The sequence below is a fragment of the Carya illinoinensis genome, chromosome 2 (assembly GCF_018687715.1).
Source record: "Carya illinoinensis cultivar Pawnee chromosome 2, C.illinoinensisPawnee_v1, whole genome shotgun sequence".
Taxonomy (NCBI): Eukaryota; Viridiplantae; Streptophyta; class Magnoliopsida; order Fagales; family Juglandaceae; genus Carya; species Carya illinoinensis.
The window spans coordinates 736536-880714 of record NC_056753.1 but is presented as its reverse complement, the minus strand read 5'-3'; the positions used below and the strand labels follow the sequence as shown (position 1 = coordinate 880714).

General features: G+C 37.2%; 9 protein-coding genes and 4 pseudogenes across 21 annotated transcripts in view; 6 read left to right on the top strand and 7 right to left on the bottom strand.

The window, feature by feature from the left end:
• Positions 1-3663: 3663 nt before the first annotated feature.
• On the top strand, positions 3664-9629 carry LOC122296018 (casein kinase II subunit alpha-4, chloroplastic). 2 transcript variants are annotated; one of them, XM_043105403.1, is made up of 10 exons: positions 3664-4167; positions 4421-4550; positions 5031-5225; positions 6672-6829; positions 7846-7936; positions 8300-8365; positions 8675-8757; positions 8859-8922; positions 9014-9082; positions 9414-9629. In XM_043105403.1, exons 1-10 carry the CDS (start codon positions 3743-3745, stop codon positions 9471-9473), a joined length of 1341 nt encoding a protein of 446 aa, XP_042961337.1. In that variant the 5' UTR covers positions 3664-3742; the 3' UTR covers positions 9474-9629. The 2 variants fall into 2 exon arrangements, with proteins under 2 accessions (XP_042961337.1, XP_042961342.1); XM_043105408.1 differs by lacking the exon at positions 4421-4550 and having other exon boundaries at positions 4024-4167.
• A 9134-nt stretch (positions 9630-18763) lies between these two features.
• Positions 18764-21528, top strand: LOC122296014 (probable N-acetyltransferase HLS1). The gene is made up of 3 exons (XM_043105395.1): positions 18764-19499; positions 19671-19858; positions 20461-21528. Exons 1-3 carry the CDS (start codon positions 19320-19322, stop codon positions 21323-21325), a joined length of 1233 nt encoding a protein of 410 aa, XP_042961329.1. The 5' UTR covers positions 18764-19319; the 3' UTR covers positions 21326-21528.
• A 9872-nt stretch (positions 21529-31400) lies between these two features.
• Positions 31401-38770, bottom strand: LOC122296011 (annotated as a pseudogene).
• Positions 38771-44490: 5720 nt separating this feature from the next.
• Positions 44491-50048, top strand: LOC122295983. Of its 10 annotated transcripts, none has more exons than XM_043105349.1 (7): positions 44496-44566; positions 44680-45182; positions 45311-45537; positions 45855-45952; positions 46045-46117; positions 48385-48450; positions 49617-50048. In XM_043105349.1, the coding sequence occupies exons 4-7, from the start codon at positions 45921-45923 to the stop codon at positions 49707-49709; spliced, it is 264 nt and encodes an 87-aa protein (XP_042961283.1). In that variant the 5' UTR covers positions 44496-44566; positions 44680-45182; positions 45311-45537; positions 45855-45920; the 3' UTR covers positions 49710-50048. The 10 variants fall into 10 exon arrangements, with proteins under 10 accessions (XP_042961294.1, XP_042961290.1, XP_042961283.1 ...); XM_043105328.1 differs by having other exon boundaries at positions 44680-45216; XM_043105289.1 differs by having other exon boundaries at positions 44504-44566; positions 44680-44755; positions 44855-45537.
• A 497-nt stretch (positions 50049-50545) lies between these two features.
• On the bottom strand, positions 50546-52762 carry LOC122295970 (glucan endo-1,3-beta-glucosidase 1-like). The gene is made up of 3 exons (XM_043105267.1): positions 52161-52762; positions 50897-52018; positions 50546-50741 (listed from the first exon to the last, which is right to left on the bottom strand). The coding sequence occupies exons 1-3, from the start codon at positions 52234-52236 to the stop codon at positions 50710-50712; spliced, it is 1230 nt and encodes a 409-aa protein (XP_042961201.1). The 5' UTR covers positions 52237-52762; the 3' UTR covers positions 50546-50709.
• Positions 52763-53401: 639 nt separating this feature from the next.
• LOC122295977 (BTB/POZ and TAZ domain-containing protein 4-like) lies at positions 53402-57249 on the bottom strand. The gene is made up of 6 exons (XM_043105278.1): positions 56843-57249; positions 55694-55974; positions 55076-55206; positions 54337-54643; positions 53896-54209; positions 53402-53726 (listed from the first exon to the last, which is right to left on the bottom strand). The coding sequence occupies exons 2-6, from the start codon at positions 55955-55957 to the stop codon at positions 53609-53611; spliced, it is 1134 nt and encodes a 377-aa protein (XP_042961212.1). The 5' UTR covers positions 55958-55974; positions 56843-57249; the 3' UTR covers positions 53402-53608.
• Positions 57250-65154: 7905 nt separating this feature from the next.
• LOC122295951 lies at positions 65155-72679 on the bottom strand (annotated as a pseudogene).
• Positions 72680-82801: 10122 nt separating this feature from the next.
• LOC122301586 lies at positions 82802-83662 on the top strand (annotated as a pseudogene).
• Positions 83663-86804: 3142 nt separating this feature from the next.
• LOC122295961 (calcium-transporting ATPase 2, plasma membrane-type-like) lies at positions 86805-99291 on the bottom strand. Of its 2 annotated transcripts, none has more exons than XM_043105257.1 (8): positions 98993-99291; positions 96835-96889; positions 94809-96754; positions 94543-94701; positions 93842-94013; positions 93444-93742; positions 92198-92441; positions 86805-87055 (listed from the first exon to the last, which is right to left on the bottom strand). In XM_043105257.1, the coding sequence occupies exons 1-7, from the start codon at positions 99182-99184 to the stop codon at positions 92202-92204; spliced, it is 3063 nt and encodes a 1020-aa protein (XP_042961191.1). In that variant the 5' UTR covers positions 99185-99291; the 3' UTR covers positions 86805-87055; positions 92198-92201. The 2 variants fall into 2 exon arrangements, with proteins under 2 accessions (XP_042961191.1, XP_042961181.1); XM_043105247.1 differs by having other exon boundaries at positions 86805-87060; positions 92203-92441; positions 98993-99290.
• A 9290-nt stretch (positions 99292-108581) lies between these two features.
• Positions 108582-111485, top strand: LOC122301944 (annotated as a pseudogene).
• Positions 111486-119748: 8263 nt separating this feature from the next.
• LOC122295944 (60S ribosomal protein L26-1-like) lies at positions 119749-120516 on the bottom strand. The gene has a single exon (XM_043105231.1). The coding sequence runs from the start codon at positions 120425-120427 to the stop codon at positions 119987-119989; it is 441 nt and encodes a 146-aa protein (XP_042961165.1). The 5' UTR covers positions 120428-120516; the 3' UTR covers positions 119749-119986.
• Positions 120517-131100: 10584 nt separating this feature from the next.
• LOC122295936 (protein SHORT-ROOT) lies at positions 131101-133145 on the top strand. The gene has a single exon (XM_043105218.1). The coding sequence runs from the start codon at positions 131386-131388 to the stop codon at positions 132841-132843; it is 1458 nt and encodes a 485-aa protein (XP_042961152.1). The 5' UTR covers positions 131101-131385; the 3' UTR covers positions 132844-133145.
• A 4576-nt stretch (positions 133146-137721) lies between these two features.
• LOC122295926 overlaps positions 137722-144179 on the bottom strand; it is an 8683-nt gene continuing 2225 nt past the window's right edge. For both annotated transcript variants that reach the window (XM_043105201.1, XM_043105209.1), the window contains exon 3: positions 137722-138729. In XM_043105201.1, coding sequence (XP_042961135.1) covers positions 137881-138729 — 849 coding nt within the window. In that variant the 3' untranslated portion in view covers positions 137722-137880. The remainder of the gene's footprint in view (positions 138730-144179) is intronic.

Sequence of the window (144179 nt, the reverse complement as noted above, 5' to 3'; positions counted from 1 at the left end):
AGCCGGGATGGGGTATTATCCCGGTGGAGCTCCTCTGGTCACTCGGGAGCGGAATAAACTGAGTGATGTCCCCTGAGTTGTCGCTAGATGACGGGAGCGGGGGCTAGGGGTTGCTTGGCTACGAACGCGCCGGGCGCGGAACCGGGCATCGCCCTACGCACCGACTCCGTGGCTCTTCGTTGGTGAGGGCTAGAGGATGCTTGGCTACGCACGCGCGGGGCGCGGAACTGGGCATCGCTTGTTAGGTGTCACACGCGTGGTGGTACTCTGCGGTGTGGCACTGGAGCCAGGGTGTGCGGATGACCCCTAGGGGAGGTCATGGTGCATGCGGTTAATATGGATAATGGTTTGAGTCGGATAAAGGCCAAATGTGACTTTTGGCGTGTTTTTTTGGAAATGATGTGTTTTTGGGCCAAATGGGTTTTTGGCGTGTGTGGAAAATTATGTTTTTGGGTTTTGTGCATCGGGCATGCTTCATGCATTTTGTTTGAGTTCTATGTGTTTTTATCTGGTAGTGTTTGGGTTTTACTTACCTGCGGTACCATTTTGGTTCCGTAGCTTTTGGTGCAGAGTTGGAGGACAAAGAGGAGGAGGCTGAGCCCGAGGATGCGGCTCCGCCGGGTTGCTGATGCTATGTTTTATATTTGTTTAAAACTGTAGTGGTGTTTTGTAATATTTTATCTATGTACGTTTTAAACAACTTGTATTACGTTAAGAAAAAATTCTGGTACTTAGTTATGACTTCATTATCCGCTGCGTGTTTCTCTGTACACATATGTTGCCCTGCACACACTCGGCACCCGTCGATGGGATGGTGACCCGGGTTGTCACCATCTGGACGTCTCAATTTTCCCGTGTTCGGGCGTGGGGATTTGGGGGCGTCACACGATCTCTCTCTCTCTCTCTCATCAAAATCACAGGGTGAAGCCACTCTCTCTCCTCAAGCCCAACCTATTGATTTCTCTCTCTCTTCAAGGTCAGCATTTAGAAATGACAATACAGTATTATCACTCTGATTTCAATTACAAAGATTGAAAATATTACCCTTTAGATCCAAAAAGACTACAAATTTAGCTAGATGTAATGATGATTTCAAGAAAGGTGAAGGCAAACGTGTTTGGATTTAGCAATGCAAAAGTAAAAGTAGCTGTGAATTTGTAAGATCAGAAGGAGGAACTGGGATTCTTGATCCTAGGCTAAGACTTGTAATCAGGAAAAGAATCATAGCTATTGTTAAAACAACATTAGAAGAGGGGACTAAGGATGTATAGAGAGTAGTCGTAGATGAGAGTTTAGCCCTTGTAAGAAGAAACTCATAATGTTTCTGGATGTGATTGTTGGCCATTTGAATAAAAAAATCAAGAATAGAAAAGCTATTCTCTCCTGCAGGGAATCCAAATCATATGACCAAATACAAAAATCCCATTACAAAAAGAAAAGAAAGCATATTTATAAAGAGTAATAAAAAAGAACAATACTGATTAACTACAAAGATGCAAGTATCAGCCAAAATAAGGGTTTTAACATTTGTGGTAATCTATAACTTGCAAATATCCTAGAGAGGGTTTAGTTTGGAAGAAGGGTAGAGAGAGAGAGAGAGAGAGAGAGAGAGAGAGAGAGAGAGAGAGAGAGAGACTAAGGGAAACAAAGTTGGTATTTTTCGGAGGATCCATAACTTATGAGACCGTTGATGTGTCTATTTTTTATTAGAGGGTGTAAATTCCAGTTTTACACCACATCTGGTTTTAAGTTTTTCTCTTTAAAAATATAACTTTGTGTTTTATTTATTTTTTTGAAAATTTCAAATAATTTTGAATGAAAAATTTTGTATGCAATCCCCACTTGAGGACTAATGTGCATAACTAAACAAGTCATTTTATTAATGGGTTGATGTTTTATTAAATCATATAAAAAAACTCTTCCATCTGCTTCCTCAGTAAGGTAAACACATGTTTCAAATCTCTTCATCTACTCTAAATTGTCATCGCCTTCAAAGAAGCACCACCATCTCCTTCTTAGCTCAAAGCCTCCATCCTCTTCCTCACTATACTCAATAGGAAGTTGTATAGAAAGTAAAAAACACAATAATCTTTTGTTTGATAATTCATTTTCTAAAAACAATACAAAAAGCAAGCTAAATTCATAGTTTTGTTTGGCAAAATAAATGGAGAGATCTAAATGGAGATACTACACTTCGTTGGACTTGTTTGTATGTGGGGAGGGAAATTTTTTTTCAGATTTGCATGGTTACATTCATAAAGCCAAGTAGTAGTTGATTGTAAACCAAAGGAAGCTGGAGCTCCCATAGAATGAAATGAGTGCCGTCTAGTTTGATAGTCACCAGATTTGGGACATTCTTCATAGCCTATTGAAAAATACAAATGTTGAAGCAAATGGATCCGATCTATTAGAAAATGAAAACAAATATAAAAGTGATCCTATTTTCTAATAAATATGACCTATGGCAGGATTTCTTAAACACAACCACTAGATTGAAGAAATAAAATCAAACTGGAGAAAGATGAAGTGAAAGTTAGCAAGGAAAATGGAGAAAAATGGGTCGAGGTGGTTACTTATCACAAGTGCTCGGTATGGGCAAACTCCACTTCTTCTTCCTCTGTCCCTAGTCCTTTATGTCCTTGATGTTGAACAACAACAACATATCCGAAGGTAGCTCCAAATGCCTCTTTCTCCACGCAATGACAAGCATTGCTGCGATCTGCATAAGTGGGTTAATGACGAGCTTCTTGGACCAGTGCCACCTCGTGCCCGAGAAGAACACAACCAGGCCAAGCAGTATGGAACACACACATATTCCAAAACCCCATTCTCCCCAAGGTTGTCTTGGATCTATACAAGAATAGTTATGGCCATGAGTTAGGTTTTGTTCGTTTGTGTAAGCATCTCATTTGGACCCATTTGTCTACTCATTCAGTGAAATAGATACGAGTTTGTTTTTTATTTCAGTTTTAGAAAGAAAATGGACAATAAAGTCATTGCTCTGGAAGGCACGTGCACACTCATGAGGCTTGCAAGGGGGGTCCTAATTTGGGATTGTATGTACCAGCTCTCATTTTTGAAAGAGAAATGCTGCTGTGCTGCCCAATGTATACCATTACAGTGTAATGTTATTTTTTTTACTTAGTGATTAAGGAAATGATTTTAAGTATATTGATATTTTTTTACTTAGTAATTAAAAAAAGGTAAAAAAAAGAAAACAACTGAACGAAACGTCTAGTAGTATGATGGAGGTGGCATAGTAGCCGCTAGGGGAGCCGGTACGTGTCCTCCTATTTCTATAAGGAAAACATTAGTTAGTAGTTTCACATAGGATTTTCATAGAAATTTTTTATCAAAATTTTTTTATATTTTATTTATTTTTATTTAATAGTTAAGCAAGTATTTTTAAATAAATATGTGACTTTTTTATTTTTAAAAAATGTTTAAATAGTTGAAAAAAAAAAAAAAAAACGTAAGTCTAACAACGTCCTTTCTTTCATCCTTTGAACACGTGACATCCATTCAACCGTTTTTCTAAAGGGTGAGTCGGCTGACGTACGAAACAACTTAAAGAAGGAGATTTCAAAAAGAAATTGAAAACTTAAGCCCAAAAAATTCAAAAGAAAAAGAAAAAGAAAAAGAAAAAGACGAAAGGAAAAAGAAAGAAAGGGGGGGGGGGGGGGTATGAGAGGGTCCTCGGGGAATCCATGGTGCTACTTTTTGGTTATTTTCCAAAGATTTGATGGCCATAAGGCCCTTCCACTTCACCCTCTCCCACCACCACCGCCATAATCACCACCTTCATCTCCACAGGCACTTCCTCTCTCTCTTTTGGACACCACCTCTTCCTCCCTCTTCTTTCTCCCTCTTCCCTCATCAACCTCCATCATCCCCCTTCCTCAGTCTCCGCCTCCTTGCCTCTTCAGCCACCTCGCTCTCTCGCTCAAAGCAGCAGCAGCGGCAGCAGCAAAACCCTCACCAACAGTATAAACCTCCTTCTCCCCACCCCCTCCGCCCGCTGCCCACACCCTCGGAAACCCTGGCGCAGAAAATCGGCAAATCCATCCGCCGCCCTGGCGCCCCCTCCAAGGCTAGGGTTTACGCCGATGTTAACGTAGTTCGCCCCAATGAGTACTGGGACTACGAGTCCCTCACCGTCCAATGGGGGTACTCAAACTCTCTACCTTTGATATACGCCCATATTTCTTAAATTTATTATAATTTTGGAGCGTTTGTTTTGTTCCATCAATGCAATTTTCTGTAATCATTTTACGCAGTGGAATATTTGGTTTGTAGGAATTGTGAAAATGGAAACTTTAGGGTTTGGAATTTCGAAAATTGGTTTCTATTTAACCGTGGAGCTGGGTTATGTGTGTATCTGTGTTTGACGGTTCGTAAGTGTTATTGAATGATGGTACAGGGAGCAGGATGATTATGAGGTGGTGAGGAAGGTTGGGCGGGGAAAATACAGTGAAGTGTTTGAGGGTGTTCACTGTATCGATAACGAGAAATGTGTAATTAAAATTCTCAAACCGGTAAAGAAGAAGAAGGTGAGCTGCGGCATTTTCAGTGGCTTTGGTACTTCAGATTTTTATTGCTTCCTTCCTGTAATTGCGTGCTATATATAGGATTTTTGAACTTTCTCGTTCTATCCTATTTCAAAGCTATTACTTTTGTGATGCCTAATAAACAAAAAGGTATTGCTTTTGTGATGGCCCTGGATATGATCTTCTAGTTGATTCAATCTACCATACTTTTTCATCTAGACACAACGATGATTCTGCATCACCAAGCCATTTTATATTTGAATCTTTTAAGTTTTCCATCTTATTCTGGTTAACACTTGATTCATGCGCAGCTTCTCCAATTTATGCTTATGATGATTGCTTCCTCTTTTGGTCGAATTTAAATTTGAATGGGAATGTGTTCATTTGCTTAAGGAGTTGTCACTTTTTCTTGTCTTATTGCTGGGTATAGGGACTAACTGTAGATATTTTTCCCCCTTTGATATCCCCCTAAAAAAAATGCAGATTAAGAGGGAGATAAAGATACTACAGAATCTTTGCGGTGGGCCTAATATTGTGAGGCTGCTTGATATTGTTAGAGACCAACAATCGAAGACCCCAAGTCTTATATTTGAATGTGTGAACAATACAGATTTTAAAGTGCTTTACCCAACATTCTCTGACTATGATATTCGGTATTACATCTATGAGCTACTGAAGGCAAGCATACTATTCTCTTTTCTCCTCTGTCCATAAGATGATCATGTTGCAATTATCCTTTATGTTAATTTTTGTAAATCATTTGCCCATATATCCATTTTGATACGCGGTGGAAGCTTATATACATTTTTATGCTGAATTACTTATATAGCCAGGCCGTAATTATTGCTGTTTCTATATTATTAAAAAATTTCCCCATGTTTTCCTTTTATCATTTATGACTTGGGTTTCAAGCTAGCTTGTTCAATGATGAAGTCAAATCTACTCATCTTTTATTATAAAATATTATTTCAGCAACCAAGGGGGAACTGAAAACATTTCAGTAGTCATTATATGACTTATTAAAAAAAGACTCAGAATGTTGTATTTTATCCTTTTCATCTTTGACTATATTAATTGTTTCAGATTTTTGAGTCAAAGAAAGCGAACTACAGGGACTGTTCACAAGTTACAAAAACGAAAGTCAAAAGCCCTAGAGTGACTGCATCAAACACACAACCAAACATGAAAGAACATTGAACAATATAAAAGGAGACAGGGCTTAAGAAAAACAAGTTGCAGTTAAAAAAAAAAAAAAAACTAACTACTATGGTAGAATGAAAAACAAGAAGATTCAAACTGGGACAAGAAAATAATTAATCATAGAAGATCATAACAGCAAAAACCTAGAATAATGTAGCTACAAACCCACAAACAAAAAACCTGCAGCGTCAATGGAAAAAAGTAATCACTTGAATAACATAGCAAACACTGGACAAGAAAGGATTTCTTTCCGAGCCCTACATTAAAACGTAACACCTTACTGCTCCAAAATCAGAACTAATTTCAATTGGCTTTGCCTTTCTTTGATCAATAAAATTGTTTTTTTTTTTTTTAAAAAAAAAAAAGATCCAATCTATATCGCTATCTTTTCTGGAATTGATAGAAATTACATTAGATTCCAAAATTAAATAAATAAAGCCACAAATATCAAAATTGATAAGAAAGTTTCTTATAAGAAAAAAGGTTGTCAAGTTGAGATAAACTAAAACTATCAAATTGAACAACTCTGGGCTTGATTTTGTCCAAATCTTGTTGAGAGAGGGAGAGAGTTGGAAGATTTTTGAAGGTTCGGTGGTGATGGGATTCATACAGAAAAAAAGATGAGAAGAGAAACACCAACTGAGGTACTGTAGGTTGGGCTAAACACTGGTTGCTTTCTTGTTCAAGGTTGATGCATTGGATGAAGCCAGATTTCTGCGCCTTGTTCCAGTAGTCTTCTGAAAATCTGCACCTTAACTTGATTGTCTAACTTGGGGGAATATTGCATTTCTATTGATTGAATTTGCTTTTTTATAAGTAATTGAAGATTTTATGAATAAACACAAAGCGCGTTGGCCGAGTACATAGAAAGTATACAAGAGTAACTCCTAACCTAATCAATAAACTCTATTGATTGATTTGTAGGCACTGGATTACTGTCACTCACAAGGCATCATGCATCGAGATGTGAAACCCCATAATGTAATGATTGATCATGAACAGCATAAGCTTCATCTTATAGACTGGGGCCTTGCAGAGTTCTATCATCCTGAGAAAGAATATAATGTCCGTGTTGCTTCAAGGTTTGCTTTCTTTTATATATATATATATATATATATATATTTTGGAAAGATGGTGATTTAAGTTCCTGCATTTTTTTAATTTCTTTTAAGCAACTGCCCTATACGATTTTCCTTTTACTTTTTGTGGGCAATTAATATGATATATAAATTTCTAGGGGCCTTGGTAAAGGCCTTGGTCTTCTTGTTATGCTTTTTCAGGTCTAAGGTTCGAACTCTTCTATGCAAACAATTTCTAGGGGCTAAGGGCGTGTGCCAATAAAAAAAATGATATATAATTAATTTAAAGAAAAACAATATTTGCCTTTTGCTTTTGAAAAAAATTAAAACAAGGAGTTGTAGATCTTGAATTTGATGTTGCAAATCTTTATCTCTATGGATTTGTGAGTCTAGTCCCTTAGGGTTCACTTCTATGTGGTAATTTACGTTACATGAATTGACGTTACTTTAGAGGTCATGTGGTGCGAGCTTGCAGGCTTCTGCATGTGCGAAAGAGAACATGATACATCAGAGGTTTATGGATGGGAAATGGCAAGTAATTCTAAAATAAGCAGGAATAGATAATACTAAATACAGCTAGCAAAGTTTCCTCTTTGTTGTCTTGTCTCATCCATGAAGAAGTTGCTGGTGAGCTACTCTCTCATTATAAGGTGAATGAAATGGGTAATTTGTTAACATTAGAAGATAAGTGTACTCGGATTAATTTCATTTTTCTTGGGATCAGAGAAACTGAATTCATGGCTTTTATAACGTGGAAAGTAAAAATATTTAAACTTAATTAATGCCATTTAGCTTAACATTGTGCAGATGTGAGGTTATATTTTCAATAGGGGAATCATTAATTTAACACTCATTTATGAAGAGGCCATGTGTATATATAGGTACGCATGCATGTATGGTTGTCCTTGAGATATCGATGTATAATGGGTTAAATTTTGATGAAATAGAGATCGTAAAATGTAGTTTTCTTTAAACTGGGAGTAATTTTCATTCCTGTCATCACAACATATGTTTTGTAGATATTTTAAAGGTCCTGAGCTCCTTGTGGATTTGCAAGACTATGATTACTCCTTAGATTTGTGGAGCCTGGGTTGTATGTTTGCTGGAATGGTGAGTGGAAGCAGGCTTTAACATGTCATACCAAATTACTTTATATTGGAATTCTCCTTGTATACAGTGATCGTGGTGGTCCTCCTCTCTATCAACTTTCATTTTAGTGTTTTCTCATTAGAGCTTTAGCCACTATATGGTGCACTGCTTATTTTTTCCTTGAACGGCCTGCAAATACTAATGAGAAAAGGATTTTTACGTCCAAGTCTTAAACGTATGGGGGTGTAAATTATGTTGTTGGTGAATAGATTAGCGTTTCTTGATCTCTGTGCCTATTTATCAATGGGTGGCGGATGGCAGGGTGTTTTAAAGTTTGGCACCCAAGGTATGCCGATGCTTACTCGTGAGAGTTGTGCTGTACAGATATTCCGCAAGGAGCCATTTTTCTATGGGCATGATAATCATGATCAGCTGGTGAAAATAGCCAAGGTATGTCTAGTTTTCTTTAGATCTTTGAACATATGTTTTCAATGTTGCATCTTTTATCCAATCAATTCAGTTGATGATTGGATATTTGCGTAAAAGTTCTTGCTATATTTTAGTGTAATGTGTATCTGAAACCTTAAAAATATTTATTTTTATTTTTCTAAATAATAAGATATTTTATTGATATAGAATAGGCATAACCAGTCCACAGGAAGTATACTGAAACTTTAAATAAAATATTTACAATTAGGTGTCAGAAAGAAGTGAAAGAGAATGATTCTAATTTGAAGTTTGTGCTTTCTTATACGACAGGTACTGGGGACAGATGAATTAAATGCTTATCTCAACAAATACCGAATAGAGTTAGATCCTCAACTTGCAGCGCTTGTTGGAAGGTTGGGATCATCCCACGGTTTTATACTTAATATTTTCGTAAGTTGCTACCAGGCAACCTTTGTTTTAACAGTGTCAAATCTTTGTTACTGAACTGAAATAGGCATAGCCGGAAACCCTGGACGAAGTTCATTAATGTTGAAAATCAACATTTGGCGGTTCCTGAGGTATAATTTTTTAACATTGGTGATAAATGATTTTGTTATTTTCCAAGTTTGAAGCGCTATCTTTAATGCACACGCTTTCTATTTTTTGTAGGCTGTTGACTTCGTAGACAAGCTGCTACGATATGATCACCAAGAGAGGCCTACTGCAAAAGAAGCAATGGTAAAGCTTAGCCCTCAATTACACACCAAAACATACACCAAAACATACACTGCTACCGTACCACGGTTACCAAGAAATAATAGTGAGACTTCATGGTTGTTGCTTTACCACATCATATGAATGTTAGGTTGTCTGGCCTAATATAATGGACCATGTGTACCTATGAGTATAGGGTTTTCCGTCATTTGACTGTGAGCATGAAGTAGAGTCTAGTGTGTAATTAGTGTGGCCTCGTTCATGCTATTCTAAATTTAGTACTCTCTGCTGCTGTGTTTTTATTTTATCTTTTTTCTCTTGCTTGTTGAACATCTTGTATGTGATCATGTTGCAGGGCCATCCGTTTTTTTACCCAATAAGAAATGCAGAAAGCAGCAGAACTCGTACCCAGTAGTAGGTGCTTGTCAAGATATGGTCTTCTTTTTCTTTGTCAGGACCCTGAATCTGTAAACTCAGTATGGGTCAGATTTAGGATGGCGTGCCATGTTTTAATGGAACCGTCAATTTATTGAATAATTCTATAATATATGGCTAATTAGATTTGTTTAAACCTTTTTATATTTGTTTGTGGGAAAATGATTTGTGTGGGCTCAAAGTTGTGAATGCAACATCCAACGATCCGGCCCTTTTATGTAACATTTACACATACACACGGAGTTTCTTTTTTCATTATTTTGAATCAAACTACATTCTTTGAAAGGGAAAAGCTATTGAAAATTCCAATAAGGTGATTTTTGCGTTATAGATTTTGATGGCTCCTATATAACTATCATCCAGTACTTAAAAAGGCTGTCAAGATTAAACTTTAAAATTACTCCCCTTGGGATATGTTCTATTGGACCAACTGGTGGAAAAAGGACATGTAACATTGTTATTACTGAATGATCAATGATTTGTATAAGTTCTAAGAAGATAATTTTTATGCAAGTTCTTATTAAAAAGTGTATTTCATCTAAAAAAAAGTTTTTAAAAAATTATATTTTATTAGTGTGATTGACTTTTTTATAAATGGCTTGTACGAGACTTGTGAATTATTGAAACAGATAGCAAAAGGTAAGATAATGTTACACAATTTAAAGTTCAGTTTGACAATTGAAAATTTTCATTTCAAATTTAAAATTCATATCCCTTCATTACAATTTTTCTAAATTTTTATATAAAATATAATAAATAATTTAATTTTTTCTTAACTTTTTTAAATCTCAAAATAATAATAAAAAATTTTAATATTTCATCTTAAAATTTAAAATTCTCGTCTTACTACCTAACCGAATCTAAGTTAGATGAGGAATCTTTGCACCAAGCTGGCATACGAACTCATGCATGGGAACAAAACAACCAAAAACCAAAAAGGAAAAGAAACGATAGTAGTGTAGAGAAGAGACTAAATAGAAATTATAAAAAAAAAAAAAAAAAAAATGGCGTGAAGGTGGTGATGATTCTTTCCGAGAAAAAAGAAGAAAAACAGTTGGTTATAATATGCATGGGATCCCTTAAGTTTATGACCTGCACGATGTAACGGAAGTTTTGATTCCGTGAATGCTGATGAAATTAAGTAGTTGTTGATCACTTGATCATGTGTATCATCACTCTTTTAAACTTAATTAATAAAACTAGGCATATAGAAAGAACGATCGAGCACAGTCATGAGGATCCTATATTTGTATAATAATCTTGAAAAATATTATTTATGAACTAATCGTTTATCACACTCAACATATCATTGAAATGAGTCTTAATTAAAATGATAAAAAAAAAAAAATTAATATTTTACAACTATAATTATTGCACGTACAACAAGTTAAACGTTAACATACGAGCCTATGAGTACAATATATGCTTGAAATATATATATATATATATAGATCGTTCAGAGGAAAAGAAAAAGAAACAAGTGTGAGGGAACAAAATTATGTAAGGAAGAGCTAGCATGCAGTAGTAGCTAGATCAGTTGTGACGTGAAAATCTGGAACACTGACTAACTTCGACGTGAAGTGCGTGCGTAGGCGTCTCGATAGCTGCATGATCACTAGATCAGATCTTTGTTTTTGGCTTTGGATGAAATTATTATGACGAGTTGAGTGAGATCAGGAGATGCATGGGTGATGGCCAGGCAGGCAAGGACAGATGATCTCGTGAATTGGGAAGAATATGATCAGACATATATGGCCGGGCTAGGGTGCATAATTACAGGGAATCAGCCGGCTAGCCGGGCCGGAGCCGCACCCTAGCTAATGTCGGACTCTTGCCATGCATGCAAACTAATTCCCCGAAATACTGATCCTCGTTCGTTTCAAGTACTGCTACACCACCAAATCGATCCACCCTATCTCTCTCTACGTACCTTTTGTACCCTCTATTCCACTAAGTCCCAACATTCTAAGCTGTACTCCATCTAAACTAATGGGCATACTCAGCACTAAAATCTTCAAAATGTACTATATTATTTTTGTGCTAACTGTAATCAAATATTTTAATTTCCTAGTAACAGTCCCAGAAAATTCCATGTGATCAGTGCGAAACTTAACATAATTTGACTAGCTATGGGTTTTACTTGGTCATGGCCGGTTTTGTAGGTCATTATACATATATATAATATATACTAGGTGGGAGTAACGTGCAAAGCACGTTTGTCTAATTTTATGAAATAATTATTTGTAAAAAATAATATATATTTTATAAAAATTATTGATGTCACTTAATAATTTAAGACATATTGGAAAAAATAAAAAAATTAGTTCAAAGTATCATATAATCCAATACATGTTTATAACATATATAATTTTAGCAAAGATGTATACGAAAAATTTAATAAAAGTCTAACATAAACGGTAGTTCAAAATATGTGTCGTTTGATGTTTGTATTATAATTCATCAATTTATGTCATCCTGTAGACAATCAATAGAGACAACATTAAAATTCTTATTTTGCTATTAGTTGAGTCGATCAGGAACAACATAAAATTAAAACATAATCTTTTTATAAAATTTGTGGTATAATATTTTCTATATATAGCATATATATAAATCATAAAATATATTTTGAAATTATTGGCCAAATTTACTCTTTCTTGATTAGTTCAAGGATCACGGCTTTTGTCACGTGCCTATCATAACAAGCCAACGTATGGAATATGACTTAGCGGAAGCTGCGTTCTACTACCATGGGGAAAAAAAAACACTTTGATTAAACACACTTGTATTATATATTATATGAGATTTTTAAATTTAGAATACTCAATAATCTAAGTTAATGAAACGTATAATACACGTATATTATACTTAGGGATTTATGTCTTATGCACCTAATACACGTGTATATATTAAGGAGAAAGAGAAAAATATAATAACTAATCTTTAATTACTTATTATTATATAAACTATTAAGTATTATAATTATTGAGATTAATAAATCATATAACAACATTGAATGCTATCTCTCTCAACATTTATGTCTTCATTTTATGTGTCAAACCGTTAAAACAAACGGTGTTAACTTTAACGGAAAAACAAGAAAAACCGTTAAAACAAGATTTTCCGTTTCATACACACTTTATATATATAGAAGATATGTATATATATATGTAGCACAAGGTCAATTAACGAAGCTCCTCTTTTATATATATATATATATATATATATGTCACCGACCCTAAAAACACGTAACGAGGAAGGGAACAAGGGTCTGTACGTATTAATTTTCCTAGCTATAAGTTTTGGACCATATGATATGATGATATAAGTGTTGTCGGGTGGTGTCAATTTGGGGTCTCGATGCCAAAAATACCTAGGTGGGGTGGAGCCTGCAGAACATATATGCCTGACCCAGTACTCGTCATGTACTTATAATTACCAACTTTTGTTTTTTCGTTTTTGAAGACAAGCAGTTAGCATGCACACAGTCACGCACAATAATACATATATAGACCCATATATGCATATTGCATGCAGCAAATAAAGAGATCTGAAAAAGCTAGCTAGCTAGTTAGGGTTTTCTTTAATTAATTATATTAAACTAATCACTCTTATGATCATTCTGGCCTAATCGATCGTCAACTCATTAATGTTTATTTTGAACTAATTAAAGTACTTAGAAGGTGCATGGTGATGAATATTTAATTAAGTTGCTAGATGAATTGATGATCTAGCACTTATGTCCTACGTACTCATGTATGTCTTTTTGATCATTTTAAAACACTCTAGCTAGCTAGCTCGATCATATATAATTAACAACCTACCACCTTGTTATTTCCGAGCATGCAAGACAACTACTGTTGCCGCAAAATTCGAGATGAGACATAGCCGCCTAATGTAAGGAGTGTTGTTTCGCATCGGCCATACAAATCTATATATATAGATAAAGCCCGATCTATATATACTAGATATTTACACCGATCGAAAGGAAAGAACATCCTTATTATATATAACGACCACGTACGTACCAACATTAAATTATCTTCGATCGATCGTATTTGTCCCTAATTGTTCTCATCGTGTGTTATTTTATTTTATTTTTTAATTAGGTGAAATTAAGATCGTATATATTAATTAACCCAAACTATACGTACGCGTCAATTCGAAGAGTACTCGGCTTACGTTCTACCTACCTACCTCTTGACTCATGAGCTATCATATATAATTCAAACGTATGAAGTAATTTTCGATCTATCATTTGTATGAATAATGGCGGGTAATTTCTATTCTATTACCAGTTAATTATATATTGTATTGTATAAATTTTATTTTTACATTTTACTCACATGTACATACGTGCACTGTAAGTTTCGTGTACCCTTGATCGTGTGCTCTGTTTTATATTCCTGCGTACAGTGCATTTCTCAATAATATTCTAGAATACTCTTTTAATATTTGTTCTCTTCTATTCGCGTCTCCTCATTTTCCTCTTATCATATTCATCTTATTATATAAGATGTAGAATATTTATTACTATTAAACGATCATTTATTAATTAAATGATTTTATTTTATATGTCTTACTACCATCCCACATACATCCTACTAAGTAAAATGTAACACATTAAACACCATTTAATGGTCATTTATTACATATTTTTTATCATCAAATAATGACAAATACATTACATCATATATAGTGAGATGTAAGTGAGATGGTGGTGTGTTGTATAATATTACTCCATGATGTTGATCGAGTATGTATATATATATATATATATTGAAGTTTATAGATGGCATGCATATCCATCGATGGCTGATCTTTTGATATGATCATGTTCGATCGTCGACCTACTCATCAACCGTCACACAAATCACGGCCGAATGCTCGATTATATATATATAATTTAAGTATCGATGGCCGCCTTCTTTTATCTTCTTTTCTTTTTCCTAATTTAATTTATTTGTCCAGATCATGAGTTGCCAAAAGAGTACAAAGACAAAGACAAAGCTTAAAGCTTCGATAATATATATATATATGACAAATAAATTCTATTTGCCTATATATATATAATGTGTATCATGACGTGCATATATATTGTATAATACAATTAACATATATATATAAAGATATTTAAGGGGGGCCAGACATACATACATACATACATACATATATATATATATATATATATTTATATATATTTATGAGGGGTATGCATGCATGCATGCAGGCATTTGCTCCCTCTCGCACCCTGCCATCGCCATTGCTAATAGATAATTGATCAATACAATTATATATGATCATCTACCAATTATATGTGTACATGCATATATAATGTGTGACGTGCAATAGTATTATTGTATGCATATAATTAATAATTTGTATTTTTAATTAGGAAATGATAGTACTGATCAGCTGCCCGGCCATGCCAGCAGCTTGTACCTTTGGATTTAATCGATATATCGCTCTTTTATTATTATTATTATTATTATGAAATTTAATAGTTAATTAAGAAAGTGTCCATTAATAATACAATTGCGTATTTTTTTTAAAAAAGTTAAAGATGTTAAAAAAATTTAAAAATAAAATTTAAATACCTTGATGCGCCGCCGGTGCCCAGCAGCATAAGCTGGGCAGCCCCTAGCAGCATCCTTATAATTAATGCATATGCAAATATTACGAAAATATATATATATATATATATATATATGGGTTTCATATTGCTTTACCCTTTTCAGAATAATTATGTAGCACTTACGTACACAATCACAATTACAAATATCATTATTTATTTAATATATATATATATATATATATATGCGTGTGCCCCTAGCTAGCTACCTATTTAATTTAATTATTAATTAAATAGGACTGAATTTGTTTGAATTTAATGAAGGCTAAATTATTAAGATAACATGCATGAATAGTGAGACAAAGATTATAATTAAGATCAAGATCAATATATATATATATTAATTGTATATAAGAAAATAAAAAGTAAGTCCTTAATTGACCCCTAAACTTCGCAATGACATTAATATATATCAAAAATTTTATTTGCAGTCACTTTTACGTACTCTTTTGATGACTCTACTAATATGATTAGTTGCATACTCTTTTGCGCATTCTTGAATCTCTGATGTTAGAGCTACGTATGCTCTCAATTATTACGAATTCCAAATAAAATATGAACAAGAAAACAAAAGTTGATTGATCAGAAAATAGAAAATACAACTTATTTCTTAGTAATTTTAATCCATATTTAAAGACACATGATGAAATATATACTACATCATGAATTATAGGTATACAATAATGATCGATTGAGCCCAAATCATCATCATCATCACCATCATCCCGATAATTAATTTATAAGCACGGATACAAACCTCGCGCGCTGATACTTTGGCATGATTTAGTTGGGCATGCATCAATATCAACAATTAATTTAATCAGTACTCTAACTCCTAATTACTAATATATTACTGATCTAATTTCAATATATATATATAGATCACCTGGAGCTAGCACATTAGATTTTCTATTTTAATATGTCATGATATTTTTTTAATTTCCTCCTATATAATATATATATATCATGTATATGGGTTATATATAAGGACAATGCTAGGGTCATCCTTGTATTGTATCGATCGATAGTGCACATTGCACTTTTATTTTTTATTCTTTTCAAATATTTTAAAAATCCTTTTTAACATCTTGAAAAAAAAAATCATAAATATATTAAAAAAACACTTTCTTTATTATTAAGTAAAAAAGAAATGAGAGAATCGGTAATTTGGAATACGCAAAAAATATGTAAATTGAATGCACGTAGAGTTTTTGTTATTATAATAGGTCTTGGTTTTGAATTTGGGTGGCTCTACAGCCATTGCTAGGAGCTCCCGCTAGTTGTGTTCGTGTTTTTTTTTTTCACGTATTTTTTTTAATTTTTTAAAATATTTTTAGAAAATTAAAAAATTCACAATATTATTAAATATCACTTATTTAATCATTAAGCAAAATAATAATAAAAATAAAAATAAAAAGTCCCAACATGAAGAGTAGCATTTTCTTTTGAATCACTTTTGTGTATTCTTTACATACTCTAGTGATATGATTGGTTGTATCACTTTTATTTAATATGACAAGCTAATCATATCAGTAGAATGCACAAAGAATACATAAAAATGATTATACATAAAATTTTTTGAATTTTATATATAAATGATGGGGCATAGCATATTAATTAAGAAAATTTGGAGTATGATTTTCGCTCTCTCGACAACCATATATATATATATATATAGTTAATTTTCCTATCATTTTCCTAATTGATCTCCCCGGTTGTTTGTTTTAAATATGCTTAATAATTTGTAGGTCATTTTCCCAAACCATTATTATATATAAATAGGAAGATGGATAGAAGAAACGTACGGTTCTTATTCCCACAAAAATAATCTAATACTATTGCGCGGTTACGTATGTACGTATAATATGCTAAAATCAATGTGAAAAATGATTGAATATTTAATATGTTTAATTATTATTATTATTATTATAATTTAAATCGCAATTAATATCTAGTGACGTGATCTACACACGATCCTAATTGGCTTCCGGCCAATCATTATCAAAACCCGTATTAATTTTGCCTTGATCACTAATTAATTAATTAATTAATGACATTTTTTTTAAAAAAAAAAATATTAATTTGGGTATAAAAATGTGGTAATTCCAGCATGCTATGGACTTCCCATATTGCACCATGTCCGATGTAATTCCCGTCGATCGAGACACTATTTTTCCTTTTGTTATTCCGATCATGATCATCTACTTGTATTAATTTAATTAAGTACTACATATGAAAATTGTAACAAGATCATTATAAGTCATCTTAATTAATCAGACTTTAGATTAATTTTATTTGAAAATATTTACATTATGTAGGAAAAAGCTATCTGTGAGTTCCGATTGTTTATTTATTTATTTAATGATTAAGAAAATATTTTTTAATTTAGAAGATAAATTTTAAAATTTAATTATAAATATTATTTATTAATTAAAATATATATTAATTTAGATTTTAATACTTTATATAATATATATTATATCTCTCTTGAAAAAACCATATAATATTTACATACAGCCTAAAAAAATATTTCTATAATAATCTAAAAAAAACCCTCACAAATGTAAATAATACAATATTATTACGTCTAAACTATTTTTCTACTAAACAATAATTGGAATGAATGAAACCGGTCAATCTCTGTCCCTCATTACACAAAAATAATTAAATAAAAAGTCTTAAAATATTTAATCCACCAACTGAAATGTCACTTTCACATATGATCTATCAGAGATGGCATATGTATGTAGACCCTACATGATCCATGACGACGCAGGAATCAAATCTAGCTAAGCCGTCGATGAGGTACTCCATCATAACCCATCCACCTAGATTCGGCGTGATGGTGATGATTTGATCATCAAAAAAAGCCACGTTATTACTAGAAAAGGTTGCTACTTGCTCCCCCTCCAGGCCTGTGCCGACGGTAGCGTATCTCGCAAAAATCCCTCAGTAATTTATGGCCAACTCGAAACCCGCATGACATATATGCAGCGCCGCATGTATTAACTGTTCTCTCAAAATGCAGAAAAGGTTTCTAAAAAGGTAAGTTGAAAAAGTCAGATGATGATTCTCACTGGGATCATCGTGAACGACGGTGCGACCCCCCGCATGAGGTAATGTCCATGACCATCAATCAAGTACATGATGATGGTGGTGGGTAATCGGGATGGGATGGGGGATGGGGACGATGATGGCTATCTTGAGAGAAAATTAAAGGTAATGATTATAAATGAAGTCATGATGGCAACGCCTCCAGTCCGTTGAAATAAATGATTAAAATCATGGATAAAAGCCCACCACAAGAAATGCGCAGCCATAGCCGCCATTTCTTCTTCTCATCCCATTTATATTCTCGTTATGATCTTCATTATCAATTTCCATTTTTAATTTAGTTTTCATTATTATTATTTCTATATAGTCTGTACAGTTTTGAAGAGAGACGGAAAAGGACATAGACGGCCAGAGATCAGAAGAGAAAGAGACACGAAGTAGCACTGAAATAAATAAATAAACAAAAAATAATTATAATGGAGACATCAAGGGACGTTGATTCGTAAAGGGAGAGAGAGAGAGAAGCCCAAAAACCGGGTATTTAAAGGGTAGCATCAGAGCAGTTGTATCTCGGTGATAAACAACTCCTCACCATCTAAGAAAAGTGCGCAGTAGAAGAGAAGAATCCCGGCCCCAAAACCTTTATTTTTTCCTTCTCTTTATATGTGGGTCGGATCGTTTTCAGTGATTATGTTGTATGCTGTGTCGTATTCTTATTTTGGTGTCTCATATTCGATGTTCTTATAGCTTGGCTTTCTTGTTTATAACTTACGAGATAACGTTAATTCATGATATCTAGCTATACTGCGGTGTATTTTGCGTCCATGAATAAGTACTCTGCGATTTAACGCTCTGCTAGAACTGTCTCTAATTCCCCCTAAATCTTAGTACTTCACTGCGTTACTTGCCCAGCAATCATAGTTCAATCACCCTGAAGGAAAGATTTTTAGATATATATATATATATATAGTGACTTTTAGATATATATATATAGTCTGTCCTTCTTGGTGTCTAGATCCTTTTATCGCCTCATAGTCCTCGAGACAGCTCGTGCTTTATTTTCTTGTGGGATTTAGTCTAGTTCTTGTACTGTTCCATATACACGAAAGAGAACAAAAAAGAAGGTTTTTCGATTTTCTAATGGGAGGGCCGGAGGGTGTGATAGTGGTGAGAGAGTTCGACCGTAACAAGGACCTTTGGGGAGTGGAAGATGTGGAGAGGAGGTGCGAGGTCGGACCCAGCGGCAAGCTCTCCCTCTTCACCGACCTCCTTGGTGACCCTATTTGCCGGGTCCGCAACTCTCCTGCTTTCCTCATGCTGGTACTACCAAATTAATTAATGCTTCTTCTTGTCTCTTTCCATTTATTATAAATTCACGTAACCCTTTTCCAATAGAGATTTAACAACCATAAAATACTTTTATTTATTCTTTGATTTTGTAATCAAACCAGAAACTGTATTATCATTTCGCTCTGATCAATTTGTATGTAGGTCGCGGAGATGGGCAAAGAGAAAGAGATAGTGGGCATGATCAGAGGCTCCATCAAGACCGCAACTTGCGGCAAGAAACTATGCAGAAATGCCAAAACTAACGCCAACAAGAATGAACACATCAAACACGTTCCTGTTTACACCAAGCTCGCCTACATCTTAGGCCTCCGCGTCTCCCCTTCTCACCGGTACTAAAATTGACGCACCTCCCTTTTTCCATTCTCGAACTCTAATTTTTGTTTATATACATATATTATTATGACCATTAACGTTGAAAAGACATGCTCTCCAATTATTGGGTTACTCAATTATATCATTTTCGTGAGCTTTATGATCTCATCATCGTAATAAAGCATTCACATCCCATTCCCTATAAAATTTCCTATAATTTAACTAAAAAGTACATTTCCTCAAATTTTTTCTTAAATTTTACTCATCTTTCAAAAACCTCCTACATCCCATTCCCTATATTTTCTCTATTCTATTAAAATAACATTTATTTATTATTTCTTTATTACATTTTTCTCTCACCTCCTTTTAGAAATTTAACTACAAATATTTTTATCAATATAAAAATGGTTTGGGGACAAACAGTAAGTCCCCATATTTGGAGACTTACTGTAGCAACCCCATCCCTAAATCCCAAAATGGAGAATGGGATGGAGGGTGGTTTGGGATGAAATCCCTAAATATTTCTTTAAATTATAGGGAATTTGGTGTTTGGGGAACCGGATGGGATGCTCTTAGATGTTTGTATTTATTTGGTTTGTATGTATGTATGTCTTTTCAGGAGGATGGGAATAGGTTTCATGCTGGTGCGTCGAATGGAAGAGTGGTTTAGAGAGAATGGAGCCGAGTATTCGTACATGGCAACCGACAACGATAATCTCGCTTCCGTTACGCTCTTCACCCAGAAATGCGGTTACTCCAAGTTCCGCACGCCTTCCATCCTTGTCAATCCCGTCTTCGCTCATCGAGTCCCGATCTCCAGCCGAGTCTCCGTCATTTGCCTCGATCCCTCCGAAGCAGAAATCCTCTACCGCCGGCGATTCTCCACGACCGAGTTTTTCCCCCGTGACATTGACTCCGTTCTTAACAACAAACTCAGTCTGGGGACCTTTCTTGCTGTGCCCCGTGGGACGTTTACGGCGGAGTCATTCCCCGGGTCTGATCGGTTCCTTTCAGACCCTCCTGAGTCCTGGGCGGTACTCAGTGTATGGAACTGTAAGGACGTGTTCGCGCTGGAGGTCCGGGGGGCGTCGTACGTGAGGCGCACACTCGCAAAAACAACCCGGATGGTGGACCGGGCATTTCCGTGGCTGCACTTACCTTCGGTGCCGGAATTGTTTAAGCCATTCGGGCTGCATTTCATGTATGGAATAGGAGGGGAAGGCCCAGACGCGGTGAAGTTGGTGAAGGCGTTGTGTGGTTACGCGCACAACCTGGCGAAAGCTTGTGGGTGTGGGGTAGTGGCGACGGAGGTGTCAAGTCGGGAACCGCTGAGGTTAGGAATTCCTCATTGGAAGAAACTATCGTGCGCTGAGGACTTGTGGGGCATGAAGAGGTTGGGGGAGGGCTATAGTGAAGGCTCTGTCGGTGACTGGACCAAATCAAAACCTGGATTGTCCATTTTTGTGGACCCAAGAGAGATCTAAAACCTAAAAACCAAATTAGCCAATGACGAGGAAAGATCAACAGAATGAAGAAGAAATGGGTTTTTTTTTTTGATAGTAAAACAAAAGAAAATATAAAATTAAGCTTTTAGTTGTAATTGGATGTGGCTTTTTAACATCTTCTTGAAGCAGAACTTTCGTGTTGGGTGTAAATATATATATATATAGACCGACCGAGTTCCATGGAATGAGGGACCTTATCTTTATCCTTATTATATGCTCACTTTGACCAATCCATTTCACTTTATGGTGTCTATCTAATTAACGTTATAACCAGAAACAAATCGTTCGTTGCCCTTGGGTTCTGTCTTTCTGTGCATTGAAGTACGCCTTCTCGATCGGTGATGTTGGTCATGACTCTACAGCTTAATAATTATTATGCTGCAAGTGCATGCAGTTTGTTAGATATTTTGGTTATCATCAGCAGTAGTATGTGTTCGAGCAATTAATTGGCGAAGCAAATTACGGATTTGTCGAAAAATTTGAAAAAAGTGTCAACAAAAGTCATTATATATATATATATATAGTAGTTGTAGGTGGATCAGAGTGGTTGCAGTGGAAATTAGTCTCCATGAAATTAATTAGTCGTGTTTTTAACATATTGTTTACTACTAATTAAGCACTATATACTTAATTCCTGGATTAATCAACTTTCAATGAAGTTACGTTCTTGCGAATGAATATTAAATTAGGAAATTAAGGAAAGTAGAATGCATTTTCCTTTTGCTAAGGAAATTAAGGAATTAATTAAGATGAGTCCGTTTGTCTGGCATGAGTCACTTTTCATTGTCGCGTGGTTGAATTGAACTAATAATTCATTCTATGGTATTTTAAGTATTACGATCGATTACAATCAAAGTTGTTAGCCATTGGCTTCCTCGCTGCCTATCTAATATATAATAATAATTGTAATAGTGGATGTGTAAGTGTTATTCGTATAATTATTTTAAAAAAATAAATAAATATAATATTCATATGAAAAGAAATTAAATTTTTAATTATAAGTTTTATTTATTTTTAAATAATTACACATATAATATTTACACACTTTATAATTATATATAAGATTATTGATATATAATATGTATATATTTGTCAATTTGTTGGCCGTCATGAGTCATTAATCTTTGAATGGCCCAAAGTGCTCCGAAGTTATCAAATGTGCTTAATTTGCTCTTTTTTGTTTTGTTTTAATCTTTATAATATGATAAACATGAGGGGCGCCGGGGGAAAGAAAGATCATCATGAATAAATTATACGTCCAGTTAAGCCTTTACAGCATGACTAGAAAGTACTTGGTAATGCCTTTTTTTTAATACCTTAATTCCATTATGTTGGAGAGAAAAATTAATAAATAATGTGGCCTTTCAGTACTACTAGTAGTTACTCCTTAATTGCACATCTAATTTTTTTATTGTCTATTTTTTTTTTTTTTTTTTTTTTTTTTTTTTTTTTTTTTTTGTGAATTAGATTTCAATTCAATTTATGAATGAAAAAAATTACAATCAATATTTTAAATACCGTACCGGATGCCGTACCAGCAAGGCACTGGAACGAAATATTTTGATACCGGTACCATTTCGTATACTGTTTTAGGATAGTCGATATATGAATAAATTATATATATAAATATATATTAATTATATTCTAAAATAATAGTCTATATATAAATAAATTATACATAAATACATATATATATATAAATTATAAATAGTCTGGTATGAATTGAAGGTTAAAAAATGAGCTTGTAGTTTGAAAAAATGAAAAAAGCAAAAGAAAAAGAAAAGTGAAGGCCGAAATAGCAGCCGGTACGGTCCGGTACAGGCCTAAATATCGGCTAGTATGGCCGGTATTTGAACCCATATGAAATAGATGAAATTTCTGTATCGGACCAGTGGCCAGTATGGCATATACCGGCTGTACCAACTGGTACGGTACGAAATTTGAAACAATGGTTATAGCTGTGACCAACAAGTCCGGGTACAAACCTCGATTACAAGCTAACTACTCATCGGTTATAAGTTCCCCTGCACACAATTTTCATTGTGCAGGACATTGTTTAAAAAACTTTAAAAACTCTCTAATGACACAGCCCTTCTGAGATGCGAGATTCTGTAAAAAAAAATGTGTCCATGTTGGCTTGTTTGTGAGAAAACAACTCATTTCACCCCCACTCTCTAAAAGAGGCCACTATTTTGGTTGCTAATAGTCTTTTCGCTGCTATAAATTGGCCGCAAAAGGCCATTTTTCTTGTAGTAGGAGGGAAATTTCCACCCTCATCCTTCAAAGAAGGATAGAGACTCACTACCCTACTCTTCCAAAAGAGGAAAGGGAATTGTCTATTTTAATTTATTCTCATTAACCTAACAGACATAACATAAAAATTAAAACACCATTGACATAACCCTAATTGAAAAAAAAGCACTGTGCTCTCCACTAACTGCCCACGCCGTATGCTCATCCTCTGTCTGCTCTGGTATGCTGCTGCCCACTCCACCCCGAAGCTCGCAAAGGCCACCCAGAGCCCTTGTCCCATGAAATCCACAGCATGGAAAGCTTCTCATCGGGCATCCCCCCTCATCCTAGTCCAGGTATCTAGCCCCGTCGCCGTCAGCTTCTTCCATTACTGAAAAGCCATGGATATCGTCTCCTATTTTCGATAACCTCCAATCAAGACAACCTCCTCTTTAGGCTGGCAGAGACAAAAAGACCAGCCTCTGTTTGTATAAAACCATGCACAAAGCCACTGGGAGGCTTATTTATAGACACCCATAACCAAAACTAGAGCTAACAGAGTTGACAAAAATGAAACAAACGAAAAAACAACCAAGAAACCGTCTGACTCTGCGTCACCTGAAGTCCGACCACCATCCATGGGAACATCCGTCGTGAGCTACGGCCTGGCTCCACCCCTGAAAACGCTTTATCCCCTCCATGTAGCTCGGCATGCATCCCAAAAAATCCCTATGTTTTTCATGGATAAAACAGAGTTCCTTTACCCCGCGGGAGAGCACCCCAACTAGCATGCTAATCTCCATCTCCAAGAGCAAGACGCCCTGACCGGCTCACACCATAAACCTCTAAGATGTCCCCTTAGAAGACCATGCCAAAATGGTCAGGAACACAGGCCATACGAAGCCGAAATCCTCCATCTCTAAAGTGGAATGTCTCTCCGCCCAGCTGGGTTATTTGTTAAGGAAGAGGACTCGGGACAAAGCCTGATGATGGCCTTTCAACGAAAAAAAAAAATGCAGCCAAATAGCTTTTATTACCGAAAGAAAAACGATTGCAGCATAGAACAGAAAATGAAAATAAATGGGTGGAGGAGGGAGGGAGGAGCTGAAGCTCCATCTCCCTCAACGGCTTTCCTAATCTTTTGCCTAGAGAGAGGGGAGAGTTTCTCTCACTAGATCCTTTATTGTCTATTAAATTAGTGAAACATTAATATTTGATTTGAACTAGTATCAAATTTCAGATATATGAAGTATTTCATCTGATCATTATAACTTTATCAAATTTCTACTTAAAATATAATAAACAATTCGACATTTTAAAATTTTTAAACAATAATAATATTTTAATAATATTTTATTCAACTTTCATCTCACATCTCACATCTCAACTCACTATCCAAATGGCACGATAATTACTAATTACCACTCCTCCTGAATCTCTTACCAGCTATCTAAATTAGATTCTGACATTAATTTTCTTTCGGTAATGGTACACCAAAATTGGGCCATTTATATCAGAGCCCATATCTAATATAAGATGATCAATAAGTACTAATAGGAATACTCACTTGTGAATGGGTCTATAGATAGACGGTTTTGCCCTTTTCCATCGTTTTGCTCTGCTAGGGTTCAAAACAGGGCAGCGCCGTATGGCTGCCACTGGGGGGCCTGGGCCAACGGCGAACGCTGGGCGGCAGAGAAATTTCGCAGACATGGTGGCTCAAACCCCTCAGCCATTACTGGAGGTCGAAATACCATTTCGTCCGGCCAAGGTTATTGATGGAGAAGTCTGTGTGTTTTTCTCCAAGGAAGAAATTGAGAGGTCTGCCGTTCCATTCAAATATTCCATGGTTTTGAAATTCCTCAAGCAAAGGCCATCACTAGATGTCATCCGTGCCTTTATTTGGAGTCGATGGGGCTTAGAGTTTCAACCTGTGATTTCGGCAATGAGAAGAGCTAGAAATGTGTTCGTTCGGTTCTCAAATGAACCAGACTTTGTCAAGGCCTTATCAAGGGAAGCAACGGACGTAGATGAAGCTCCTTACCGGGGCTTCCACTGGCACCCAGACTTTGATGAGGAGGCCGAACCATCCCTTGTTCCGGTGTGGGTTTTCCTTCCAGGTTTGCCTCCTAACTTTTACCATGAATCTCTGTTGAAAAATATTACTTCTCCACTTGGGCGTTTCCTACACCGTGAGAATGCCACACGATGCGCCACCAAGACGGACGGAGCGAGAGTCTGCTTAGAGATGGATGCTGCTGTGGAACCGATCCGTGGAATCTGGATTGGCATGCCCAACCTTTGTTCTAGTTTGTACGTGAAGATAGAGTGTGAAACACTCCCTGCCTACTGCTTTAAATGCAGAGTTCAAGGTCATAATTTGCAGAAGTGTAAACGGAAAGAGGGGGCCAAGAACAATGAAGTTATAAATGGGAAAGAAAGGGAGGAATATAAAAAAATTTACCAGCTTCAGAATTTAACTAATGAAGAAGGAGGAGGAAAAGAAAAAGAGCCCTTACCGCAGCTGAAACTGGCTGAAATTGAAGGTGCTGGTCCGAGTGGTTTAAAGATGAATAATACCGTGAGGTTACAAAGGGAAGCAGGAACCTGTCTGCTGGAAATGGAAATGGAAAAACCAATTAAACAGGCTGAAGACGTAGAGACCGAAACAGGGGATAAAGAATTAGTGGTGTGGTCGGAAATGGGGGAAGTAGCTAAAGGGGAAAATGGTGAGAATAATGAACCAGTTATCATTGAACTGCCGAGTTGCCGAACGGAAATGGGGGAGGTAGCTAACGGGGAAAATGGTGAGAATAATTACCAAGTAATTGTTGAATTGCTGAAATGCCGAAATACTGAACCAATGTTTGCCGAACCATCCCAAGAGACAGAGACTGGAATTCTGAGAATGGGGACCAACTCGGCTACAGGGAATAAACTAATAACAGAAGGGTCTTTGACGGAAAGAGAAGAGGTGCAAGATCATGCTAACAGGGAGGCAAATACAGTGGAACTGTGGTCGTATGAAAGGGAACAGGAAGCAGTGATGGGAAACACTGAAAATCAAGTAACGAAAGTTCAAGGCAATTCTCGTGAAACACCAGAACTCTCACCGATAGGGGAATAGACTGCGAATTTGCTCATTCGATTAGATGGGGATGCCATTATGCGTAATGATGAAATAAGTGTGGAAATGGTGCCGGAAACCATGCCAGAAGAAATGTTTGCTCAAGAGTTGCAAGATACCGGACAAGGGGCCCAATATAATTTCGGAAAAATGCAAGATGGTAGGGCCGAAGAAAGTTACTCGGAACCAGAAAATGAAATTGCGGAACACTTGAGTAAAAATAAACAATATCCATCGGAGAGTGATGAAATAAAGGAGAAAACTCAAGGAAAGGGTAGGAAAAAACTCAGAAGCTCAACTCGGGTTCCCCGCAAGCCCGTATGCCTGGATCTATGAATTGTAGTCCATTATATTGGAATATTCGGGGCCTCAAATCATCTCGGATAAGATTGGGTAAGTTGGTTAGGAAGTTGAAATTAAATTTAATTATGCTTGCTGAACCTTTTGCAGATGAGAATAGGTTGGATATGTTGAAAAATAGACTGAAGTTTGAATACAGTTTCTCCAATCAGTGTGCTGGTGGGAAACTTTGGGTGCTTTGGGGAGGTGGCTTACATATCACAGTCACTAATTTCAGCTCCCAACACATCACCATTTCTTTGGTTATAAATTCCCAACGTTATTTCATATCAGTAGTTTATGCCAGATGTAGTTATTTGGAAAGGCGAGAACTTTGGAGGTCGTTACAATTGGATGCTGTGCAAGACACGCCTTGGCTATGCTTTGGAGATTTCAACATTATTCGCAGGGAGGATGAGAGAAGAGGTGGGAGACCTCGTTTGAGGATTGCTATGGATGATTTTAATGAGTTTATTGATACTTGTGGACTCTTAGAAATGAAGTCAGTAGGAAGTAAATTCTCTTGGTGCAATGGTCAGAGGGGTCTCTCTAGAAGTTGGTCGAAGATTGACAGATGTATGATGAACTCATTGGCTGCCAACTCTTTACCAGATGCCTTTTGCAGGTACTTGGCTCGCACGACATCTGACCACTCCCCAATGTCTTTTGTTCTAAATTACCTTCATACTCGATATGGCCCCACACCCTTTAAGTTCCAACAAATGTGGGCCTCTCATGAGAACTTCAAAGAAGTGGTGAAAAATGCGTGGAACGACCCAATTATGCCCAGGGGTATTTTCAGTTTGGTTACCAAATTGAAGAAAATGAAAGGGATCCTAAAGGAATGGAACCGGCGGGTTTTCGGGCACATTGAAACCAACATACAGAATCTAGAGAAGCAGATTGAGGATTTAGAAAACCAACTTCAGATTGGTTTCTCGGAATCTATTGAATCAGAATTGGTAGTTGCTAGAGAAAATCTTGATACATGGCTTCAGAGAGAAGAGATTAGACTAAACCAACAGGCAAAACTTAACTGGACAGAAAAAGGGGAGGCATCGACACAATTCTTCAGGACCTATGTCTCACGATCCAAGCCTGTTGTTCAGGAGATGCGAATTCGGGATGGTTCACATTTGACAAACCCGGAATCCATTCATTCAGGTGCGGTGGACTTCTTTAGCTCATTCCTTCAAGAGAGACCTCTTAGAGATCTCCCAGATTTGTCGACCTATGTTCAGACCACTATTCTAGAAGAGGAGAATGATAGCCTCCTAAAGCTCCCTTCGATCCAAGAGGTAAAGGAGGCTATGTTTTCCACCCCCGTAGATAGTAGTCCTGGCCCAGATGGGTTTGGCTCAGGATTCTATAGAGTATGTTGGGATTTGGTTGAAGCTGATGTGGTGGCAGCAATCAGAGACATGTATAGTGGGGTCCCAATGCCAAGATTCTACTCAGCTTTTTACATCGTTCTCATTCTGAAAATGCAACAACCCACAGGTTTTGATAAGTTTAGACCCATAAGTTTATGCTCGGTAATTTACAAGGTATTTGCAAAAATTCTGGTGCGACGGTTGTCCCCTATCCTAAGCAGAATTATATCTCCTGAACAAGGGGCCTTCTTGCCAGGGAGAAGCATCTTTGAAAACATCAGTTTGGCACAAGAAATGATCCACATGATAAACAGAAAGGTCCATGGGGGAAATGTTCTCATCAAAGTGGACATAGCCAAAGCGTACGATACTCTTGACTGGGTTTTCTTATTACATGTCATGACATCTTTTGGCTTCTCAACCCGGTTCTGCGAATTAATCAGACAATGTATTTCGACTCCATGGTTCTCAGTGGTTATGAATGGGTCGGCTAAAGGTTTTTTTCCCAGTGGTCGTGGATTGCGCCAAGGTGACCCTTTGTCCCCTTATTTGTTCATTCTAGTTCAAGAAATCCTATCTCGATTGATAAAACATAATTTTGAGCTGGAGAAAATTACACCTTACTCCCACCCTCGGGGCACACCCTTGGTCTCCCATTTATTTTATGCTGATGATATAGTGGTATTTGCAAATGGGGGTAGAGCCTCCCTACAAACCATTTTTGACATATTTGCCTTGTATGAAAGCTGGTCGGGGCAAGTGGTTAGTAAGGAGAAATCATCAATTTTCTTCCCCAAGTATGTCAACTCGGCCCGAAAAAGAATCTTCTTCAGATGACCTCCTTCTCGGAAGGCCTTTTTCCGGTTAAATATCTGGTTGTCCCTCTCTTTAGTGGAAGGGTAAAGGTGTCTTATTTTGAGGATTTACTGAACCGTATTCGTGATCATCTAGAGGGGTGGCAAAATAGGCTCCTATCAGCTGGTGCTCGTCTCCTTTTACTACGCCATGTGGTATCAAGCATTCCGGTCCATCTACTCTCAGTGTTACATGCTCCCAAGAAAGTGGTCTCCTCGCTAAACAGGATCATGAGTAATTTTTTCTGGGGTACCTCAAATGGCAAATAGAAGCGTAAATGGGTGGCTTGGCAAAAGGTTTGTATGCTGACCAAGGAAGGGGGATTGGGCCTAAGAAAATTTGAAGAAGTTCAGTCTTCACTATTCATGAAGCTTGCTTGGAATCTGTTGTCCCGTGACTCTCTATAGGCAAATTTTTTCAGGAAGAAATACTGTAAAGGAGAGCATGTGACTTTAGTTGATAACACTAAAGGATCACCTCTTTGGAAATGTATAATGACCATGGTTCCGAATATTATTAATAATGCTTGGTGGCGGATTAAGGAAGGACAGGTTTCCTTTTGGCGGGATCCCTGGTTAAGGTCTGGCCCTTTGGTGGAGTCTTGCGAGATGAGTGCACAACCGTCTTTAAGGGTAAGGGAGTGCAGAATTCAGAATGGTTGGGATGTGAATTTGCTAATAAATCTGGTGGGGGAAACAAAAGCAGAAGAAATTCTAAATAGCTTGGGGGCACACAAGGAAGGCACTGATGTGCTAATTTGGAAACCAGCCTTGAATGGGGTTTTCTCATCTAAGTCGGCTTGGGAGTGTATTCGTGTTCACGTGCCAAAATCTGAATGGGCCAACTGGATATGGCACCCCGCCCTTCCCAAGAGGTATTCGGTTACAATCTGGAAGGTTTTGAATCATAGCCTGAGTGTTGATGATCGCATTCGAAACCTGGGAATTCCCCTAGCCTCCAGATGCGAGTGTTGTGAGCAAAGGTGTATAGAAGATCAAGACCATGTCCTTGCTACAGGGAAGACTGCTTCAGACATATGGAGACGTGCTTCTATTCTTATGGGCATGCCGTATGACCATAGGAGATCGTGGAAGGCAAATATGGAACTATGGTTTCGCAAAGCATCACATTCAACCCAAAAAGGTACGCTTCTTGGCCTTGTTCCTAGTATTATAACTTGGTCTCTTTGGATTTGGAGATGTAAAGCGCGTATGGAAGGGAAGACGCAAAGTGGAGATAGATTGTGGGGGACTATTAAAGCTGCCTTAGTTTGGGTTGGTTTAAGGTTACGCACTAGCAAAAAGTTTAATGATGGGGATGACAGAGTCTTACATAACCTTGGTGTCCCGATGAAAGTGGGACATAGTCCAACACCTTGTTTGGTGAAATAGAACAAGCCAAGTATGAGGTGGGCTAAACTTAATGTGGATGGGAGCTCTTTGGGCAATCCGGGCCAGATGGGCGCTGGTGGCATAATTCGTGATGATAAGGGTCGTATGATGTGGGCCTACGCAAAAGAGATGGAGGTTGGGACCAATAATGAAGCCGAACTACGAGCTTTATATTATGGGATAAAATATTATAAAGACTTAGCACTTGAGAAAGTAGAGATCGAAGTGGACTCTTTGTTAGTTGCAAATTGGTTGAGAGGAGGGTGATGTAGCATATGGTACCTTGAAGACTATTGGGACGCGATACAGAACATTCTCAATACATTGGATTTTAAGGTGATGCATGTCTTTAGAGAAGGTAATGCAGGGGCAGATTTCCTAGCTTGCTTGGCTTCGAAAAAGAAATCCGGAACTTGGGTGAATTTCAACGATGTTCCGCACATACTAAAAGGGATATTAAAAGTGGACAAAATGGGTCTGTATGCCCTTAGAAATTAAAACCCGGCTCTTTGTTGTTGGTTTTGGTTTTTTCTTAGTATAGCTTTTTTACACTTGGGTTTTGGGTGTTTCTTGTAGCCTCCCAAGTGTCTGCTTTGTTCCAAGGTCTTCCTCCGCCATACGTGAGGGTCTTTTATATAAATTTGGGGCGGGGTCACTCTTGGACATGTGGTCCATCCTCTTTTAAAAAAAAAAAGTACTAATAGGAACCTTGATCTCTTGGGGAAGGTACAATAATGTGAGAATAAACGAGCATAAAAGAATTTATTTGCCTTCGAGTTTTTATAAACTGGCTGACAGTATTGGCTTCTAATTTCCTAATGTCAACTGAGTGAGAGAATTTTTATAAACTGGCCGCCAGAGCTGTGTTCCAATTTTAAAAACCATGTCTGAAACTAAGATGATGATTGCCTCCTACTTCAGGAAGGGGTGGATTTTGTTTTATCTGCATTGGTGGAACCAGGGCTTTCTAATGTATCAGAGTTGTTAATTTCACCATTTCTTTCTTTGCTTGACCAGAGCTTTGAAAAGAGCTTTGACATTACCAAACCTTTCATCTTATTGGTAGCAACTTTTCCCATACTACTTTTAGCATAGTTTGCGTCACAAGAACCTTCTCCACCTCCTAATCTCAGAGTAGTGAGCTCCCCTTTCAAAGCCTTTATATCCTCAGCTATTGGCACAGCATCCCAGTCCTCCTCCGTGTTGATTGTTGTAGACCTTGATTTCCCATGAGAGCCAGCCGGGAGTAGGGCTCTGAATAAACCAGGAAGCACAGGTGTGCTGTTGCCAGCAGATGTGGTAGCTCTAAGCTGCTTGAAGAAAAGGACCTGCACTACAACTCGCAAAGGAAGCCACTCATTTTGAACTGCATGCAAGCAGGCTTCCGCTGACGACTTCCTGCAGTCCATCAACCTGCATATTGTCTTCCTCTCACTCTTACTGATCCCAGAGTGTTCCTGCACAGAAAAATGCAAGCATTTGTAAAAACCCAGCAATCTCACGCAAATTTTGGGTACACGCATTACATTTCTTTACACAAGCCACAAATCAACCAATTACATTATATTTAGTAACTAAATATGGTAGTTTCTATAGCGGTAAAGTCACTTTTATGGACTTTTATGGGTAAAAAATGGTGGCTAGTTGAGCTTGCATTCACATTTACTTCCGCCATCTTCCACTTGCTCCCGCCATCTTCCACTTGCTCCCGCTATCTTCTTTATGGGTCAAAAATAGTGGCTAGTTGACAACCTACATCAAGCTTGCGTTCACATTTGCTTCCGCCATCTTCCACCTCCTTTAACTCCTATAAATACATGTTTTTGCTTTTAGAAACCTATCCAATTTTGAAAGAAAAATTTAGAGAAAGAGAGAGAGTTTTAGAGAGAAAAATAGTGAGGTTTCTCCTATATATTGTCTCTCCTTTTATAAGAAAGAGTGAGTTTTCTCCTTTTATAAGAGAGGGTATTGTCAATTGTTCTCTCCTTATTCAAGAGAGAAATTCTTGTAATCCTTTTGCTATAAGTAAAATTCTTCTACAATTGGAGTTCCTTATTATTTCTTTTATTCTTTCTCATTTCTACTTCAGTTGTACTTGTATGCCCCGTACCACAACCGCCTAACAGTGGTATCAGAGCATCAGGTTTATAGCCGGTTTTCGTGCTACAGTTAGATCCAGTTAGTGGAAAGGAGGCATCTTCAATAATGGCGATGAAGTATGAAATAGAGAAGTTCAATGTGAGTAATTTCTCATTATGGAAAATGAGAATAAAAGCAATTTTAAGGAAAGATAATTGCTTGACGGCAATTGGAGATAGGCCCGATGAAATCACTGACGACGGCAAGTGGAACAAGATGGATGGCAATGCTATTGCTAATCTGCACCTAGCACTAGCTGATGGAGTATTGTCAAGTTTGGCGGAGAAAAAGACAGCAAAAGAGATATGAGATACTCTGACAAAATTGTACGAGGCCAAATCACTACACAACAAAATTTTCTTGAGAAGAAAACTCTACAACCTTCGGATGATGGAGTCAACTATGGTGACAAACCACATCAACACCCTCAACACTTTATTTTCACAGTTCACAGCAATGGGGCATAACATAAAGACGGGTGAACGTGCTGAAATTCTACTTCAAAGTCTACCTGATTCGTATGATCAACTCATCATCAACTTAACCAACAATATTGAAGTTCTAGTCTTCGATGATATTGCAGCTGCAGTTCTTGAAGAAGAAAGTCGGCGCAAAAGCAAAGAAGATAGACCAGGAGGTTCACAACAAGCTGAAGCTTTGGTAATGACGAGAGGGAGATCAACGGAACGTGGCCCCAGTGGGAGTCAAAATCAGAGTAGATCAAAATTCAGAAGTAAGAAGAATGTCAAGTGTCATCATTGTGGCAAGAAAGGGCACTACAAAAGGAAGTGTTGGCATCTCAAGAAGAACGAAGAAGCCAAAGGAAAAGGTCCTGAGTTGTCAAAAACTCAGGGTTGTGTAGCAAGCACCTCAGATGATGGTGAAATTTTATACAGTGAGGCAACAATAGTTACTGAAGGTAGAAGAAGATTTGCTGATGTCTGGCTTATTGACTCAGGAGCAACATGGCATATGACTCCTCGGAGAGAATGGTTCTATCAATATGAACCAATCTCAGGAGGATCTGTGTTCATGGAAGACGATCATGCCTTGGAGATTGCTGGTATTGGTACCATCAAATTGAAGATGTGTGACGGTACAGTTCGCACCATTCAGGAGGTACGACATGTGAAAGGCCTGAAGAAAAATCTATTGTCTTTAGGACAATTAGATAATAGTGGGTGTAAAACCCATATTCAAGATGGGATCATGAAAATAGTTAAAGGTGCGCTTGTAATGATGAAAGCGGAAAAGATAGCTGCAAATTTGTACATGCTTAAAGGAGAAACACAACAAGAAGGAGAAGCATCCACTGCGTTGGCAAGTTCGGCAGAAGAATTAACAATGATGTGGCACCGTAAGCTTGGCCACATGTCAGAACGAGGTTTGAAGATTCTTGTTGAACAAAAGCTTCTTCGAGGGCTCAAAAAGGTTTCATTACCCTTTTGTGAGCATTGTGTTACTAGTAAGCAGCACAGATTGAAATTCAGTAGTTCCTCTGCTAGAAGTAAAGCTATCTTAGAACTAATCCATTCTGATGTTTGGCAAGCACCAGTTTTGTCCCTAGGAGGAGCAAAATATTTTGTGTCATATATTGACGATTACTCCATTAGATGTTGGGTGTATCCAATAAAAAATAAAGCAGATGTATTTCCAGTTTTCAAAATATTCAAAGCGCGGGTTGAGCTTGAATCTGAAAAGAAGATCAAGTGTTTAAGGACAGACAATGGAGGAGAATATACTGGTATTGAATTTGATAGCTTCTGCCAACAAGAAGGTATCAAAAGGCAGCTCACGGTGGCATACACTCCACAACAAAATGGAGTAGCAGAGCGGATGAACAGAACCTTGTTAGAACGAACAAGAGCGATGTTGAGAACTGCGAGAATGGTCAAGTCATTTTGGGCAGAAGCAGTCAAGACTGCTTGTTATGTGATCAATCGGTCACCATCAACCGCAATTGATCTGAAAACGCCGATGGAGATGTGGACTGATAAGCCAGCTGATTATTTTCACTTACATACATTTGGAAGTCCAGTTTATGTTATGTACAACACCCAAGAAACATCAAAGCTAAATCCAAAATCTAGAAAATGAATTTTCTTAGGGTATGTTGATGGAGTCAAGGGGTATCGCCTGTGGGATCCCACTGCCCGCAAGGTGTTAATCAGCAGGGATGTTGTATTTGTAGAAGATAAGGTACAAGAAAAAGAAAATGATAGCGCTTCAAAAGAGAAACCAGAGACTACTACAGTTCAAGTTAAAGAAAGACAAGAATTAGAAGTTCCAGATTCTTCTGAAGCAATATCAGAGCACGAAGAACAAGAACAAGCTGAGTGTGCAATTCCACAAGTTTGACGGTCAACTCGGGAGAGAAGAAAACCAACTTGGCACTCAGAGTACATCATGGAGGGAAATGTTGCATACTGTCTACTAACAAAAGATGGAGAACCGTCAAATTTCCATGAGGCTACAAATAGCCAAGAAGCTTCTCTGTGGATGGTTGCAATGCAAGAAGAAATTGAAGCTCTCCATAAAAACAAAACATGGGATCTTGTACCACTACCACAAGGAAGAAAGGCCATCGGAAACAAATGGGTTTACAAGATCAAACGAAATGGCAATGACCAAGTGGAGCGGTATCGTGCTAGATTGGTGGTGAAAGGATTCGCTCAGAAAGAAGGCGTAGACTTCAACGAAATATTCTCTCCTGTTGTTCGACTCTCAACGGTTCGAGCAGTCCTTGCGATGTGTGCTACATTTGACTTGTACTTAGAACAACTGGATGTGAAAACTGCATTTTTTCATGGAGAAATTGAAGAAGAAATTTACATGCTCCAACTAGAAGGTTTTGAAGAAAAAGAAAAAGAGAACTTGGTTTGCAGGTTGAACAAATCTCTATACGGTCTCAAACAGGCGCCGAGATGTTGGTATAAGAGATTTGATTCCTTTATCATGAGCCTTGGATACAACAGACATAGTTCAGATCCTTGTGTTTACTACAAGAGATTTGGTGATGGTAATTTCATTATTCTGTTATTGTATGTTGACGACATGTTGGTAGCAGGCCCCAACAAAGATCGTATTACAGACTTAAAGGCACAATTGGCTAGGGAGTTTGAAATGAAGGACTTGGGACTAGCAAACAAGATTCTAGGGATGCAAATTTACCGAGATAGAAATAATAGGAAGATATGGCTTTCTCAGAAAAATTATTTGAAGAAAATCTTACGACGCTTCAACATGCAAGATTGTAAGCCAATTTCTACCCCTCTTCCTATTAATTTCAAGTTATCCTCAAGTATGAGTCCTAGCAATGAAGCAGAGAGGATGGAAATGTCTCGAGTACCGTATGCATCAGCAGTGGGTAGCTTAATGTTCGCTATGGTTTGTACAAGACCAGACATTGCACAGTCAGTGGGAGTGGTTAGTCGATACATGGCGAATCCTGGTAAAGAGCATTGGAGTGCTGTAAAGAGAATCCTGGATATGTCAAGGGTACCTCAAATGTCGCATTATGTTATGAAGGATCAGACTTTACTATCAGAGGCTATGTTGATTCAGATTATGCAGGTGATCTTGACAAGAGCAAGTCCACCTCAGGTTATGTGTTTACTCTTGCTGGAGGAGCTGTAAGCTGGGTTTCAAAATTGCAGTCTATCGTGGCTACTTCTACAACAGAGGCAGAATATGTCGCAGCTACACAAGCTAGCAAAGAGGTAATATAGTTGCAAATGCTACTGGAAGAGCTCGGACACGTACAAGAGAAGGTTGATTTATTTTGTGATAGTCAGAGCGCTTTGCATTTTGCAAAGAATCCAGCATTTCATTCAAGGACAAAGCACATATGAGTTCAGTATCACTTCGTTCGTGAAAAGGTGGAAGAAGGAAGTGTGGATATACAAAAAATTCATACAAAAGACAACCTAGTAGATATATTAACAAAGCCAATTAATAATGACAAGTTTATCTGGTGTCGATCCTCCTTAGGCCTAGCAGATATGTAAGCGGCATAGAGATGAAAAGTGTAGAAAAGATAGAAGGATTACAAAAGTGACTTTAAGTGGGAGATATGTAGCAGTAAAGCCACTTTTATGGACTTTTATGGGTCAAAAATGGTGGCTATTTGAGCTTGCATTCACATTTACTTCCGCCATCTTCCACTTGCTTCTGCTATCTTCCACTTGCTTCCGCTATCTTCTTTATGGGTCAAAAATGGTGGCTAGTTGACAACCTACATCAAGCTTGCGTTCACATTTGCTTCCGCCATCTTCCACCTCCTTTAACTCCTATAAATACATGTTTTTGCTTTTAGAAACCTATCCAATTTTGAAAGAAAAATTTAGAGAAAGAGAGAGAGTTTTAGAGAGAAAAATAGTGAGGTTTCTCCTATATATTGTCTCTCCTTTTATAAGAAAGAGTGAGTTTTCTCCTTTTATAAGAGAGGGTATTGTCAATTGTGCTCTCCTTATTCAAGAGAGAAATTCTTGTAATCCTTTTACTATAAGTGAAATTCTTCTACAATTGGAGTTCCTTATTATTTCTTTTATTCTCTCATTTCTACTTCAGTTGTAATTGTATGCCCCGTACCACAACCGCCTAACAGTTTCAATCGCAAGTATACTTATTTCATCAAATGGGTGTGGCACACGGAAAGGGAATTGAGAAGCATTCAACATATAAAGGTTAGCTTATTGAGTTATGATAAATGACATTTGACAAGACTTTGGACTAGCAATGCATACCGCCTGCCCCTTCTCAACCAAGAAAATGTATGCACCTATTTGGCTAAAATTTCCCTTTTTTTCCTCGGCTATTTGGCTAGAATTCATATGTGACAGATTGACCTCAAATTCTCAGGAGCTCACCTTCAGATACATGTCAATAGCACGATAAAGTCCATCATGAGATGGTCTTGAGAAGCTCGATCCCATTTCAGCAAGACTAACAAATTTTGACACAAGTAAACTGGGATCACATGCAACTTCGGCAAGGTAGCCATCAACCAGCTTTGCTACCATTGCCTTGGAAGCATCTGGCACAAGCCTTGAGATTCTAATCTCCTGGAATTCATTTTCGATAGAGGAATAAATTTGAGCATTCTGGACATGCATTACAAACTCCTTAACTAGGTTTTGCACTATATCAACATCATATGGTGTTGTTTTCCCAGATGCAGCTCAAATTAAAAGATTCGCCACTGTTGCCTCCTCGAGTTGCTAGCCAGTTCTCCTCGTCAATTCCCATCTTTCCATTTCTCCACACTCAAACATTGTCGCTGCTCTCAACAACTTAATTAAGAAACTGCAGGAGACACTTCCCTTCTCTGTGGGCAATAGCTGTACTATGGTATCCACCAATGATCTATTCTTTTTTGTATCCCCACCCTGAATAATACCCTTGCTAAAACCTAGCAACCTTCTTAGAGCATATGCATTCAAGGCTTCCCCGATAACATCATCAGAAACTTTTCCTTTTGTCTTTATTGTTGTTATGACCAGCTTGTATAAATCGAGTTGAAGGTCGCAGAGGTCTTCTACCCACCAGTCCTTTGGAACCAGCTGTTGTTTTCTCACACCATTCTAGAGTGGCTCATTCGCGTTCTCGTATGGTAGCTTTTTCCTGTTATAGGTGTATGACCATTCCACCTTGGAGGTGTCAATGGAAGCCTTGGAAGCTATGGAATCAAGACAGTGACTGACTACTTTAAGTTCCTTGGACCATGGAAGAAGAGACTTTGTGGTTTGAAGAACAATAATCGAGTCTTTCCAACTCCGGAAGACGCTAGAATTGAGGAAGACATCAATCTTGTAGATAAGGTTTCCTTTCTCAATAGTTTCATACATCTCAAGGTACTCGGCTGCACATCGGGCTGCAACCACGTTGTATGCATTGAGAGTAACTGTCATCCTATAACAAAACTTGGCACATATTTCAAAACCAGCAGGCTAACCAGGAATATCCTAAATTTGAATTTCATAGATGTTTTCCTCATTTGCGGTTGCAACAAGTTTCTATAAACGTGCGCTTTTGGACAAAAGTGGAAACTGCAGAGAATTTACAGAGTATTAGATGACCAAACAAGAAACATATTGAAAAGAAAAAATCACACCACAAAAACCATATATTCCTATTTGTAGAACTCCATTGCTTAGTTATTAAATCCAGGCCAGTGTAGCTTGGGAAGTAGGGTACGACATCAAAAGATGTCTAACAATTGGTTAGACATCACTCTGAACTAAATAGTTGTACATCATTGCAGCTGCAACCAATGTATATTGAATGACCCAAAGTGCCTTGGAGATTTTGGTAGGTCTCGATTCCTGCCTTCTAGATAAGGTTTTGAGGGGCAGAAAAAAATTGCATGAATTGACTTTAAAAAAGTTTAAAACTACAATGAAGTCTATCCATGCCTTAAGCAACAAGCTATCTAGTGCAGTGTTGCACAACCCAATGAAGATCACAAGGACTTCATACCTTATGCAAATAGAATTTCACATCCCTCATGTTAATGACTATGTCAGTTGCCAACTCAGTTGCGACATATCTGAAAGAAAACATTTCTCTAGAGTTAATACGAAACACGGTATGCTCATAAGAAAAATAAAAATGATTTTGATGCAGATATTTAATTAACTTGATTTTTTTAAAAGTTTTTACAAAACAAGAAAACGAAGATTGCATCACTTATTGGGCTAAGTAAAATGTAAATTGTTAAAGATCTGGACAGAGAATGGTCGTATCTTGATGGCTTCTGGATAAAGCAAATTTGAACAGCTTCCTACCGTTTCCAGTGTGTTTTATCCATGAGTTGTTTTGTGAAAAAATGAAATAACATGCAAGATGATTTAAAATATACCTATTATTATTAAAAAGTCTCAAGATGCATAAACCTAAAAAAAATGAAACAACATGCAACATGATTTAAAATATACGTATTATTATTATTAAAAAGTCTCAGGATGTATGTTTCAAAAGAAAACATTACAGCAGTCAAAAGCTTGGTGCGGCTACCACCTCTAAGTATAAATTGGAGTGGCATTTCATTAGAGTGGAAATGAAATTATCAAACTTTAAGTTATACAGGTATATAAGCAGCAAATCCACATTAAAGATGGTAGCTATTATAGAAGTAAGGAATTATTTACCAATATCATAATGGAAAAAATACCAAATTTCATAGTTTTCAAAAACTGAATAACTGAATCTTCATATGATAAACAAGAACAGGTAAGTTTTCTTCAAAATGCAGAGTGATAGAGAACCCCTTTTTTTGGGTGCGGTGCGCAGAACCCCATAAAATATTTAGAAGCACAAGGTGAAAATAAAATTATTTTCATTCAAGCAATTTGTAGCAAACCAAGTCCAAACCATATATAATTTTTAGAAGAAGCCATGCGCTAAAAAACTCAAGGTTTTTTGAAAAAATGATTATTCAGAAGAGAAAGTAGCTTCTGAAGACATCTCCTATTAGGGAAAAAAAAGTGCATATAGAAAGCAAGCACATGGGCAAAAATTTGACAGAAAATAAAAAGATACAAATTAGTGAATTAAGAATGAATGTTAGAAAACCCAACAAGAAGGACATAACCTCAACAATTTTCAGTAATATATATCGGAAGTGGATCTTGAAAGAAGTAAATCACACTCACCTAATATTGTCCCCGTCAGTCTGAAAAGAATCAGGCTTAGATCCAAGCTTCATAAATTTTATTTTAGTAAACCGAAGGTTATATAGAAAAGATAATCACAGAAGCAGAAGCAGCACCACCAATCAAATCTAATCCTCCTCAAAGAATAGGAAGTGAATCACATCAGCAGGGGTTGAACACCTGAAAGCGACCAACTTTATGACGTTCTTGCCAAAAAAGGATGGATCAAAGAAAGTTATGGTATTTCCTGGTAGGACCGAATCTTTCCCACAAATCAAGGCCAGAGAGAGAGTGTGTATATTATCTTGATAAGTGAAGAGAGAGTGTGTATGTGAGAGGTAGTCATGTAAATTTTAAAAATCATTCACTTGAATGGGAAGAGACCCAAAGAAGTGGTAGCTTCCTAGATTGGTAACACAGCCCAAGGACCCTGGGCTAAGAAGGTCGATTAGGAGACATTGCCAACATCCCTGAAGCATACATAATTTCCAAACCCAGAGACACCCGCACTTGCTCAAAACTGACACAACCAACCCATCCCCCCTCCTTCCCCTTTTAGTTGTTTATGGTTTTCATTCTAGATATGTGCTCTCTCATTTTCCTTTGTTTTGTTTCCCCAATAAATCACAGACGACCAACACCATTAATGCACCACAAAGTCTTAGTCAGAACGCAAAACCTAGAAATCGACATACCTTTCCAAATCCTCTTTCAACTCTGTTTACTTCTTCAACCTAGAACACCTGCACCAGATATCTCGGTATCAACCACCAAAGCATAGATTAAATGCATAGCTTTTGGTGGTTTATATTGTAAAGATTAAAGGCAAGTGTTAGTACCAAAGAAAATTATTTCAAACAAAATGGGGAGTAGAATTTTTTAGGATCTAAGTCAGAAATCAATTCAAGAACATCTCATGTTCTACATCAAACAAGGCAATATGATCCCATCATACAAATCATTATTCAGCTTGAATAAATAACCAATAGTAGCTTCCTGAGTATTTTTTTCACAAGAAAAAACAAAGTTATATTTGTTCGAAAATACGCAAGAAGTTGCCAACTCTAAAAGAAGTAAGACAGAACAAATAACAAGAAAATGAACGAACTGAATCGCACCTCAAATAAACTCAAAGAACAACATTCAGGATCTCATCTCACAGAAGAATTCAACGACAAAATCATTGTCTAAACAATAAAAGTAAACACAACAATATGGAGAAACACTAAGGCATAGTCGACACTGAAAGGGGTCTCCGAAACCCACCTATAAATGGTTCAGTGCACCTTTCAATTTCTCAAGCACTTAGACTCAAATATCAATGGACACAACGACAAAAAATACAGTGTTCACTGCATGAGCATATCCAAAGAGGCAGAGAACCAACCCCACATATTGCTGAAACCACCCAACAAAACCCAAAGAAGCCATCCATAAAAAAGATGAGTTGTTCCTCATCTTTGACAGCCACCACAACTACACAAGCACAAAAGGCCAACAACGCTCAGAATCTTCCCCCCCTCTCTCTCTCTCATCCCCTTTCCCTTTGAATCAGCACCACCGCTCCCACCACCTTTCTCATATACTCATTATCACCCCCAAAGACGTGTAGAAATTAAAGTCTATCAACACTATTGCTTTGTTAAAACGAGAAAGGCATGCCATTTTCCGCTCTTTTTTCTCTTAACTTTGTTTCTCTTTTAACGACGAAACTTTACTTTAGTGGTGCAGCTCCAATGAGCCAGCTAGAACGCAAAACTCTTTCATACTATGCATTAGGCCCCCACCCTCTACTTTTATTCCCTCTCGCTCACGAGCAATGCATGCCAATCTGACAAGGACATCTTTATTGTTCCCCTTGCCAAATATAATCAGACTTCCCAGACTCGTTTGTGCGTGAGAAAAGGCACTGTCCATGTACAAAGAAAATGACCCCTGCATTCCTCTCTTACTTTGATAATAATAATGGTAACCACCTCATTTTTTCTTTATTGTGTTTTGCAAAATTACCAAAAAAAAAAAAAAAAAAACTGACCATTTACCTAATAGTCTTGAAATCTACAAGATAGATAAATGCAAAAAGTTGTCCCTTGAATTCTCGGGATATTATACCAAAACAACTGGTATTATAAAGGGATGGCCCTGGACCATACTATGCGCATCACATGGCTCAGTAATAGCTTAGCTTTGTGCTGCTTTTGTTTATGCTAATTTCAGTACCATGAGCTTAACTTTGTCATGATTTCTTGTTTACTCATGGCTCGTAAGTATTAAAGATTCTTTTAGAAACTACATAAATCAAATAAATAAATAAATAAATATATATATATATATATATTTGTTGTGTTGAACTAGAGGCTTGACATTTGATATATGGTATTGATTATCTCATTTCTTCATGGACATATCTAATCAAAATGATTTACTTTCTGCTCCACTAGTGTACCAATTTGTGCCCACAATGCTTTCCCTTATCCAATCTTTTATTTCCTCCACCCACATGCAATGCTCTAATCCCCACCGCCTAATGTCACTAAAAACCATATAAAAAGCGTATAAAATTACTTAATTTATACCAATTCTTCTTCTTCTTTTTACATTTTTAACACATCCCCATAATATTGCTTTGATGTATTAACATTACCGTGCATCAAGAATCTAATCACCTACACAAATATATATATATATCTATTTTCAATATTTTTGTTTGGTGCACCTAATTCGCAGTACCTATAGGATCTGAGCAAGGTGAAATGGATTTCTGAAGAACTGTCATAACTCCCATTTTTTGTGCTAATATCTTCAGAGAAAGATCTTGTCCGTCCAAAAGAAATGGTTGGGTTCGGTCAACATTATTTTACAAGAAATGGTTGGGTTCGGTCAACGTTTCTCGCTTTAAAAGTTGTGATGATTATGGGGACACTAAAATCAGCTTCGAATCTTTCAACAATAATATTAACAGTGTCAAAGCATATCTACTGGGCTAAATCATAAGAATAGGGTTCCCATATGATGATGTCTATGCTAACAGTTTACCCCAATATTGCTGCTATCTTCTTTTTTATTCTCAAGGAAGAATCAGTATAATGCTGCCTGTAATCCTCTTTTCAAACCACCAAATGTAGCCTCTACTCTAGTTTATATATCTCAAACATTCTGTGTCCTATTTTATTTTATTTTATTTTTTTTTGTTTGATCCATGGATGGGGTTTTAAACCATTTGAAGACCAAACCTTATACCATTTGATCCAAAACATCTTGACTTGTATCCTATTTTTTTAGTGTTCAGAAAGAAAAGAAAAGGAAACCAAATTGAAGAAACTCTCTTATTTTAGACTTGTTGACTATTTAGCGTTTACTATTTTTATGATTTAGGCCTGTTTAGTTCTCGTTGTTGTTCTGATAGGCTTGTTTAGACTTGTGTTTTTTCTTGTTTTGGTTTGTTGGTTTGTATTTGGGAGGATTTTTTTGGTTTTATTTGTAATCTCCCATTATCCCATATGCCTAACTTGTAACTATAGTTTTTTTTCGTCATAAGTGAGAATTTTTTAATAAATTTGAGATGTAGCTACTATTGGACATGTGGCTACCGGCTCTTAAAAAAAAAATTTGAAAAAACTCTCAACTGTGATGATATTTTATATTTTTAGATTATATATTTTATTTTATTTTATTGTCGAGTCATACTTTATGGACTAGGAAAGCCCATTTTTTTAACAAGAAAAAGGGAGGCCGGTGAAAGAAAAGCAGTCCCAATTCGATTAAAAAGGACCATTATGGGCTCGCTGGTTTTAGGGCCCAAAAGGGTTGATATAAAGATCGGTTGCAAAAACAACTGCATTTAAGACGACACCTGAAATTTGATTTTAGTTTCGCCTCCACACTGATTCTATTTTGAGAAAAACTTTCAACCGGTCCTTCTGTTTTTCTTCAAATAACAGCCTGCCAATAAAAAAATGACACGTATGAGTTTCACTTTATTTCCGTTATATCGCACCACAGACCAACTTCACTAAAAAAGCCACCAAATCCTTCCCCCCACCCCCCCCCCCCCCCCGGCCCAACCCCCTGGCTTCCGACGCGGACCCTCCTCCACCCTCTCGCAATCGACGGTAGGCCCCCACCAAATGCTTTACCCGCGATGCTCCCCCGAGTCTTATATGGTTTGTATTGGTTTTGATTTTGTTTTTTGCTTTCCTTTTTCGGTTGAGTTGGTGGCATGCAGTTGGTGAGTCCAGGGGCATGGCTGACTGATATTTGCCATGAGAGATGAAATTAGAGAGAAGAAGAATTCTAAGAAGGTACTTCGGTCTTTGCTAATTTATATATTTTCCAGCACATATTTTTGGTATTAGATGTGTTTTGGTTTTTTGCCCTTTTCTTTTGGGTATGCGATGTAGAGATCAAGAGGATTGAAGGCCATGGGGAGTATGGACAGCGAGATTTCGCTCATACTGATCTCTTTCTCAATCTCGCACACACTAATTCTGCTATATATATGGCTTGAATTGGTTATGGTACCCAGCTGCAGCTCCACTTGCCACCGGCGTTGTTGTGGATTAACAACTTTTTCTGTTTGAAAGAGGATGATGATAATGTACAGAGAAAATAGTTGAACTAATTCCAGATGGTGTAGGAGGTCAGCGGAAACAAGAGCGAGAAGTGAAAAGATGATGAAGAGCTTGGGAAAGACTTCCATGGCAAAACGGAATGAAAAAAGTGAAATTGGTGAGTTACAGAGAGGAAATGAAAAGTAGAGTTGGTGAGTTGCAGTAGAGTTATTTTGGTAAAGGAAATCTAGTGTAATGAGTTTATTATAGAGTCTCTACAATTGATGATGTGGCACAATTCTATAGTTGGCTGTTTATGCCTCAATAGCAGACGGACCGTTTAAAAGTGGAACTCTTCTATTTTCCCTCGTCCTCCTCGTTCGCTCTACCCAGCGCCTTCTACAAACCCACACCCACGCCCGCAGCGGTCACCAGACTCACCACCCACCACTCCTTGACCACCTCCAGCCGCTCTTACTGATAATCAGAACTCCTCTCCGGCGACCAAACTCGGCCCCACATTGATAAAGAAGGTATTTTCTAAGTTTCTTCAATATAAATGCTTGATATATATTTGTACAGTAATGGGCAAGAAATAGTCCAATGGAATGCAGTATGAAAATTCTTTTTAGAGGGGTAGAAGGCCCACACTTATTATTATCGCATTCCGAGTGTTGGAATTGGAGGGCCTTGATGCAACTTCAAGTGCTCTCGGAACGAGGAAATTGTAACATCGTTGAATTTATGTTGGCTTTAGTTGCAACAATTACAAAACTTAGATCTTATTTTGAACCACTCTCAAGCTTTTTTTTTGGGTGCAAGTTTCCCTTAATAAATCTTGTAAACGCAGCCTTCGTGCAGAGCTCTCATTGCCGGCTAGGGTTTTACCGTTGTCCCATTAAATTTAACACTTACAATGGATTCCAGATACACGGGAGAGGTATTGAAGTAAGTTTCTTCACCATGAGTTATTTTATGATTGATTTTTTATTTGGGTTTTGCTTGCTCATATTAATTTTTGTTTCTGTGAATTTTTTTAGGCATTTGGAGAAGCAGAGCGAGCTCCTTATGGATTCCTATAGATCTATGTCACATGAATTGCATAAACTTCAGGTTGTTTCTCAATTATCCAATTTCTTTTTGATTATCTTGCTGTGCGGTTATTGTCTTAATCCCTGCGATACTTTCAAGAATAGGCATTTGTGTATCATAAGTGTACAGTGTTGTTTCTTTTTTTTTTTTTTTAGAATTTAAAATATAATAGAAATTGGGTTGGAAAAGAGAGGAGGATGGGGGAAGAGAGAGAGAGAGAGAGATTTTGAGGGCTACATGCTTCTCTTGTATACGTCTTTTGTACATGGGATATGCCTATATCCTTATGATTGAATTTTTTTTATTATCTGTTAAAGAAATTATTCTCATTGAATTAAATACAAAATGTATGCCCTAAACAGGTCCTAAATAATATAAGGTAAATACTTTGATCATTATGAGAAGTAAATCGCTTGATAAGATAAATATTTGATAATTATGAAAATCATATTTCTTAATCAGAATGATAATCAAATAAATTTTTCGATTCGACATTATCTCTAACAACCCCTCTCAAATTCACGGTGGAAAACTTTGAAATCTGAATGTAGCCTTCATATCCATCGATTGTTCACCAATGGGATGATGATAGTGTTAGTGGTGATGAAGTGATAGTTGAAAATAGTGAGATAGTGATTGTAATTGGAACATCAAATTTGGAGGTATAGCTGATAAAGGGTTGATAATAGGCCAAAGCCAAAGGGCTAATGATAGGCTGAAATATTAAGTCAACGATGGGGTAAATATGGCTTCAGTCAACTAAAGGACCAAAAACCCTGAGGCTAATAACAAAGGGTATGGGACTAGGGGAGCTACCTGCCCTATACGGGCGGGTAGCCACCCCTCTCGCACCCCATCCTTGCCTGGGTGGGGTGGCTAAATTGACCTTTGTACCCTGTCAATGCCTACATCCCTAATCGACTGCATCCGCTTGCCATATGGGCAGATTGACGCCACCACCATCTGTCCACCAACAATATTCACAAAAAAAGCCAACAATCGCATAAAATCTCATATTTATGCATGGATCTACATAGATCTTATGATGTTACGACCAATGCTTGGCCATGGGTAGAGAAGAGGACTGAGAGGAGGAGAAAGAAGAAGAGGAGGAGAAGAAGAGGACCAAGAGGAGGAGGAAAAGAAGAAGAGAGAAGAGGAGAAAAGGAGAAATGGTGAAGCTGGAGTGGGAATGAGAGTGAGAGCAAGGACCAAAAGAGAAGAGAAAAATGTGGGTGGGGGGTAGGCACCCGCCCGCATATATATATACATATTCTTTCTCTCTCCTCTCACTTTCTCCTCCAACATATAGGGCGGGAGCCTGCTTCCCAGCCCTATATGGGACTTTAAACCATGCATACAAAAGACCAAAAATAACAATTGTGCTTACAAAGAACCCAATGAAGAAGGCTCACAACTACCAAAGCTAACAAATATGGTTGAATGGTGATGAAGACTTCGTGAGAAAGGTAAACCTATTGGAAGGTTTGAACAAAGAGAAATATTCCTTGGGATTGGCCCATTGGGCTTGGCGTTAGTGGAGGGCTCTGATACCATTATAGAAATTGATATGGAAAAGGAAGGAGGAAGATGGGAAAGAGAGACTTTGAGGGCTACATCTTTATTATTCTCAATAATTAAACAAAAAGCATAGGCCCCTATTTATAAGGAACTTATTTATAGATGAGATGAGGTAAATATCTTGATTATTGTGAAAATTGAATCTCTTGATAAGATAACTTTTTGATAATTATGAAACCAAATCTCTTAATTAGGATAATAATCAAATCAAATTCTTGATTTGATATTATCTCTAATACTTTTCATGACATGCTTTTGCTTGCATATTAGGATACGTGCGATGACCATAGCTTCTTTGACTAGAAAATTCCTTTAATATCAATATATACAGTTCTTTGGCAGACCGATTAAACAGCTGAAGGAACTAGTTTATGCAATCAAGTAGGCATGCTCAATTTCTTCAGCTACCATGTTCATGAGCTTGGACGTCACTATAATGACAAATGCAATACTAGTTGAGTTTAAAATGAATGTTGGAATCTCTATTGCTGGCTAGGTTTTCTCATGCTCATGAAGTTCATAATTGTCTGTGCGAATAACTGTTTTGAGAACAAGGTAGCAATAAAAAGAAATAAAAATACGACTTTCTACACACACTCATAAGAATTCCATTGCATATATAGATAGAGAATACTTTCATGCAATTATTTTTCAGTTCGTTAAATTTAAATAACCCATACTGAATCATCCATATTCATGATTTGCAGGTAGAAGAAGAAATGCTGATGCGCAAGTTTTATGAAATAATGTCAGCTCATGGTCTAAATAAAAAGGTCTGTTCAGCTCATGTTTTATACAATATTTAAACTGGTCTAAATAAGCGTGCCATGATCTTAATTTTAAAAGCAAAAATATATTGAATGTCATTTTCACCTGCAATCCTTTTTTGGTCTTTGACAGTTTCTGGCTAATAATTTGGCATGATCTGCATCACTCATGGTGGAAATTGATGTAAATTATGCTGGAAACCTATTACAATTGAGATATCATAAAGTAAAACCATACTTCAATGAGATTTCTCTGTTGTTGCTTGGAGTTAAGAAATGATGTGTTCACTGGCTCTCTCTCTCTCTGAGAACTTTAATATTTAACAGTTTATTGGTGACAATTAATTTATTCACTTGTATAAAATGTTAATTATGATTCTTTGAATTATATTTGTACAGTTTTTTATTGGAGAAAGTCAAGGAGACAATAGTTGTCATCTTTTATGTTCGCCTTTACTTTCTCTGTTTTTATTTCATGATTGTTTGCCATTGTTAGTTCAGTACATCTAGAGAAAGAGCACTACTTAATTGTAGCATTACCAACAACAATTAAGGACCTTGTGTCTTTCTTGATTGCTAGAATTGTTTTGGATCATCAGAACTTTAATTGTTTGTTTTCTATGATGTACTAATTTCTACCTTTTACCATCCAAATGGCTTCTTTGTTTAAACAAATCATCAAAACTTTCAATGAGTGTACCGATAAAAAAAAATATTTTCAATGAGTGGGTAAAGAGAAACCCTTTGCTTTGTAAAGCATATGGAGGTATTGTAAGGGACAAAAATAGCTTCGGCCATCTACAAGTCTTGCCCAATTAGGAGAGGAAGTGTGCCTGATTGGAAACTTGAAATCCTGTCTATGTGTGGGGGGCGGTCTTGGGTTGTGAAGTGCATGTGAGTGGTTCAAGCTTGAAAGAGACCAGAAAAAAAAAAAAAAAAAAATAGTGCCAGGTAGGACTGTATCGAAGTCATCCTTCTTAAACCACTTAGTAGGACCAACACCAGGAAATGAGCAAAATTATTGTAATCTTTGGGAATTGACAGTTTTTGATTGAATACGCACTTTTAATTTCAAGTTCATTCCCTCATTGCTAGATGGTCTGTACTGTTTTTGTTTAGGCGTTTTGTCTAACCTTGGCCACCGCCTTATTTAATTTCCCTAATGGTACAAGCTTTTGCAGAATCACGACAGAAGTAATGCTCCTGATTATGAGGAGAATGGAGATTGCACGGCAATCATTGCAACTAGTGATGCAGAACAATGAGGATATGAAGTTAGATTATTTCTATCAAGGATTTATGTACACACATGAGCTTTGGCTTGGAGGAAGACCTTTTTTGCATACTCATTGTAAGGGTTGAATTTCGTAGAGGTCTTTAATACTCGTTTGATTTATAGTGTAGAATGCAACTACCCTGAACTAGTTATAAGATATCAATATTAAAGATAAAAGACATAAGATTGCTACTCTCTATGTTAAGTGTGACTGAGACATTAAATAGCTACTCCTTGGAGACACAAGATTTACATATTGTAATCCCAAACTATATTTGGGCTTTTTTCTTCTTCCTATGTGCTTCCTAAAATTCAAATTTTTTGACAATTTCTACTGTCGATTAAGATCTAACTGTTAAGGTTATGTCGTGTGGTCTTTTTTCTTTTTTCTTTTTAAATTGATGTGGCGGTCAAACTTTAGCCAATGGCATTGCAGAGTTTGTTTTTATCAGTAAATAGGAATTTTATTGATGAGGATTAGGCATAGCCAGGTATATGGGACATGCTGCTACAGAGTTGGATTGTTTGCAGTGTTGGTTACTTGTTTTGATGGTTTAGGTTTCATTAAAAAAAAAAAAAAAAAAAAAAAAACCACCCAATAATAGTTTTTTTCCTATTTGCATTCTAATTATAACAATTGATACATTTTTTAAAGCTAGGTGATAAGTTGGGTTTTTGTATTAGTGATGTATTTGGTTTGTCAATAAACAAAGTTGTAAAAGGTTTTTTTTTTTTTTTTTTTTTTACCTTCCTCTTTATAGCAAATATTGTTTCATCAGAAAATGATGGGCGAATTTGAATATAGCCAAAAGCAGGGGGAGAACGAGAAACAGCAAAACAAAGTCTCTTTTTATTGAAGCATAAGCAGCGTATATATCCAGGACAGACGTCGAAACTAAAAAATTCTTCTTTAACTGAACTTATTAAAAGGCCAAGGAAAACAAAGCCACCTCAAGAACCAATCTCCCTTGAGGCTTTCACTTCCGTGTCTAGCTGAGCACAAATCGACAGTGAGGAGAACCTGCAAGAACCAACCCTTTTTGTCACTTGAAGATATTCAAAGACCTAACTAGAATTTCTACGATTCTAAAGGGAAAAAGACTTTGAATAGAAAGAGATGGCTATTGGAAGCAAAAAGATTCTTTAAAGATAAGAGAACCAGATCAGAGGGATTACTTGGGTCAGTATTGATTAACATAGCAGTCCCCCCGAAGCTACAAGCTCCGCCGTTCCTCTTGTTCTTCTGCCAGTAGCTATTGAAGGCATAAGAAGCATGAGCAACAACGGTATCAGGATGGTAACAGTTCCCATTAGGCTGAATCTCTTCACAAGCAGCGCCACCTTCTCCACAAGCATAATCCATTGCCACTTGCAGTGTCGCTGCAGGAATACTAGGCTTGGCCACACACCACAGCTTCTGGATCCCCGCCGTCTCTGGTTCTGGGGCACTGGTAGAAGGAGCTTTACATGGAGGCAATGTTGAACCGAAAGGTGGAGTCGCTGGATCGATGACTGGAGGCTTCTCTGGAGCAAAGGGGAAGGACAACGATGGCGGAGAAGCTATTTGGGCAAGTGGGGGATGTGGGTTTTGTGCTACATTGGCTGGAACAGGGTATCCAACGGAGGAGTGGAGTGGGGATTGTGCCATTTCTGGGAGTGGTTCGTCAAGCTTGGAGTCCATGATCGAGAGCTTCCTGCCCATGGATTTTTTCTCTTTTGGACTAGGGACCAACACATTAATATTTTTGAGCTCAACAAATCCCAGCTTTCCCATGGACCCAGAGTGATAAGACACCAAGCTCTCGAGTTGATCTGACAAAGGAGAGAATTTGGGATACGGGTTGACCGAGTAGGTTGAGTTGGTACTCTGCAGAAACTCCAGCAGAGGTTTGATAACTTTCTCAGTTAAATCGTCTCTGTACGAAGCAGAGTATGGGTGCAGCAAACAGTTGGAAGAGAAAGCAGCAGAAACTTTGATTTCTTTTTCCAAACCCCACCTTGTCAGAGACTGATAAAGGTTCTTAAGAGATGGCAGGACCAAATCCAGCTTGTGTTCTTTGCCTCTGTTGCAAAGCACGGTGTCACCCACAACAATGGTGGTGATTTTGGTTGCTGGGTAGCGAGCTAAAACATTGACCCTGAGCCACGTTTCAGCCATTAAAACACTGCTTGAGACCTCGTAGAGGCTTTCGTCACCCACAGAAACAGCTATCGGAAGAGCAGAGTGAGAGGACGCTTGGAAGACATCTGGGATTGTGTTATAAAGGTTTAAAAACACAAGGGGTTCTTTACCTGCACCTGCAAAGAGAGAAAACAGAGATTAAGGTCTTCGTTCAAAGAAAGCAAAAGAAGAGGAAGAATACGAAGCCCGCAAATTCAATGACATGAAAAATGGATCATATTTTCGGAACTGAGGAGGTCAGAGTGTGGTATTGGTTACCAGTAAGACCAAATGCACTGATAAAGAAAAAGTGAAAGAGCAACGACATCTTCAACATTTGTGCTGCAAAGATCATCTTGCCTGGAAGAAAGGAAGATCAAAGGGGAATGCAAAATCTGAAATCCTCTCTATCTCTCCCCACCTATGTGCTATGCTTATATGCTGGCTCTCAAGAGTGCACTGCAAGCCGTTAGTATGAGTGACAATATTAGCGACCGGCAACACATTTCTCAACGGTAGCTGCGTAATTTGTATGAGGCGTAAGAAAAGAACAAAGTTGAACAAGAGCAAGGTATCCAATACGATAGTGTTTGTTCCTTTTACCCTTTTTGGGGCATTGTTGGTTCGTTGGTTGTCCAGATTACAACGGGTATAGCACAAGCACTTCTTGTTGCCCGGAAATCGTTGGGACACGTGGAAAGTGGTAAGCGTGAGTTGTGAGCAAGCGCAAAACCCAGATTCCAGAGAGAGAGAGAGAGAGAGATACGATGCGTAGAGGATGTTGGCAGCCACAGCGATGGAAAGTAGATAAATTCATCAACTGTTTTACAGTTCTGACAATTTGCGGAACATCATTTCCAATGGGTGCCCAAGTTATCCTCCATTTTTTTTTTTTCTCCCATAATTGTTCACGATCACTCGCTTCAACCTCTGCGCATTTTGTTCAACATTCCCTGCACAAACAAATGCTTTTAACATATGGCTGCAGAAACATTTTCTGACAACGATTGCTCAGTCATTATTCGGTAGTATCTTTATAAAATAAATCTTAAAATCTTCGGATCTTCGTTTTATGATTTTACCGACAGGGATAACTACTTGTTGGTGATGCCCTGACTATGCCTCAAAGCGAATCTCAGATCAGCTAGTTCCAGCTAAGGCTATGAGGATATTGGATTCCAACAAACAATCTTGTGAGTCCCAGATGAAGAAATAATTGGAGCTCTGTTCAACTGTGGCTCTCTAGAAATCTCTGAAATTAAATACAAGTTTTGGTTTAACTTAAGGTTTTCTCCCTCGCTGTATTTAATACGGTGCAGTCACTTGTTTGATTCGTAAATTAGTGTAGACTTCAACCAAAAGAATTCATGTCAATTAGGCTGGCTCATGAACAACCTTGATTTCAAGGTCATTTATCGAGCTGTTGGAAATGATTTCAGACGACTAGAGATTATGGATAGCGAGCAGGTTTTCTTAGTGTCAAATGTCATTGCTCTATAAGGGTAAATTTAATACCAAACTGGTCAGAACTCATTTTCATTAGGAGTGACGAATATAAGGGTGTTTGGAAGGAAGTTATTCTGCTTTGTGATTCCACATAGAGATACATAGAAACACCCCAACTTGCGGGCTAATGGTTTTTCCAAAAAAGAGGAAAATACAAAGATTACATTTTAGAAAGCTGGTTCTAGGAGAAGCAGACTTTGTTGTCACGTAGAGCAGGCAATTTACCATGAAAAGAACGGAGCACCGGTGATGGTCTTTGTTCTCAATATTTTTTCCACTAGTAGAGTCCACTTAATCTCTTCTTTCTTGCTCTGTCTCCTAATTCTTTCCTTGAAGTTCCTGAGAAAACGGAATTTGCCAGAGTTAGCTAAATGTTTAGGCTCCAATTGACAGAAGCTTAGGTAGAGTTTTATGACTACTTAGGTGAAAGAAACATTAATCTCAGAAAATCACAAACCAATGAAATGAAATTAAAACAAAAAAATGAAGAGACAGATCTTTGGTTCACCTGCACAAAGGCACCCCACAGACATTAGAATTAGTACAAAGCCTGGAGTGCAACTCCAATAGCTGCCACATTCTCTTGCAGTGAATGCAGCCACCGGGGACTCTCAGCTTACAACCAGCAAAATGGCGGACTAGCAATTCTAGTCCCTTGCAGGCTGCATAACGACAAGGCACCTGGTTTCCTTTGAAGTCCTTATCATGCGGGCCAATTGTCTGACAACCATCTCTGCATATGTGAACAAGAGCCTCCATTGCCTCGTATAATTGCAAATAAATCCTCCTCTCATTTAGTTTTCTGATTCTCTCCTTTTGCCTCTGCAAACAAGTTTTAAAATTTACTTCAAAACAAATTATTAAGTCATTTTCATGTGTTCCATGGTGCAACATGTGGGTAACATACAGAAGAAGAAAAAAGGAATAGGATGAAGAAATTAGAGCTTACGTTTTCTTCATATATTAGAGACTCCAAAAGTTCCTTTTCTAGAAATGGGTGGCTTTGCTTCATTGCTTGCCATCCCTCAGTAGCAGAAATAGCTATAAAGTTCCTCATAATCATACGGTGACAAATGAAGCCAAGCCGAGGGGCATCACACAATAATGCAAGTTGAAAGATGTCAATTACATTCTCCATGGTAAGCAAACCCTGCTCTAGTTGTCGCACACACTCTTGTTTCAACTGGGGAACCACGAATGCATGTGACAGCACCAACAGATGCAAGACAAATTCCTCCATTTCTTCTTTCTCATAACTGTGTATGGAACACCAAGAGCGATCAGCATAGAGTAGTACCAAACCAACTAAAAATAAAAACAATATTGAAGCAGTGGTAGAATAATCCCCTTCTTGGTGGCTTTAATCTTCAACAGTAACAGGTGAAAAGGAGTCTAGCAAATAGTCAAAATATGTAATTCCTAAAGGACTTTCTCAGACCATTTATACTGAATGATTAAAGTTTCAGTAAAACAATTTTAAAGCTGTTCTTTGATCGTAGACTATAGCATGTATAGAGTGGAGATTGACATAATCACTAGAAACATATAGCATGGATCAGGAAGTGTGTCAGTTTCGTTGATTGGCATAAATATTCCACGATCCAGTTCTGAAAACTTGACTTGAGTGTCAAGATTATTCTTCCAACAAACCTCAAAAATGGTAAGAACTGATAAGCCGAAATAGTTACCAGGAAGAGTACAAGAATCGAATGAAAACTCGCACTGCATCATTTGGAATACCACGGATTGAAATTGATTGCTGCCTACCATGCCCTTTCATTTTTTTTAACATGCCTTTCATAACAGGAGAAGCCATGCCCTGTCATCATGATTATTTATCAAAAAATACAACGTGTGAAACCAATCACATTTACTTCATTATCTTAATATTTACTGAATTGTTGTGGGAAAGATACAAAACAGCGACACATTCTTCCTCCATCAGACTCTATTCATTCTTGTCTAGATTCATAAGTTTCTATATGGCTGTGCTATTTGTCAAATTGAAAACAATAAAATACAAGTAATAAACATTGGCTTTCGTGTAAAGAAAAAAGATTTCCTAGTATGGGCCATCAATGTGCAAATAACCAGCTGGCTTTCATCTAATTTTTTCGGATAAAAAAAAGGACAAGGGAACTAGCAAACATTAGATTTGATATCCATCAATTGTAAACTTTATGTTATGATGTTATTCCTCAAGTAGAATCATCATTGACCCTACAGAAATAGCCTTTTAGAGTCGGACTTCATTAACAAACAACAAAAGAACCAAGATCAGACTACTATGGGATAAAGTAGCTCACAAGAATATTAGTATGTGCATAGATGATGCCACCATTTTCGGTATCAATAGTAACATCAGCTCTATAACCTTCATCAAAGAGGCGCTCCCACAAATCTATTGTTGCTGTAGAGACACAGCTGTATCCGCTTAAATTTGATCCATTCATCATTAACTCCTTCTGATAGTAACTGCTAGTTGTTGGACCAGGCAATGGAGGAGCCACTGGAACAATTTTCTCCGAACCTAGGGGAGATCCCTCACTGATGCTGTCCATCTTTCCCATCAAACTCGAACCTCCGCCTGTGCAGATGTTACTTAATTATATATGTTCTACAGATTTGTAAAAGTATAGTAGAAAGAAGATATGATTTATTCGGCTGAAATGACTGATAACTTTTCTCCTCGGGAAGATATTAATTAGTATAGCAAAACCAAACTAAATTGGATCTTAGTTGAGATGGCATGGTATGTCTCAAATCATAAGCTTTCAATTGTAGGCATAGTAGAAAACATGCAGATTTTAATTAAATTTTGTTCAACAGTTAGCCATAAAGATTCACAATTGAAGGAGATGTTTCAAGTGGATGAGGATCCATGAGAAAACAAAGATCATGTTTAGCTAAGCGCACCAAACTTCAAAATATACGATTTCGCTATATGGAAACACGAAAAGAAAGAAAGAGTGCATCCATATATGTGGATGTACAGCAGAAAGGAATAATCGAAGGCCAATAGCACAAAAGATGACTCTCTCCGAAAGTTAATTTTTTTTGTCAAATTGTCAAACAGAAACCGCGAGAAACTAATAATGCGAGCAGACGAACAAGTGAAGCTGCCAATGTAAAGATCCTATTTCATAGTAGCTAACAACATAATAGAGCAAGTTGGTGAGCCATTTGCAATATAATGCTTGACAACAGCATAAAGTCAAAATGAACGATTTAGAAGATACTACATTTTTTTCCTTTTTATTAAAAAAGTTTTTCGACTCGTTCCGTTTGAAGCTTTTGACAATCAAATTTTTCTGTGACGAGAAATTGACCCATTTCCTCCATGTTCTTCAATCCATGGAAAGGTCGGAACCCAATCAATTAAGGAGAAAAGGGATCCACGTTAAAAAACAAAAGATTCGTTGAGAGAGAAAGGAAGAGTGATCGCAATCGCATACCTTAATATTAAATACTCTGGCTCAAATGAAAGGAAGAAAAAATAAAACTAGCTTGAGAATCAATTAACGAAGTCCTTCCCACGAACCCTTCCAATCCGGTCGTTATGTAAATGTCGCGCAATGGGCCTGCTTAGATATCTCAAAACCACAAGCTTGCAAAAAAGCTCTATCTCTTAACACAACCAGCAGAAAGCCAATTTGTCACAAAAACAGAAGTAAAATGAGGCTAATGCGGTTTCTAGAGAGAGAAAGCTGTAGGGAAAGGGAGAAGACAGAGAAGTGAGAGAGAGAACAACCGCTTTTGTAAACCCTCATTGAGGATGTTCGGTTTCAGAAACAGATTTCTCCGCCTGTGTCTCTTGTCTCTCTCTGTCTCTGTGTCTAAGGCCAACCTTCGCACCACAATATAACTACTACGTATATAAAACTTTCACATGGTCTACTCCTTTTTGCGTCTGCCAGCATATATCGGAAGGTACGGACGAACGTGCCTAATTTTTTTTGTTAATTTTTAATCACAACTATCTCAAGAAATTAAATAGAAAAATCACCGACGTGCATGTTCGGTTCAGAACACCGCTCGGTTTTTTATCCGTGTAAAGCGCGTTCCCGCGCATGCAGAGTCAGGCTGTGCATAAAAGACCTTGGGCGCCATCCGTCCGAAACACCCGACATGGGCCCACTCCACTAAAGCCGGATTTATCGGATCAACCAAATACTGATTTGTTACACACAATTATCAGTTGAAACCGATGACCCGATGAATTATCACTCTCACTTGAGAACTTCTCCTCAAACCCTAACAGCCGTTCATCATTGCAGTTCGTGGTCACAGTTTTTTATTTCCATTTGTTGTCATCATCCCTTACTCGATATCTTTCTCTCTTTATTTTTTTTCTCCCCAAATACTAGCCATTGTCACCTCTATTCGTCCTTTCAGTTTATCATCGTCTTTGTTTGGCTTGGATCATCGCCTTCGTTTGTCCTTTCTATTTATCGTCACCGTTGTTGGCTCGGATCATCGCCTCTGTTCATCCTTTCTGTTTATTGTCTTCGTCGTTTGGCTCGAATCCTCAAGCTCCTAGTTTGCTCGAGGTTGGAGTTCTGTGATATGTGTGGTTCAACTGCTAGCATTCTTTTTCTAGATAAACGATATATAGATGTTTTCCTTAATATTGTGCTTATGGGTGCTCTGTGATAATTGCATTTTATAAAAAATAAATAAATCAATGCTCTGCATCTTAATTTTGTAATGGACCCACTTCACTAAGACTTGTTTCGAGATGGTCCTTATCCAGAATGAAGAAGAAGAAGAATTAAGAGAAGAATGTAAAGAAATGAAGAAGAATAATGGAATGAACTTTCACGATGTTATTCCCTCCATTTCCCTCCAATTATATAGTTCCCTCATCAACGGCATTGTACTCATTTAGAATGTAAAGATACAAAACAATGGTGTATTAGTTTTACACTTAAGGAATATTACATTGTAAAATATTAAAACGACGTCACCCAACTTATTCTAAACGACATCGTTGCACATCAACCCCTCTCATCCAAACGTTGCATTGCACCAGAGAGCAACGAACTTACCTAACATTTCTCTTCCATTCCCACGCTGCTACTCCTCCTTTTCACTCTAGCTTCCGTCATCTTCCATGACTCCAATCTGTGACATACCCTCCCCCTTCAAAGCATCTTACCCACAAGGTGAGGGAATGCATCTCTCAACTCCCAATACAACTCCCGAGTGGCTGCATATTTATCCATACCTTGTCATTTCACCAACACTTCCACCAGTGCTTTATTATTAACTTGTCTATTACGACGTAGTAAAATTTGCTTAGGTTCAGGTCTCAATTCTTTATACATAGCTACTGGAGGAAGAGTAGATAAATGTGACACATGATGGCCCAACTTTTTCTTCAAACATGACACATGGAACACAAGATGAATTTGAGCAGTAGTTGGTAAATCAAGTCTGTATACCAACTTTCCAATTCTCTGGGTAACTAAGAATGGATCACAAAATCTTGAAGACAATTTTAAATTTCTTCTCAATGCTACTGAATGTTGCTTGTATGGCTACAATCTCAAATAAACCCAATCCCCCACTGGAAACTCTCTTTCAGTTCTATGCCTATCATAAAACATCTTCATTCTTTCTTGAGCAGCCACCAAATTAGCCTTCAACCACTTCCCAGTTATTAGTCAACCCTGGCACATAAGCTTGAAGCTTAATAGGAGGCACCTTATAAACCACCTCATAAGGAGTCATCTTGGTTTAAGAGTGAGTTGTGGTATTATACCACCATTCAACAAGATGCAACCAATCAAATCAGCCCCTAGGTTTATCCCCTAAAAAACATCTAAGATACTGCTCCAAGGACTTGTTAACAGCTTCTGTTTGTCCATCACTTTGGGAATGGTAACAGAAGAATAAGAAAGAGCAACTCCCTACAACTTAAAAAATTATTTCCAAAAGGAACTGATAAAAGTGGACCCCTTGTCAGGTACAATACTTCTGGACATCCCATGAAGTTTAAAGACATTTGATACAAACAAAGATGCAACTTTAGAGATTGTAAATGGATGTTTCAAAGCTATGAAATGAGCATACTTTGAAAGTCTATCCACCATTACCATAATAATATAATACCCTAGCAATCCTTCTACAAAGTCCATTGACACATCAGTCCAACTGTCTTTGGGATTTGAAGCGGCTGTAGTAACCCGGGAAGCTGAATGTTCTCCACCTTATCCCTCTAGCAAACCTCACATTCTCTTATAAACCTCCTCATATCACCCTTCTAGCTTGGCCAATAAAACTATGATCTTGCGATCTATAGTGACTTGTGGAACCCAGAATGGCCTGTACTTAGACTGGAATGCAAACATTGTAGAATCTTTAACTTCAAGTCAACAAAATTAGGGACATAAATTCTATTTTTTCTAAACAAAATTCTATGCTTAAGGGTAAAAGAAGGATGTTGAGAACTTCCCTCCTTTAAACCCTTAAGAAGCTGCTGCAGAACCTCATAAGACTCATAAGCTCCCTTCAGTTCTTGCATCCAAGAAGGGTTAGGAAAAGAAATGGCAAATAAGGATAAGAATTCTTCATTGGTCTCTTTCCTTGACAAGGCATCAGCAATCTTGTTTTCCGCACTCTTCTTATACTCTATTGAAAAGTCATAGCCCATTAACTTTGAAATCTACTTTTGCTGTGTAGGAGTTCCAACCTTCTGCTCAAGTAAGAACTTCAAACTATGATGGTCAATACGTACTACAAATGAGCCTCCAAGCAAATATGGCCTCCATTTTTTGACTGCTATCACCAATCCTAACAGTTCTTTTTCATATGTAGATAACAACAAATTTTTGCCTTTCAATGCTTGGCTTAAGAAAGCCAAAGGTTTCTAGTTTTGCATAAGGACTACACCAACCCCACTCCCATAAGCATCATACTCAATTACAAAAGTTTGAGAAAAATTAGGTAAACTCAAAACTGGTGGACTTGTAACAGCCAACTTCAACTTCTCAAATGCCTCAGTAGCCTTCTCAAACCATATTAAACTGTATTTCTTCAACAACTCAGTTAAAGGGGCTACTATCTGTCCATAGCTTCTTATGAACTTCATGTAGTAACCAGTCAAGCCCAAGAAGTCCCCCAAAGACTTCACGCTCTTAGGAATTGGCCAATTAATCGTAGATTCTAACTTTTTTGGATCAGCTCTCATACCCTCCTCAGAAATTAGATGGCCCAAATACTCTATTTCAAAGCAAGCAAACTTGTACTTTGACTTCTTTGCATATAATTGGTGGTTTTCCAATGTTTGCAGCACAGTTTTGAGATGCTGCAATTGTGAATCAAGATCCTTGCTATACACCAAGATGTCATAAAAAAACACAATGACAAATTGTCTCAAGAAAGGCCTAAAGACATCATTCATAAGGCCTAGAAATGTGGAAGGTGCATTAGTGAGTCCAAATGGCATGACAAGGAACACATAATGACCTTCATGAGTTATAAATGCAGTCTTTTCTATATCTTCATCCCTCATACGAATATGATGATAACCACTTCTTAAATCCAGCTTAGAGAAAACTGTTGAATCAAAAAGTTCATCCAACAACTCATCTACAATTGGTATGGGGTATTTATCCTTAACAATAGCCTGATTAAGGATTCTATAATCCAGGTACATCCTCCACGTACCATCAGCCTTCCTAACCAAAAGTACAGGAGATGAGAAAAGAGATTGGCTAGGCATTATAACCCCAGATTGCATTAATTATTCTACTATCTTTTCTATCTCAATTTTATGATAGTAAGGATACCTGTATGGTTTGACACTTATAGGTACTGTTCTTATTTTCAACTGGATTCTATGATCATGATTTCTAGGAGGCAACCCTTTAGGTTCTTCAAAGACCTTATCAAACTAAGCCAACAACTCAGATATAGCAGTACTAATATTCTGTTCCTTCTCAGGACCCACATAAATCATTTGCAAAATACCCATTTGGTCTCTATAGGAGATAGTTTACAAATCTCCTTATCATCAATCACTGAGGATTTATTAAAAGGCAAACCCTTAAGACAAGTTAATGCCCCTTTATAAGTAAATTCCATTTTCATTTCCACAAAGTCCCAAAGAACAGGACCTAATGAAAGTAGCCACTAAACTCCAAGAACCACATCACATCCTCATAAAGAAAGAGTGAAAAAATCAATACTAAAAGCTGTACCTCGTATTTGAACCTCCATAACAGCATATTTTCCACTATTGAGCAAGACATCTCCATTGGCAACCTTCACTGGTACTGACTGAGATTGTTGCAATGATAATCCACATTTAGAAGTCACTACTGTGATATCCACAAAGTTGTGGATACTACTAGTGTCAATTAAAATGACAACCAACTTCTTGAGAATTCGTCCCACTACCTCATTGTTCTAGGGTTTGGTGAGCCTACCACTACATGTAAAGAAATAGAAGCAATCTGTAACTCCTCTTGCACTTCACTTTCCACCAACTCAAGCTGCTGTTCTTCCTCTAATCTCGAATCATCATCAAGATTACTAGGTAACTCCATACCTTCCAACAAATAGAGCTTAGGCTTAACACACCTATGCCATTGATGCTATTTCTCATTACAAAAATAACACAATCACTTCTTCCTACGCTCCTGCATATGTGCTTCAGTCATCTTTTGCACTAGGACCTTTGATAAAGGTTGAGATTTAGGAACTCCCAATATAGAACTAGATTGACCTTGCTTAAAGGTACTAGTCCCTCTACTCTAATGAATAGAGTCAACAGTGTCATTTCTCCATTGTCTCCTAGTGCTCCAAACATATTGCTCTTAAATCTTGGCCAACCCAAATGCATCATTGAGGTTGGTAGGATTCATCATTCTCACTGGTAACCTTATCTCATCACGCAAGCTACTCAAGAAACAATTGAGTTTGTTTCTTTCTGAGATCCCACGAATTCTACTGGAAAGCATTTCAAATTCTACTTTGTAAGTAGTAACTGTGCCCACTTACTTCAACTTTGTAAAAGGCTCATTTGGATTGTCATATGGAGATGACCCAAATATTGTATGTGCTGCTTGAACAAACTCTTCCCAACTACAGAATACTCCAGCCTCACTTGTATCTTGAAACAACACCAATGCTTCATCATCCATATGAAAAGAAGCAAAAAAGATTATTTGACCATGTGGAACTTGATGGTACAAAAAATATTGGTTGGTTTTGTAAATCCATGCAGATGGATTCTAGCCATTGAATCTTGGAAATTCAAGCTTGTTGCCCTTAGTAAACCCTCTATCAAAAGTCTCATATTGATTCTCACGTTGATTCTCATGGTGATTCACCTCCCCCATTCCTTCATGTGTATCTCACTCATCATTGCTTGCTGTTATATTAATTGAGATTCTTGAAATCTATGGGAACAAGTCATTAAATTTCTTTTCTTGGTTCTCCCTATCCAAACTTGCTGATTATTGCTGTTGAACTAAGACTGCAATAGTGTCTTCAATTTGCTTTTGTTGCCGATCTTGCTGCTGCTAGAGATGATTCAAAGAATCCACCACCTGAGCATAGGACCGAGTTCTGACTTTGATACCAAAATGTAATGGACCCACTTCACTAAAACTTGTTTCGAGATAGTCACTCTCTAGAATGAAGAGGAAAAAGAACTAAGAGAAGAATGCAGAGAAATGAAGAATAAGAATTGAATGAACTTTCATGATGTTATTCCCTCCTTTTCCCTCCATTTATATACTTCCCTCATCAACGGCATTGTACTCATTTAGAATGTAAAGACACAAAATGATGGCGTATTAGTTTTACACTTAAGGAATATTACATCTTAGGATATTAAAACGACGTCGCCCAACTTATTCTAAACGTACGACACCGTTGCACATCAACCCCTCTCATCCAAATGCTGCGTTGCACCAGAGAGCAACGAACTTAACTAACATTTCTCTTGCATTTCCACGCTGCTACTACTCCTTTTCACTCTAGCTTCCGTCATCTTCCATGACTCCAACCCGTGACAAATTTGCTCTTAATTGTATGCCATTCTTGAGGCTTTGCATGTGTGGAGGTTTGTATGTGTCTTTGCATACAAAGACGCACACAAAAGGTTGGAGAAGGAATCTGTACAACTTGGGATTGATTAGATCTTGTTTTTAAAAGGGATTCTGTGTTTTATTTTTTATTTTTTATTTTTACTAAATGAGGGTGGAAAAATGCAATCTGTGAGTGCAGCCTAATATTCTTTAGTTCAGGTTTGGGCTTTGTGGAGAAGGTGGATTGATCAACAATATATATATATATATATATTAACAGTTTTAAACTATCAAACTTTCTTAACAATTTGCAACTCTAGCCTTCATGCCATAGGCGTAGTTCCTAAAATACTCCAACGAACAGACATTGCAAAGAATACATCCAAGTTCAAAATCTAGCTCCCCTTGTAAAGTCAGGCCATTCGTGAGTTTCTTTCTAGAAAGGAACTATGAGATAGATGTTTTTTTAAAAGTTGAATAAAATATTATTATAATATAATTTTTTAATGTTAATTTTATTTTAGTATTTGAAAAAGTTGAATTATTTATTATATTTTGTGTGGAAATTTATAAAAATTGTAATGATAAAATGAGATGAGATAAACAAACGAGACAAGAGATTGTGAAAACCAACAACCTAAACTGTGTGAATCACTTTAGAGCTCAAATAGAATTATAGAAGTACTTAAAGCAATACATATAATATATAATATAGATATAGATATTATTCTATATATAGCTTTTTATTCAATCCCGACCACAACCCCCACCACTATGCCATATATTCTATATTGCATTAATACCCCTAATCTTTGTGGGCTAATCTTTGTGGGTTCCTTTTATGCAAAAAAGTATTTCAGCTAGATCAATCTTTGTGGGTTTCTATCTGATGGGAATTTGGACCTCCCAAATTCACCCCCCTAGGATCTACCCTTTGCAGGAGTAACAAGGAAAAATAGAGAAATAATAACAACACAAGAAATTTACGTGGAAACTCCAAAACAGGAAAAAAACCATCAGACCCAGAAAAGAAAATACACTATGTGAAAAATTATTACAATCACATAATTTCTCTCATCACCCCAAACACACCCACAAAGCTTTCCCCACTAGAAAAACTCTAACTCACACATCTTCCCATTTTACAAAAATGGACAACAGAGGAATTTAACTAGAGTCAAAAGTTACTAGCTAAGCATTTGACTGGTGCACTTAAACTAAGAAGCTAAGCCTCTTATTTATAAGCCTTGAGAGCTTGCTCCTTCCCATTTCCCATCCATGTGGGACTAATCAAAGGAGCAAAAAGTCCAACACTATCTTGCATAACGCGCGTTCCCGCGCATGCATGACTCAATCTTTCAAAGATCTTTATTTATTCTCCCATGAGTCATGTTCTAATGCTACTCCGAGGTCCAAACCATCGTTTTTCACCTTGATTACCAAGTACTTTTATTCTGACGTGCTTTACTTTTCCTGATTCCTGGTTTTGGATGGCACCCGATTGATTTTTATATATATATATATATATATTAGCCACTTGCAGATCAGTTACAGTCAATATGTCTTAACTAATTAAGCCACGAAAGATCATCAGCAAGGTGTTCTAGCTTTCCTCTTGGGGAATGCTGATTGAGGGATATTATATATATGCACATGAATCATATGGTGAATGACTTGATGCATGGGTTGAGTCGTGCGAATGATGCACGCTCATTTCATAGCATAGAGACCACAACAAGATGGGATGATTGTAATGTAACTGAACGATTGTAAATCTTCCACTGTGTTGGTCAGCAGATTAATTATATCAAGACCACAACAAGATGGGTGGAGGAAAGGGAAACAGGAATATCCATGACTTAATATACTAGCAACTTTACAAATCAGTGACCCATCAAGTAGCTCAAACGGGGATCATCTTTAAGGCAGCAGCAATTGGCATGCCCACAAATCCAATGACTACACTAAGAAACCACTGTGACAAAGTGAGAGGCGATGTTTTTGCAAATGTGCCCAGATACTCGATGATTAGGATTTGGAAGAGAACAGTGCAGCTGAGGACGCCCACAAAAACATAATTTTTGAGTATGCCTTTGAAAACATTTATTTCCTCCATCTCACGCGAGCTTATCTCATTAAAAACCTGCGGAATCAAATGAAGTCACTTCTCATAAGCTAAAGATATCTGATATAATGAACTCATGCACTAAATCTCGATTCCGAAAAAGGCTAGAGCTGTGTTTTAAGACAAAATGACAAAAGTACTGTAATTCCTCTGGAAAGTAGAAACAAACTGCATAATGTATGAACTCACTCTATGAAAAAGATGGTTAAAGCCTTGATTTTGTTATAATTATTAGATGATCATAAGGAAATCATAAATAGAAACTTGTAAGTTCTTACTCGATGTCGAAATTGAAAACAGAATTGGTTGTGTCAGCACATATCTATTTCCACATTTAATGTTTATATGTGCATGGGATCTCACTCTTAGTCTATCCCTATATACATTCATACATCACATTATACCATTTCAAACATAGTTTACAACAAATCTTCCCTTATACGGTCGAGCTAACTACAATGCAATATTTTCTTCTGTATAGACATTGTACGTCTATAGAAATACAATGTTAGAGAAGAATATAGACTGGCTGATGGTCGAGTTAACTATGGTTCATTTGGTAATACTGTTTGTTTCCTCTCTTTCCCGACTTCCTAAGCAAATGATGAACATCTTTGCAATGGATAGAGCAGGAATTCCCTGCTTCAAGCAATAGATGACTTCCTTTGTTTCATAGCTGCCTCAAACTCTTCATATTGTCTAGTTCTAGTTTTATCAACTAGTCGTATTTTTGCACTTTTAGTAGTTTTATGTCCACTTTCACAATAGTATTACTGTGATTGTTTTAGTTTGTTTTCAGAGCTTGGTTTTGTGATTCTTTGTAACTTTTATAAGTGTGATTCTTTGTAACCCTTAAGCTCTTACTTACGAAATGTATTCCTTCGCCAAAAAGGGAAGTTTTTTAATAAGATTAGGTACTGTTATCTTCTTAAAAAGAAAAATTTTCAGAAAAGGTTACCTGGCAAAAAACAAAAGTGTTGAAAATAATTGTGTTCAGGATCATGTCTGAATCTGGGCCTTCAAGACGAAATATTGCTTTTCCCTTTGTCTGAAGCAAACATATTACTAGAAACTGATAAAAAGATTGCCCCAAGATATTCCTCCACATGACATTACTGATGAAGTTCCCTTTCCTTCCAACTGGTGAACGCTTCATCAAATCATCATTTGGAGGTTCAGTTGCAAGTGCAAGTGCTCCCAGTGTATCCATGATCATATTGACCCACAATAGGTGAACAGCTGTGAGGGGAGCAGTCCCTGAAGTATCATTTCAGGCAAAGGCATAAGCGGAGATAGGACAATGTTTTTCTTGACAAGAAGGAAGGAGAGCTCAGGATGAAAATAGAAGGAGCAAGCGGGCTTTCTAACCTTTCAGACAAGCTGAAGAGAAGTTAACGATCAATGCAACCACATTAACAGTCAGATGGAATTGTACGAATTTTTGAGTATTGACATAAACTGAACGTCCCCATTTGGCCACTATCACAATAGAGGAGAAATTATCAACCAGAATTATGACATCAGCATTCTCTTTAGCCACCTGAAATTCAGTAAAGATTAGTGGGAATTGTTACAATGTTGTTATATAAGAAACCAAAAAGAAATGACTAAAAAATCTCGAAGCAATGAGAATACTCCAACTGTCATCATTTAAAGAAATATAGACAGAACACCGACCGGTATATGATCCAACTCTTAAGCATCAGCTACGCTATTACTTAGGTTGGTATTTTTTAGTAAGTAGTACTTATTTGTAATGTTTTTATCATTACCGTGTCTTTTGTCATTATGCTTTCCTTCAGTTTTTTTTCTTTCTTGTATTTTGAAGAAAAACTTTCCATGCTTCAGTCCAAACTAGTTTCGTCTCAATTTTAATTTTATTATAATTTTTATTTTATTATTATGTATTTCGCTAACAACTTATAAGTCATTTTTCTCAGTTAAGGGACACGTTTCCAGAAAAGGAGAGGTTACAATGTCTCTGTATACTATGTCCAGCCATTTTGGCATTCCCACTGTACTGATGAACCACTTTCTTGAGGACTCTTTAATATATTATATATTTTTCAGGTGCTTAGAGAGCAAATGGAGTGAGAAAATAGAGCATGGATGTTTCCAAATAAAATTCCCACCGCGTAGATATAAATCGTCCACTAAAAAAGCACTATAAAGTATTTACCTGAGTTCCAGCAATGCCCAATGGCAGTCCAATATCTGCTTCATGAAGTGCCGGGCTATCACTTGTTCCATCACAGGTTACAGCAACCACCTCGCCAAGTAAGTTACGCAAGTGCTTCACCAGAGTTTGCTTGTCTAGAGGTGAAGATCGAGCCATCACCTATAGAAAAAGTGAAAACTCTGTATCACTGATTTGAGAAAAGTTCACTCACTACCGACTGATCCAATTGGTTTGCATATGTTTTGTAAATATAAATGAAGAATGCACCTGAAGTCTAGGAATTAGTTTGAGCCTTTCCTCCTCACTCTTCTTCCGGAAGTCTGGACCTTCAAGTGCTACACCATCTGTGAGAATCCCACACTCCCGAGCTATTGTCTCTGCAGTCGTAATATGGTCTCCTGTAACCATTCGAATAGCAATTCCAGCTGAACGGAAAACTGCAACAGACTCCTTGACACCAGGACGTACAGGATCTTCAATTCCAATTATTCCTATACAAGTGTACTCGGAGTCTGGAATAGGATTCTCTGCAGAGAACCCATTTTGGAGTTCCATATAGGCAAGACAGAGAGTTTGAAGAGCCTCCCTAGCAAATTGATTAATTGTGCCAGTAAGATGGTTAACGCATGCTTTATCTAGGGTGACAATCTCACCATTTGCATTGATCACCTTATTACAGGCGGCTAGAATTATCTCCGAAGCACCTTTACAGTAAGCTCGAAAACCTCCTCCAGGCAATTCCACCACTACCCGCATCCATTTCTTCACAGAGTCGAATGGCTCAACTTTCACAAGTTTAGATGCTTGACGCTCAGCCTGAAAATTCCCTCCAAGTGACAAGCCAAACTTTAATAAAGCAGTGTCAGTGGGAGTTCCCAGTATCTCAGATTTGCCGGCTTTATCAACTACAACTTCTCCCCCAGTGTTGTTAAATATTGATTGCAGCAGAAGTTTCACAGCAGAATCTGGCAGTTTGGAGCACATGCTAGAGGCATCCTCCGGTACCCTTACTTCCTTGACATTCATGCAAATGCATGACTTCACGACAGTCATGTGGTTCGTGGTGAGTGTCCCAGTTTTGTCACTACAAATACTTGTAACTGATCCCATAGTCTCACAAGATGCCAAGTGGTGTAGGAGTGCTTTATCATTCATCATCTTCTTCATGGCAAAGGCAAGGCTCAATGTTACAGCCAATGGCAGCGCCTCTGGAACAGCAACAACAACAATTGTAATTCCAACCATAAAAAATTCCAACATTTCCAATGCTTCATCCCCAGACCAGCTCCAATGAGTGCCCTCTTTCCATTTACGGTTTAGCAATCCTCGCACTAAAACTGCAGAAGTCACAAACGCAAAGAAAATGCCAATCTTACTTATAATGGTGGCCACTCCATTCAATTTCACTTGCAATGGGGTTTTATCATCTCCACCTTCACTAAAAGCCGCCATCGATTTTCCCCATCGAGTCCTCATCCCAACAGTGGTTACCATCATCTCGAACGATCCATATTGGACCTTTGTTCTAGAGAAAAGAAAAGGATTTTCAGTACTCACCATTACGGGCTCGCTCGCTCTTGTTAAACTTGATTCATCAATTAGCACGGGAAATTTCGAAACAAAAAGCCCATCAGCCGGAACTTGGTCCCTAGCATCAAGGTGTATAATATCACCAGGTAGTAAATCATATATTGACATTTTCTCACTAAAACCATTTCGTATAATCTGAATAGAAATCTTCTTTTCCTCCTTGTCCAAATCCTTGAACTGCAAAGATTGATAATAACCCCTTGTTGCCGTGACAAAGACAACCAACAAGATGCTTGTGACGATTCCAAGGCCATCATGGGCCCCTTTTGGCCATCCTTCCATATTTATGCCGACGATCAAAGACACAAAAGCACACCCACCGAGGTTGATGACAGTCATCTCTTGAAGGGCTTTCCAAACAAATACCCAGAAACTCCGTACTTCACCCTCGGTACATTTGTTGATGCCATATATCTCTTGTCTTCGATTTAAATCACTATCAGTACTTAGTCCCTTTTTGGTTGATGTGCATAGCTTTTCTGCGATACCATCTACTCCACCATGAAATTTTAACTTGCTAAAATCACGATGTTCAACTATACAACCCAATTCATCACCACAAATCTGAAAACCTGCAGCTTTAACTTCCTCAGGTACAGTGTAGTCACTTGGTTGCACTCCGGCGATACCATCTACTCCACCGTGAAATTTTGAATTGTTAAAATCATGAGCTTCAACTATAGAATCCAATTCATCACCACGAATCTGAAAACCCGCAGCTTTAACTTCCTCAGGTACAGTGTAGTCACTTGGTTGCACTCCTGCGATACCATCTACTCCACCGTGAAATTTTGAATTGTTAAAATCATGAACTTCAACTATAGAACCCAATTCATCACCACGAATCTGAAAACCTGCAGCTTTAACTTCCTCAGGTACAGTGTAGTCACTTGGTTGCACTCCTGCGATACCATCTACTCCACTGTGACCTTTTAACTTCTTAAAATCATGAACTTCAACTATAGAACCCAATTCATCACCACGAATCTGAAAACCTGCAGCTTTAACTTCCTCAGGTACAGTGTAGTCACTTGGTTGCACTCCTGCGATACCATCTACTCCACCGTGAAATTTTGAATTGTTAAAATCATGAGCTTCAACTATAGAATCCAATTCATCACCACGAATCTGAAAACCTGCAGCTTTAACTTCCTCAGGTACAGTGTAGTCACTTGGTTGCACTCCTGCGATACCATCTACTCCACTGTGACCTTTTAACTTCTTAAAATCATGAACTTCAACTATAGAACCCAATTCATCACCACGAATCTGAAAACCTGCAGCTTTAACTTCCTCAGGTACAGTGTAGTCACTTGGTTGCACTCCTGCGATACCATCTACTCCACCGTGAAATTTTGAATTGTTAAAATCATGAGCTTCAACTATAGAATCCAATTCATTACCACGAATCTGAAAACCCGCAGCTTTAACTTCCTCAGGTACAGTGTAGTCACTTGGTTGCACTCCTGCGATACCATCTACTCCACTGTGAACTTTTAACTTCTTAAAATCATGAACTTCAACTATAGAACCCAATTCATCACCACCAATCTGAATACCTGCAGCTTTAACTCCTTCAGGTACAGTGTAGTCAGTTGGTTGCACTTCATTTCAACATAACATAATCCAAGGGACGGTCTACTATGCCGCCCAGGCAATTTTTTTTTTTTTTCTATTTCTTTTTACATTTTTTTATATATTTAAATATTTCTAAATATATATATATATATATATACTAATACACTTAAAATCACTTTCTTAATCATTGAGTATATATATTTTTTCCCGAGCGGGCAGCACACAAACTTTTCCCATAAGCTAAATTTATTTTAAGGTCGAGAAAACTTACTTATAGTTAATTGAAATGCAGCTTTGGAAACCAAAACAGCAACCCTCAACTTCTCCTGCAATAAGTAATGAAGATAGAAAAGTAGTTAGTCTCCCAACTTTGAACCAAGTTAATACAAGCAAAATCGGGGTACGATTTGGTATTTGGTAACCGTGTGCACAAAAGAATTCAGGTATCAAGATTCTATTTTACACAAATAAAGAGATGAGGGAACTTAAACCTGGACCTCTGCAGGAGTAAAGAGATGAATCCGACTCGATTTATTTATTAATTGAATTGTCCGTAAACATAAAATTATAATCAATTATTAAACAATACAACTCGTACAAAATTTGACTTGTATAAGTTCAGATAAATTTATATTTATTTTTCATATAGATAATAAGAATATTTACAATATTAAAACAATATTGGAGCAAATCATATTCTTAATTTAAGAGATGTTACTTGAATCGTGAATCTAATTGTTGATTAAAAAATAGCAAAAAGTCAAAGTTTGATTGATAACTTTTTTATATAGATAAAGCTACAATAGACAATATAAATAACCTATTTTTATCTAAATTGAACAAATTCGAACTCACTCAAATAAAAAACGAGGAGTTTGCATACATAAAATCCACATGGGACCATGAAAAGCTCAAGTCAAATAAAAATTAAATGAACTTGACTCATCTGCACATCAAGTCTAATATCTTGATTGATGGAACTTGCCACATGAGACCATGTAAGTCGTCATGAAAAATCAATATCTGGATTGTCATGTTTTTACAAATTAAGACTTGGAATTTTAACTTTCACATTAATATTGATATCTAGATTTTAAAAACTGACAATTAGATATACTTTGTGTCATAACGAACTGAGAAAGTCTCGGACAGTTTAGATAGATCATGGAGAATTCACAGAACAGAATCCAACGGGAACCGTATGTAATTTAAAAAATAAAAAATAAAAAACATAGCGCTTATGTACTATGCTAATGGACATGAAGCCGTGCTTACTATTTCCACTATTATATGTCACTTCTCTATCTATCTGCAGCTATTTAAATATCTTCACAACAAATATGAGTGGATCGATCAAATCTAATATGCTGCGGACATTGTACACGACAAGGACAGGTTCATTTTATTACCTAAAAAAAAAATTGGGAGGTTGGAGACCAGACCTGATTAGTAAGATTAGTAGAGCGCATAGCGGCAGCTTCTTGACGCTTGGAGAGATTGGCAGTGAAGCTTCGCTTCGGGTCCTTCAACACAAAATCCTCGTCCCTCTATTTCTGAAGCACCTCTGACGAAGAGTGCTTCGACTTCACTACCCCAAAATCCTCGTTTAAATAGTTCTCCACCACCATTTCCTTCCTCTGCTTTCCAATGTCCGAGTTCGTGGTTTTCTTTTCTTCTAATCTCCTTCTCCTTCTTCCTACGTCGACAACCAGCGTCACGTTTCCGGATATAAAGTTCTTACACAAGCGGAGTACTTGCCTGTTGGTGCGTAGGATAATGATACGTTTACCTCCCCCCCCCCATACCACTCATTTACCACCCATCCCACGTGTTTTTGTTTTTTTTTTTGTCCAATTCTGCTGCTGCCGGTTGCTTTTGACAAAGGATAATGATACATTTACCCCTACACCACTCATTTACCACCCATCCCACGTATTTTTGTTTATTTTTTTTTTCCTACTCTGTTACTGCCGGTTGCTTTTGACAAATATTGCAATGATGTGATTTGCTTCTTTGTGTCAGACTGTCTCTACGGTACAGAATAAAATTTCATTTTGAAATTCATATCTCCCACGGTTTGCTTTAATTTAGGGGTGCGGGGTAGCCCCCCCGCCCCCCGCCCCCGCATGGGGCGGATGGGGAAAATCCACCCCGTCCCCCGCCTCCGGTGTGCGGGGGCAGGGTACCCCGTCCCGCATGACGGGGTACGGGGTGGGGGGCCAGTCCGTCCGGCCCCCTGCACCCCCCTTCTGGGCCTTGGGCCCAGAGGCAATTTCTGGGCCGAAAATGGCCCAGACGCAATTTCTGGGCCATTTTGGGCCCAAAAGCAATTTCTGGGCCAATTTGGGCCCAGAAATCTCAGCAATGGGCCATTTTGGGCCCATAAAATTATAAGTAAAAAACAAAAAAAAAAAAATTTCCGAAATTTAAAAGAAAAAAAAAAGTGTTATGTCTAAGAGTTTAATACGTAATAAACTAATAATAATAACTAAGCTATTACAAAATTGAAAGGCTAAACAATTACAAAATTACAAACATAAAAGTGTCCAAAGGACATTGTATCAACATTACAAATTATTGAATACAAAATTTTTACAAATCATTAAAAATTGATCATTCTAAAGAGGCTTGTCAGCTGTGGCTTGTCTTTGAGTCAAGAGGTGTGACAGTTGGGGCGGCCCGGGCTTGAACACATTTTTATGTTGCAGAGGTGCTAGACGTCTCATGTGTTACTACAAAAATTAATATTAAAATTAATAACGATGAAATGGAAATGAATATAAAAAAATTAAAATAATAAAATAAAAAATAATTACCAGGTGGTCCAGATCCAGACTGATCACCACCCTCATCGGTCTCCTTAAAATCTAAAATATCCGGAACATGAATATCCTTTCCTATCGTCCAACTCTGTGTGCATATCAATGCCTCTACAGTTGTAGGAGACAATGAACTACGGAAAGGATCCAATATACGACCTCCGGTACTAAAGGCTGACTCTGAGGCAACGGTGCTAATAGGGATGGCCAAAATACAGCGGGCAATCTCAGAAATGATGGGATATTTCTTTGAGGCATTCTTCCACCATCCTAATATATCCCAATGATCATCATCATCTTGGACCATATCCGCTGACAAATAGTTGTCTAACTCAGAAACGACCTCCGTAGATTGATGGACTAGTGTGGGATTCTGTGCGAGGGTCTTATTCCACGGCATTCTGCGCTTCTTTGTAGGAGGCCCGGTCACGATGTCTGTAGAAGGAGTTGGGGTCGGTGTATGTGTCTTCGATGTAGTACCACCCTTAATTGCCATAAACTCGTCATACAATTTTTTCAGGGTATCTCGGGCCAATTCACCAATAATGTCAGTCCATACCTGATCGTGAACAAGTCCCAACCCATATAACAAGCCTGAAACTTTCAGACGGGGATCAAGAATAACAGCCACATATAAGAAAATATTCATTCTAGTCAAATCTCCCCAATACTTGTCATATTTTAGCATCATGGAACTTGCCATCCCCCTCATCCTTTCATTGGAACCCCTACGCATATCTTCTAATTCTTCTTTTACCCTACATATTTGTTGACAAAACCCATGGGATGTAGGGTACAAAGAACCAGATATATTCAACGTGACATCATAAAATAATCCAAGAAAATCAACGAAAGTAGAAACTACCACCCAATCATCATCATTAGGCTTTCGTGATCCCCCGTGCTCATCAAAGTATTTGACATATTGGATGTCTTCATCACCCAATAATTGAAAGGCTGCCTTATATTCCTGGGCCGCCTCCAACATCAAGAAGGTTGAGTTCCATCTGGTAGGAACATCAGTACAAAGACCCTTCTTCGATGTTATGCCCGCAGCCTTTGCAGCAACTTTGAATTTCTCCAATCTTGAAGGAGAAGACCTCACCCATTTCACAGCCATTCTAACTCGGGCAACCGAGTCATCAACATCTTTCAACCCCTCAGTCACAATTAAATTCAAAATATGTGCAGCACATCTAACATGCAAGTATTCACCACCCAAGAATGTCTTATTTGCATCTTTAAGATAATTCTTTAGATATCCCAATGCGACATCATTAGAGGACGCATTATCAACTGACACAGACAAAACCTTTTCCAACCCCCACTCCTTTATTGCGGCCTCCAATGCCTTCCCAATCGTCTCACCCCTATGATCAGTTATTTGACAAAATTTAATAATCTTTTTGTGCAGAACCCAATCAGCATCAACAAAATGCACAGTCAACGACATGTAATTCATATTTTGGATAGAAGTCCAAGTATCGGTAGTGAGGCAAACTACCAAACCCGTGAGTTGGCCCCTCAAAACATCTTTATCACGAAGGTACATCTTCTTAATATCCTTTGCCACGGTGTGACGAGAAGGAAGTACAAATCTGGGTTCCAACTCTTGGACAAATTCTTGGAACCCTTTACCCTCCACAAATTGAAAAGGCAGCTCGTCCATGATAATCATACGAGCTAACTTCCTTCTACACTCATCGGGGTTATACTTCGTATACCCCTTCAATGTTGGCCCCCCGGCCCCACTACTCCCATCAGCCATTTTAATATCTAGTCTAGATTGGCCCTTCTCTACTAAGGATTTTAATATTGGACTCTTCTTGCATTGTTCCTCTAGATGGACCTTCAGATGGGATGTACCATGTTTCTTATAGTGACATCCATACATTTTCCCACAGTGATTACATTTAGCTTGTGGGTTGTTGGGGTCCCCACCCTCTAGTTTGGTAAAGTGTTGCCAAACTATAGATACAGGTTTCTTGCCCTGTGTGGGCTTCGGAGCAGGGCAAGGTGTACTCGTTATAGGGGTAGGAGTAGGGTTAGTTTCTGGGGTAGGGGTGTTGGCTGGGGAAGGCGAGCTATCACTGAAATCCGAAGACATTCCTGATTTTCCAACAAAAAAAAAAAAAAAAAAAAAATTCAAGAAACAATCCAACACAATCAAAGTACAATTCAAACTACATTCATAACTATTATATATAATGATGATAGTTAATAGACCATGTTAATAGGCATTATTTTAATAGGCCATGTTAATAGGCATTATTTTAATAGGCCACTTTAAAATACATTTTTTAATAGGCATTATATTATTTTGTTCTCTCATTTTTACTTTTCATATATTTAATTTTATAAAATTCATTTCTTAATAGTTACTGACATTAATATTAGTATATTGGTATATTTTTTAATTTTTTAAAATCTTGAAAGATGTTTAAAAAATATGAAAATGAGATATATGTTAAAAAAAATAGTTTATTTACCACATGACAAAAGAAATAATAATTTATGACAGAAAAATATATATTTTTTTATGGATATATTAAATCTGTGTAGAGAAGCTGTACTTTGTTTATTGGATGTATGTGCAGAATGAGATGATTTGACAAAAATGACTTATTTCCTTCAATTTCAGATTGACCCCTATTAGATCCGATTAGTTTCACTTTAATAAGAAAATTTATTTTAAATATTATAATATTTTCATCTCTTAATTTTTGTCCAATCATTTATCTCTATTCCAACGTCTAAAAAATATAAAAATAAAAGCAACATTCATAACAAGTAACAACTCAAAAAATGCAACTCTGATAAAAATACATTTAAAACTTTTCAACTCTGATAAAAATGCAACTCTGATAGAATTTCAGAACAATAATTTTGATTTAGGGGTTGGAACCCCAATCCGAAACCCTAACCCCTAAATTGATTTAGGGGTTTCAATCATGAAACCCCTAAATCAATTTAGGGGTCCGAATCACAATGAAATTAACAAAAAAAAAAAAAAAACAGAGCATTCAATCGGGAATCCAAACAATCACACAATCCAAAGACATCCACAGCACACAATCCAAACAATCCCATCCTCCATCTCCGATTCAACCCCATCCTACCTCCAATCTCCGATCAAAACTAAAAAAAAAATAAAAAATAATAAGAAAATCAAAAGGGGAGGAGACATGTTACCGTGCGGCGTGCGGCGTGCATCCGGCCTCGTGCGTCGTGCGAGAGAGAGGGATGATGGAATACGTGCGGCGGCCGGACTGGTTGCCGGTGGGAGGAGGGAACACCGAATGGATTAGGCCGAAGGGGGTGAAGCCGTGAGGCGTGAAGGGACTCGGGAGGGGAGGGGTCCGAGGGGAGGGGAGGGGAGGGGAATCAGGGGATCGGGGGGGGGGGGGTTGGGTTATGGGTTAGGGTATTTAGAGAAACGGCGCCGTTTTGTCCACCACAAAACGGCGCCGTTTCTCTTATATAACTTATATATATATAATATATATAATATATTATATATTTATATTATATATATATATAGAGATGCGGGGCGGGGGAAACACGGACCGGGGGGGGGTCCGTATCCGTCCCCCGCCTCCGCTGGGGGTGGGGATACGGGCCGGGGCCCCCCGCCCCGGCCCTAACGGTGCGGGGCACCCCGCCCCGCCTATGCGGGGGCGGGGCGAACGGGGCGGGGCAGCGGGTTCCGGGGCCCCGCTGCCCACCCCTACTTTAATTTTCGTTGGGCTCTCACTAACGCAGGCTGAGAACGAACCGCCTAGCGTCCTCTCCCCTTCAAGTCGCGACTCTTGCGGTGTGGCCACAGGACAACAGCGCCTTCAAAGGTAAGGATACTTCTCTCTCCCTCCCCTTCGACTCTCTCTCTGTCTAACTCTCTCTCTCTCTCTGTTTCTCTAATTGATGCGAAGAACAAGGGAGCTTTTGACTTAAACTTCAATCACTGTAAGGGTATTCTCTCTTCAGTTATAATGTTGAATATTCAATCTTGTACTGCTTGTTTATGACTTGGGCGCTCTCGAATCTTATCCCTGAAATTATTGCTATTCTTGTGTATATTGAGCTTATTATTAGCATTGGTATTTGGTTTTTGTTTGAAGCTTTTGAGAGCTTTAAAATGAATCTTAAGCCAGATTTTGGAGTGGGTATCTTAAAATCTCAAGATCGAGCTTGTATGTGTAACTGGCTTTCCAAAAGATATTGGCTTTCCAAAAGATAAGAGGAAGGGAAACGTATTGCATAGGATCAGGAGGCGGACCGACATTGATGATTGGGGGCTCTAATTTTTAAAAACTTATTTAAGTATATGGTCTTTTAAAGATGTTTTAATATAAAGATAATTTTCTTCCTTTTTCTTAAAAGAAATATTTTTAAAAATCTTATTTAGTATTTAATTGTCTAAATTTCTTTTAATTTTTTAATAATTTTTCATACTCATATCTATTTTTGTCTTTAATAAAATCTCATATTCTTTTTTTTTTTTCACATCTCATAAGAGGTAAGAAAATATCTTAGTCTCTTTGTATAAGCTATGTAGTAAATTTACTACATCATTTCTCCTATTTATTTACACTAAACTATTTGGTTTTATTTTTGCATTTCACAAACTAATTTATTAATTTGGATTAGTTTTGTTTGTAAGTATATATGTACTACCATCAAATTAACAATTAGAAGTGAAGGTAAAGATAAATCACATAACTAATTTTTATCGTTCATTTTAACAATTCTCACATATATGTTTTTATCATAATTTTTATCATTCATTTAAATTCGATGGAGCTTAAGTAAGAGGTTCAGATTAGTGGCTTTAATAATTTAGTTATTATTAGATAACTACCTTATATAGTTAATGTTAAATGTCAGTGACATATTCTGCTATCTTACATGTCAGTTACCTCACATTGTCGTTTTACACTCTTTTATTTATACAGCTGTAAATATGGAATATTACTTTCATTTTTCTGTTAGCTTGTTACAGACCCAACGTGTATATAGGCTACGACCTTCTTTCCTTTTGTTATGTACAATGCAATACACAGAGTTGTTTTTCCAGTGTCTCCATTACTGCTCTCTATTTTTTCTTCTTGCTACCAATAACTTACATGGTATCCAAGAGCCAGTGAGAGCAAAGATGGAGAACCTAGACTCGCATACCCCACCCAATTCACCCACTCATTCAGACCTTCATAACCCTCTATCCCGATATCTCAATCTTGCCGATCCCACAAACCCTTACCGTTTAGACCATGGTGACAGTCCTTCAATCACTTTCGTCGCCAATCTACTCACCATCGAAAACTATACAACTTGATCCCGTGCGATGAAGCGTGCTTTACGAGCTAAAAATAAGCTCGGTTTCATCAACGGCACCCTAACAAAACCCACCCTTCCCGATAACCTCTTACTTGATCTTTGGAATCGATGCAATGATATGGTAGTGTCATGGATCCGAAATTCGATCACTCCCTCTCTCAAATCCAGCGTTGCCTTTGTGGACGATGCATACGAGATATGGCTCGATCTCCATGAGCGGCTGTCTTCTCCTAGTAGGCCTGATTCATCCTGATCTGGTTATACTTCGAATAGGCATCCATGAAGTTCAATACTTTTTGTCTCACTGTGGCATTAACTATCAAGTCTATTCACGGAAGAGGAAAGCTATCTTTTGGGCAAGTCTTGTTAAGGTCCGTAAAGTCCATACACATTAGCCATTTCCCATTGGACTTCTTCACTAACACCACATTTGATAGCCACTCAGGGTATTGAGTTTCTCTAACGAACCCGGCTGCTAATAGCCAATCCACCTCCTTTGCAATCACCTCATACTTCTCGGTACTAATTTTTTTTTTCTTTTGTTTGATTGGCCGCGCTTCTAGGTTGACGTTCAGCCTGTGCTCAATGACGTCCTCATCAATTTTGGGCATGTCCTTATGACTCCATGCGAAGACATCTTTGTGCTCAAGAAGGAGCTATGTCAGTTGTTGCCTTTCCTCTTTCGTCATTTTGGTTTCAATCTTTACATAGCTTTCCTGATGGGCCATATCAAAATTAACAAGCTCCAAGGGCTCATCTGCTTCTCCTTATCTCAAGGCGTCTTTGTATCTTATTCTACCTCAGTCAAAATATCTCCAGTGGTGGTGGGGGAGCCACGTCTATATCTTCTTGTGGCTTGACCACTCTCTCTCTCTCTCTCTCTCTCTCTCTCTCTCTCTCTCTCTCTCTCTCTCTCTCTCCTTGCCTGAGCTCCTGAACATAACATTCTTGGGCGAGCAACTACTCATCGCGCACCTCACCAACCCTAACCTTCGTTTGGAACTTATCAGATGATAAGTTAAGGTGATTGCCTTTAAAGCATTTAGCGTGGGTCGACCGATGATAGCGTTAAATGTTGATTGTGTCCTCACCACCAAGAACTCTGTCATGGTGGTGGCAATGTGAGAGTTTGTGCCCACTGATACTGGCAACATGATGGACCCCATGGCCTGTACTGCTTCGCTAGTGAATCCTCACGATGTGGTCAATGCTGGGCATAGCTGATCTACACTAATTCCCATCTTGGTAAAAGAGTCCTAGAATAGGACATCTGCTGAACTCCCATTATTGATTAATATTCTTCGTGTCGTATAATTCGTCACTGGCCAACACCATTACTACCAATGCTTAACATGTGGGTAGATGACTCCTCAACTATCCTCATCACCGATTTGCCAAAAGAGATCGTGGGGGAACCTGCATTTGGGGCTACTTGACATGTCTCTCTACACTGTACACTTCCCTCATATCTCGCCCACCTAGCATACGCCTTCCTCCTGGAGGAAGTTGGGCTACCTCCAGCATATCCTCTGGTGGTCGTTCGTATCTCTCCTAGGGATAGATTTCTTCTATCCATTTCCTGCCTAAGATGTCGATCTCATGGTTCCTGCGTTTTCCTTCCTCTTTTTGGTGAACCCCTCCTTGGGCTTTCACTCTGTTGGGGCTTAAGCTTTGGCTTCTGATCACCCGAACGTTGTGGTGGAGTAGCGTTCTGGGTGACTATACGCTCCAGCTCATCATTACTCCTCATCTCCTCGATTTTTTGTTTTAGGGTATGGCAATCTTCAATTCTATGCCCGCTCACATTTTGATATGTGCAATACTTTCGGGATTGTCGCCTGTGATTCTTTCCATGTTTGGTCTCCTTTATTTTATCGTGGCTATGCCGTTCATCATCGGAGTTCATGGTCGCAGTTTTTTATTTCCATTTGTCATCGCTGTCCTTTACTTCATCTCTTTCTCTCTTCATTTTTTCTTCTCCTCAAACCCTAGCCATTGTTGCCTCCATTCGTCTTTTCACTTTGTCGTCGTCGTCGTTTGGCTCGGATCATTGCCTCTGTTTGTCCTTTTTGTTTATTGTCGCCATCGTTTGGCTCAAATCCTCAAGCTCCCAATTTGCCTGGATTTCAAGCTCTATGATATGTGGGCTTCAAATGCTAGTATCCCTTTTCTAGGTAAATGATATATAGATGTTTTCCTTAATAATGAGCTTATGGGTGCTCTGTGATAATTGCATTTTTATAAAAGAATTAGTACTCTGCATCTTAATTTGCCCTTAATTGTATGCTATTCTTGAGTACTTTGCATGTGTGGAGTTTTGTATGCGTCTATGCATACAAAAGGTTGGAGAAGGAATTTGTACAACTTGGGATTGATCAGATCTTGTTCTTAAAAGGTTTTTTTTTTTTTTTTTTTAAATTTTGTTTAATAACTAAATGAGGGTGGAAAAATGCAATCTGTGAGTGCAGCCTAATATCCTTTGCTTCATGTTTGGGCAATGGGCTTTGAGTACATAAAAATAGAGAAGGTGGATTGATCAACAATATATATATTTACAGTTTTAAACTATCAAACTTTCTAACAATTTGCAACTCTAACCTTTGGGCCGCCAAAGGCGTAGTTCCTAAAATAGACCAACGAACAGACAATGCAAAGAATACGTCCAAGTTCAAATCTCCCCTTGTAAAGTAGGACATTCGGGAGTTTCTTTCTAGAAAAAAACTATGTTGATCTTAAGGCTTGGAATTGTGAAAACCAACAACCTAGGCGGTGTGAATCACTTTTACTACAAGAGAAAAGGGTTTTTGTGACCAAAAGGACTATTTCTGACAACTAACAACTGAAATAGTCCTTTTAGTTGCAAAATTTTGGTTGCAAAAACTCGTTTTTCTTGTAGTGTTTAGAGCTCAGAATAGAAGTACTTAAAGCATACATATAATATATAATATATAGATATAGATATTCTATATGTAGCTTTTTATTCAAACCCGACCACAAGCCCCACCACTAGGTCTGTAAAATGTACAGGCTACTCGACAAGTAGCTCGAATTCGATTCAATTAAACTCGAAATTGACTCGAATCGTATATTAAATAGGCTGTTCATAACACAGAATTAGGATCGATTATTAAATGATACAAACTAGTATAAAGCTCGACTAACTCGAATAATGTTCGTGAACAAACTTGTGTGAAGCTTGACTGGTATATTTTTATACATATATAATACAAATACAATATATATATATAATAGCCAAACATTATATATTATTATTAATTATGTATATAGAATTATAGTGACTTATAGTTATAGACTTTCTTTATGCTACAAGTCTATAAATTTAATTTATAATATTAATATTATAAATATCATAGAATTATATTGATATATTTATCTTATTTTTATCAAATATTGAATTTTCATATAAAAAGTTATGCTTACAGGCTATAGGCTATATTCATAACTTATTAATTTGTACCTTATCACTTATGATTGAGTAGTTCTAGGTGCAACCGTGGTTGTGTCCCCGTTGCATCCCGGCTTAGCCACGTCAGTAAACTTATTTAAAAGAGTTCTTCTACGGAACAACAATTGTAGCAGCTGCACACTTGCACACCTACGTGGCGTCCCTTTTTTTTTTTAATAATTCAAAACGTGTGTTTTTAGAAAATGTATTACGGTTGGTTTTTTGCATTTCGAAATTTCGAATTCCTCCATTCCGCGAAACCCCTCCTACGTCGCCCACGTGACACCCTCCTTTGCCCAGCGCCACCGGGAAGACAACGAGGGGAGCAGGAGGAAGAAGGGGTGGAGACAGGAAGAAGTCGGTGTCGAAGTCAATCAAGGCAGGGCTCCAGTTCCCTGTTGGTCAGATCGCTCAATACTTGAAGAAGGGTCGCTATGCCCAGAGAACGGGCACAGGGGCTCCAATCTACCTCGCTGTGGTCCTTGAATATCTTGCAGCTGAGGTACTTACGGATCCTACAAACATGCTCTTTAGCCGTTTTCTCTCTATGATGCCGTGTATCTCGATTGACCATTCCCTGTGTTTGGCTATTGAAAATTTGGGGAAAATCAGATAATGGCGTTTTTTTTTTTTATTTGCTTTACGTTTTGGAAAAACATAAGTGTGAGGAATCTGAATGTTTAAATTTCAGATTCGGGATATTTTGGTTGCCAAACTCTTAGATTCGCAACCTAGCCTCATTTGTTTGTCATGTATTTTCTCGGCATCATTGCTTTTGATGGTTTTGAAAGAATGCTTGGAATGAAATACAGGTGCTGGAATTGGCAGGGAACGCAGCACGTGATAACAAGAAAAACAGGATAAATCCAAGACACGTGCTTTTGGCTGTGAGAAATGACGAGGAACTCGGGAAACATCAACCCAGTATTACTACCAAAGAAAACCGCTACTTCCGAATCCGAGAAGGTCTCCAAGTCGCCCAAGAAAGCCTAAACTTGAGAAAGATAAATAACAAAAGTAATAGTTTTCTTTTAGTATTAAAACAAGCCTGGTGGTTTCTCTCACCCTTTTCACAAGTTTCTGTTGCGGAATTGTAGATGGTAAATTCAAAATTAGTTAAATGGAAAGCTGCCTGTTTTCTTTATTTTTGCTGGTGTCCAAAAGGTGCCCTTGCCTTGTGCGTTTTTCTTTATTGATTGTTGTTAATTTCAAAGACGGTGCAATCTGTGTGCAAACCACCTTTCGGCTGAAGCCACTCTCTAATTAGAGGTAAATTTCATTGAGGTTCCTTCCGTCAAAGACCCAGAATAATCTCAAGAGGATGGTTCATTCATCTTCTTTTCTAAATATGTACCATGTAAAATCATCTAAAGAATGAGAAACAAAAGACAATTCTTGTTGATAGGAGGCTATGAAGAAAATGAATTCAAAAACGGTGCAATCTTTGTGCAAACCAGTTCTAGACTTATCTAGTGCTAGCTTAGCATCATTTGCAAACAGATTGCTGCCAAGTAAATAGTTATAAGTCCATCGAACTATCCAAGCATAGCGTTGTTTTTTGTGTAGGGATCTCACAAAAAAAAAATGAAAAGTTACATTGAATAAAAATATATACACCCAAAAGCGCATATTATTTATTACATTCTCGTTCTTCCATCTACATGCCCAGAAATCACTCTATCTAAAACGAATTGAAGACAATTAAAAAGTGTCAAGACAAATAAATAACAATTAAAAATCAAACCCATCATCAAAACCGCGGTGAACTTTTCACCGAACTTGTAGGAGATATCCAGAGTTCCCTTGGTCTTCCCAGATAGGGTCCTGACGCTATAAGTAGCGTGTTTCGTTACCTTGGCATCGCCGAAACCGTCCGAAAGCTCCTTGGAGAAAAGATTTGAGGTAGTAGTCGCCGTCGATGTTAACAAGGGCGTAGACATCCATCTTGGAGAAAAGATTGACGTCCTTCAAGTCCTTTGCAGACTCGATTACGATATCCAAAGGCCTGCAATCCATATAGAAGAAGAAAAAGAATATTATCGGGGAAGAAATGCTAGAAGACGAGGATTAAAAGGATTAAAACCGAAAGCTGGGGAGAGAGGACGTCGTGCTTTCAAACTTCTCAAAAATCAAATGTTTGCCAATGCTGTGGGAGGGAACGAAAAGTTAGGGACAATTTTGTCATTACCCAGCGCCACGTATGGTGTGCGTCCGGCTGCTCTCAAACAGGAGCTGCTCCCAATATTATTCCTATTTAAAAATAAAAATAAAAATAAAAATTGAAACATAAAAGCCGAAAGTGGGAAATGAAATGGATTTCACTTTCCACTTTCGTCTTCGTATGGTCTGAGGCTTCAGAAGCGTTCGTGTGAGAGCAAAAGGATCCAGCTGCCGTTGGTCCAGATCTCTGAGTCGTGGTTGCCATCGTCATGGGACAGTCTAGATCACTGCTCAAGAAACTTTTATTTGCACTTCCCATTCTACTTTATCCCAATTGATTGGGGTTGGTTCATCAGTTCTTTTTGTATGCTTTTTCCAAACAAAAATCAATAATTTCCATAAAAAAATCCAATCTCAAGCACCTTCTTAGCCTCTCGCTCTTCTCCATCTCCGTCCATATCTTTTTTTTCTCTGTGATTTTAGCTTTCCTTATTTTTTATTTTATGGAGAGGGAGAGGAAGAGAAAATGATATGGGTGAAGGAAGGTGGGACTAGATTGGTCGATTTGTCGATTTCGATGGTAAAAGATGGAATGGGTGAATCATATTAGGTCTAGAAATTTGGGGGGGGGGTGGGGATTTGCCGTGGGAATAAGGGGGAAGGGAAGGAATCGAAGGCGTTCAAGGAAATGGAAAACGGGAAAGGGGGAAAGGAAGGAAAGTGGGGAAATGAGAAAATGAAAAACGACGTCGTTTTCTTTTTACACGTGGACGCGAGGCCGCGATGAGGACACAACAACGGTTGTCCATAGCATTTTTCCTTATTGATTATATCATTTTATGAAGTACTATTGACAATATTACTAACTTAACAGTAGTTGAGCAAGGGATTACAAATAATCTTAAACTTTTTTAGCGCATTAGTGTATGTAAGGCAACAATGTCAAGATATATTGCTCCATTCATGAAGATTGATGACTTCACTGATTTTACAGCCTATTTTTTGTTTTGAAGTTTAATGTACTGAGTTTTATAATTTATTGTTGTAAAGTATTTTTTGATTCACTTGTTCTATTAGGATGTAAAATATTATTAAATGTACCATACCCATAATACTCTTGAAGGAATCATGATGTAAATTTGTATTTAATTTTTTATTTTACAGATGCATTTATTTTAATTTTATATTATTTATTTTGGATATAAAATATTCAATTAACGAGCCGAGCTCGAGTTGAGCTTGGGCTCTGGCTTGTTAACAGAACCGAGCTCGAGCCAAGCTCAAGTTTGCATTACATGGAAACGAGCCGAGATCGGGAGTTCTCATAGGCCTGGCATATAAATGAGCCAAGCCCAAGCTTGACTAGAGTTGTGAACAAGCCGGGCTCGCACACCCCATGCTCAAGCGTGCTCGGCTTGTTTACAGCCCTACCCACCACCATGCCATATATTCTATCTTGCATTAATACCCCTAATCTTTGCGGGTTTCCTGTATGCCAAAAAAGTATTTCAGCTAGATCAATCTTTGTGGTTTTCTATCTTGCATAACGCGCATTCCCACGCATGCAGGACATCTATCTTTCAAACGGTCTTTATTTATTCTCTCGAGTCATGTTCTACTGCTACTCCAAGGTCCAAACCATCGTTTTTCACCTTAATTACCAAGTTGTTCTTTTCTAACGTGATTTACTTTTCCTGATTCCTAGTTTTGGATGGCATCCAATTGATTTATATATATATATATATATATATGTATCATGTATGTATGTATGTATATCTACATGTACATATATATAGATATATGTGTGTTTGTGTGTGTGTGTGTGTGTGTGTGTGTGTATAATATACACACACTTGCAGATTAGTTTCAGTCATGTATTGACTAATTAAGCCACGAAAGATCATCAGCAAGGTGTTCGAGCTTTCCTCTTGGGGAAAATGATTAATTAATGCTATATTTCTTCGTTTGATCTGATCTCTTTCTCACACACATATACATGAGGAATGCTGATTGAGGGATATTATATACATGCACATGAATCATATGGTGAATGACTGAATGCATGGGTTGAGTCGTGCGAATGATGCGCGCTCATTTCAGAGCTTAGAGACCACGACAAGATGGGATGATTGTAATGTAACTGAACGATTGTAAATCTTCCGCTGTGGTGGTCAGCAGATTAATTAGATCAAGACCACCACAAGATGGGTGGAGAAAAGGGAAAGAGGAATATCCATGACTTAATATACAAGCAACTTTACAAATTAAGTAGAAACCATCATTGACAGGAGTGTACATGTAATTCAAAGAATAACATGATCAGTGACCCATCAAGTAGCTCAAACGGGGAAAGAGGAATATCCATGACTTAATATACTAGCTTGATAAGGCAAATAACATAAAAGCCTCACAGGAGGACCAACACCACAATCTGACCATAGAGAAATCACCCCACAATGTATATGCTCCTCTGCTGTAATATCTTGTAAATTCTAGAAGGAATCACTCATAACCGAATGTACAGGTGGACCAATAGTTGAGAGGAATGTACTCTATAAATAGCTCACTGTATTGCTCTGTAAAGTGTGGAAAACAAATACAAGAATACATTTTGAGTAAGACGATTCCTTTAGACTTTTTCTCAAGCTTTTGGTATACTCTGATATTTTATTCAATATGGTATCTAGAGCCAGCCAAGGCTAACGTCTCTTCACAATTTTTTTTTTCTTCTCTTCCTCTTCATCTTTTCCGTTTTACATCTCTCTGTTTTTATTTCTCTTCTCTCATGGCTTCCGAAAAACACAACTCAGAAACAGACACATCCCTTTCCCCACCTACTTCACCTCGTTCCCCACCCATTCCACCTCCAGCTTCTAATCCCGTTCCTACCTCCACCATAATATCAGCTGCAAATCATTCCATCAACATCAAGCTTTCTAAAGATAATTACCTCCTTTGGAAAGCTCAAATTGTTCCTTTCTTGAAGGGTCATCAACTCTACTCTCATGTTGATGGTTCCTCTGTTCCTCCACCTCGGATGATCAACAACGCTGAAAATCCTGAGTACACTCGATGGGTACTTCAGGACCAGCTTATACTTTCTGCTCTTAATACCTCACTCTCGGATACAGTCCTTGCGCAGGTACTAAACTATAGTACTTCAGCTGAGGTCTGGTCCACATTGCAGAATATTTATGCGGCTCATTCATCTACTCACCTTTTTCACTCGCACTTTCAACTTGCGACCTTGAAAAAGGGTGCCGACTCCATCACAGAATATTACAATAAGGCTCAAGCTCTTTCGGCCTCACTCAGTGCCGCTGGGCAGTCTATTTCCTCTGCTCAATTCATTGTCTATCTTCTTGCTGGGTTAGGGTCCAATTATGAGTCTATAATCACCTCCATCACCACTCGTCCTGAACCCCTCTCTCCTCAGCAGATTTTTAGCTATCTCTTAAATCATGAATCTCGTCTACTTCATCAGAATCAAAATATTTTGGCTTCAACCACCATTTCTGCAAATTCCTCTGCTACTAAAATGATTTCCGGACAGTACCAACGTGGGAGAAACAATCTCTCTCGTGGTGGGCGTCGCGGTAGAGGGACTGGCCGTGGGCTTCTCCCGTCCCCACATTATCCTCGGCTTGACTCACGGCCCATTTGTCAAATTTGCCAAAAAGTGGGTCACATAGCTCTCACATGTTATAATCGTCTGAATCAATCCTATCAGGCGTCACCCCCTTCGTCTCTTGCAGCAAACTTCACCTCACTACAGGCCCCTAATTCTTCATCCACTTACTGGTTCCCGGACACTGCTGCTACCAACCACTTTACTGCAGATTTTGAAAATCTTAACTTAGACTCTATGGCATATCAAGGTCCCGAGCAAGTCAGCATTGGTGATGGCACAACTCTTCCCATTCACAACACTGGTTCCGCTCATCTCTCCACTACTTCTAGAACTTATATTCTCAATAAACTTTTGCATGTTTCTTTGATTACAAAGAATTTACTTTCCGTTCGTCAATTTTGCCTTGATAATCATGTTTTCTTTGAGTTTCATTCTTCTTATTTTCTTGTGAAGGATCTACAAACCAAGGAGGTGCTGCTTCAAGGTCCCGTTAAGGATGGTCTTTATGTTCTCCCGCTTCCACCCCCACCTTCATCCAAACCATCTCCTCAAGTCTACCTTGGTGAACGTACCTCCTCTCAACTTTGGCATGCTCGTCTTGGCCACCCGTCATCCCGGACCACCTCCATTACCATTCGCAGATTTCAGCTTCCTGTAATAAACAAATCTGCATCTCATACTTGTTCAGCTTGTTCTCAAGCTAAATCTCATGCATTACCTCATCCTCCATCTAGTTCTCGTTCTTCAAAGTCTTTTCAACTTTTGTTTTTAGACGTTTGGGGACCTGCTCCTATGCTCTCCTCAAACGGTTGTCGCTTTTATCTTTCTATTGTGGATGATTTCTCGAAATATATTTGGATCTTTCCACTTCAAACTAAGTCCAATGTTTCTACAATTTTTTTGGCTTTTTTACGTTACGTGACTAACACCTTTGCCACCAATGTTGCTTCAGTCCAATCCGATTGGGGTGGTGAATTTCGACCCCTTCGTCCAATTTTTCAATCCTATGGTATAACTCACCGACTCACGTGCCCATACTCTCATGCTCAAAACGGAACTATTGAGCGGCGTCATCGTCACATAGTTGAGACTGGTTTGTCTCTTCTTGCCCATGCTTCAGTTCCTCATAAATATTGGTCTGAAGCTTTTCAAACTTCAGTATATCTAATAAATAGAATGCCCACTCCCATTCTTTCCGATAAATCTCCCTTTGAAGTTCTTTTCAATAAAATTCCCGATTATAATTTTTTACGTGTTTTTGGTGTGGCTTGTTGGCCAAATCTCCGTCCTTTTAATCATCACAAAATAGACTTTCGGTCACAACTTTGTGTCTTTATGGGATATAGTCCTGATCATAAAGGCTATTGTTGTCTTCATCTACCTACCGGTCGAATGTATATCTCTCGAGATGTGCGCTTTGATGAGTCCTCTTATCCTTTCCTCACCACGCCTCAACTCACTCCTTCAAATTCCAAATCTGTTCCTCCGGCTACGCCATCTCCCTTCAATCCATTTATTCACATTCAGTCCACTTCAACCTTGTCTCCTATACACAGTCCAAAATCCCATCCTACATTGCCATTTAATTCCAACATCTCCCAGCCCTCACCAAGCCCGACCAACATCACAACCACATCCAGCCCATACACTCATTTAAGTCCACTCGGTCCAACCCATTCTACCTCTCAGCACTCACCCAGCCCGAATACTTCCACCAACCCATCCAGCCCACACACTAACTCAAGTCCAACCCATTGCTCGGCCAGTCCAAACCCGACTTCTTCATCTTATTCCACTAAACCTAACACTCCTTCCAGCACGCCGTCATCCCCTTCACCCGAACTACCCTCTTCATTTTCTGCAACACCCATCAATGCCATTCCCTCTTCTCATCATCCCATGCTAACCCGTACTAAAACTCACACATATTGTCCCCGTGTACGAACCGATGGCACCATCCCATGGCCATCCAAGCATTGCATTTCTCTCACTCAAACCAGCCACTCTAAACCGACCCTCCCCTCCCCTGTTTCTGCCTCTATACCCGAAGAACCCTCCTCCTATACAGAAGCAGCTCGTTTTCCTGAATGGAGGGCTGCCATGGCTGTTGAATTTGATGCCCTTCTCCAAAATCGCACATGGGACCTCGTACCCTTTTCTTCCTCTTATAACTTGCTCGGTTCTAAGTGGGTTTTGAGAACAAAACGCCGGTCCGATGGGTCTCTTGAGAGGCGCAAGGCTCGCCTTGTCGCCAAAGGCTTTCATCAACAACCTGGTCTCGACTACACGGAAACTTTTAGTCCGGTAGTAAAACCAGTCACCATCCGTCTCCTTCTCTCTCTTGCCGTTACCCATAAATGGCCTTTACACCAACTAGACATTCAGAACGCATTTCTTCACAGTGATCTTGAAGACGATGTCTACATGCAGCAGCCTCCTGGGTTTGTCAATCCTGAGCTCCCTCATCACGTCTGTAAGTTACGGAAATCACTCTATGGCTTAAAGCAAGCTCCTAGAGCTTGGTTCTCTAAACTTTCAGATCGATTGCTCACTCTTGGTTTCACTGCCTCTAAATCAGACAGCTCTTTATTTATTCTTAAAAATAAATCTGAGTTCATTTATGTCTTAATTTATGTAGATGATATTGTTGTGACTGGTTCAAATTCTGTGTTAATATCTCAATTCATATGTGCTTTACGTGCTTCTTTTCCTGTTAAGGATCTTGGACCACTGCATTATTTTTTAGGCATAGAGGTCATTCGAAATGAATCTGGTCTTTACTTGTCTCAGTCTAAATATATTTCAGACCTGCTTTCTCGTACAAACATGCACCAGTCGAAACCTGTTTCCACTCCTCTCTCGGCTTCTATAAAACTTACTGCCCTTGATGGACCTACCTTTGAGGATCCTCATTTGTATAGAAGCATTGTAGGTAGTCTACAGTACTTGGCTTTTACTCGTCCCGACATCTCATTTGCTGTCAATAAAGTGTGTCAATTCATGCATTATCCACGGTTGTCCCACTGGCAAGCTGTAAAACGCATACTTCGTTACCTTCAACTCACCAAAAATCTTGGTCTTCACTTTGGCTTGAAATCTTCTCTTACGTTGTCTGCTTTCTCCGATGCTGATTGGGCCGGGTGCCCGGATGACTGTAAGTCTACGGGAGGATATTGTATTTACCTTGGTGCTCATCTTCTTTCTTGGGGCTCTAAGAAACAGCCCACTATAGCCCGGTCTTCCACTGAAGCCGAATATAAGGCTGTGGCAAATAGTACTTGTGAGATTCTGTGGTTACAATCGCTTCTCCAAGAATTGGGAATCTTCCTTGAAGAAGCACCCACATTATGGTGTGACAACTTGGGTGCTACATATCTCTCTCTCAACCCGGTTCTACATGCTCGCACTAAGCATGTCGAACTTGATTATCATTTTGTTAGAGAAAGAGTGGCTGCTAAAACTCTTCGTGTCTCCTTTATCTCCAGCAAAGACCAACTTGCTGATATTTTTACAAAGGCTTTGTCTTCTGCTCGGTTTTCACAACTACGATCAAGCCTCACTCTCACTCAAGTGCCGCTTGTATCGAGGGGGGCTGATAAGGCAAATAACATAAAAGCCTCACAGGAGGACCAACACCACAATCTGACCATAGAGAAATCACCCCACAATGTATATGCTCCTCTGCTGTAATATCTTGTAAATTCTAGAAGGAATCACTCATAACCGAATGTACAGGTGGACCAATAGTTGAGAGGAATGTACTCTATAAATAGCTCACTGTATTGCTCTGTAAAGTGTGGAAAACAAATACAAGAATACATTTTGAGTAAGACGATTCCTTTAGACTTTTTCTCAAGCTTTTGGTATACTCTGATATTTTATTCAATATAGCTCAAACGGGAATCATCTTTAAGGCAGCAGCAATTGGCATGCCAAAAAATCCAATGACTACACTGAGAAACCATTGTGACAAAGTGAGAGGTGACGTGTTTGCAAATGTGCCCAGATACTCGATGATTAGGATTTGGAAAATAACAGTGCAGCTGAGGACGCCCACAAAAACATAATTTTTGAGTATGCCTTTGAAAACATCTATTTCCTCCATCTCACGTGAGCTTATCTCGTTAAAAACCTGCGGAATCAAATGAAGTCACTTCTCATAAGCTAAAGATATCTGATATAATGAACTCATGCACTAAATCTCGATTCCGAAAAAGGCTAGATCTGTGTTTTAAGACAAAATGACAAAAGTACTGTAATTCCTCTGGAAAGTAGAAACAAACTGCATAATGTATGAACTCACTCTATGAAAAAGATGGTTAAAGCCTTGATTTTGTTATAATTATTAGATGATCATAACGAAATCATAAATAGAAACTTACAAGTTCTAACTCGATGTCGAAATTGAAAACAGAATTGGTTGGGGTAAGCACATATCTACTTCCACATTTAGTGTTTATATGTGCATGGGATCTCACCCCTAGTCCTCAACAACAGAGCTGTTCAAGCAAATTAGTCTATCCCTATATACATTCATGCATCACATTATACCATTTCAAATATAGTTTACAACAAATCTTCACTTATACGGTCGAGCTAACAACAATGCAATATTTTCTTCTCTATAGACGTCTATAGAAATACAATGTCTATAGAGAAGAATATGTACTGACTGCTGCGCAAGTTAACTATGGTCCATTTGGTAATACTGTTTATTTCCCCTCTTTCCCAACTTCCCATACAAGTGATGAATATCTTTGTAATGGATAGAGCAGGAATTTCCTGCTTCAAGCAGTAGATGACTTCCTTTGTTTTGCAGCTGCCTCAAACTCTTCATATTGTCTAATTCTAGTTTTATCGACTGGTAATATTTTTGCACTTTTAGTAGTTTTATGTTCACTTTCACAATAGTATTACTGCAATTGTTGTAGTTTGTTTTCAGAGCTTGGGTTTAGGATTCTTTGTAGCTTTTGTTTTTTTTTTTTTTTTTTTTAAGTGTGGTTCTTTGTAACCCTAAGCTCTTACTTGTGAAATGTATTCCTTTGCCAAAAAGGGAAGTTTATTAATAAGATTAGGTACTGTTATCATCTTAAAAAGAAAATTCAGCGCTCATAAGCCTTTCAGAAAAGGTTACCTGGCAAAAAACAAAAGTGTTGAAAATAAGTGTGTTCAGGATCAGGTCTGAATCTTGGCCTTCAAGATGAAATATTGCTTTTCCCTTTGTCTGAAGCAACCATATTACTAGAAGTTGATAAATAGATTGACCCAAGATATTCCTCCACATGACATTACTGATGAAGTTCCCTTTCCTTCCAACTGGTGAACGCTTCATCAAATCATCATTTGGAGGTTCAGTTGCAAGTGCAAGTGCTCCCAGTGTATCCATGATCATATTGACCCACAATAGCTGAACAGCTGTGAGGGGAGCAGTCCCTGAAGTATGATTTCATGCAAAGGCATAAGCAGACATAGGACAATGTTTAGGAAGGCAAGCTCAAGATGAAAATAGATGGAGCAAGCGGGCTTTCTAACCTGTCAGACAAGCTGAAGAGAAGTTAACGATCAATGCAACCACATTAACAGTCAGCTGGAACTGTACGAATTTTTGAATATTGACGTAAACTGAACGTCCCCATTTGGCCACTGTCACAATTGTGGAAAAATTATCATCCAGAATTATGACATCAGCACTCTCTTTAGCCACCTGAAATTCAGTAAAGATCAGTGGAAATTGTTATAGTGTTGTTATATAAGAAACCAAAAAGAAATGACTAAAAAAACTCGAAGCAATTATGAGAGTACTACAACTGCCCCATCATTTAAAGAAGGGAAATATTCTAGCCATAAATGAATTACACAAAGGTAATCCAATGACCAATCTATGATCCAAACATTTAGCATCAACTACGCTATTTCCAAGTCATTTTTCTCACTTAAGGGACACATTTCCAGAAAGAGAGGTTGCAATGCCTCTGTATACTATGTCCAACCATTTTGGCATTCCCACTGTATTGATGAACCACTTTCTTGAGGACTTTAATTTATTATCTTTTTCAGGTGCTTAGAAAGCAAATGGAATGAGAAAATAAAGCATGGATGTTTCCAAATAAAATTGCCACCACGTAGAAGTAACATAGTGATCCGTTTACTTCCAGCAGCCATGCATATATGCCTATCTCTTCAGACGGCGGTGATATAAATCGTCCACTAAAAAAGCACTATAAAGTACTTACCTCAGTTCCAGCGATGCCCATTGCCAGTCCAATATCTGCTTCATGAAGTGCCGGGGCATCATTTGTTCCATCACCGGTTACAGCAACCACCTCGCCAAGTGAGTTGCGCAAGTGCTTCACCAGAGTATGCTTGTCTAGAGGTGAAGATCGAGCCATCAACTATAGAAAAAGTGGAAACTTTGTATCACTGATTTGAGAAAATTCACTCACTACTGACTGATCCAATCGGTTTGAATATGTTTTGTAAATAAAAATGAAGAAAGCACCTGAAGTTTAGGAATTAGTTCGAGCATTTCCTCCTCACTCTTCTCCCTGAAGTCTGGACCTTCAATTGCTAAACCATCATCTGTGAGAATCCCACACTCCCGAGCTATTGCCTTTGCAGTATTAATATTGTCTCCCGTAACCATTCGTACAGCAATTCCAGCTGAACGGCAAACTGCAACAGACTCCTTGACACCAGGACGTACAGGATCTTTAATTCCAACAATGCCTATACAAGTGTAGCCGGAAACTGGAATAGGATTTTCTGCAGAGAACCCATTTTCAAGTTCCATATAGGCAAGACAGAGAGTTCGAAGGGCCTCACTGGCAAATTGATTAATTGTGTCAGTAAGATGGTTAGCGCATGCTTTATCTAGGGGGACAATCTCACCATTTACATTGATCACCTTATCACAGGCAGCTAGAATTATCTCCGAAGCACCTTTACAATGAGCTCGAAAACCTCCTTCAGGCAGTTCCACCACTACCCCCATCCGTTTCTTCACAGAGTTGAATGGCTCAACTTTAACAAGTTTAGATGCTTGACGCTCAGCCTGAAAATCCCCTCCAAGTGACAAGCCAAACTCTAATAAAGCAGTGTCAGTGGGAGTTCCCAGTATCTCATATTTGCCGGCTTTATTAACTACAATTTCTCCCCCAGTGTTGTTAAATATCGATTGTAGCAGAAGTTTCACAGCAGAATCTGGCAGTTCAGAGCACATGCTAAAGGCATCCTTGGGTTCCCTTACTTCCTTGACATTCATGCAAATGCATGACTTCACGACAGTCATGTGGTTCGTGGTGAGTGTCCCAGTTTTGTCACTACAAATACTTGTGGCTGATCCCATTGTCTCACAAGCTGCCAAGTGGCGCACGAGTGCTTTTTCATTCATCATCTTCTTCATGGCAAAGGCAAGGCTCAATGTTACAGCCAATGGCAGCCCCTCTGGAACAGCAACAACAACAATTGTAACCGCAACCGCAAAAAAATCCAACATTTCCAATGCTTCATCTCCAGACCAGCTCCAATGAGTTCCCTCTTGCCATTTACGGTTTAGCAATCCTTGCACTAAAACTGCAAAAGTCACAACCGCAAACAAAAGGCCAATCTTACCTATAATGGTGGCCACTCCATTCAATTTCACTTGCAATGGGGTTTCATCATCTCCACCTTCACTAAGAGTCGCCATCAATTTTCCCCATTGAGTCCTCATCCCAACAGTGGTTACCATCATCTTGCACGATCCATCTTGGACCTTTGTTCCAGAGAGAAGAAAAGGGTTTTCAGCAGTCACCATTACAGGCTCGCTCTCCCCTGTTAAACTTGATTCATCAATCAGCACGGAAAATCCCGAAACAAAAAGCCCATCTGCGGGGACTTGGTCTCCAATAGCAAGATGTATAATATCTCCAGGAAGTAAATCATATATTGACATTTTCTGCCTATAACCATTTCGTGTAATCTGAATAGAGATCTTCTGTTTCTCCTTGTCCAAATCCTTGAACTGCAAAGATTGACGATAATCACTTGTTGCCGTGACAAAGACAACCAGCAAGATGCTTGCAACGATTCCAAGGCCATCATGGGCCCCTTTTGGCCATCCTTCCATGGTTATGCCGACGATCAAAGACACAAAAGCGCATACGCCGAGGATCATGAGAGTCATGTCTTGAAGGGCTTCCCAAACAAATACCCAGAAACTCCGTCCTTCACTTTCAGTAAATTTGTTGATGCCATATATCTCTTGTCTTCGATTTAAATCACTATCAGTACTTAGTCCGTTGTTGGTTGATGTGCATAGCTTTTCAGCGATACCATCTATTCCACCATGAAATTTTAACTTGTTAAAATCACGACCTTCAACTATAGAACCCAATTCATCACCACAAATCTGAAAACCTGCAGCTTTAACTTCCGCAGGTACAGTGTAGTCACTTGGTTGCCCTCCTGCAGATATCCCAAAGTCAGTTTGGAAACTCTTTCAACATAACATAATCTAAATTTATTTTAATGTCGAAAAAACTTACCTAGAGTGAATTGAAATGCAGCTTTTGAAACCAAAACGGCAACTCTTAACTTCTCCTACAATAAGTAATCAAAATAGAAAAGTATTTAGTCTCCCAACTTTTAACCAAGTTGATAGCGTAATCCGGGTGCGATTTGGTGTTTGGTAACCGTGAGCACGAAAGAATTCAGGTACCGATTCTATTTTGCACAAATAAAGAGATCAGGGAACTTTAAACCTTGACAACAAGATCAAGAAGAGCTGCAAGAGTAACTGGTGCCAATCAAAATATGTACTTTTCTTGGGAGTTAATAGAACTATTGTCAGCATTAAGAAGTAACCAAAGTATATTTAGTCTTATCCGTCCACTTCATGATCGTGTAATGAGGCTTAAAAGACTAATATCTTCATGACGCGAGTGGCATTGTGCTCTCCTAGTTATGCCAAAGTTCTGATTCTTATCTTAGAATTTGATAAATGGTCGGGCTACTATTCTGCCCAGCTGTTACAGCTGTACCACCAAGGCCATTTTTTTTTTAATTTTCTTTTTAAAATTTTTAATATATTTTTAAAAAATAAAAAAAAATACACCAATACACTTAAAATAATTTCTTTAATCACTAAGTAAACCAAAAAACAAGAAAATTGCCAAGCAGTATACTTAGTGGTAGCTTTATACTTTTATAAACTCACTTCAGCTTCTCTGTTTAGGGTCAAGCTCATGTAGGGGTGTCGAATCGTGTTAACGGATCATGTTCATGTCGTGTCAAAACATGTATATTATACTATATAGCTCAATCCTAACCCGACTCGTTATGCTTATCGTGTCAAAATCTCAAATCCTAACACGACCCATTAACATAACGTGTCGTGTCGTGTCAACCCGTTTTAACCCATTAGTGAATATTATGAAATAGGTTAACACGATGCAATACGACCCGTTTCAAACTGTTTATATAAATGGGTTGAATAGGCCCGAAATTAACCAGTTTGACCTTATTAAATTTAGCATAAATTTTATATAAATTTTAAAATCAAAATATTTATAAAAACTATAAAACTAACTACAAGTCCAAAATTATAATCCAAATAATAAAAGTATCGAAATTGAAATTCTAACAATTTTACTTTTAGGTATAAGGGTATAATTGTAATTTTAACTTTTTTAACGTGTCATAACGGATTATATCGTGTCATAACGGGTTAACCCGTTATCAACCCGTTAAGCAATCATGTCTTTACGGGTCAACCTGTTTTAACCCCAACCCGTTAAGACTAAACTCTAACTTGTTATTATCGTGTCGTGCTCATGTTGAGTTAACGGGTCGTGTAACATATTACCACCCCTAAGCTCATGTCACGACTCGCCGATGATTCCCCTAATTATTTTTACATTATAAAATGCTATATAAATAATCTATTTTATCTAAATGAATCAACTCGTGAACATGTTCGGATATCAAACGAGCTATTCGCACACATAAATCTAACTCGATGAAAAATTTGAGCTCAACTCATGTTCGAATAAAAATAAAATAAACGAGACTTGACCGCCCACTATTTGCTCTAACTTGAATTGTTTATACCCTTAACCTTGATAGGTGAAGCTTGCCAGGGAGGACTATGTAAGTCTTCATGACGAGCCATGGAAAATCAATATATGGATTTTCATGTTTTTACATATTGAGATTTAGATTTTTAATTTTCGTGACATTAATATATGAATTTAAAAAAGTTGGCAATTAGATACTTTCGTCAACATCCTGTTAACTTTTTAACGAGGAATTGACATGCATGTGGCATACATGACACTAGTATGATCATGATACCTTTCTTTTATCATTGAGAAATTTTAAGAAATATTTAATCGTATGAAAAGTAATTTTACATACAGTCATAAAATATATAAGCGTCGTACAGTTAATTTAAAAAAAAATAAGATTTATTTTTAAAAAATTAATTTTTATCATATAAATTTTATATTTATTTAATTTTTTTAAATAATTATACGATATTTATATACTAATTTTTCTAATCACTTTTATATCTGCAGCTATTTAAATATGTTCACAACAAAAATGAGTGGATCGATCAAATCTGATATGCTGCGGACATTGTACACGACAAGGACAGGTTCATTTTATTACCTAAAAAAAAAAATGGGAGGTTGGAGACCAGACCTGATTATTATGATTAGTAGAGCGCATAGCGGCAGCTTCTTGACGCTTGGAGAGATTGGCAGTGAAGCGAAACCTTCGCTTCGGATTCTTCACCAGAAAACAGACGTCCCTCCATTTCTGAAGCACCTCTGACGAAGAGTGCTTCGACTTCACTACCCCAAAATCCTCGTTTAAATAGTTCTCCACCACCATTTCCTTCCTCTGCTTTCCAATGTCCGAGTTCGTTGTTTTCTTTTCTTCTAATCTCCTTCTCCTTCTTCCTATATCGACAACCAGCGTCACGTTTCCCGATATAAATAGCGTTGGAAAAAGCAACTACGTAGAAATGACAGAAAAAAAATAGTAAAATTCCACGTAAACGCGGCGTGTAAAGTACTATGTACTTGTCTGGTGCGTCGGAAATTACTATGAGGCTTCCGCGAAACAGAGTGTTGGGTGAGAAGAAAGTGAAAAGTAAATGAAATATGGATGAGCTTTCAGAATATAGACTGGTCCAGTCTGGTTTGCTTGAGATTGGGGACGGGGATAGAAAATACTTCATCCGAAATTGGTTTCATAACTTGTGAAGAGAAACTAACGGTCACTTTGGTGCGGTGTTTCTTCGTCCTGGTTTGTGGGAGCTTGAATGGGGCAGAATGAGCGTGGTCAAAGCGCTAACGCTGCTGCTAATTCCAAGTCATGTTACTTTTATAATTAATTTTATAAAAAATACTCTTCATTTCAAATATAATTATATAAAAAATTGTAAAAATAATTGTCATTGCAATAAATTCAGATTTTTTACCGTTGAATTAATTGTAAGCTGGATTTGATCATTGAATAATTCTATGCGTTTCATTTGGGCTACTAAGAATTGTAAACCCAACCTTTAGGCTGTTTCTAATATTTCTTTATATATATATATATATATATATATTTTTTTTTTAGGGTAGATCAAATAAAAAGGAAATGAGGTGTAATCTCTATACCTTAGTATGATTACAGAATTTCTCTATGAATTTTACTTATATTGCACTTATTCTAAAAGTAAAGAACTCGAAATTAGTAAGTAAATACAGATCTATTAGCCTTTATAATGTGCCTTACATTATGTTTAAAGTAGTATCTAATAGGTTAAAAAAAGTGTTAAGTGATGTTATATCTCTTTGTTGGTATTTTTTAATTAATAATATTTTTTTTACCGTTGCTACGTGCTAATAGCCTAATATGTTATTGTTTTAGTTAATTGGCCAACGTCCGTATAACGATGCCAACGTCCATCTTTTTATTAATTTATCTTCTTTATTGCCTAGATGCCGTGTTGACAAACGGCGACCTTTTTCATGCGACATGCATGATTGGCTACCTTTAAACGGCTACAACTGGCTTTTTCCTTTTCAGATGGGGCGGCCGCTCAGTGTAAATTTTTTTTTATTTTTTCAATTTTCTTTTCACATTTTTTAATCTATTTCTTACTCATTAAGTAAAAAAATATATATCAATATATTTAAAATTATTTTTTTAATTATTAAATTAAAAAAAAAAATGGTACACTATAACGATATACTTCGAACGGCACAGCGGCTTTTTCCTTTTCTATATAATGGAGGTGTCCATTAGTGTACTTTGAAGGTTTTCATATATGGTGTTTTCTTTCTATACAATACAAAAGAAATTCTATAGAGAGAGAAAAAGAAGGTTATATGTAAATATTTTTTTAGAGTATTTTCATATAAAAGAAATGTGTTCTTTTAATGGAGTTTTGATCTCAACCATTTATGCACAGTTGGTTCGAGCTATATAACAATCAGTTAGACTGTTGCATCATGGAGGAATCAAGTCAAGAGGAGCTCTACTGCATTGATTAATCTGATATTTTGTACACCGCATAGGGCTTAAATTTCCTTAAAGAGAACAATATTTTTATACCTTAGTCCAAACTAATTTGATTTGAATGTTAATTTTATTGTAATTTTTATTATATTATTATATACTTCACTAACACTCTCAATCAAAGTGCCTTCATACCAGAAAGATTAATAATGGATAACATCATGGTGGCTTATGAGATTTTGCATACAGTGAAGGTAAGGAAGAAAGGTAACATGGGGAACATGGCTATTAAGCTCGATATATCAAAAGCTTATGATATAATAAAATGACCTTATCTGGAAGCAATAATGAAGAAATTGGAATTTTGCAACAAGTGGACTGACTTGATCATGAAATGTGTGTCATCAGTGACTTACTCTATGTAAATAAATGATAAACCAGAAACAAAGATATACCCCTCACGAGGGTTGAAACAAGGAGATCCATTGTCTCCTTACTTATTCATTCTCTGTGCAAAATGATTAAGTTCATTGCTTAATCATTCTTACTTAAAGGATGACACAAGGGGAGTGATAGTTGCAAGGGCAGGAACTAGAGTAAATCATATGTTGTTTGCTAACAATTTTATACTTTTTGGAAGAGCTAGGGTGGAGAAATTGTAAAAAATCCAAAGAAGTTGCTCAAGTATGAAAAAGCCTTAGGCCAATTCTTGAATAAGTATAAAACTGCATATTCTTTTAGTTCAGACACAAGAGATGAAGATAAAGAGAGGATTGTGGAGGCAGGGGTAGTAATGGGAGGAAGTTATGATAAGTATTTGAGTTTATCATCTGTAATTGGAAAATAAAAATATAATACATTTAGATGTATAAAGAAGAGAGTATGACAAAAAGTTAATAATTGAAAAAATACATTTTTGTCCTCAACAGGTAAGTAAATCTTGATAAAGGCTGTACTTCAAGCAATTCCAACCTACACCATGAGTATGTTCAAGCACCCTAAAAATTTATGTAAAGAGCTTAATGTAATATTTGCAAAACTCTGGTGGGGAAATCAACAAAAAAAAAAAATAGTAATGTGCAATAAAGAAGTTGGGAAAAGATGAGAAAGAAAAAAGGGAAATGAGGGCTCGGGTTCAAAAATCTAGATAGTTTTAATTTGACCTTGTTGGCCAAGTAAGGGTGGAGATTTATTCAAAATTCGAGTAGCTTGGTAGCCATGATTCATAAAGCAAAATATTTCAGATCAACATCCTGGAGGGTAAATTGAGTTACAAAACTTCTCTAATATGAAGGAGTGTGCAAAATGCAGTGGATTTCTTAAAAGAGGCCTGAGATGGAGGGTTGGTAATAGAAAAAGCATAAAGATTTGGGGTCACAAAAGGCTTTCTACCCCCACCAACTTTCAGTGTACAATCACCAGTGTCGATACTAAACAGGAAAGCAAAGTTTAGGGAGCTTATAATGCAGCATAGTAGGGAGTGGAATGAGGAACTGATTAGAAGAATATTCAATTAGGAGGAAGCAGCCCGGATTTGCAGTATACCTTTGAGCGAAATGGATGTAGAAGATAAAATTGTGTGGAGTCCATCTAAAAAGGTACTATTCTCAGTTAAAAGTGCATATTTCTCAGTTAACAGGAAAAAAGCTATCTAAGGTGAATCCTCAAAGGAGCGGGTAATTGATAGCAGATGGAAAAGTATGTGAGAGCTTAATGTACCTGGGAAAGTTAAGCTAATTCTATATAGAGTAGGAAATAAATTGTTAGCTACAAGAGGGAATGTGTTTCATAAGAAAATTGTAAAAGACTATTTATGCCCCATTTGCTCTAAGGAGGAGGAATTTGTTATGCATGTGTTTGGCGATGTACTGCAGCAAATGATGTACGGTTAGAGGCTACAAAGACATAAGTTAACATGTTGGATCTATTGGAGAAGTCTAAGTTGAAGTTGAGCAAGTTAGAATTTGAGGAAATATCTACTGTAATAAGTAGTCTATGGACAAGAATGAATGAATTTATTTTCAAATGGAAGTTCCAAAATCCTAGTCAAGTGATTGGAACGGCAAGGGATGGATTATAAGAGTTTTATTTGGCTCAAGAGTCTTTAATAAAGAACTAAGGAAACAATGTAGAAAGGAGTAACCTAAAGTAGAAAAAGCCAAGGGAGAACTATGTGAAGATTAATTGGGATGCAGCATTGGACTAAAAAGACAGGAAGATGAGGTCAGGGATTATCATCAGAGATAAGGAAGGGGAAGTATTGGCTACCTTCTATGGTCAAAGAAGCAATGTATATCAACCAGTCTTAGTAGAAAGTTATGCCTTGTGGAGAGCAATGGAAGTATGTAGGGATCTCTACTTCCATTGATCTCAACTTCAATAAGCTAATATTTGAAGGTGATACTCAAGTCATTATTAATGCAGTCAATGATGAGAAAAAAGAACTCTCCTATTATAGAAGTGTTATAGAAGATGCAAAGGAACTCTCCTATTATAGAAGTATTATAGAAGATGCAAAGAAACTTTTGAAGAGAAAAAGTGATTAGAAGGTGCAATTTATATATAGAATGTAAATGAGGTAGCACGCATTTTAGCAAAGGTGGCTTTACAATTAGAATTTGAGATGGTTTGTATAGAAGAGGCTCCAATTTGCATAAAATTTCATCTGGAGAAGGATAAGAAATGTAATGAGTGATATGGTTATAATGAATACATAGCCTTTTATTAAAAAATAAAGTATGATTATAGAATCACTTTGTTTATTAAAACTGGACATGAGAAGAAAGACATACATTGTTCTTGAATACACATGTTCATTAATAAACTCAATAACATTTGGTAAAAGATGACAATTTTAAAATTGTTCTTTTTTTCGTCTTCTTTTTGCTATTTTCCCTCCAATAAAAGAGACTATTGAGTATGGACGGCCGTGGAAATGGCCTAGATAGAGAAGGGAAAGTGTGAAGCACTACTCCACTTTTTTCATTTCTTTTTTCCTTGTAAATCATTTGAAGCAATTGAAATAGTAGTATGATAATATTACAAAATTTTAGGTGTATCCTTTCCACAGTGAATGTGAAAATCCTATAGGTATGGTGGGATCTAGAGACTTAATGAAGGATATACTTAAGTATATCATGTTGGATGCTACCCATTGTACAATTTTTTTTACGATATTCCAATTTTATTAATAAATTCTCACTTATGGCAGATGAATACCTTTTACAAAGAGAGCAATAGAGTTACAATAGAAATCCCAGAATCATGCTCTTATGAAAAATATTATTGGAAAAAATAGTTGAATGGATACAACTGAAAAATAAAACATTACAAGGTAATGCCAGAAACTAAGAATACCAACACATATGATCCAAAGCAAAACAATCAACCATATGTTTGAGGAGCTCAAAGATTAAGGAAAAACTAATTGTGCGGCCTTGAGCTCTAAAGGTAGCAAGGCTATTTGTCAAACCATTCTCTTATAAACATAATTAATACTAAAAGGAAAAACATTCTTGAAATGAAAAATATTATCCCGAATACAAGCATAAATTTAAGGGGGGTTGCGAATTATTATTTAACCAATTCACAACAACAAGAGAATTTATTTCCACAATGAGGTCCTGAATACTAAGCTAGTAGCACAAAGTAAGTCTGATCCTTAAAGCTGACAATTCTGCAAAAATGTTAGTACTCATACCAAGATAACATGAAAAATCAAGAATAATGGAGCAATTATAAGATTGAAGGATGCCCCCACATCCTGCGGGTCTGGATTACCTCTAAGAGGACCATCAATGTTGAGCTTAAGGGACCCCCTAGGAGGGGCAACCAATTGACAAAGAAAGATCTGTTAGTCTAGATGATGGAAAGGGGAATGTGAAGATTAGCAATGATAGAAACATTGGAAAATGATGTATGAGTACGAGGCTTGATAAAGGAAGTAAGGTCTCTAAGCCATCTATTGATCTTATAGATGGTAGTGGACTGATAGTTATAAGATTCTTCAAAATGAGGTTTGTTTTTGGCTAACCAAATCTCCCAAAAGAATAGAGAAGGTAGAAGCTGGGCTAGTAAATGAAATTGATCTGTGCCTTTAAAAAAAGACTGCCACTGAGAAGCATTATTCTTCCATTTGTGAAAGAAAATATTGGTGAAGCAAACAACGTTAGAAAATAATGCCAAACCTCTTCAGAGAAAGTACAATTAGAGAGAACATGATAAGATATTGCCACATGATCATCCAGACATTTAGTACACTTGTAACCATATGAATACCACAATTTTCTGCCATAAAATGGAATACGATTATGCCATAACTTCTAGACAAAAACATAAATTTTAACAGGGAGAGCATTATTCCAAATAAAAGTAGCAAAAGGGAAGTGAGGATAGTGCTCCCTAAATAAGTTCCAAGCAGACTTGGTGGAGAAAGTACCTTCATTAATGTGCTTCCAAAGACGAATATTAGGGTCAGTCTTGATTTTGACAGGGAATTGGCTTACCTCAATGGTAAGGGAAATACCAACATTAGAGAGGTAGTCAAGGTTCTAGCCATTGCGAGAGTAAAGGTCTTTGATCTGCAAGGAATTATTGGAGATGAAAAAACCTTTTTTAGCAAGGAAAACATTAACAATTAACCCAATTATCATGTTTTTAATAGAACCATCACAAATGGTCCATTGACTTTTAGAGTGGATAATAGGCAAAAATTTGCAAATGGCCATTATACAATTTGACACGCACATTGATTTTGAGATTCATGTACCCTTTGCACTTTCCCTTCTTCAAAGTTTTGTAGCAAATGTGATGTGTTTTGTCATTGTTGTTTGCATTGTCCAATCTGATGCAAGAAGTGGTTGTGCAATTGTTTGTACTAGTTGTCAAGTGTCCTCCTGCAATGAACTTCTTTTATGTTTCTTGATACTACTTCTTGGATTGCAAGATAGGCTGTGGTGGCTTTTCCCAAGTTTGGATTTGTACTTCTCAAGAGATCACAGGTGTTGAAAAATATTGGAGAACTAGTTTTCGATAGAGCAGATCAATGCTACTATACTACAATTTTGCCTCACTGCCACATCGAAGGCAAGTGAATAAAAGCCTTTTGATGGTGGTTGTCCTTGTGCATTATGAAGCTAGGATTTTGTGATCCATTCTATGTTAAAGCACTACTCCACTTTAGTCTACCACAAGTACTTCACACGTGTAGTGTGTCCTAGATAGGAGTGTCAAATCGTGTTAACGGGTCGTGTTCGTTTCGTGTCAAGGCATGTTAATGTGCATTATAGTTAATGGGTCAATCCGAACACAATTCGTTAAGGGTTTTGTGTCAAAATCCTCACCCAGAATACGACCGATTAAGATAACGGGTTGACATAACACGACCCGTTATTACCAATTTTAACCCGTTTATATTAATGGACATGAACACGACCCGTTAACTCATTTAATTTGATTAATTTTATATAAATATTAAAATCACAATGTCTATAAAAAAATAGAAAATTAACTATAATTACAAAATTATAATCCAAAAATAAATACACCAAAATTAAAATGAAAATCCCAACAATTGATATGATAAACAATAAAACAAAGTAACAAACTCACAAAGCCATGCATACTATATAGTGCATAGTGCATTATAAATATTAATATTATAATCCAAATATGATGACATACATACAAATCTAAACAAATTATGAACCCATAGAAGATGGTGTAGCGTCCTCATTACTCTTGTTAATGTTCAACTTAATTATATCTTCAGTTAACTCGTCCAAATTCATTTCTTGTACTCTTATAACCAAGTTATCCATAATTCTACTAGCTCATAACCAAATCTTTTTGTTTATCCAAAGTCCTCATTGTTTACAAATAGCATTGCAATGTGTGTGAGGTTACAAACAAATCACAAAAGCTTTTTATCCTATCTTTTTTATGTTTTTAGATAGAAGGGTAGAAGTGTAATTTTTATTTTCTTAACGGGTCATAACAGGTTGACCCGTTAGTGACCCATTAAGCAATCGTGTCTTAACGGGTCAACCCGTTTTGACCCAAACCCGATAAGGCTAAACTCAAATCCACTTTTATCGTGTCGTATTCGTGTTGGGTTAACAGATCATGTCACATATTGGCATCCCTAATCTTAGATAACAAATGTTTGCATTCACTTTTTCTAAATTTCTTTTTTTTTTGGATAAGTTCTAAACATCCTTTTATGATTCACATTACAAATCTTTATAAAAAATGCATGTTTCATCCACATCAACTTACGTCCATTTACGAGATTATTTATGTACATATTTTCTTTATAAAGTAAATTTAACATATTTCATCAGGCTATATGAATTCCACTATATGTTTTGTTCCAACAATTATATTAGCAAACTTGTTAACAAGTGCTATGAGTGGTCACTTGAACTTTGAGGCCACAAGCCTCCCCTACTTTCTTGGTTACCTAGTATAACTAAATGTTTGAGTCACATTATATTATAAATCTCTTTCTATTAAGAAATAAATATGATCAATTACATCGAATTGTGTCTATTAATAAATTGTTTTTTAAAAAAACTTATACATTGTAACACCAGACAAAATATGATTATTTTGGCAGCTAATTAATCAACAGAAATTAAGGATTGAAACTAAGAAAAGACGCAACTAGAGAACAAAATTCTGATAATAGGGTTTATTCATACGTGTCAAAACCTGATTTTGAAACCCAAAAGCTGGGTTCAAATAATTAAGAAAAATCCAGATTCTAAGAATTTTGCCCGAAAAGGAAAAATCTCAATTATTGCCTAAAAATAAAATACGTAATAAAATAATATTCTCACCAAAACTATGACCTAAATCAGAATAAAGATCTACTCTAAAAGTAACAAGGAAATATGACTATAAAAGAAATAAAATAACTTAAAAACTGATGATTCAAAGAGGAAAACGGCTGATTTAAGGGTTAAAATGTTGACTACCAGGCATAGTGTAGTGACCACGAGGCGCGCGCCTAAAAGAACTTTTCAAATTGGATTCATATGTGATATTTCGATACACGTAACTAAGATGATGGCCAAAATATTGAAACATACCCAATATCATCCCAATTCTTAGAATCTTCACCTTAACCTATCATATTTGCGTTGACCTCCTTTTCAAGTTAGTTTAACCCTTTGAATCTGTCAAGTCAATATCATCATACCCATATTCCCCTGCATCACGTTCCTTATTCGTGCTATTGGAATATAAGTTAAAACCTATCTTTTTAGGAATTTATTTTGTGATTACGTGGGATCGAATCCTTGTCCTAAAACCCATAGAGAAAGATGCCAACTACCATTTCAAAGTTTGTGCAATATATAATCCAACTATCGCTAACATTTTAATTTGCTATCTCATTTAAAATCTAACTGTCAATCTAACAGATGAATATGGTAATAATATTTTATTATTTATAAGTTATAATTTTATTATTATTAAGTTGAAATATTATTCATAATTTCATATCATGTTTACTTATGGATTCACGAGCTGTGTGAAAGATTTCGGCTCTAGTTATTCTCAACGAGAAATGATATTTACAGTTGTGATTGTGCAAGCAGCGTGCAGTCACTTTGAAAAAAATGAATTAATATAGAATCCACATAAAAAAAAAAAAACTAACTTTTTAATCGTGGACCTCACTCTTTTTCAAAGCAATTGTGCGGCGTTTGCAATTCTACGACTGTACGTAGCATTACTCGTTCTCGACTACTTCCATCTCTCTCTCCGCGCTAAGATGAGCAAGGGACCGGGACTCTTCTCGAACATTGGCAAGAAAGCCAAAGGTAAATCATCTCATGCACTCTTCGACAATCTAATCTTACTCCACTCTGCCGTACATTTCTCCGTTCCTTTATACCTATCCGTTACAGTTTCTTTGTGTTTTAGCATCTATTACCATTCGATGATGCTTACTTTATAGATCTTCTAACCAAGGACTAAAACTCCAATTAGAAATTCACTGTCTCCACCTACAATGATACCGGAGTGGTACGGGATCTTGCTTCTTTTCTCCTCGTAAATTACATTTGTATGGATGTTTTTCTTATAAGTATATTTGTTTGTGTATGTTAGAAAGGAAAACGCAGATTAGATCGTTAATTGGGGTTTTTTGGATTATCTTATTAATTGCTAAATTTGGATTTCATTTATAACAGCTGCTTTAATTTGGACTTATAAAAAATAAAAATAAAAAATAAAATAAAAAAAGCTTCTTTAATTTGGCAAAATTCATAAGATCATTTAACTACATGTGAAACCATATGCACTAATGTTCCATTTGGGTGTTTTAAGTTTTTGAACTGTTTAGAAACAATTGGTTATTGCTGTGTTAATGTGTTGTGTATCAGTAAGTTTTTATTCTTAAGTTGAAAACGCACCCATGTAGCATTGAGCCCTGTGAACCTAAATAGAGTATGATGATGAAACGGGTTTTGATTGGTGCTAACAGACCATGGGACTTTCAGTTTTAAATTAAATCTTGGAGGAGTAGTGATTTGTACAAGCTCCAATATACAGGCTTTGTGCATGCCCTTTGTTAAAAAAAGTGGACCCCATCATGAAAAAAATATATAAAAAAAATCACTTTATTCTAGTGGAGCCCACCTTTTTACAAAGTGCTTCTACACTTAAGGCTTGTACCTAACATTACTCGTGACTTGTATGATTTTGCTTGGTTGCTTCATGAAACTCCATCAACATTCAAAGTAGGCGTGGTTTTTAATATACTTTAGAACTTCCCTCATTTTATTTTTTGTTAACGTTAGGATATCATTAAGTTGGCTTCAGTTTTATCTGTCATCTGTGAGTAAGTTGTTGCACTTTGTATTATGTGTTGCGAATTATTCTCATTATCAATTCTGCTGATTATCTTATTTTTCCCTAAACGAGTTGAGATATGGAACCACCCCTGAGGTTATTAGTGTCTTTTGCACCTAGGCTTCTTTCGAGTTTAGGATGTTTGTGTATAATAGAAGAAGTTTTGTGCATTTTCTCCTCTTTTATAAAGGGGGAGTGGTGTGGATTCATGCTCAAAGGTCAAAGATATTTTTTTAAGATTAAGCAACTTCAATTTTGTTATATGCATGGAGCCTACAATAGTAGTGTTTGTCTTATTGAAGGTTTATCTTTCAAATGGAGCAGCTAACAGTCCTATGCTTTGTGCATTAAAAATTAAAGGGTATCGTCACAACAAGAAAAAAAAAAAAAAAAAAAAAAAAAAAAAACAAAAGAAAGAAAACTGTGAAATTACACTAGTTTTGTCAGTCACACTCTTATTTAAGAAGTGAATTCTATCTGATTCACCTATAAATTACTTGCCAATCATTAACCTAGAACAAGATGTTTGTTTCATAATTTTAAATTTCTAAGTGTTTGTTTATGCTTGCTTTGGAATGTCATTTGGTTGGTTGTTATAGTTATTCATTCTTTGATATCACTTGTTTTGTGAATTTAATATTTATGGGGAGCGTCCTTATTGCTCTTTGTTTTTTCATCTTATTCTTTCCTCCTTTCAGGCGCTCACATCAACGGCAGTAAAATTACTTATTGGTACAGTGAAATTACTTATCAAGTGTGGGTTGTTTCCTTTGTCTGAAAATGTTGGTACAGTGAAATTACTTATTAATTGAAGCATGTTCGCTTATTCTGCTTGGCAGATTTCAACAACTCTTACCTTCACTGAGATTCTGCCATCTACAAATTAAGACTATTGCTTCATTTAAATTGCTTGATTATAACTCTGGCAAGGTCTGAATCTACTCCCTTTATGCTTGGAAATTCTTGAAGGGATTAATGTGGCCTTAACATGTATGTTTGTTCAAATTTGTACTTTTGATCAACTTTGACAGTTGGAGGTGCAATACTTCCACAACCATGCAACCTTCACAACTGCTTTTGGCTTGAACCAATCCCATTTCATTGATGTTTCAACCACCATTGGTACCCCAAGCATTGCTTTTGGTGCAGAAGCAGGTTATGAAGCTACCTCTGGTAATTTTACAAAGTACACCGCTGGCATTAGCATGACAAAACCAGATTCATCTGCTACAATAATATTGTAAGCTTTCTTACCCATCAACACAAGCTGGCATTTCTCCTTATAGAAATCATAATTGCATTAACTTTAACAACTTTATTTGATTATATACGTTGTATCTCTTTCTCTCAGGGGTGACAAGGGAGACACTATGAGAGCATCATATGTGCTTCACCTAGATCAATATAAGAAGAGTGCTGCTGCTGGAGAGATCACAAGGAGGTTCTCTACTAATGAAAACACTTTCACAGTTGGAGGGTCATACGCGGTTGATCACCTGACAGTAGTGAAAGCAAAGCTCAACAACCATGGGAGATCTTTTACAGCATGAGGTCATACCCAAGTTAGTGTTGACAATATCTGCGGAAGTCGATACCAAAAACTTAGATAAAAATCCCCGGTTTGGATTTGCTATTGCTGAAGCCCTGATCGTTTCGTGACATTTGCTGACGCAAAGTTGAACATATAATTTTTTCTATGAATTTTTTTGAGTAGCGCATACAAGGGAGAGTAGAATAATAAGTTCCATGGATAATATAGTTGTTTCAAATTCTCCATCATTCTGGATCAATTGTTTTGATGCTTGCGGTTGACCATGGCTTCTGTTTCTGAGTCAGAAGTGCTTGCTATTCTGTCTTGTCCGATACAGGCATTTAGACGTTAATGAGTTTCAGGACCTATTGTTGGGAATGGACCGAACAAACAAAGGTTAAGTTGAAGTAAATAATAGCGGAAGCAACAAAATAAACAACAATCACACAAAGAACACCAAGATTTAAGTGGTTCAGCTCAATATGAGCCTACGTCCACTGTCGGGGTCGGTTTCAATGATTTCACTATGAACAAAAAAAGATGGAGTACAAGAGTATTGATCACAAAATCTTCAATCCTAAAGCTCCAATATACTCAATGGACTCTTAGGATTGTATACAAAAGGATTCTCAAAACTCTCTCTTTCTTGACTGCTGAACACACCTCAAAATGAAGAGAAAATGATGTATTTATAGGACAAGGCGCTAGTCAGAACATTCGCTTGAGCGGACGTCGAGCGAAGTGTCGAGCGCACGTTAGGGTTACTTTCTCGCTCGAGCGGACAGTCGAGCGGAACTCTCTGAAAGATTTCGCTGGAGCGGACAGTCGAGCGGAGGTCGAGTGGAACTCTCTGGATGAGTTCGCTCGAGCGGACTGTCGAGCGGAGGTCGAGCGGAACCTTAGCTCGAGCCACGGTCAAGCCAAGCCCCAAAAAACACATTTTCAGCAGGAAATCAAGCCAAACTCAACACCTATCATTTCATGGTTTTGGTATATTGCTGTTCAGTTTTGACAGATTGCTGGTCCTTCATGGTATGATCATCTATACTATTTATTAACACAGATTTTGAGTTGCTTTCAGTCGTCATATTTTCCTTCTAAATGTTAAAACTACCCGTCTTCTATAGTATTGCGTGCTGGCTAAATTTATTTTTAAAGGACTGGGTAGTTAAGCATAACTCAAACCGAAAACGAGACGGAATATATAAAGGTGTCGAGTTTATGATCATACTTGGGTACAATGTATCTAGAGGGCCAAAACTTCGCTACAAGGCAAGGGGATTCCAGGTAACATGCGATCTAAATATACCATGTGAGTGTGAGAGCCTGCCAAATGTAAGGAACTCCACCCACACCCCCTCAGTTTCTTGTTTTTGAAGGGGAACCATCAAACACATCAGCTCAAAGCATTCTGTAGAATTATCGGGGCTATTTTGGGGTAAACAGGTATACTTTTAGAGACATTTCCCAATTAATTGATTCCATTTTAGGTACTTAAGCTTGACAACAAAGATCGAAATGCTTCCAAAAATGTGTAGACGGCGAGGTGTCGGATCTCAAACATACCCACATCTAAATTACCAATTCCCTAATCCTCGAGCTCCCAATGCCGCATCTTCGCATTCACTATAGCCACACATTCAGGGGCACGAATGATTGGCTCAAGTGAGGGTGGATGTTTTGGAAAGAAACAGGTGGTTTATCGGTTGTCTTGTGCTACACATTCCCATGTCCTCGATACAATTGTGCTTTACTTGTGGGGTTTCAAAACTATACTACTTCAAGGGACCGGAGTGTGTAATGAAAATACGCGTGAGCCATTTTGAATCCATTCGAACTAGCGATCGAAGGGCCTAGGTGTAGTCAGAGGGAATCATGAAAAATTTAAAACGAAGATTATTGTTCTTGACGTTGCACAAGTCTAAAAAGGGTACCATCCAGGTTGAGTGCGTCGCCTGACTCAAACTGCATGATATATGTTTAAAAAGCTAGGAGTTCAAGACAAGACCAGGCAACAGCCAGGTGCACAAGGTCAAGAAATGTACAAAGACCGCACCCAAGCAGCTTTTTCAACATAGATTTGACAAAAATTGGGTGTACCCTATTTAGTGGAGCTCACCCCTCGTTTCCATGCTTTATCTGCCAAATAAGACTAAACATTGAATCCAGACTATCTATTTATTATAAAACTGTGAGTTTAGACCTTATCTAGTAAAAATTCATGTAGTGACTAGGATCAAAATATGCCTTTACTGTTGGATTGAAATGCCCTTATTACAGATGATGATATGACGAAGGTGCCCTGCCCTGCAAGAGATCATAGTTAGGCTAAAATGCCTGTCACATAAACTAACTAAAATACCCCTACAACAAATCGAATTAGCAAATGCCCCATTTGGATGCTAGCAGTATCTCAGAATATCTGTGAGGTAAGATGTTTAAATGAGTTTTGTGTGAAAATGTGATTTATGTGAGTTTGGATGTATGAAATAAGTTGAAATATGTTTAACTTTTTATGGAAAGATGAAAAAGTGATAGGTCCCATCAATTCAGATGAAATATGTTGTGTGTTTGAGATGGAGATATTCTCATCCGTACGAGAATAACTAAGATGAATTCTCTACACCAAACACAACATTTTAAACAATTATGATCCAAATCAACCAACAACAACCAGAAATCCCTAGAACCAGCTTCATCTTCATCTTCTCTAGCACTTCCCACTCTCTATCCACCATCTGGTTGTGATCTACATTCTTATGTCCTCTCTTCTCGTTCTGCTTCAGACTTCTTCTCTAAAGAAATTGTAGAGATTTCTAAAGAAATTGTAGACATGTTTGTTTGTCAACCATGGCACAAGCCACGACAAAGATGGACCACCGAGTCGACATGACCGAATTTGACCACGGCAAGACATGCGGCGCAACAATAAAGATGGAAATATAGAGAAACAATTAGAAAAATATTTTCACTTTCACACCAAAGACCCACAATGCTGTTGTTGTTGTGGGTTTGTGATGGAGATTTATAGTGAATATTTTTGTCGTTGGCTTGATGGTTCTAAGATAAAGATTTCTAGTTAGAATTTCTATTGTGGACTTGATTAGATACTATTGGCGATCTAGACAGCTTTATATGCTCAAGAGCCAAGCTCCCGATGTAATTCGACTAATTTTGTTGGGAGTTAGATACTTATGAAGATTGGATACGTTTTACTTGCTCAGAAGCTGAGCTCCCATTTAAGCATTAGATTTAGTAGAGGTGATACAATTTGCATAAGCTACTATTGTTGGACTTTTTTGCTCCTTTGATTAGTCCCACATGGATGGGAAATGGGAAGGAGCAAGCTCTCAAGGCTTATAAATAAGAGGCTTAGCCTCTTAGTTTAAGTGCACCAGTCAAATGCTTAGCTAGTAACTTTTGACTCTAGTTAAATTCCTCTGTTGTCCATTTTTGTAAAATGGGAAGAGGTGTGAGTTAGAGTTTTTCTAGTGGGGAAAGCTTTGTGGGTGTGTTTGGGGTAAGGAGAGAAATTATGTGATTGTAATAATTTTTCACATAGTATATTTTCTTCTCTGGGTCTGGTGGTTTTTCTCCTGTTTTGGAGTTTCCACATAAATTTCTTGTGTTGTTATTATTTCTCTATTTTTTCCTTGTTATGCCTGCAAAGGGTAGATCCTAGGGGGGGTGAATTTGGAGGTCCAAATTTCCCAACAATTGGTATCAGAGCCACTAGGTTCTTTTTGTGGGGTGGAGCTTTGGTGTGGTAGTGTGGATATGTACAGTCTAAGGAGGTTTTGTCTAGGAGATTGGAAATTTTAAGTGTGTCCATTGTGACCCTCCAATCTTTCCTGGGAACTGACTTAGTGAGGTACTATTCATTTCTACAGTAAATTCATCAAAGCAATATCAGGAAGTAGGGCTTCAAATCTTGTCAGATTTGAGGTGGAGAAATTGGTTTACACAAGGTGTGGAAGGGCAGATCAACCCCTGAAGTCAGCAGTGATTCTAGCGACTGATGAAACGGCTAGTACAAGGAGCTGGTTCGGCAAGTGGCTCCAAGTCAGTAAATGGAGATACTGGTATTGATGCTAATGTTGTGTCTCTCTCCATGAAAAAGGAGACATGTACATCCTTATGGCATGTTGCTAATTCCCAAAGTTGCCATGATAGAGGATGTGTTAATATTAGCAGGTCCACAAGTTTGCACACGGGCATTGGTTTGGCATTAATGCAGGGTGTGTGGTGGAAATTCATGTCGATGGCTGATGAACTTCTAGGAGAGCCAAACGTGGAAGTTACACCATAATTTTCAGCAAGATTGTTTTTCGACATGGGCCGAAGTGAAATGCTTGGAATTGGTTTATTCTGAGTGAGTATGCTTTTATGATGAAGCATGATAGCGGAAGCTATGAAGATCTTCATTGAGGTGGAGCTTGGCTGTGGGACCAGTCAAAGTCGCAAGGTGGAGATTGTTGGACTTTTTTGCTCCTTTGATTAGTCCCACATGGATGGGAAATGGGAAGGAGCAAGCTCTCAAGGCTTATAAATAAGAGGCTTAGCCTCTTAGTTTAAGTGCACCAGTCAAATGCTTAGCTAGTAACTTTTGACTCTAGTTAAATTCCTCTGTTGTCCATTTTTGTAAAATGGGAAGAGGTGTGAGTTAGAGTTTTTCTAGTGGGGAAAGCTTTGTGGGTGTGTTTGGGGTGAGGAGAGAAATTATGTGATTGTAATAATTTTTCACATAGTGTATTTTCTTCTCTGGGTCTGGTGGTTTTTCTCTTGTTTTGGAGTTTCCACGTAAATTTCTTGTGTTGTTATTATTTCTCTATTTTTCTTGTTATTCCTGCAAAGGGTAGATCCTAGGGGGGTGAATTTGGAGGTCCAAATTCCCAACAACTACAACCATTTTTTAAGGTTCCTGAACATGTAATGCGATCAAAGTGCTTGCTCCGCGAGTGCGAAATGTTATTGCTCACCCTAGGTGGTGAGTACTCTTTACTTCTAAGTGCTTCGGGATGAGCACTTTGGCAAACATCAATTCAGTTATTTTTTTAAATGCTTACCCATGAGAGGAGCACTTGTTGCTCACTCCGATGGGACACCCTTCCCTCATCTCGAGATGTGAGCACTTTTATACCGTTAGGTTCGAGCAATCTTTGGCCACCCCTAGGTTGGAGTAGTCTTTGCTCACCCTGCGGTGCGAGCTCCCCATGCTCGTGGTCGGAAATAGAAGTGGCGAGTATTTTTGCTCTCACCAAGCAAAATGCTCCACCCCTAAGTGCGAGATCATTTTAGTTATTTGTTTGAATACTCACCCATGAGAGGAGCACATTCCAGGGCAAGCTCTTTTGGTTGTCTAAGTTCATTTTTCCCTTCATTTCTTGTTTTCCAACCTAGTTTCATTTAATAGTCTTACTTTCATTTTTCCATCCTACTTTCAATATCCATCTTGAGTTTATTTTACCGTCTACCTAATTTTTTGGTCCTCCCTCTTCTCTTTTACCTCTCTTCATTTTTCAATCTAGCTTTATTTTTCATTTCACCTTCATTTTTTCGGCCAAGCTTCACTTTTCCAACCAAGCTTCATTTTCCGACCTACCTACTTTCAATTTTTTGTCCTACCTTCATTCTCCTAGGATAGGTTCGTTTTTTCGTCCTACTTTCACTTTTGAGCCTATTTTCATTTTTTTGTCCTAGGAGTGATACTTTTAATGACCACGTAACACTTTTTCTCAACACTCAATTAGACGAGCTTTTTTAGCCCCTGGCCAAACCTTCATCATGCTCTGTCACAGTGCTCACTTTGCGCGAGCACTTTCGATTGCCTTTGTGTAGGAGTTGTTGTCACTCGGCCAGGCATTCAAACTATTTTTTGTACTCACCCCAATGTTTGAGCACTTGTTACTTGCCGAGGGTCTGAGAACTCTTTGCTTGCTTGGGTGCAAATAATCTTTGCTCGCACAGGTTACGAGTATTCCTTGCTTGCCCCTGCGACGCAGGGCCTGCGTTAGAGCACTTTCACTTGCATTGTGGAAAATGTTGTTGCTCACCTTGAAGTTCGAGAACTCCTTGCTTGCCCTTGGGTCTGAGCACTGCTTACTCGATCAAGGTGAAGACACACCCATGCGAGCGCTTCTTTGCTTGCCTTGGGTGCAAGCAATTTTGCTCACACCGGAGTGCAAGTATTGTTTGGTCGTCCGGGCACACCTCTCATGGTGTTTTAAAAACATCACTTTTTGTTTTATATTTCTTCAAATTTCAAATAATCTTTGCAGGAGTAGCCGGATACTTGCACGTGACCTCCTACTAGTACATAAACACGGCATCATAATGAAGTTCTGAATCAAGTCATGATCTAACATGTATTGGATGATCATGAATTGCTATGCCATCAATACACAGTTCTACCACCGAGTAAGATTTCAAAAAATAAATGATGGACCGATCACACATAACATATCACTGCAAAATACAATTTCTTTTACAGCAGTAAGACCAATAACCAACCGCACGGGGTATTGAAATGCAAAAGCATCCATACTTCGAAGAAACGTAAACAATGATTGAAAAGAATATCTGGAAGCCACAAACTTGTCTATTAGTGCCTCCAAAGAAAAATACCTAATAATAACCATGGAACAAACAAGATTGTAGAAATATTGAAAATTAAACACAGACAACTTAAATCCATATTAAGAAAGAATTCCATTAGCTAATATTGCTCATTCATGCCGCCAAGCGCACTTGAGCGTAAAACCTGCCTGGAAACCTGGGCACATGGCACAAAGCAAAAGCACACGATTGATTGAAGTAAAGAGGGCATTTTCTTTTTTTTAAAATAACTTATAATAACAAAATATTCATAAAATACAATAGAATAAGGTTTTTTTTTTATTTTAAATAATGGTATCTTTTGGTAATCATCTTCATTTGCTGAATTATTGTGCAATACAATTATTGTGCAATACAATAATCAAGATATGGACTAACTACATGAAATTTAAACAAAACATTATACAATTCTCTTGTTCTTTACAAAACATATACAACCATGATATTTAATATCCATAATTAAAGGAAAGTACATGGTAGAGTAAGAATATACCCAAAAGGTTTTGTTTTACTTATATATAGAAATAAAGAATATACCCAAAAGGTAATGAACCAAGACGCACAAGGATTGTAGGTAGATCCCATAAGGCAGTGAACAAAGGCACAAGGACTGTAGGAATTGAGTTCTATGCTGACATAAGCAATACAATGCAAACTTGAAGTATATAATCATCCTCATCATTATGAATAGGACCATCATCATTGTCAACAAAAGACTTCAAATTTTTATCATGTCCCTCATCCACTTCAAATATTTTAGTAGTCTAAACAAACAATAATAGTTAAAACATATATTTAATATTTTTTCATAAAATCTACAAAAATGAGTTTTTATGCTTTAAGATCACAAAAAAATGCGCGCTTAAGGCACACTTTTGCAAATGTGCTTCACTTACTAAAAGTGAAGCACCTTGACCTTGGCACTTTGTGCTTAACAACAACACATTTACCAATATTGACAAAGCTGCATCAACCACACCTTTATAAACAGGGTTTTCCCCACAAAGTAGAACACGCACATGAGGAAGAATCATGCCATAACAAGCATAAAAAAACATATATGCATTACCGATCTATTATAGGTGATTTAAATCACCTATAATAAATTATATTACTGGTTTACATATAACATTACTGGTTTTTTCCCACACCTTTGTCCTTATGTTTACCAAAATTGACCATGCTTCATCAACCAAACCTTTATAAACATGGTTTTTCCCACAAAGTACAACACGCACGAGGAAGAATAATGCCATAGTAAGCATAATAACATATACACATTCTGATTTATTATAGTTGATTTAAAATAGAGAGCAAGACCTAACAATGCAAGAATAATCTTGTTTAATAATGTCTCTTCATCTATTTAATGTCTTACGTTTACCAATCTCATGAATCGACAAACTAACCAAAACAAGTTTCAGAATTGGCAGTAACAGAAGATTCAAGAGACTTCAGATAGAACAACCAAAAGATTCAGTATCTAATAACCTGATAGACAGCGCACGACAAATCTTGGTTGAGAATACAAAAAAGTCGTTGCCAACATATTCAAGAGTTATCAACCAAGAACATGGTAAACAAGACCAACAAAAGCATCTAACCAAGTATCATATCAGACAAAACGTCACCATTTAAGGTACAAATAGCCCTGATGAATTTAAACTAAAACCAATGTCTCTCAAACATCAACTCCAAAAAAAAAAACACACACACACAAAGCCATCGCATGCCCAGTGTTCCCATTGATAAACGAAATCAAATCCCAATGCACATCGATAAACACATGAAATTCAAAATTTTATAGAAATATCCGTCCCGAAATCACAAATAGCCAACCAAAGCATCATAATCAAAAGCCATATGGTTAAGATCAATTGACTTCGTGCTATAACGGAAGCACCAAACCCAAGGAAACATTGCAACAAGAAAAAGAACATTATCAGCAGAAACCCAGAAATATCGCATTGATCGATAAAAACCTCAAAATCCAGGTCACTGAGAGACCTAAATATCCAGATCCAACACAACAGTTAAAAGCATACTAAATGTAACAACGTACTCTTCCTCTTAGTAACCCCATCGACAACAAAACAACCTAGCTAAAACAATATAAATAAACACAAAAAAAAAACATAAATTTGTAGTCCAGAAAACTGCTTCACCGATTTATTGAATTAATCGACGGTCTGCATGATATCCTCGGCGGTGAACTTGGAGCCCTTGTCCTTGTCAGCAGCGGAGCGACCCTTGGCCTTGCGATCAAGAAGGGACTTGCGGTCCTTGTCGAGACGGAGCTTAGTGATGACCACCTTGGAGGGGTTGATGCCGACGTTGACAGTGGAGCCGTTCACCTTCTCACGGGTGATCCGCTCGATGTGGATGACCCACTTCCGGCGGTACACCTGGACCACCTTTCCCTCACGGCCCTTGAAGGTTCCGCGCACGACCTGGATCTCGTCGTCCTTGCGCACTGGCATCGACCGGACGTTGTACTTGCTCCTCAGGTCGTTCGAGAGCGGGGCGCTCATCAGCACGCGCCTCACGCTCGACGGCGCCGTGAAGTGGGCCTTCCTACTCTTGCGGCGAGAGCTGGAGACTCTAGGATTGTACTTCATCTTCCCTCTCTCTCTCTCTCTGTGAGGAAACGGCAGGGCAAAATGCGAGAGGCGGAGAGGCTAGGGTTTATGGGTGCGCGTTTATAGATAGAGAAAATGGTGTCGATAGGAACGGCGCCGTATAAGGGCAGGGTTGGGTAGGGTTTTGTTCCAGCTTCGGGGTGGGCGGCTGTGTTTAAGCTGTGTTGGGGGCCCTAATATCCGCCCATTTATCTTGGACCAGGCTTATACTCTCACCGGCCCACATTTTCAAGAAACAAGAAAGCAAAAGAATTTGATGACTCCATTTTATGAAGGAAAAACATAAGAGAATAACTTTTAGCCGGTTGGACCGATCTTCACCAAATAATGCCCTCCAATAGAAGTATGCCACGTAGACACCATATATTAGCAACCGTGTGACCACACATGCACAGGGACTAAAATTTTTCACTTTCTTGTCGAGTCTGAAATGGTCAAAATGCACCGAAATAGCTGGTATTTGACCCGGTACAAAATATCTACCTCCCCCTTGGCCATTACCATTCTGACACGGTAAATAACGGTAAATACCAGTCGTACCGGCCAGTATGACATTGTATTCAAAACATTGGTCTTTTACTTATATTTCAATATGTAGGATGCATATGTTATAGTGTTGACATGATAAGATCTTACTCATAAGAAAATTAAATCAAATAATGTTATATCACTGGTGTAAGAATTGTGTCACTCAACATGTTAAAATTTCTAAATTAGAGAATAGCGGAATCTATATCGGTTCTAAGGGAAAAATTAAAATTTTTACCTAGATTTCATGAAAATTCTAAATTCAGAATTCTAGTTGTTCTACGAGCATGTTGCATGGTTGTTCTTCCTTTGATTTCATCTTTCAAGGTAGTGAAGTGTGTTATATGGTAAAAATCAGAGCAACAGTCACATATCCACAATCTCATTAATGTTTTGGATTAGCGTCAAACAAAAGTGAGAGAGAGAGACACATGTAGTTACTCATCTAGTGCAGCCCCGCATGACCAAAAGGGAGGGACTATAGTAATAGTCCTTCCTCATGAAATACATGGGTGGGCATGATGCCTATCAAGGCCGCATTCAATTAGGCAAGTTAACACTTTGGTTTACCTCTCTAATTGACAACTGGAGAAGAGGGGCATTATATATCCATGGGCACCTCCTCTTGACATAAAATAAAATAAAAGTAAAAAACTCAACCTTAATTTACACATAAGCAGCTTGCATATATAGGAAGATAGTTAATAATTTTGTTTACAATATAAATATTTCAAAAATATTGTTAGGAGAATGCAAATGCAAAGATTGACTATTGCGTGCATATTGCAAACTATCATCGAGTTCATAATATAATTAAATCTCCATATCAATCATCCATAAATTTGAACATGATGCTTATAAGCTAGCTAGCTCATGAGTTGCAATATTTGGTTTCGGTTTGTCTTTATTGGTATAGAAAATGGGTTGTTGCTGTGAAACGTGGCAAGTGAGACACGACAGACTAGAGTCTTGTTAGCCAAGAAGCTCGAGTAAATGCATATTGATCACCACGTTTTCTTGCAAAACACAAGTGATGTAGGATAAATTTTGGTCTTTAAAGAAAGCAATTCAATCATCCTGATAACAAATCAATTTTGAGTACTGTTTTGAACCTTTTTTATGATCACTTTAAGTTGTATGGAAGTGTCACACGTTCGTGTACGTAATTGCATATGTCACGCTCATTTTTCTGCAGTTCACCTGCGGTCTAGAAATTGCAGCAAGGTTATTTTTACTACAATTTTTAGGCTTTTTTGCTACGAAAGTCCACCGTACCAAATATTGCAATTATTTGGTAAGAAAGTTAACGACAATTTTCAAAACTATCTAATGCTAGCTGTGAAATTGCACAACAGTGTACTGTAGGGATCTTTCGCCCAATTCACTACAACAAAGAATTTTAGACATTCCAGTTAAGTGGTGGTGACAAGCAGCGTGTGGCACTAGCTGATGCATTTTTTAAAGCCCCTACAATTTTGTGAGCATTTATGTTTTTCTTTTTTATTGGAGTTGTCTTTAGATTCCTGTAGCTAGTACTTGTGTACTTTTTAGTGCTTATATGTGATCAGAAACGTAAACTGCACTCCTAAGAATAAAATAAGGAGCTACCTACCGGTTTAAATCGGAAATGTGAGTAGTGCTGGGCAATTGGGTTGAATTTTTTTTTCAAACTGGGTTACGGTTACAAGCACCGGCCCAGACATGCAGTTTCTAAAATCCTAGTACTCTCGGGCCGAGTACCGGATTTAAAATCCGGTATGAGTTTTAAATCCGATACCCGAATTTATTTTAAACCCAAACCCAATGCCAAAATGATTAACATTCTCGATTCCCCCCCAATCTTTCATGACTCACTCTCTCTCTCTCTCTCTTTCAATGAATCTTCTAAAAACCCTAGTCTCGTCATGTCGTCGCTAGGGGTGTAACCAGATAAAATCTAGAACCAAACCGATATGTACCGTTTTTGTATTTTCAAAAACCGATTACGTACCAGTTATCCCCTTAAACCGGTATGTCCGGTTTTACCGGTTCTGGTCTGGTCCGGTTTTTCGGTTTTAATATATTAAATATATTAGTATTACTAATATATTTATTAAAAGAAATATATTGAGAATTTATTAGGCAATAAAATGTATTTAATATATATATTTTATATTTAAAACATATGATCAAATAAATATTCATATTTAAGATTAAAATGTTATATTATAAATTATAATATATTATTTCATACATAATTATATATATTATATATAATATTAAAATTTAATAAAATATATATAATATGTGAACCGGTCTGATCCAGTCCGGTTCGGTGTTGGAAAATATAAAACCAATTTCGGATCGGATTTGACCGGTTTTTAAAATGAAAGAATCGATTCCAAACCAAACCAATTGAAAACCGGACCGAACCAACCGGTCTGGGCCGGTTTTTCGGTTTGTCGATTTATTCTTACACCCCTAGTTGTCACCGTCATCCCATTATATCCTCATAAACACTACAAATCAAGTTAGTTTTTTATTAACTCCTCTTCCATTTTGGTTCTTTAGTTTATGGTGTGGTTTGTTTAGTGGATGTGATTTGTTTGGTGTGATTTCTGTTTTTGAGTGTTTATTGGGTTAAATATATTTTTATTTGTGTTTATTTTTCTCTGTCAATTTCCTATAACATAGAATGATTTGTTTATTTTTCTCTGTTAATTTTTGGGTGTGATTTGTTAGGCAGAGACTTCATTCCTGATTAATCCAAAGCAAATGGAGCCTTAAATTTCTAAGATGGCTGCAAACCTGTAAATGGAGACTTCATCAACTTTTTCCTACGTTGTTTATGGGATTCTAGGAAATGCTTTAAGGCTAGTTTTTTTTTTTTTTTTTTTTTTTTTTTTTTTTTAATCCTATTCATTTTTGCCCTTTTTGAGCTAATTATGACCAATACCTAACAGTCTTTTTTTTCAGTTCTGTAGGATCACTTACAAAATGGAAACAACATTATTGTATCTTAAATGGAAAGTACACTAATACATCTTCATAATGAGGAGGGAACAACCCCCCAAAACAACATTATTCTAAACTCTTTATCCTTCTTTTGTTTTGATGTTTCCTATTAGATGGGGAAGGGGAGGATGATGCAGTACGTATTTACAAAAAAACAGTTCAAACTGTGCATATGATTTTTAAATTATGGTAATATCAAAATCAAGCCCGATTAGTTCTCTAATTTTAATCTGTTTGTTTTGCTTAGAATCAGCGTCATTTCATGATTCAGCAAAGAGCTTTTACTATGAATTAATATTCCGACATCCCAAAAGCAAAACTTGATTGCAAACTTTTGGATTCAGACTCGTGAAAATCTAGGGACCAGCATATGGGTCCTATCAATGCAAAAGCTATGACATTGTTCTTGCTACCTCTGTAACTTTGACCTCCTGTCCATGGTTGTTCAGCTACATGCATATACTTAGTACTGGTGAAAAGCTGAAGCAACTCAAAGCATGCGTTGTTATATTTTTAACTAATGATTTGGCAGCTGGAAGTATATATATATGCTTAATTTTCTTTATCAGTGACATATATGTTCAATTATTTTTTGTTAGTGTTGTCATGACATATAAAAATCTTCCTCCTGTAAATTTTGATTACCCTTGTGCGGCCTGACAATCTAGTTTTTCAGTGCAGGATCCTTGTTCCAGAATATGGGTATATGTACTTGGAATTGATACCAATGTTGGTGGGATTTTTCACTTACAAGATTGCAACTTCCATTCAAGCTATAGAGGAATCACTTCCAGCTGTTGGGAAAAAAAAACCTACATCCAGTAGTGGATTATATAATTTTTTCAGTAGTCAATATAGATGAATATAGAATAGTCTTTCAATTTTAGCATTATTTTTTCTTGAATATGTAATTTTGATATGCTTTCTTGAAAAGAGTGTAATATAATATAGGCTTTTAGCATTATTTTTTTCTTGAAAAATAATTTAATAATATAGGCTTTGTTAAATAAAAAAAATAAAAAATAAAAAACCCAGGTATAGGCCAATTTAATAATATAGGCTTTGTTAAATAAAAAAAATAAAAAATAAAAAACCCAGGTATAGGCCGGAACCCAGATCAATCTGGGTTCCGGGCCGGGTATACCTGGATACCCAATCCAGTACCCGGTTGCTCAACCCTTAATGTGAGAACACAAGCTTGGCACCCATTCATTCTATGTGCCCCTGGAAAACATAACTTTGAAGATTTTGAGAATAAAATAAAAATTAAAGCTACCAGTTGCTTATAGATCACCAATTATTTTCTGATGCATCATTTGAACCTTTGTTTTCTCTAATTGAAATTATAGTACTTCTTGTATAGCCAATCATAAGTTGTTGCTCAAATGTCACGGCCTCCTCAAGCTATCGTATTTGGTAGAGGGTGTGGTCATTTGTTCGATCAAGACCCTCTAGGTTTGTGTAGAGCTTACCAATTAATAAGGAAAAACTGTATTTTTTCCTTAAAACCACATTACATTGGTACATTGTAGCATTGACACACACAACAAAGTACTGTTTAGTCATGTACAAGTAGTCATCCTAATTTGTTGTGTTTTAAATCTTTCTCGTATTTCTATTTTAAGGGTTTTTGGAATCATTCATTTTTGGGCTTCCAATAAATCTCTGGGCCATGGCATTTTCTGCAATCAGAATTAATCTTATGATCAGTGAACTCCCCTTCACATCTTTCCCTTACAAATGACCGGTTTTGACTTGCTTTACTCAACAAGACTTGGGTCTCTATTTAGGCATATTTGATTCTTGTGTTAACACATTGCATTTAATTAAAACAAAAAAAAAATCAAGATATCTAGTATTATGCCTGTTGGTGCATGTATGTATGTGTGATCACCTATGCTAATTGCTTTATCTCAAACCGTAGTTGAGCCTTATGGAACCTAGTGCTCCTATACCTTGTCGATGTTGAAAGTAATCGCCAATGTGATGCATTTGGATAGCTCTTTACCTGCAATTGGTCCTCATGTTTGCCCTCCTATCAAAAGATCTCGGAGGTGGATCAAATTTATGAAAACATTTTATTAGGATTGAGGATGAGGATCCCAATGAGCACAAAGAAGCATTCAGTTATTGTGGTATGGTTTTATTATGTTATTCTTAAAAATGAGCTACTTTATTCTTGAAGTACCATAATGACACATATAAAGCCTTTCTTATTAGTGGGATTGGAAAGGATAACCATGAATCAAGAACAATCGAAGCTAGGAAGAAGGATGGGGTGGATGGTACAACTAGTAATCCTGGTGTTGGATGGGGATGACAATTCATGTTTGCGGATCTTGTTCGTGTCGTGTCAAGTCATAGAAACTCAACTAAATGGGCCAATTTGAACTCGGTTCATTAAGTTAAACATGTCAAACTTTCAAATCTTAACCCGGCTCATTTGAGTAACGGGTCATATCATGTCACCCATTTTGACACATTTAATAATAAATTATAAATATGTTAGCAAGACACGATTCATTTCAACCCGTTTCATGTAAATGTGTTGAACTAACACACAAAACCCATTTAACATAATTAAAATAATTTTATATAAAAATTAAAATCTATATTTATTAGCAGTCATAATAGTTATAAAAAAATAATATGACTACCTATTAACAAAACATATCAATATTCTTCAAAGTTTAACCTATAATAAAACCAACATTACAAACCCTACAATAACAAATACAAACATGGATTCAAAATAGCAATTCAAAAATAATCAAATTTTACTTTTGAAATAAAATAGAAATGGTTTATTACAAGTTGATTTTAGATTAAGCGAGTTGACCTGTTTATTAATCATATCTTAATAGGTTAACTCGTTTTAACCTGAATTCATTTATATCAAATTCAAACCAGTCATTTTCATATCGTGTTTATATTGGGTTCACGGGTCGTGTAATTCTTAGTGTTGGATTTGTCAAGTATAATGAGAAGAAAATAAGATTCGCAGCAGTTAAGATGATAATTTTGGATGAGCTACCGTTAATTTGTAGAAGGATAGGATTGTAAAGAATTTATGGCCGTAGTTGAGCCTAGATTTTGAATCTCCTCTCGTATTATTGTTCATGTGTGAGATTGGACGGAGATGTGTTTGTCAGAAAATGACAAGTTAAGGGAGATATTCATGACATCTAGTTATAAGATTTGCATCACCACTGACATATGAACATTGGTGCAAAATCTTACTATATGTGCATAACTTATTTTATTGATGATGATTGGATCTTGCATAAAAGAATCATATTAGAGAGGATGCTCTTGAAATATGACAAAAAAAATCGAGAGATTTTGAGAAAGTAAACAAGATTTTATATATTTGTTGCAACTATGCTTAATCTGTGTTTCAAGTTAGAAGTTTTGGACTTTTGTTCATATATAAAGTTGAAGCCATGGCATGGGGTTTAATTTGCTGATTTTGTGAAGACAGTACATCATGACCATCTTCTCCCAACTCATAATTTTGGAAGTGTAAAGGCCTCATCACATAATTGTAAAGTCATTATCCATATCATCTTCTCATTTCTCATCGCTTTGGGTGATTAACTAAAGGGATATATCACATTAATTGTAAAACCCTAGCTAATTTCTTTGCATGCCTTCATAATCATTATTTGTATTTAGTAATTGTAACGATTTTAAAAATAAGATCGAAGGTCATGATCATTTTATAAAATAATATGTTCCATATATCTAGCCATTGATTACATCAATAACTCTTTGATTAATGCCATATATATAATAATTGAGACAAATAATATTTAATTAACCAGATCAAAAACTAGTCCGGTGTACTGGCAAACGCGTGGACATGTTCCACCCAAGTATATATATATACATAAGTTTGCCAGCTCAGCATGAAGTAGTACTGAGCAGGCTGTATACATACATACATACATATATATATATATATATATATATATATATATATATTATATGCGCACACTAGGGAATGACCTGAGTGCGTTAGTTCTGAGATGCATTTGACATAATGATTTAAATAAAAAAAGAAAAAGTGAAAAAATTAGTAGCTTATTTATCTAGAAAAAGAAAATACAAGGTTAAAGAAAGGCAAAAAATCAAGATAAAAAAAAAAAAAAAATCTAAAATTTGATAAAGTATGAGCATTAGTCTGCATCCATAATAAATTTTCTATTTACTCTCTATATAATAATAAAATATTATTAATTTAATAATTTTTTAATTTTTTATTTTTATCACATTTTATAGTTCAACTAATTAAAATATTAATAATAATTATATTCTGATTAAATTAATAATTAATATTATATATTGAGTGTTTTAAGTATTTTATTAGTTTAATTTACTTAAAGTTGAATTTTCTATTTACTCCAAAACGTTTCTGTTTTAAAGAATAAAGTCATTTTAATTTTTTTATTTTAAAAAAATTAAAACAAAAAGAAAGGAAAATGAGTACACTGTCAAAACAAAAAGGACGTGAAAAGGAGACGTCAATTCATGTCCGCCGCAGGAGCGCTATTAAGGATTTTTTGATAAAATAAGATCCTTCATTAAATTCTACAAAGGAGCTACACATCAAATGGTCAAAGGTGCTAAAGACTTTTTGGTAAAATAAGATTATTTATTAAATTCTACAAAGAAGCTACACATTAAATGGTCAATGGTCTTAAGGGTCTTTTGGTAAAATATGACTTAACAGACTTAACGGAAAAACAATAAAAGTTAAAGAAAAATAACAAAAAATACTATTCATAGTTAGATAGTCACTTATTATAACAGAATAGATATGTTAGATCATAATTATAAGTACAAATTATGAAATTATAAACCCAAATATATATATCATGATGATCATAAGCAATCAGCTCTCAAACTATATTCCATTACAAGCAGCAGCATTAATTAATATATAGTTTACTTCATGTAGTACTGATATATGTATATATATATATATATATATTAATAAGTACTTAACCTCATTTTAATTGGTTCAACAACTTTGTTACGTTGGCATCGCCATTGCAAATTAACCCAAAACTTTAATTTAATAATTTATAAGCTCATGCCATATATATCGCCATCACAATCCAAAACATGAGACTCTATTATACTGTTGATTGCATGCATATTAATTTTTGCAAATTTCTATATATAATTAAGTCAAACAGTTCATTAATTATATGCATGCAAGAATTTGCTCCTATCGATCGATCATTTTTGTCGCTACATTAATTCATGAAGAAGTTGCATATATATATATAGCAAGCTAGGTGCTTATTCTTATCTATTCATCATCATATATAATTAATTGGTCGATCGATCGGGACTTATGATCATCCCGATTAATTAGCTAGCGTTCTCGATCTTGTTATATATATATATATATATTATACTTCCATTAAGCCAACATAAATACGAAAAATAAGAAGAAACTAATGCAAAAAATCAACCCACCACGCAACAAAGAATCGATCCAACGTCGATTATATCGGTCTGTAATTACTTTAATTAGAAACAAACTTTGTATTAGGGTTAGAGACAGTGGCATGCATTTCATCGATCTACATTCGTTGTATGGTACTAATACGTACTGATCAACGAGATATTAATTAATGTAAGTAAGCTGTAACGATGTGAGCCTAGAAAGCCATGCATGCATAAAACATGCTAGCTGCATCCTTAAAAATTCAGTCTCGATCCATTGATGTATATATTTGTCTTATTTCTTTCATTTCAGCAAGTCATGTCACATCACAAAAACTATTAGTACTTGTTTAGTAACGAATTTGAATGAACCGTCTCATAAAGCATCCATCTTTGTATATATGTGTGTAGTTTTGCAAGTGGAGTTTCTTCTGGGGAATATATAACTCTCAGACAATAATACGTACGATATATTCTTCCGATCGATGGAGTACTTGAGTGACCAAAGTCACCAAACTGCCCTTCACGAGGCAACAGCCATATGACTGTTGGGTCGGTCTACTTGGATTGAAAGATGAGCAATAACCTCTGTGCTTTATCTGTCTGCAATGATGGCTTCCGAGAAAAAACACCTCGAACCAACTTCTCAACAGGGGACAAAAGAAGCACAAACGTGGGATTTTCCAAATGATTGAAAGAAGAAAACCAAGAGCTAGCTTAGAAGAAATCTACAAAATTCCAACAAACATATTTGTTGTATATCCAACGTGTACTCCACAGAATAAATATAATAATAATAATAATGTATGGAATGAAGAGTACGTACCAGCCGGGCTTGATCGATCGATCATGATGATGATATGGATCGAACCAGATTATATAAATGAAAATTCAAATTGGGGTTGGCTCAAAATATAGATAGGGCACCATGCATGCATCTTGGTAGGAAGATCATGAGGAGATTTAGATGTGAAATGGAGGAGAGAGAGCTAGCTATGCATGTTTGGGCTATTTAGATCAGAAATGTTATTTAACCTTGGGTGGGGTTGGGGGTTTGAGAGATTACAGTATATACGTAGTGCGCTTATAAACTAAACTAACATATGGGAGTAGTAGTAGGGAAAAAGGTAAAAAGCATGCCCTAGATTTTTGGGAAAGCACATTTCGGTATTTGGATAAAATATTAATATTATATGAGAATTTCATGTATGGGTATAATATTATAAGTAGTAAAAAAAAGGAGGGGAAAAGTATGGGGGAATTTTGGCAGTGTTTGGAGAGCAGGGATTAGGAGGCAAGGAATATGAGTGGGGTTGTGCTTGGAGTGGTGCTGGGTGGGTTTAATGATGACGATGCACGCCGGCAGCTTTAGTACTCATGTCTCTCTCTTTCTCCCAAAACGCAGTCGGCACGCCTGCTCCCACTCAAAAAACTAGCATCTCTCTCTCTCTCTCTCTCTCTCTCTCTCTCTCTCCAAGTATTGAAAAGCTAATCCACTAACCCATTTGCTGATATCGGCCTTTGTTATCTTTTTTTTTTTTCATCTTTTTGTCAGACAATTCTAATTCTATAACACCAACCAGTCCACGCTACTTTCCAAGTTTTTTTTTAAACGGATTAATTAAGACCGTATTGCAGTCAATATATCTCATCCTAGCTAGAATTTAATATTCTAACCCATAAAATTATAATAAGTACCTAAGCTAGAATTGCAACCCAACCCCATTATTCATTCCTCATCGATTACCTCAAAAGTAGGCAAAATCTAACTCGATTCCCCCCTAATTATGTTTTGGAGTTAAACCTAGGCTAAATTCCAACATCAAGATTCCTCCTTTAATCATTCTCTAGCCCAATTCCCCTAGTTGTTAAAAACTAAAGCAACCCATCTCCCTTCCAATATCGAGAGACCCAACAGACTCACGATTTATTGATGTGGATCTCTGTGGGTTTGTTAAATGGATACCTTGTTTAGGCTAGTGAGTCTTCAATCTGATCAATCTTACAACTCCAGTAGAACCTCCAGCAGCTCTCGATCCTCCAGACAAAACTACCACTACCAACAAGATCAAGACGAAGAATGCTTCAACTTTTTCATGGATGAAGAAGACTTTTCCTCGTCTTCTTCGAGGCACTACTATCCCTATCAACCCCACCCTTCCACCACCGCCACTAATACCACTGCCACAAACATAAGCAGTACCCCCACCGAATTTTCTCTCTCCCCCGCCCGTGATTTTAACTTCGAATTCTCCGGCAAGTGGGCAACCGATGTACTCCTCGAAGCCGCACGAGCCATCGCAGACAAGAACAGCACCCGTGTCCAACAACTCATGTGGATGCTCAACGAGCTCAGCTCTCCTTACGGCGACATCGATCAAAAGCTCGCCGCCCACTTCCTCCAGGCCTTGTTTAGCCGCATGACAGACTCCGGTGAGCGATGTTACCGCACTCTTACTTCCGCATCAGAGAAAAATTGCTCCTTCGAATCAACCAGAGAAATGCTCTTGAGGTTTCAAGAGGTGAGCCCGTGGACTACGTTTGGACATGTGGCATGTAATGGTGCAATCATGGAAGCCCTTGAAGGTGAGCCGAAGTTACATATAGTTGACTTTAGCAACACATACTGCACCCAGTGGCCTACTTTACTCGAGTCCCTTGCAACCCGCAGCGACGAAACTCCACATCTCCGGCTCACCACCGTGGTCGCCACAAAGTCCAGTGGTTCTGGAGGTATGGCCGCAGTGCAAAGGGTAATGAAAGAGATTGGTAGCAGAATGGAAAAGTTCGCTAGGCTTATGGGTGTGCCTTTCAAATTCAATGTTGTCCACCATGCTGGTGATCTCTCAGACTTAAACCTAGAGGAGTTGGACGTCAAAGACGATGAAGCCCTAGCTATCAACTGTGTGGGAACCTTGCATTCAATCAAACCCATTGGTACCCGCCGAGATTATCTGGTATCCTCTTTCAGACGATTGCAGCCGAGGATAGTGACCGTGGTTGAAGAAGAAGCTGATCTTGACGTTGGAGTTGATGGGCTCGAGTTTATGAAAGGCTTTGAAGAATGTTTGAGATGGTTTAGGGTTTATTTCGAGGCTCTGGACGAGAGCTTTCCCCGGACCAGCAACGAGAGGTTGATGCTGGAGCGCGCTGCTGGACGTGCCATTGTTGACCTGGTGGCGTGCTCGCCATCCGACTCAAAAGAGCGGCGCGAGTTGGCAGCGAGCTGGTCCCGGCGTTTTCACGCGGGTCGGTTCGGCCCGATTTCTTACAGTGATGAAGTGTGTGATGATGTACGGGCATTATTGAGGAGGTACAAGGAGGGTTGGTCGATGACACAGTGCTCGGATGCTGCCGGAATATTTTTGTCCTGGAAGGATCAACCGGTGGTGTGGGCCAGCGCATGGAAGCCTTGACCATGGATTCAGACGCGCGTTTGGGAGTGATCCACACGTATGATAGTTTTTTTTTTTTTTTTTTTTTTTTTGGGGCGTGCATGGGGTACTACTGGAGTTTAATTGTGGGTTTGCTTTAATTTGGAATAAATTAAGGAAGAGATCAAGAATAGGGATTTGCTTGATTTGAATAGAAATGAAGTAAATTCATTTTGATTACTCTTGTTTTAATATCTGTAGATTGTGATTCGTAGGGATTTTGATCATGTTTTTCTTTTTTCTTTTTCTTTTTTATAATTATGGTATCTCTGGGTATTATTTTATAGATGCTTTTCTTTGGTGTTTTTCTTTTCTTGAAGGAAAACTAGTTTCGTAAAATAGTCCAAGATCGATAACCATACTTTGATTGACTCATGAATACAAAGTTCTCTTATGATAAAACAAGTATTCAGTGCTCTCAGTATGTGTGTGTGTGTATAATACGTGCACATACACCATGTATTCCAATTAGTAACATACAGTTGGATCATTTGCAAATTATCTTGATGCCCAGGAGGATCTAAACACTCAATTACATATATATAGCTAGGGTTATTGTGGCATGTACTGATGGATTTTATACAGCATGTGAGATGGATGGATGTTGTCCAGCTTTTGACTAGAGATCAATATGGCCTGGACACGTCTCTATCATTAACCTACAACTAATCAACGATGAATTAGCTAGTATTCCATGTTAATCACTTGAAGTGATATTTTAGTTTCTTGATTAATTCAGATGGTCCATACTTGTTATATGCATATTAAACCTAAAACACAATGAAGATAACTAGGGACCAAAATTCTAATGGGTTTGGTATATATGGGGTGTGTAACTACGATATCATGATGAGCTCGAGGATCTTAGGAGCTAAAGAAGGGTTTAAAGTTTCAAGTCCTTAAAGTACAAATAGCGCTAAAGAAGTCAAAAGCTAGGGTCGTTATCAAATTTTGGGTGATAGAATCTTTGGACGGCCATGTCGACTGAGTTGGGCTGTGTAAGGAGAATCTCATAAAAAGGTGTTTAGCCAATAGTGGCACACATGAGGAGGTTGCAGTTCAGTGGCCAGCACACTATGTTGACACGGTCTTCTCCATTTTTTATTTTTTTTTTTAAAGCCCTAGTCGCCTTTCAATTGAAGAAAAACTTTAGCTTATAATGTTATATAGACCGCCCAGGCCCCCACCACCATAAGAAGCAGCAGATGCAGAAGCAGAAGCAATTTAACTTTCATGGTGGTCTAGTAGCGTAAAAGAAGTGGTACGTTTATGGCCCACGGAAGGAGGAGAAAACTATTTTAAAAGAGAGGTGGAAAGAAAGAGAGGCAGGCATAATAGTGGGAACATCTTTTCAGGGTTTGCATATAGATAGATATCTTAGATCGCTATGATGAGACTTGCCCCCCCCTCCACGTTATCATGCTAACACTCTTTGTTTTCACCCCATCCACCTCTTTAATTATTTGTTTAATTATGTTTTAGTTTAATTAATATTCATCGAAGAAAAATATAGTTGCAAATATAATTGTACACTAATATGTGCATCAATATGAGTGTGATTAGTCAAAAAGTAGATTTTATTGAAAACAGTGTTAATTTAAATTTTAAGTATGAGTAAATCAGTATTAGTACACAAATTAGTACGCGATTGTGTTTGTATATAGCAAAACTCATTGATCAAACATTTTAGGTACCTAGCTAGCAGCTTATATTTAAATGAATGTTTGTGTCTTTATGTGGGCTATTTTAAAGGGAAGGGGAGCTGTCTTTGTAGTACCATATACTACATGCATGGCCCGCGCCCCCCTTTAGTTTGTTTAGCTTTGAGCTTTGGTTTTCCTTTTAGCAGAAAAATAATTGACTGGACCATGCATGCAGCTGATCATGTTAATGTTGCTTTTATATAAAGTTTCATATATAGGACCAGAGTCTCTGCTGGTTGCCGAAATTTACGTACAGATCATCGAAGACACAACGTTGAAACAGTATTATTAGTGTCTGGCTGGGCAAAATATAGTTCCAGACTTTCTAGATCTGATCAATCATGCAACAGCTAGCGCGCGCAAGGCCGTGCTTGCATGGAAAATGATCAAAAGCCTTAGCTAGCTAATTCTTCCTTTAATTAATTGGTTTCTGATCATGCGGTACTAGAAGATTAATGAGCTAGCTGGGGAAATGATCATCATGATCAGATGAATATATAGCATGATGATCATGACCTTATAAATTAATTTCTCGCTCGTGGTATGTATATAATATATATATATAGATATAGATATAAGACATTAAATATACATGATGATGATGCCGTGCATGAAGCGGTATCAAGAAATAATTATTAGCACTAACTCTTTAATTGGAGTACTACTATACGTACGTAAATCACGTCGATCGCAAGGCTTTGCGATCACTAGTATATATATATGGCAACGTTTAAGTGATGTTCGCTCAGTTTATAGAAATATTATTTTAAGAATTAATATTATTTTTATTAAGAAAAAAATTTTGATTAATAATATAATACTTTTAAAAATATATATATAATTTCTAACATCAAATAATAAGATAGACTTAAATCAATTTTAAAGAATTTAGAATTAAAATCTTATTATTTACTACTGTATGTGCTCCTAGATATGGCTAAAAACAAAAAAAAAAATGTGAAAAAAAAAATGAACCTTAAACTAAAACTAGTGTGCAGCACAGGAGACAAACCGTTAACAGTAAAGCAATTTGCAGAGCACGTTTTCTTAATTTAATAAAGTGATTATTTTTAAAAAGTGATATAATTTTTATAAAGAAATAAAATATTAAGTTTTTTATAAGATATTATTATTTGATTTTAATGTTTCATAATGAATTTAAATTGATAAATAAATAATATTTATTGAAATAATTGTATTCGTAAGTGTAGTTGGTAAATAGATTTAAACTTAATTATTTTACATTTCTATTTGCTTATATAAGGAATGAATAGAAATTTTAAATCACATATATAAATTTATATATAAATTATAATTTATATAAAGTATCATATATATATAATATAATATAGAATATATATAATTTATATATATATATATATATATAATAGAATATATATCTAATATACCTCCTAAATAAATGATCATCAATGCATGGGTTTTACGATTGATGCATGCTGCATAAACTTTGATAACTATGAATTTATTCATAAGTAATTGGGAAGATAGAGATTAAAAAAAATAAGAACTTTTAATAAGAGAGAGAGAGAGAGAGAGGGGGTGGGTCTGTGATTGCTGAAATTATGCAGGAAAGTAATTAATTTTATTATAATTCATGCAAGTAACCGCGTTAATTTAAAGGTACTTAAAACAACAAAAATCGTTAAACTAACAAAATTTTATTAGATAGCTACTTTATATATATAAAGATATATATATTATCGTTGGAATTAATAGACAATTAATTAATTCGTGATGATGCAAATTAATTTAGTATTTATTGGAAATACGTACTCAAAGTCATATATATATATATAAAGGGGTATATATGTAAGTACTCATGCATGATAAGATTGCCAAGTCAAAAGTAATAATACACGTACGTACGTACGTACGTAGCATTAATAATGTTCTATTAATAGAATACTAATTTGGATCAATATATGTTAGCAAATTAACCACTCCATGATGTTGATGATGATGTGGGTCACAATATTGGATCGTGGTCCATTCCATTCCCACAGACCTTACAGGGGGACCATATTTGGTGAGACGTGATATCATCATCTTAAATGGTCCTAGTATTCACTACTGCTATATCTATTATGTTATATGAAAATAAGAAAAAATCTAATTTTAAGTATAATTATGTATTAATATGGACACTAATTTAATATACTTGATCAAAAAGTTGATTTTATTAAAAACGGTACTAATTTAAATTTTGAATATAAAAGGATCAGTATTGATACGCAGATTAATATGCAACCTTGTTTGTATGTAGCAAAAGAATAATGCTAATCTTCTTTATGAGACTCCCGATGAGATTTTTTATTTTTTTTTATTTAATGATTAAGAAAATATTTGGTAATGATATTGTAAATTTGTTTTAAAAAATACATTTAAAAGTTTTAAAAAAATATACGTAAAAAAAATATAGATGAAATGTACTATCGAGGGCCCCCACCGAGAGCTCCCAACATGTGGCTCATGTACGCAGAGGCTTCCCATGCATGTTATACATGTTTTCATTGCTCAAATCAAAAGATATTCATATAGACGATCGACCTGTACTGTTTGTTCACATCCAAATTAGGAGGAATGGTAGTGGTGCATGTATGGTCAGTGCTGAAATTACGAGTATTAGAATGAGGCTAAGAAAGTAGTACTACTGGTGAGTACGGCTTTCTTGACACGTACGGTCTATGACTCTAATGTGTGCATGTTTCATGTTTGTCATGTATATCGAATCAAGAGGTAATGACAAACCCATCCGATCCGTCAGTTGAGATCACTTATTTACAGGAAATTTTTCATTAGGAATACCCTTAGAAGTTAGAAAGAGGGATGAATTGATGCTTCACAGCTTAATACTGATGATTATAAACTAGCTAGCTAGCTAGCTTTGAAAAATGGAAATGTTATATTTACTCTCATGATCTTATCATCCCATGATAACATATGATGCCAATTCCCAAACAATTTAATAATTTTCCTTAATTATTAGACTAATTTTCAGCAAGATTTCAAAATGGGAAAAATCTACGGCCTACTTGGTAGCTAAGATTTTAACATTACTTGGGCAAAGGGATATGTATGTTACGTGTACGTTACTTCACTAGGGTGATCGAGGGTTTGAAACTCATGAACTCATGGCTAGAAATAAGCAAATCCCGGTAATAATAATGAAAACCAGAGAAAGAATGACCCCGGAGCCGTCATATTATATGATACATGACATACATACCCTTTAATTTTAAAAAAAAAAAGAAAAAAGAAAAAAAAAAAGGAACCAATATATGTCACTTAAAACCCACTAGCTACTCCACCCCAGAGGAAGTCTCCACTTTCTATGCCAATATATGGACACTCTTGACCACAATGGGAATCCAAAATTATAGTCAAGTGGGCGATCAACATGTCCACCAACTATCAAAGGCAACCACACATATCTTGAGTCCCTCAAGTCAGCTGGATTCCACCGATCTGCCATGAAAATGTACGAACCTGGAAACCCTGGAAGAGGAATCACAAATGTGCTTTGAGCAAAAAACGTTGTAAGCTTGAATATTTTGCTCCCTCCAACGCATGGGTTGCCCATTGTCTCCCATGGCCCCATGATTGACTCAGCTGCATGAGCCAGCGCCTCATTTGGGGCCCATCCAGTGCAACCCGATGTGATCATGTAATAAGTCCCCTGGTGCTTGAATAAAGCCGGGGCTTCACGATGTTGTCCCACAAGAATTCTTCTCATGACATCATCAGACACATCAAGATAATCTTCAGTAAGCGGTCCTATATGAAGTTCACTATTATCATCAGAGGAGTATATCAGATATGCTACACCATCATCATCTTTGAAGATTGTCATGTCCCTGCTCTCAAATCCATGAGGCCTTTTGCTATGGAGATAAGTAAAAGGACCATCTGGGTAATCACTCACGGCAACACCCACAGAAGCTTTGGTATAATTGGCATCATCTATATGCATCCACATAGCATACTTCCCTGTCTTCTCATTATAAATCACTTTTGGCCTCTCAAGAACGTTGGATTTGTGGAGATCATGGCTTTCATTTGTTTCTTCTGCCGCCAGGACTATACCCTCATTTTTCCAAGTCCACAAGTCCTTGGAAGAATAGCAACCAACTCCTATGATGTCAACCTGAATCATTAAAAAGTACTCGCAGTTACTTATTAGTGCTAGAGAAGTGATATATCTGCAATCATGTGAATGCGTGCAACCAGAATATGAGTGTTCGCTTCTGACAGGGATGATTATCTATTTATAATCCATTAAATGCATTAACAAATGGGAAATTATTTTTGCAAATTCCCCATTTTCAGCCACAATATTCTTTTTTTTTTTCACCCCATGACATCTGAAGTTAATATAAATACTCTCATTGAGGCGAGTGATGTCATTACAATCATTATGATTTTCATAAACCTTATTTATTAGTGTCTCTACTTTTGAAATTTGATAATTACCATCATGTAGTACAAGGCCTAGATGTTTAAGCAACATTTATATGCTACAAACCACTATTTCAGTTCCAGCAACATGATAAGTTAATTACTTTACGAATTTCCATTGCAACCCAAATGATACGGTTTACAGATCCTCCTCCTCTATAAGACAGTATGCATCCTTCTATAGATGATCCCATCCCCACTCATCACCATCAAATTGGCATTTATTTTTGTGACAAGCAATGGCCATTACATAAAGATAGTTATGGGTGTTAACTCCCAAATTAGTAACCTATTAGGTGAAACTGGGCTTTATAAGTGATATTGGAGACGCTTCAAACTATCTAGTCTTAATTGAGTATAGTGCAGATGTGGCTATTGTTTTCCCTAGATTGTTACATATGATATCAGAGCCACCTAGTACAGCCAGCCATATAATAATGAAGTACTGCATGATATGACCTTGATGAGGATGCCAGGAGTCTAAAGGGGAGGAATTTGTAACACTCCAGCACATTGGATATACGGTTATCACATAGAGTGGGTAGGTTATAAAGATAGTCATTGATGCTATAAGAGGAGTTGTAATACTCCAGGCCCACACTGGAAATACGAATAAATCACATAGAGTGGGTAGGTTATAAAGATGGTCATCGGTGCTAAGTCCTACATTGGCTACTTAATAGGTAAAAATGACCTTTATAAGTGATTCTAGAGAAGTTTCAAATTGACAAGTCTTTTTGGAGTTATAACAAAGCTATGGCTAACACTTTCCCTAGATCGTTACAGCCCCCTACTTGAAGCTAATGTTAACCATGACCCGAATACTTCTAATCACAAGTAATCCCAAATTACAACAAGTACAATCTCAAAATAGAGCTTTGCCAAAACAAAAACAAAAAACAAAAAATTGCCTTCAACCAAGACCAGAATGATAAAAGAGCAAAATTTTGCACAAGATAACGTATGGTATGTTCAGACGATATGGGAAAGAGCAGGAACGAGTGTAGGAGTCACATGTTCATCCATTGGTTGCACCACCACTACACGTTTTGGTTTCTATGAGTTTCGCATATTTATAGCTCACAGGTGAATAGCATGGTTTTAATATGGATATTTTTCGGGGCTCGAAGGACACGGGTTTGAATGGAAAATATTAGAAGCTCAAATTATGGGGTTAATATGATCTTAGGTTTTAATCGATAAATTTTTGGAGAAGCTATGTGGGAATCAATTATTTATAGAGTGACGATATTAAGGATTTCGAGGATTTTAGTCGTTAGGAAAATAGAGATTTTTAATATCTTGGGTTTGAATTATGAAATACGTGTATAGTTCAAGATTTACGAGCATTATGTGATTATTTTATTGGTGATGATTGATTTCGCTCAGCATTGTTATGGGAAACTCAGAAAAGTTTTAAAAGTTGAGATAAACACGATTCCTATACTAGACTTTGCATAAAAATAAAATGGAATGAGGTCAATTTTGAAAAATATGCATGTTTGTTATGAACAGAAATTTGAAACAACCTTAGTTATTTGTTCTGCATTACTCATAAAATTCTGTATAAGAATAAAGCATTTTTTAGCATGACTGGTGCAAACATGAGTTGTTGTGGCATCTTGTTTCTGAACCATGCAAAAGAGAGCAAATATAAAATTTTGTGCATAAATTATATTTTTGTGATATGATTCTGTTATGTTCTGAAGATGTTCTGTACTCTGATATGATATGATGTGATTTCTGAAAACCTCTGGCATGACATTCTGTTTCTGTTCCGTTCTGACCTTACCACATGTGTAAAATTGTGGCATCTGTTCAAATTGGTACCAACTTTTCTGTTTCCAGTGCACACACTTTGGAAGCAAAGTGGTTTTCTGCGTGGTCTTTCCTGTGTGCACACTCGGGACTTCGAGAATAATAAAGGAAAGATTCACATTTTGTTTCTGCTCGGTTGGCCGCCGGAGTTTGCACAACCTTACCAAGAGGGTTAAACATGGTCTTTGTTATAATATAATATGATAAGATGAAGATGTTCAGTTATGTTATGCCAAAGGGATTTTGATTATAAATATTTTTTGAACTTTCGCTCTAATATTTTTTTTATAACATGTTCTGGCTCTGCATTTTGAAAATAAAAAGTGTTTTGTTCTGCATTCTGAATTCTGTAAATACTCATGTTTGCATACTAGTATATATTGTCCGCTTATTGAGTTTTTCATAACTCACCCCTTATCTCCATAATTTTTTTCAGATAATCTTGATGGTTCAACTGGAGAGTAAGAGTAGGCAGTGTTAAGAGAGGTTTGATGATCGTTGAGGAATAAGTGCCCAATGGGACAAGTTCTTATTTGAGAGTCATAGTTAGTAAATTGTTTATTTTCGGTTCCTTTGATATGGTGAGTTAAGGATATTTTCGAGTCTTTTGGGAGTTTCTAATTAGTTTATTGAGAATTTCTTTGTTGTCCCTATGAAGGGACATTGATATTTGGGTTGAGCAAATGATTTAATATTTTATAGAGTTTTCTAGATTTTATAGTTGTAATATTGGAGTTGATATTAAGTAATAAGAGCTAATTTTATTTCTCACTAAAGTGTTTTTTTCTCTCCTTACAACTCTGTCCGTACAAACTATTGTCCCCATGCTCATTCATAATCTCATCACCGACGTTTCTCGCTGGGTGTGAGTTTCCTCATGTTCCTCGAAGCTCCTCGTCGGGAACTTCTCAGTTTCCGTTTTTGTTATCGTCGAGAATTTCTTCCCATTTCTGTCTTTTTCGTTTTTAGTTTTGGTTTGCCGAGTTGGTGCAAGGGTGATGGGGATGCCCAGAGATGTTCAGATAGACCAAAAGGTATTTACGTTTAAGAAGGAAGACGGGTGGTGGTGGAGAATCACGAAGAGCAGTCGCCGTGTGTTGAACTACATCTCTGTGGATCATGAAGCTTTGGGGTGGTTGGGTTATACAGTGAAGGAATGCATTGCTTCATAGGGTTCACCAGAGTTCCTCAGAACCCGTAGAAAAGGACAACAGGTGCTAGTAGTGCAGAGGAGCCGTAACCCCAAAGGGAGCTTCTTCTCCATATCGGTGCTTGGCAACGAGAAGAGGATATGTCTGTTAATGGTGCCAGAAAGAAGGAAGGGGGAGAGATGGAGAACTTCAGGGATACTCTGAAGGAGCTCACTCCTTCTTCCCCTTTTTCGAGCGAGAGGAATAGAGTGCTATTGGGTGGCGGAGACAGAGGCACATCTTGCGCTTTCCCTTCACATCTGATGGTAGACGGCTCAAGGACCTACAGTGAGGTGACCCAAGCTCAGAGGGTTTAGACTCGAGCCGCGAAGCATGCAGGGGTGCTAGAGACCATTTCGGAGGATGTTCAGAAAGGGAATGGAAAAGGCAGAGAGTTGTTGGTTACAAATGAGGAAACCATGTTTAAAGTGTTGGTTATTATGGAGGAAAGGGTGGGGGCATTATTGGAAGAAATAGCCCAACTTTTGCCCAACTTTCCGTGGAAGAGCATATGGAGGAGTAAAGCACCTACTAAGGCGGCATTCTTTGTCTGGACAGCTGCCCTCAGGAAGATCCTAACCATTGATAATTTAAGAAGGTGTGGTCTTATAATGATGGATTGGTGCTGTATGTGTAAAAAGAGTGGGGAAACAGTGGATCATTTACTCCTACATTGTGATTTTGCCATGGATACTTGAAATCATTTTTTTAGTAGAATGGGGCTAGTAGCATGGACAATGTCGGGAAGGGTAGTTGAGTTATTGGCAAGTTGGAGAGGGATCTCAGGGACAGCATAGATTGCAGCACTGTGCAAAATGGCCCCCATCTGTATCTTATGGTGCATCTGGAGTGAAAGAAATTATAAGACATTTTGAGGATCAGGAAAGACCTATAGAAGAATTTAGGAGTTTTTTATGGAAGACTTTGTTTTTGTGGGCTATTGTTTTAGAGTTCAATGGTCTCAGCTTCCATGATTTCCTTGTAACAATTTCTAGCTCTTAAAGCAGTGTATTCACATGTATATTTCCAGTATACCTAGCTTACGCCTTTCTTTACATCAATAAATTTTAATATTACTTATCAAAAAAAAAAAAAAAAAGAGCTAATTCTCTGGACCTCCGGGATTGGGGCGTTATAGTTGGTAGAGACTATCATTCAGCTTGGGGTGCTTCTTTATCTATTTAAGGGAAGTTTCACAGATTTGTATGCCTAGGTTAATGGCCACAATAAACCACTTAAGTTGGAGATAGAGATTAACAAAAATATAATCGAAGGAGGTGTGTGCCAGGCTAAAAATATTATAGATAAATATGTTGACAAGAAAGAGTCAATTGTAGATAGAGATAAACAAATATGAGTTTTGCTATATAAAAGCATAGTCGCGCACTAATCTGTGTACCAATACTGATTTATTCATACTTAAAATTTAAATTAACACTGTTTTCAATAAAATCTACTTTTTAATCAATCACATTACATTGGTGCACAGATTAGTGCACAATTGTACTTGCAACTATATTTTTCCAACAAAAATATACTCGAAGGAGGTGTGTGCCAGGCTAAGAATATTATAGATAAATATGTTGAAGAGAAAGAGTCAATTGCAGATTCATACCTTAATTACTAATAACCACAAGTAACAAGTTTGTATTAAATAGAAGTAAATAGAAGGGTCTCAATCTAAATCTCCATCATCCAATGCGTAATCTATCAAATATGCCCAAATACACTAGGCTAGACTTGAGATTTTTATTTATTTTTAGGATATTAAAGGTACCACATTTAGCAATAAAGAAACAGAACAGTTGAGGTCTTTTCCAGCACCAGTTGTAAGACATACTAAATTCCCTACAAATATTTAACCCACCTTTTCCTCTTAAAAGTTGGAAGCAAATTTAGACCTAAGATCTTATCATCCATGAATCCAAACTTCTAGCGGCAATGTTGTCACATGAATTTCGAATTGAACCCATCATTGGATTTTTTACTTTATTATGAGTCACATTTCTATAAAGTTTTTTTTTTCTCTCTCTCTGTTTCCGTTCCTGACTATTATGTTTATTTCATTTTCCTTTAGTTCAGCAGGAAAAAATTCTGAGCAAATGGAGACCTAATTTTATTTCCCACAAGT

Coding starts and splice junctions, on each gene's coding strand:
- LOC122296018 (XM_043105403.1), top strand. CDS start 3,743: ATGGCCATAAGGCCCTTCCACTTCACCCTCTCCCACCACCACCGCCAT. Junction 6,830..7,845: donor AATGTCCGTGTTGCTTCAAG/GTTTGCTTTCTT, acceptor TATGTTTTGTAG/ATATTTTAAAGGTCCTGAGC. Junction 7,937..8,299: donor GTTGTATGTTTGCTGGAATG/GTGAGTGGAAGC, acceptor TGTGCTGTACAG/ATATTCCGCAAGGAGCCATT.
- LOC122296014 (XM_043105395.1), top strand. CDS start 19,320: ATGGGAGGGCCGGAGGGTGTGATAGTGGTGAGAGAGTTCGACCGTAAC. Junction 19,500..19,670: donor CTCCTGCTTTCCTCATGCTG/GTACTACCAAAT, acceptor ATTTGTATGTAG/GTCGCGGAGATGGGCAAAGA. Junction 19,859..20,460: donor CGCGTCTCCCCTTCTCACCG/GTACTAAAATTG, acceptor ATGTCTTTTCAG/GAGGATGGGAATAGGTTTCA.
- LOC122295983 (XM_043105360.1), top strand. CDS start 45,921: ATGGATTCCAGATACACGGGAGAGGTATTGAA. Junction 45,953..46,044: donor TACACGGGAGAGGTATTGAA/GTAAGTTTCTTC, acceptor GAATTTTTTTAG/GCATTTGGAGAAGCAGAGCG. Junction 48,451..49,616: donor CTCATGGTCTAAATAAAAAG/GTCTGTTCAGCT, acceptor TAATGGTACAAG/CTTTTGCAGAATCACGACAG.
- LOC122295970 (XM_043105267.1), bottom strand. CDS start 52,236: ATGATCTTTGCAGCACAAATGTTGAAGATGTCGTTGCTCTTTCACTTT. Junction 52,019..52,160: donor CAGTGCATTTGGTCTTACTG/GTAACCAATACC, acceptor CTCTCTTTGCAG/GTGCAGGTAAAGAACCCCTT. Junction 50,742..50,896: donor GTTAATCAATACTGACCCAA/GTAATCCCTCTG, acceptor TGGTTCTTGCAG/GTTCTCCTCACTGTCGATTT.
- LOC122295977 (XM_043105278.1), bottom strand. CDS start 55,957: ATGGGAAAGATGGACAGCATCAGTGAGGGATCTCCCCTAGGTTCGGAG. Junction 55,207..55,693: donor ATGCACATACTAATATTCTT/GTGAGCTACTTT, acceptor TCATGATGACAG/GGCATGGCTTCTCCTGTTAT. Junction 53,727..53,895: donor TGTGGGGTGCCTTTGTGCAG/GTGAACCAAAGA, acceptor CCGTTTTCTCAG/GAACTTCAAGGAAAGAATTA.
- LOC122295961 (XM_043105257.1), bottom strand. CDS start 99,184: ATGGTGGTGGAGAACTATTTAAACGAGGATTTTGGGGTAGTGAAGTCG. Junction 96,755..96,834: donor TGCATTTCAATTCACTCTAG/GTAAGTTTTTTC, acceptor GGATATCTGCAG/GAGGGCAACCAAGTGACTAC. Junction 94,014..94,542: donor TGGGCATCGCTGGAACTGAG/GTAAGTACTTTA, acceptor ACTGAATTTCAG/GTGGCTAAAGAGAGTGCTGA.
- LOC122295944 (XM_043105231.1), bottom strand. CDS start 120,427: ATGAAGTACAATCCTAGAGTCTCCAGCTCTCGCCGCAAGAGTAGGAAG.
- LOC122295936 (XM_043105218.1), top strand. CDS start 131,386: ATGGATACCTTGTTTAGGCTAGTGAGTCTTCAATCTGATCAATCTTAC.